A 134,822-nucleotide genomic window follows, 5' to 3' on the forward strand; every position below is an offset into this window, starting at 1 on the left:
AAGATTGACTTTTTAATGTAAAAAAATGATTTTTTGTTAAAGTAAATAGTACCGAAAACATTTCGTTAAAGTTCTGTTTGTTTTTTATTTTTCATTCTTCAATTTCACCTTCACGCAAAGTGTTGTTTGCAGGAGAAATTTTTAGATGAATAACTTGTTTGAAAATGTTTTTAAAACGATTAAAAATGTTTTTGAAATCAATTATTAATAAATATTGTAAGTGTTTTTGAAATCTATTTTTTCTAAAAACGTTTTCAAGTATTTTTAAAGCATTTTTAAACTAGTCTGACATTGCTATTGAATAGCACTTGAAGTGTATTTCCTAAAAAGTACATTGTGAAATGCGTTTTACAACTCAAAAACATAATCATCATAAAAAAATTTAGTTATTTTTACAGCATTATCAAACGAGCTTACAAGCACAATTTAAAAACAAAGAATCAAATGATCAATTGTCAAAAGAAAAAAAAAATCAATTGGTCAGTGAATTAAACAAATAATAAAAAAAGATCTTAGATTAAATTAAGAAGATACTTTACAATCCCTTTGGCTGTTTGTTTTGACTGATTAATAATCCACCCCCTGAAATGGACAAATTGTATTGAATATATTTATGGAGAAAAGAAAATAATTGATGAGCCCTACTTAACAAACGTCATCCTTTCACACTTTGTATAATTCAGGGGCAATTTTCTCAGTACATAACAACACCGGCCGGAAAAAGATCATCACGTGAAAAAAATAAGCATGCATAAATACCCCAATTTATAAATTACAATAAATTTAAAATAATTATTTACCATCATTACAAAATATGAACAGCTCTGATTATAAATCAAAGTTTTACAAATCAGCAATAAACATTTTAGTAGGAACTCTTACTCATCTTTTAAATAGTCAAATATTATCTTTTTTTCTTTGAACTTTTTTATTATCAATCATCCGAGGAAGGGCGGCTACCTCTATCCTAAACCAAGACATACCGTAAAATCTTTTTAAAAACTTACAAAGAGGGTCTTAACCTCTTTTTTTATTGATATAAAATTATATTCAATATATACATGCTGCTAAAACATTTCCTCTTAGAGCAACTCCAGCGTTACAAAGTCCCCCTAGGGCAAGTCGCTATTGAATAGCCTCCAATGAACAGTAACTGTTTTTTGCATCTCTACCACTACATTGAATAGCCATGGCAATAGGCAATAAAATATTAGTATTTTTTATTTTATAAAATAATACAAAATAATTTTATTTGTAATTTCGAATAAGATTTTTAATTGTTTACGTTGAGAAGACATTTTTTGTGATAGATTTCGATAAGATATTTATCCAATGCCGTCGTGCCACGTGTATTTATGGAAAAGTAAAATCTTTTTTTTTATTTTAATTTTTTTTTGGATTTTTTATTAATTTTTAACATTTTTTATTAACTTAATTAATTTCTGCCGTTGGATTTAAAACAAAAATGAAATCCAACCCTCTAGATTGTGCCACGTGGCACAACGATAAAATTTCATATATTTTTATTGTTATTTCTTTTCTTTTTTTTAATTTATAAAAGCAAATAACGTGGACCGTTGATCTCAAATCCAACTGCTGAAATTAATGAAAGTTTGAATTTTTTTTTGTCGTTGGAAATCCAACGGTCCACAAAAATTAACCGTTGAAATCCAACGGACGCGAAGTTGCCTCGTGGCCTTCAACGATAACATTACGCAGGCTTGCGTTGCGAGCCCCACCGCCTGAAAACATGTCGTGGATGCTCCCCCACGCTAGCGTGTTATGCACGCACCTGACTAAAAAAATATTAAAACGTGTCTAACGTTGCATCACCTCCACCTTGGGCTTTCAAGCCACCGATTCTCGCCAGGGCTCTCGCTCGAGCCCTTCCTGCACTATCGCTCACATGGGCTGAACATTATTGCTGGGGCTATTGCCCCTTGTTCCCAAGCCGATCCATCGGACTACTCCACACGATGGAGTTGCTCTTATCCATATATCATTATACAATTTAGGGTTCAACTTTTGCCCGTCTATTATTTCATGAGGATGGGGTATCCATATATCATTATACAATTTAGGGTTCAACTTTTGCCCGTCTATTATTTCATGAGGATGGGGCCCAAAAACAAAGCTTCCTCACACAACTCATTGTCGGAACTAGGAAAATACCAAAACTAAATAAAATACTTATATCATTAACTTTTGGTCAGAAAACTTGAAAACGATTATTTTTTTTTTGTCAAAATAGAAACTTTCATTACTTAAAAAAAAACTAGTAAATGAAACAGAAAGTCCAAAGTAGTCCAAATACAAGTATAGCCCATAAGAAAATACGACAGAAAAACAAACCCACACTATCTGGAAGACCGCTACCTCCACCACAACAGTTGTGCCGTCATTGTCGAATCCGCCACCACCTACAAGAGGAAGAACCACCAACCAGCTAGAGATGAGGGGCATAATTAATATAATATTTAGAATAAACATAGCTTATTGTTTTTCTACTTCAACTTTTCTAGTAGTTTGTGTTTGTGATCTTATTTAGAAATATACACTAAAGTTGGGTTATTATTTTATTTCTAATTGGTGCAATAAAAAAAAGGAAAACTAATGAAAAATGTTTGAAAACTTTGAGTTTTAACGATAAGGACAAAATAAAGAGTAAAATGAATAGTGACAGAATTGACTTTTTAATTAAAAATATGATTTTTCATTAAAATGAACAATAACGAGACTTTTTCGTTAAAGTTACCATAAAAAAAATGAGGTTGGAACATGGAGATAGCACTACGGGCCATTAAGAAGTATTGAGTTTTGCTTCCGTCACAAACTGAACACGGATTACGTCAGCGTTGTTTCCAACCCACCGCAACATTAGATCAGGTTGACCCAAACTTCAGGGCCCAAAAAAGCTTAAAGACCTTACGCTGCTCTACCCAAAATGTACATCTCTTGCACACAATTTCTGTAACTTTGATATAGTTGCTATTGTATGATACTTGACAAAATGCTTAATAAAAACTTAGGACTCGTTTAGAAATACTTTAAGATGAATGAAAGCTCTTTCGGTAAAAGTGTTTTTGGGTTCCAAAAGCACTTAAAGTCCTTTCTGCAAGAATCGCTAGTTATGTATTTTTTGCAAGAAACACTTCAAGTACTTTTTCAAGATTCACTTGCATTTTTACTAGACATTTGTACCAAAAACACTCTCATCAAAAGTGATTTCAGTAATTTTAAAAACGCTTCCAAACGAGCTCTATACATGGTAGATATATTTGATTTTGTTCATTGCCATTAGCCGAAGTTGCATGCATGCTTCATCTTGCCACGAGGAGGAAAAATACATACTCCCAATTACTTGTTCCTAGTGCTAATTAATAGTTAAGCCTTATATATTCATTTAAGTTTTATAACTGAATCATTTGTGTGGTTTAGAATACCACCGTATGGTAATAAAACTATGGGTGACTTTGGATAGGGTCTCTATTTATCAACATTCTTTGATTGAAACCTTGTTAATTTTTAGTTTTTGATTGGGGTCCTTGAAATTAATACAATAATGCATTTCTATGTAAGTTATTATATTTTTAAATTAAATTTGATATTTGTACTTACTTATATTAATGAGATTTTAAATAAAATCCATGATTTGAAGGGTTGAAAATATTAAAAAAATAAAATATACTTATATAAAAATGTATAATTTATCTTAATGACAAATCATGTCATTAAAAAAATCTTAATGACATGATTTGTCATTAAGATATATTATATTTAAATAAAACCCATTATTTGTCATTACTTATATTAATGACATTTTACATAAAAAAAAATGGTAATTTTTATGCTATACAATATACATACAAAAAGTTGATACATTTTATACAAAAAAGGTGCTATGTTTTAGGTGAAAAAATTGGTACATATTATATACAAAACAATGGGTACATTTTAGAGTAAAAATATAAATAGATCTTACATTAAAAAATGGGTACATTTTACATAAAAAATGGTACTTATAAAAACAAAATTGGTATATTTTACATATAACAAAGTGGAACATTTTTAAAGACAATTGGGTACATTATCAATAAATTATTGGTACAAAAAAAATGTGTAAAAATAAAAGTTTGAAAAATATGGACACAAAAAAGAAATTAATATATGGGTACAAACTATAACTAAAAAGAAAATTGCTACAATTTAAAAAAAAGGGCTGCAAATTAAAATGGGTACAAACTAAACATAAAAATATATGATACAAAATATAGCCATAAGTGTATATAGATATACACACACAATATCAAATGTAACATTTCTAACACTAAATGAATATATTTAGAAATAAAATTTAATTATTTTGCATGTAAAATATTTAATTATGGAAATTAATTAATGATGTTTATTAAAATCAAGGGAACCTTATCAAAAATTGAAAATGAATAAGGTTTTAATCAATGGAGTTGAAAAAAGAGGGATGTAAACCTAATTTCTCCTAAAACTAATCTGAAATTGTAGATAACTTGTTTACCAAAAAAAAAAAATTGTGGATAACCTTATTTTTTTTATCAATTAATCTGACCAATTCCAGTAGGACAACCGTTTTAACACATTATTTATCCAGCACCCCATGCTAATGACAACAGTTTCCAATAATTTATATATGAACCAGCTGGTGTATTATATCCAATAAAAAGTTGGAATTGGACGCACAGCGCCAATCGACCAACATACACGATTATGAATTCTCGAAATCTCTAAATGCATTTCAACTTCTATTTCAATTTTTGGGAAAATATTTGGATTCAAAATTTTCAAATTCAATTTTGAAAGTTTAATCGTCGGAATTAGAAACACAATACCAACTTACAACCTTATAAACGATCGAGCTATAAAGCAATACCTGCATGCAATGACGTTGTCATAAATAGTTTTTCGAGTACGTAGTGCTGGGTTTCCCAAGTATATATTCGTATCCATTTAATGACGTTTCACATAATCGAGTAAAAACAATTATGCAGATGTAGTAATCTTCCCTCGAAAATATAATTATTCCACACAGATATAGGGAATAAGTTCATGCATTTCATAATTTTCATTTACATTTTGAAATGTACGTATCAAGTTTTTAGGGTACTTCACGTGGAGAGATTTTTTAGTGTGCATGAGAACACGGTCCGGTACACAAAATGTTATAATACAATTGGTTGAATTTTTTTTTCAGGAGCAATTTTGCTCACCACCATAACTATAGTCTATAGTGTATACTCACCGTACATTTAATCAATTGACATATGTCATTTCATCTAACTCTAGTTAACTTTCACAATAAATTTTACTTTGTAAAATTTGAAGAAAATTAACCAAGATTAAGTGAAAGGACACGTGTGAATTGATTAGGTGTATAGTGAGCATACATCATAGTTTATGATGGTGAGCAAAAATGCACATTTTAAAAAAAAAAATTCTAACCAATTGTATTATAACATTTGGTATACCAAGCCGCATTTTTGCACACTGAATCAAGTGTATTGGTCGAGTTCAAATCTTCTTCATCCAAAATCTTCCTTGGCCTCTCTGTGTCTTATATACTTGAGTAACACGTGTCTTTTTTACTTTAATTTTTTATTTTTTATTAAAAAGATAAGTTAAAAAGTTAACAATGTTAAATAGGATTCAAATGATTGGTCAAATGCTAAGAAATGGGATAGATCACAGAAAAGGTACAAAAGATTTTGAGTGCAGAAACACAATAAACGATCGAGATATAAGGCAATATTTGCATGCAATGACGTTGTCATAAACTGTTTTTCGAGTACGTAGTACTGGGTTTCCCAAGTATATATTCGTATCCATCAAATGACGTTTCACATAATCAAGTAAAAACAATTATGCCGATGAGTAATCTTCCCTCGAAAACATAATTATTCCACACAGAAAGAGGAAATAAGTTCATGCATTTCATATTTTCATTTACATTTTGAAATGTACGTATTAAGTTTTTAGGGTACTCCTCATCAAGTGGAGATATTAGTTTATTGTACATGAGAACACAGTTCGGTTTACAAAGTGTTATAATATAATTGGTTAAATTTTTTTTTCAAATTTTTAATCAATTGTATTATGACACTTGGTGTATCAGACTGTGTTTCTGGCACACTGAATCAAGTGTATTGGTCAAGTTGAAATCCTCTGCATCCAAAATCTTCTTTGGCCCCTTTGTGGAGAAATTTTTCATTGTGATTGGAACGTGGATGGTACATTACGTATTTTTATATAAGTGGTAGAAAATTTTACTTTTTAAGTTATTAACTTTTTTAACACACATCCCACCATTTGCATAGTGACACGTGGTGTACCACCTTGTATTGCGGTCACACTGAAAAATCTCTCATGTTTGTGCCTTATATAATTGAGTAACACGTGTCTTTTTTAATTAATTTATCTTTAGTTGTTCTCTTATTTTTTTATTGAAAAGATAAGCTGAAGAGTTAACAATGTTAAGTGGAGTTCAAATGATTGGTCAGATGTCAACAAATGAGATAGGTCACATATAGGTCACATAAAGGCCACAAAAGATTTTGAGTGCAAAAGATTTCAACTCGTATTGTTCTTTTTAAATATAGAAAGTTTGGAATGCACAAAAAAGTTTTAGAATGCAAATAACACCACTCTTTTGTTATTGCATGCCTTTAACCAAAACTCAGAAACATTGCACATGGCGTTTAACTGCAGTGGCAAAAAGCAATGGTGCCTATGCACTCTAATGTGGGTTCGATCTTACCGCTCACCCTCCTCCTAATAACTAACAATTTAACCAACTAACATTATCGTTTATAAAAAACAAAAAACAAAAAAAAAAAACAAACAAACAGCAGCATTAGTCAGATGACTAATTTAAGAAAACTTATGTTATCCCCCAACCGAAGAGAAGGGCAAAAGGAAACTTAAGGGAGGTGATATTGCGCATCTTCATGCAACCACATACGTAACCATAAGAAGATAATTAGTAATTACCTTGTGAATTTAGAAGAATATATTGATTAATCCATATCAAGTTATCAACATGCTCTCTCCTCTCTCTCTCTCTCCACACACATATATATATATATATATATGTATGTATCTATACACACACACACACAGATACACTTCGCACATGTTTATATACCAAATATACATACATACATACTTACATATATATATATACACCCACGTACACATACACACACATCGCACTTGTTTATATACCAATAACGAAGTGCATATATATTCCTCCAAGAAAAGGGGTGACAAAATAAATAGAAGAAGGCATAAAGGATCCAAAAATACACAAAAATATATGTATTAATATGTAGTAGAATATGTACATTCACGAGCAGTACTGTCTATTTAAATCAGTAAATATCAGTGATAAAAGAGGATCTGATAAAACTGAAACATGCATGCCTCGCACTCGCTCGATCCTTAGCGTTTCGATTGCTTTCCATTACTGAACATAGAGCTCATTACCAAAAAGAACAATAGAGCTCTGTACGTACGAACTGTGGAGGAAGACTAGAGTGGTAGAGCCATGGCGACCAGTGGCGGTGGCCAATTTTGTTGTGGGGACGGCATTACACACCACATGACAAAACGAGATCGTCACCATTATCATTATCACAAGAGAACTGACGAGTGAAACAGTACTAAATATATATAGTTCCACCAGTACTACAACTGCTCTGCTCAATTCTCTGATTAGATTGAGAGTGATCAACAAAACTAGTAGCAAAAAAACAAAAACCCCAACACATAACACAGACAGACTGCATCTTTGAGTTGAAACGGGATCAAATCAAAGACCATGATGCAATTTTAGTTTCTACCTTTGGATTTTATATAAGGTTTCTCTCCTCACGAAAAAGATCCTACTGTTTTTTTCCTTCCTAACAAACCAAAGACCTTCTCTCTCTACGTCTCTCCATCTCTCTCCCACTCTCTCACCAATTTTTTGGAGTAATGCAGGTAGTACAAACCACACCATCATTACTCATTTGTTCAATCACGGAAATACACCACAACAAACACGACAAACCAACCAAAGAAAAACCCAAACCACCAAAAGAAATAAAAGAAAATTAATTAAAACTAATAAGCCCTAGGCTTCATATTAATTAATCAAAGCGACCTGTGTTCAAGGATATTGATGTTATTAGTCCTTTGTCTCTTAGCACTCCCTGAGGAAGACTGATCCTGATCACCACCACCGCCGGCGGTCTTCTCCATGACCGCCTTCAGCGCTTCTTGTATCGAACTTTTGCAGTACTGCTGATGCGGCATTTGTATTTGCTCCCCTCCGCTATTACTTGAGTCCTCTTCTCCGGTGATAAACAACACGTTCTTCACACGTCCGCCGAGTGTTGTGATCTCAGCTTTGAGGGTTCTCAAGCGCAAGGCTTTCAATGTCTTGATTAGGTCGGGCAAGAGATCCGATCGGTCCTCGCAGCAAAGTGAGGCCTTTATCACAAACTTACCGTCCTCGTCCGATTCATCGTCTACTATTAGTTCGTCAGTTTCGGTCGGTACCGGACTCGTCTCGGCGATCAGAGAAGTTTGGCGTTTCAGCTCTTTCACATGTTGTATCACTTCCGCTAGCAATGAAGCTTTGTCCGTCTATATCACAAAAACAAAAAAGAGACTTAACAAAAGACACAGACCCTATTTATTTGGTTTAATGTTGATTAGTATTGCATTACATGCACTTGAACGAAATAACTAAGAATTTGGGTTAACTAATTAATGTTATTTTGATGAATGGCGTGGTTTTTGAAGGAAGATCATGGGATGGGTGTATATAGTGACTGACAAAGGTGCTACTTTGTCTGGCCTTTAATTTCTTTGATTTCTCGAACATGGTTTGACTGATGTGTGATATATATGATATTTCCGGCAAGAATTTTCCATGAGAAGCTTTTTAACTGCTCCATGGTTCCTCTTTATCACATCAACACTTCGACATTACGCTTATTCTTCCTTTTTCTTTGGTTTTTTTTTTCTTTTTCCTTTCTCACCTCGGAACTACCACACGACTCAGAAAAGAAGAAACCAAAAGAAACAAGAAAAAGGATGGAAAAGCTTATTCATAAAATGTAACCACATTTCTAATGAAAGATCGCTAGGTCTCGACTCTTGATGGAAAGTGCGCATAATCTTAAAGCCTAAATAGAATCTTAAGAAGATCCACAAAGATCTTGGATTGAAATTGAAAAGCTAGCTCCTTACAAAACAAAACAAGAGAAACCGAAAAAGGGTAGGAAAAAGAGAATATTGTCACACCCTATATAAAATACAAAATGTTGTAGTCCGCTGGAGATGGTGGGTGGGTGATGGATAAGGGAGGCTAGGTTCAAAGTTCGAAAACCTCCGTATAACAAAAAAAAAAAGAAAAAAAAAAACATGTTGTAGGCGCATGATAATATCACTTATGTTTGAGTTTTTTTTTGTCGTTTCAATGTTATTGTTTTCAGCATATACTTACTTTGGTGGTGCTGGGCAATAAGCTGCGCAACTTGGCGAGATGGTTGTTGATTCTCTCTCTTCGTCTCCTCTCAGCCTCGCTGTGACTCTTAGAAGCGGCGAGTGCCTTGGCGTCCATGATTTCTTGGGCGGTCAACTTTCCTAACTCGGCCTGAAGACCGAAAGGGGCCGAACCGGGTTGAACCATCGGTCCAAGCGTCTCGGACAAAATTCTGAGGTGGTGGTGGTGGTCAGATGTTGAACCGTCGTATGTGAACTGGAGAGAAGGAGCTCTTCGGTTGAAGAAAGAAGCATAGGATGATGACGACGGAATTGGGGGAGGAGTTGGGAGGAGAAATGGGTCGTGGGCGGTTGGGTTGAAGGTGTGGTTCGGTGGGAGAGTCCATGGCTGCAAGATTGGAGGAGGAGGTTGATGATCATGTGGAAAAATCAAACCTTTTTGTTGTTGCATCTGATGATGTTGTTGTTGTTGCATCTGATGATGTTGTTGTTGTTGGAGAAACAAGTGTTCTTGGAAAGCTTGTAGGTTTTGGACTGACTGAGAGCACTCCCCTTGATCTTCTTTCTTCCCACACATCATCTTCCCTTCTCGAGTATATTTCTAGGCTTCTAGCTAGGGCTTCATAAAAAGATGAAAGTACTAATTTTAAAAGCCAAGGAATTGAAGAGAAGGATGAAACGGAATCAAAGGAATATAAATATGTGTGTGTGTGTGTGTGTGTGTGTGTGGAGGGTTTTGGTGTTTCAGGAGGATCAATGTTCTTCTCTTTCCGTCTCTCTTGTGGTTTTGTTGTTTTCTCGCTCTATCTCAATCACTCGGGTAGGTTTTTTGATCTGCCACGCCTTTGTGGCCTTTGTGTTTGTTGGGGTGAGGACCCTTTTTATCCTTGGTTTTCAACCGAGCTTTCCTTTTCCTTTGTGCTTTGTTGGTATCTTTTTGTTTCCTTTGTTTTTTTTTTTTTGCTCTCTCTCCTCTCTCAACTCTTTTATCTCTCCCTATCTCTCCCTCTCTCCCCCTCCTTCCAAACCTGTGACTCTCTCTGCAACTTTCCACCACTCTAAATATATAGTCTGTTGAGTACTGCTAGTCTCCTTTCCTTTCTTCTTACGGCATTCTCTATCCATTCCATTGCTGTAGCTTTCAGGGTGGGGATGGATCCCTTTTCTATTTTATTCATTTATCTTTCCACTATTCATTTTTTTTTATATACGCACATTAAATATAATTTAAACCTAAAAGCATAATCCTCCATGTAAAATAAAAAGCATTTTGCTTGTTGCTTTGTGATTGGCTCAAAGCAAATAATTACACTTTGTGAGTGCAGTAGTACCACTTGGGGAGAGAGGGAGAGAGAGAGAGAGAGGATTGAGTGAAGGAGGAGATAGCTATATAGAGATGGGAAACACAAGCAGGCAGCACAATTAACCAGAGTGAACACACAACACACAGATTGTCGACCGACCAAAGATCAAAAAGGTAGAGAAGTATCATCATGATAAAAGGCGTAGCCAAACCCTTTGGCTTTTTGTTTTTCTAATTTTTTAAATTTCTTTTTATATTCTTAATTTATATTATTTAATTTTATTATTCATGATTGAAGAATAGGCCTTTCCTTTCATATATACCTCGGTCAAGTCCCCACGTTCTTCCATACTCTTGGCTATTTCCATGCCACCCTTTCTGCTTCCCCAAGACTATGTAATCATTGTGTCTTGGAGCACACTCCACACCGCGCCCCCTTCTCTCTCTCTCTCTCTCTCTCTGAGTATTATAACTTGGTTTTCAGTCTCATATGATATCTCTACAAATACATGGTGTACAATATTGCATATTACTTATGCTTCTTACCGGTCCTTTTGAGCTTGAAATGTTGTACAATTCCTTTATCATGGGATATTCGCGTGAAGGAGCAAGTTCAATTTCAAAGGCATCCTTCATACTCTTGCTGTCCTCATACTCATTAGAGAGACTCAATTACAAGATGAAAAACTAAACAACATAATACTAAATTATTGAATCGATATACTGCTACAGTAACGTCCTTAGTGCATGTAATTCTTGCCTCATAACTCCTTATGGATGTCGTTAATTATAACTTGTCTGAATTTAATTCTTAGCCACATTCCAACTAGGACAAAATGATGATGAATACTTGGGAAAAATATGAAAAAGTGTATATCATTTGGTAGTTGGTAAGATTTCTCATTAAAACATGAAAGGCCATGGCAACAATAACACCAAGGGGAAGGAGGAAGGGGAATAATTGATGTTTCCAAACACTTTTTGTTGTGTGGCAACTGGGCACGCCATTCCAGGCTCCTCCCTCCTCTCTTGTCAATGTTGTTGTTCTAATCTTGCACCAGGAGCTTTATTTCCCTGCCCCTACTGGTTGCTGGTTGGCCCTAAAGAGGTTTACACCTTCTTTTACTTATCATGCCTTTATGTTAAAAACAAGATACAACAATATTAACATGCCTTAAAGCTACTCACTGTCAATGCCTTCTGGGTAATCCCACAGTTAAATATTTGTGCATATATTTATAGAAGCAGCATGGGTAACCAAAAATCATTATTAACACTAGTTACCTTTTAGTTATTTCCCCTTCCAAAGCAATAATTAATTGTTTTTAGTGAGAGAGCGATCCCCTTTTTTGTCTTAGTCTCTTTGATATAAGGTAATGTTAGAAAGACAATCTATTTAAATCATATTTTATTTATTATATGACGTGCTTGGTGATGATTAAATTATATATAACTTAAGTGTTGATTAACGTGTTTATTTTTTATTGGTAACACATCACATGGTTTGTATAATTAAATATGTTCTAAAAAATTGGTCTAACTGACACTTAGTACTAATGGTCTAGTGATATTCCTCTTCACTTGTAAGTGAGAGGTTTTAGGTTCAATTCTTACCAAAGGCGAATTTGAACCACATTATTGTTAGCCCATTGTGAGGTTAAGACAACCCGTCCCTCTTAGGGTATATAATATTGTTTGTTAAAAAAAAAACAAAAAAACAAAGAGCCTACACAAAAAATAGGTGCAAAAGATTTAAAATCAATGTAAAGCCATCTCCAGCCAACAACTGTATTGTTAGAGATGAAAAAATTTAGCCCTAGAATAGTCTTTAAAATATTAATTTTTGGATAACTAAAACATAACTAAAAGCTACGTTTAGCTTTACATGACTAAAGATGGCCTAATCCTAACTCAATATCTCATTCTCACTCACTAGCCACTGTCGCCACTTAAGCTAACGCCAACAAGGGCTTTGATCCAAAGTGGCTTTAGCTATAGCTACTAAACTGTTTAACTTTAAAATGATGAATTAAACCCATTAAGTAACAAGTACAAGCAAGTTCATTCCAATGTCTCCTCTAGCACACCTCCTCTCCCTACATTTGGGTCAGTCACAAGGCACTGTTACTATTTTCTTCTGCAACCTGGAAGCTTTGTAATCTTTAAACATGTTCAGTGTACTTTTATTTCATATATACACATATCTTTATTTGTTTTTAATCATATTTTCTAGGGCTTGGAGACTATGGGAAGGGTTTACCTTTGGAGGGACTTTGTGATCACTGTTCACACGCATGGAGTTTGGTCCCAATAAACTTTTTATACCTTTCTTTCTTTTTTTTTTTGTAGCTTCTTAATATTATTTCTGTTATATATATATATATATATATATATATATATATATATATATATATATATATATATATATATATATATTACAGCATGCTGATTCAAACATTTGATGATAGCTGCAGCACCACTAACAAAATGCACGAGAAGGGCTTTATGTGGGGTTTATGATGACATCAGTCCCACCCTGTCATGACGCTTGTTCCCTCTCACCACTATTCGTGCTTATTGCTGCCTAATGCCTCCCTCTCTCCTGCAGGCATCGTGAATTAAGCTTCCAACTTCATTACCAGCTGTGTCTGTGTTGGTTTATATAATGAGTGTTCTTTGAATTCCCTTCACATTTTTTTAACCAATGTTCATGTGCTTTTCTTTTGGACAAAGTTTCATGCTTCTTGACTACTCCTCCCCATTTCAAGAAACTATGACCTAACAACAAATAATCAAAAGAGTAAATTGTAGTAATGGTTCCTCAATTTTAATCAAATTGAAGCAATGATCCCTTAACTAAAAATTCATTACCATTGGTCCCTCAACTTATCAAAAAATGTAGTTATAGTCATTTTTCATCATTTTCATCAAAATTTTGTCAAAATAAGTTATGTTGGAATAACCATTTATATAATTAGGGTCCCTCAACTTATCAAAGTGTGTAATTATGGTAATTTTCGTCATATACGTCAAATTTTTGTCAAAACGAGTTATGTTGGAAAGACCATGCTACAATTAGGTTAAAGTTAAGAAATCATTTCTCCAGTTGAATTAAAGTTGAGAGACCAAAGGTAATGAATTTTTAATTGAGGGACCATAGCTGCACATTTTGATGAGTTGAGAGATCAATGATAATGAATTTTTAATTGAGGGACCATTGCTCTAATTGAGTTAAAGTTAATGAACCATAACTACAATTTACTCTAATAAAAAATATCATCGGTAAAAACTAAAGGGAAACTCTACTCAAAGTTTTCAAGTTATTTTCATTAGTTTTCCTAAAAATCTAACCTAAGACTAAATATTCATAGGGGGAGATAACTAAAACTTAAAACAAACCCGTTCGAGTGTATAAGAAGAATTACCCGTACATTTCTTTTCAATTTCAAGGAGCAAATAGCCTCTATTGGTACATATTTGAACTCGTCTCCAGGGAGTTTAAGAATATAATATTTAGATTTTAGCACAAGCAAGAAAAACCCCACATTTTGATGCCATCATGAAAACAATGGGCTAAGTACAAGCATGATGGATATCTTGTGCAAAAGCCGTAACTTACCTTCAGAAGTAAACTTTAATTCTTAGTGGACCAACCATGCATGCATACTCTGTACACATTCTGTAATTGTAGGTACTGAAATTAAATTACAAGTTATTATATAAATCCACTGACATGCATATCCTTCCTCCACTGAAAGATATATGAATTCATACTCTTTGCCAATTGTTACCACCTACCACTAGATTTGTAAATATTTAAGGTTTAGTTCAGAAAAAAATATATGCCATCCTCCGAAATATTGGTCCCCTCAATCCGCAGATAGGAAGTGTTATGCCCCATCATCAGGGACGAATCAAGAAATTTAACTAAGAGGGGGCACTTTAAAAAATTTAAGCTTCTTTTTGGACACATAAAGCTAGTTTTATTGCAAATGCTGAAACAATTAGTTACAAAATGCCTAATTTTATTACTCTATTGTCTAATTTTATCTTTAATTGTTGTATTGACAATCTAATGCTTTTTGTTCTAATTAACCAAATACATGCAACTCAACAAGATTTAGTTCTTAGTGCGTGAGGAAAAAAAAAACAAGGAATGATGGGCATTTAAAAACTTAAAGAGGATTTTTCACAGCTTGTTAAGGTTAAGTTCAGAAATTTACAACTATGGACAGAGCTTGTTAAAAAAGGCAGGTTCGACTTTCATAATTGATGCTCAGTATTTGGCCTACAATTTTCTTTTCCCATTATTCATACAATGAATCTAAATTAGTCGTTATAGTTGCAGTCAGTCTCGTAGCCTAAAACCTTGCAAGTTTTATCACGCAAACAATCTCAGCTTCCTATTTCATTTGGATTGTGACCAGATTGTTTCCTAAGTGAGTAAGTGGTCACACATTTCTTCTGGCGTTTTGAAAATGATAATAGTATTCCATTTGCAAATTTTAATTTCCTTTTTCCCAAATTAATATTGTAGCTGATCAAAATATCGATCATTTCAATTTGCTTTAGTTATTTTAATTTTTTTATTGATCTAAATAATTTTCGTAAATTATTGTCCATAAAGGAAGTTGAGGCTTCACTCAAGACAAGTTAGCAATATTGAGAATGTAGCTCAATTTCTTATAAACTGATTCAAGATTTCTTAAGTTTTCGATGTGAAATGTCTTTACGTACTAACATAGACGACTATGGTATAATTTATGTATTTGTATTAACAACTAGTCTTTGGGGAATTTTTATTTAAATTTTTAGTTTCGTATCTCTTGCTCTCATTTGACCAAATAGAGGAAATAAACATCTGCATTACAGTTGAAGCAATCGGTATATTAATATACAAGTATTCAATATATTTTAATCTACGAGATGTATTGTGGTCCATGTAGATGGCCACAAAATAGTAGGATATGTGTAAAGATCGTACGGGAGAATAATTGTTTATAGTGAAGTGCTTCTAATTAAAAAGCACTTTTTGCCAAAGCTGAGTGTGGGTTGCAAGTTGCAAAGACTGGTAGTAGTACTTAAGTCCACAAAACGGGGTCTACTTTAAGCGTCTCTGCTTATATAAATTAATCACCCTTTGCCCTTGTTATAAATAAAACAGATTATCATAAGACTAGAAGAGATTAGGCACTCATTTAAATAATTCTATCCTTTTGTCACATATTAGAAAAGTAACAGGATCCTATTTGTTTCTCAGTGTTTATATATGAATTTAAATGCAGCAGCTTTTCTAACATACATTCGTATAGTATTCCCATTAAGTCATGATCAAATATATTTTTCTCTCAAAAGTTTATACTTGAACTCCAACCAAACAAACCTACCTACCCATGAACTTAACTGGATCCTACTTTTGGAGAAAATGCAAACTCTTAAGATTCACCATATGCAAGTTCATATTGTAGCATACCTAATATTCCACAAGTGCCATTCTCTCTACTTTAGTTGACTGTTTAAATAATCTACTTGATGATAGGGTTTTATATCTTACCGGTTGCATGCAATTACGCGTTTATTTTTATTATTAAGATATGGTTAGCTAGATGATATGACGATTAAGATAGATGCATGATGGTATGAACTTCAGTTATGCAAAAAAGAAGCAACCAAGAAGAGAGTATCATCAACAACTAGTTCTGTTATGAGACAAATTTTTATGTTCATATCAATCTATTACTGTCTTAACTTGAGGAGACCTCCATACAATACTTTTCCTAACTTTACTGTGTATATTTTGTACAACGGATAATATAACAAATTTTCTCCTAGTTGAGGCTGTTTCATTACCACTTTCTATAGTGCAGATTTCTTAATCAGCGTTTCAATCTCAGGGCACATAAGTGATAAAGATTCCCTCCCATTTTGTTTGTCCTCCTTCCTAGGCCTTCAATTCCCAGAGCCCTAGACAAATATAAGCTCCATAACCAAAAAGGCAACATGAATGGACGGTCGGATTTATCCCGTATATAGTTAGGCTAATTTGTGGTGATCAATAAGATCTCTGAGTGGGCCCAAGAAAAATCTCTACTTTGAGCCAAATTCCACAAAACTTCATTTTCCCGATAAAGCAGTCTATGGTGCTTGACTGGGCATGTTTATGTGTTTGTAATTTGCAGCCCTATATGGTCTAGAGAGCTGGGTAGCTGTCCCAGTCGTGGAAGAACAAGAATATTTGAGTATTTGATTTGTACCCGGCCAGTTGTTGATATCCTTTGATTTGTAGGACAAGAAGAACACCTAATTAATTTCCAAGGAGGTGGTGTTTGTCCCCTTGGTGGGACAGTGCCCTTGCTGCTTCCAATCATACCCTCCACCCAGTTCATACGTCTTTGTCAATTCCACAAGAAATTTCACTTCTACAGCCGAAAGTTGAGTCTAATGTTAGTGCATATGTATCTCTAAATCAGAGGAGCTGAAAATGCATTGCAGTAGTATGCTGCCTTTATAGAGTTCAACGTGTATTACCTGCCAGGTTAAGGGCTTTTGCCTTAATCCCTTTAATCTTAAGCAAGGCAAGCCTTTCTTTTTTGGGAGAGTGTGGAACGGGAAATAAAGGTTTTAACATATTTTTAGTGTTATCATCTTCAATCCATCATGTCTAGATTTAAATATCTCCATTTCCTTAGTTTAGGTTAGTATAGAAAATTGTTACATACGATCAGTTTGTTGAGAATGATCTCGCATTGATGAGAAAAAGGATCTTACATGTGCTTATAAGTAGTTGAGTTATTTCTCATATTGTCAATTGATTTTATAGTAGAACCTAAACTTTTTTAATGGTATCATAGCATGTTATCCTATGTGTGAAGTCCAACAGCCACACGTGCTCCACGTCACTTGAGTTATGTTGTCCATGTATTAGGCTTGAAAATTCGCCACACGTGAGGGGGCGTGGGGTGAATGAATCCGCATTGATAAGAGGAGGAACATTGTATGTGCTTATAAGTAGTTGAACTACTCCTCACATTCTTAATTGGTTTTATAATAATACCCCAACTTTCTTCACTGTTTCCCTCAAATACGAGGGACAAAAATATTAATAATTGTAAGCAACATTGAATGCAATGGCTCTCGTGCACAATGTTTTCTACCCTTGGAAAACTGTTTCCTTAGACATATGAGTTTGTACATGTTTTGTTCGTTTTAATTTGCTAAGGATAATGCTAGGAAGATGAAAATTTGTAAACTAAATAATATGGCTGTTGATGATTGAATTATTACTTAAGTGTTAGTTAACGTGTTTATTTCCTATTAGTGATAATTTAATTTCTAATTTTGGTTTAAATTTAATCTCACTAATATTATCTATTTGATAATCAATTTTATGGGTCGACAATTTAGTATCATTCATCCCAAATTCAATGGGTTTTTAACTTCCTATTTCGCTTGGATTGTAAATTGTAATTTTTGCAGGAGAGGGCCGGTCCAATGGGCTCAAGGGCCTACCTTAATCGGGGGCTTGACTAGGAGTTTATGTTGAGCCCAAAAATGATTGACTTGGGCCTTGGCAAATAATTTGACGCAGTGCCTCGATGGGTTTACAAAGTGCACCCATTCCAGATGTTTGAGTTAAGATTTTGGTGGCCTGAGCGATAGAGTTGAGATGTCGTCACGGTAATGTTTCAGTTGCATGTAAGTTTTTCTTGAGAAGAAGTAGGCTGTAAACATATGCAAATGACAAAGCATAAGAAGGCAGCGAAGAAGGAGATGAGGAAGTTCAATAACAATTTCGTCAAGGACGAAAGGTTACGCAGATCAGCCGCCGGTGGGACGACTGAGACGAGGAGAGAGAAAGCTCCATTGAGTTTTAGTGAAGTCTGACTTGAGAGCAGTGAGAGAGTGAGGACTGGAGAAGAACGATAATAAGGCCCAAAAATTGAAAACTGTAACGAGCCCTGGCCGGCCTGAAATATATAAACCCACGAGTGCATATCAGCAAAATAAATATTAAAACAATTCGATTTGGTTGCTGGATCACTGAAATCGAAACTAAACAACAGATTTCAGTTTGGTTCGAGTTTCCTAAGTTGCTTTTTTTTTTTCGCCTTCAGTTTGGTGTTTGGTTTTTTTTTTTTTTTTTTTGTTGTTGTGAGTAACGTAGACTACATTTGTAAACTAAATGATGTGTCACCAATAGGAATAAGCACGTTTATCAACGCTTAAGTAATAAACCAATCACCAACTTCCATGTCCTTTAGTTTTCAAAATTTAGTCTACAAATTTAGTTTTCCTAGCATTACTCTCTTTTTTTTCTTTAATTTTCGGTTTTTCGAACCCACCCCTAATCCTGGCAACCTAATTGCATTGTACAAATTGGTATTATTTCTAACGTCTTACCTTTTCAAAGAGAGATTCTTTGGTTGGTGTCATCCATCGTAATACACCCTCAAGACTTTCTCTCGTCGTGCAATGAAAGAGATAAACATAAAGCCTCTACTAGTGATGATAAGGCATGTTATGGGATTCTAAACACTCCAGGGGTTACAAACTCATCATATCAACAAAAAGGTGTTGGAAAATATTAGTACTTATCTTTATTTTAATATTTGAGTTTTGCTTGTTAGTTTAGGATTTTGGTCTAACCCATCCGAGTTAGGGTTTCCTTTAGTTATCTGTAAATATAGTTTGTAATTTAATTTAAAAAACAAGTTAGTCACGATGTAGTCTCTTGGGATTCTGTAGCCGTTTCCGCATTTTCGTTTGTTTAATAATATTCTTGTTAGTCTTGTTAGTCTTGTGTGTGACGAACTCTGATATTCAACTTGGTGTCAGAGTAATTTTGATCCTTTAGGATTTAATTTGCTCTTGTATGTTCCGTGTCAGTTTGTTGTCGTCTTCCGCTGTTTGATTGCTCCAGTTTAGATAAATTGGTTGAAGTAAAAAAAACAAAAAACAAAGATATCGTTGTTCATTACTCGACGTTTGTTATTGTCCCGTACTTCGGTGTTTGCATCCCTAGCAATCTCATACTCGCCACTGGTTTTGACGAAACCCAGACCCGAGAACCACAAACTCGGATCGTGTTTGTCTCCTCCTTGGACCACCTTCATCTGCATCTACTTTTGATCTGCACCTTAACCCGCCACACCGCTGCTGCAACACGACCCACGAACCTGCTATCTGACCAACCCCAAACCCAAGAATTGAGGTATTAGGCACTAGCGCTGCTATGTTATTTGTTTCTGAAGTCTGGGGTTTTGATTTCTGTGGAATTGATGACGAAATTTGGAATTTGGATTGGACTTTGAAGTCAAAGTATCTGTAATGGTATTTATATGCACTGCCTAGTAAAAGGAAATTGAAAATTGTTTGAGGTTTAGGCCCACACGGGCAAGAAAGAAATATGGTTTGTTTGGCTTGTATGGGGAAGCCTGTTATTGCCCACCGCGACAATCGCTTGAGTGTTTGGACTGGTGACCATTCAAGTGACGTTATGTACATGGTGAACTGGATTTTTTATTGGTTTGTTTGAAAGTTTGCAATTAGCATTGGAATCTTGCACTGGCACTGGCATTAGAAACTTGCACTTGCATTGATGGGATTTCATATTGGAATTGGCATCGGAAATTAGCATAATGGAGCTTGCATCCAAATCTGCTTGTTGGCAAACTCATGTCGTTTACCACCATGAGTTTAATGGGGGTGTTGGAAAATATTAGTACTTAGGTTTATTTTAATATTTGGGTTTTGCTTGTTAGTTTAAGATTTGGGCCTAGCCCATTCGAGTTAGGATTTTTTAGGTTTAGTTCTTTATAAATATAGTTTGTAATTTAGTTTAAGAAACAAGTTAGTCACGATGTAGTCTCTTGGGATTCTGTAACCGTTTTGACATTCTCGTTTGTTTAATAATTGTTTGGGTTAAAACTTAAACTTTGGGCTTAGAAGGGAGTTGGCCCAAAAAGAGGAGAAAAGCCCGAAGCACAGCCCAAGCCCAGAAGGCAGAAAATGCCTGTCCCGACTAGGTGCAGATCATTTGCACCACTTGCTCACCTACCCAAGGGCCACGTGGTATAGACCAGCCAGCTAATCAGCCCAAAAGTACTTTATAGTGGCAGTACAAGTAAATAGCTGATGAGTCACTATCCTTCAAACTGCATTCGGGCAAGATTATTGCTACAAGAGGTCAAGCCAAAGTGTCTATAAAAGGAGAAAGAGAAATCAGAGTCAAAGACACTCAAACAAACCAACAAATACAAGCACAAACTCTGCTCAAAGCCAGATTTGCCTTCAAAACGAAGCTGTAGTCAGCCCAAGCCTTCATCCCTTTCGGGATAAACCCTTTGTAATAGCTCTACTACCCTGTTCAACTCTTGCTGTAGTATCGATTTCTTTCTGTAAACTCACCTCCAAACCCCTTTTCTAAGCTTTCAAACCTCCTGATAAACCACAAAGATAGGAAGTTGCAAGACGATCAGCCTTGCCCGACCCTCTTTGTTTTTGTCTTTTCATTCATTAGCCTAGCAATATGTTGTATACTACAAGTGGTATCCAAGTTATTTCTAGTAATATGGCTATTAAAAGACTCTCTCAGTGTGTGAATCCGATTTGAATATGTCTTCACAGTTCAAGCCAGATCTAAGTTCTAAGCCCTTGGGCATATAAGATTTGATCACTCTAAAAGTCCTTGGCCTCAAGGCATAAAAAAGAACCTGATGTGGACTTAACACATCCACGACAAGCTTTGATAACAAGAAGTCCGAAGTTACTTGAGGCGCAAGTAATCGACCTGTCACTTAGTTTTATTTCTATTATATTATGATTACCATAGAACGTTTGAGTACGGAATGAATTCTGATGGGAAGCCTCAAGGCCTATTCAAGGCCCTACAAAGGCACATATTTGGATTCATCCTGTTCCTCGGGCTAGAACATTGAGTATAGAAGAAGTTATGATGGGAAGCCTCAAGGCTTATCTAAGGCCCTACAAAGGCACCTATTTGGATTCATTCTGCTCTTCGGGCTTAGGTAATCAGAAGTATAATGGTTATAAGACTCATATAACCAAGAAAATGAACCTTATGTATTCGAGTACTAAGTTAGTTATTAACGGGAAGCCTCAAAGCCTACACCTAAGGCCCCACAAAGGCACCTGTCAATAACTAACATAGTCTCTCGAATATATATAATTAAAACTCAAACATCCGTTTTACATCTGCCATGTTGAAGATGGCAGTGGCACGCCTGAGCACTTAAAAGTTAATCTTGATTGTGAGCCTCAAGGCCTACACCTAAGGCCTCACAAAGGCACATTTCAAAGTTAACTGTGTCCTTCTCTTTCAGCCTTGTCCGACAAGCCTTGCCCGACAGGCTTTGCCCGACAAGCCCGCCAGTAAAGCAGAAGCCCGACAGAAAGCATCAACCGGCGCCGACCTCTCGGGGAGCTGTGTGCTCGTCGGCTAGGAAGCATCCCCGACGGAAATTCCTGCCACGAACAATAATATTCTTGTTAGTCTTGTTCGTCGCGTACTCTGATATTCAACTAAATGAAAGATCGAAGAGGTTACAAATGTACCAATATTGGTCCCCAATCAATATTGTCTTGTGCCATATATAAAAAATCTACTGATTCCTCTTCCTCCCTCCAAGCCTCCAAGGTCTCGAGGCTTTGAAGCTGCCCAATCTGTCAATCACTACTAATTTGTGATCGTATAATAAACCATATCTGATCACATGAAAGTACAAGTAGTTAAATTTTCTCATATGAACAAGCAACTAGTTAATTAATCTTCGTTTTTATCAGGAAATTAATCTTAGCTAGTAACACCAATAATTGGTACTAGCTAGGTGATCCAAGTGAAGTGGACCAAATCATATGACCAAAGAAAATAGAAAAGTGAACCAAATTATTTTTGGCAAAAGTTTGACATGCATTGTGTGATCAATATTTTAGTCAATGTAAAAATAATAGTAATACAATAATTCATATCATTCATAAAAAAATGGAGAAAATTTATCATTCTTACTCAAATAATATTATGCAATGACGCATGTGTGTGTATTAGTTATGTCAATTATCTACTCATCGGACTGCACGTTCATGTGAATTTTGAGTTGTGTTGTGTTGACGTATCATATCTAGAAGTCCGTAATCTATATGTGTTTTTATTTTTTTGAAGCTTATTGTCTTCGGATAATCGGATACGTACTGGTATTAGGTTATATGAATGCACAGCACATCAGCTTGCAATGACATAATGTGTGTATATCGATCGACCTAATAATTGGCGGATGAGCAGTAGATTCTAAAACATATAGAATAGTAATCACTCAATTTTCTCTTTGTGTGTTGAGGTTTTCTAAAGTAATAAAAAAAAAAATATATAGAATATTAAGCACTCAATTTTCTCTTTATGCTGCATCACCTCTATGTTCATCTTTTGGGAAACATTTTGACATGTGACCGTTTACTAATTAAACTCTTGTAAAACCAATTGTTTGTTGTTAGAAATTAACCTGGGAAAGGGATTCTCTCCAGATTCCTTCATCATAATCCATAGAGTTCGAAGATTTGGACCATTGAAATTTAATCTAACAGTTAAAGTTATTATAACTTTTTAAGTGGGTCCCTGTTTGTAGCCGTTGGATCAAATTTCAATGGCCCGGATCCCCTGACTTGATGGATTAGGTGTGAGGGATCTGGAAAGGATCCCTTTCCATTAACCTGAGCCACTATTTATATGTGACCTAATATATATTTGTTACGTCTATTATTTTTACAGTAAATTTGCACTTACGATTTTGTATTTGTGGTAACCATATAAGAGTTTAATCATTTTGATTGTTTATACAAATTATCTCTAGACAAGTAAAATCCATTGTAACCATTCTTAATTAGTAATGAAATCGCTATCGTTTATGTAACAAAAAGAAAGAAAAAAACTTGAGTCACTTGATCATAATGACCATCCCCATTAAATTGTGACAAGGACTCGCCAGTCCCTTTGTTCTTTAGAAAGAAAAAAAAAGAAGCATAAGTTGAAAAATAAAGAGTGAACTACTAGAATATGGAGCGAAAGGTCAGATATAAATTTGCCACAAATCAATATTGTTAGTGCTATCTACACATCTATTTTTACTTCTCACACATCCTTGTTAATTTTCGGCGTAGTGCTATCCACACTCATTTTTACGTCTCACATATCTTTCTCAATTTTCGGCCGTAGGACCGAATGAATTGAAGATGTATGGCAAAAAATTAATAAAGGTATGTAGAAGGTAAAGATAATTGTGTGAATAACACTGTCTTGAGATATTTATGCCTTTTGTGATTTTGGTTTTCAATGATAAATTAGACAGAAATAAAAGATGTTCTTTGATAACTTGTAGGAAGTTTTCTAACTCTTTGGTCTTCTTAAACTCCAGAATTCTTCCTGTTTTGTAGTACTTTAAGGGTGCGTTTGTTGCGCCGGACTGTCTCGGACTGGACTAGCTGCAGGGACTAAGCTGGACTGGCTTAGACTGGACTAAGCTTGACTAACTTAGTGAAGCGTTTGGTGCAGTCTCGGACTAAGAAGCAGGATAATAAAAAAAGAACTGTTAAACCTAAACTTGTGCTGTAAGGAACAAGATTTTCTAAGTTAAACCTAAACCACCCCCAACAGTTTCATCAGTCTAACCCAAATTTGTGCTGTAACAGGATCAACACTCTCCTATTTGGGCAGAGCTTTATATTAGGATTCAGAATCCAAGCATCTTATGATTTCCCATTTTTTGAATTCAATAGCTCAGTTCACTTAAGAAACAACATTCTGGCAAGGGCACTTGTGGGTTTAACTCATTTTCGATTTCCAACAAGAATTCGTCATACACAAAGCAGCTTGAAGCATCAAATTACACTTGTGGGTTTAGCTCATTTTCGAATTCCAACAAGAATTAACAATACACAAAGCTTAAAGCATCAATTGCACTTGTGGGTTTAACTCATTTTCGACTTCCGACAAGAATTAACAATACACAAAGCTTAAAGCATCAACTTGCACTTCTGGGTTTAACCCATGTTCGATTTCAGACAAGAATTCACCATACACAAAGCTTAAATCATCAAGTGAACTTGTGGGTTTAACTCATTTTCGACAATTAACCCATTAAACCAAAAGCATAACGCATCAAAATTCATTCTTAAACCACCATTCAAATCCCTAAGTCTCAGATACAGAAAACACACATACTTGAGGGAAGCCTGGTGAACCGGGAGAGAAGACGACGAAGAAGAGGAGGAGGAAGGATCCATGGGCGACATCTCGAGCACGGCCCGATCGTTGTCGACGACGGGGCGGTACTTGTGACCCCTCTGGCCACGGAACTCGTCTTCCGCACCAGCTTCGACGGGACGCTGAGATGAGGACGAAGGGAAGGCAGCGATGAGGACGAAGGACGAAGGGAAGGCAGCGATGAGGACAAAGGGAAGATCTCTCTCGGTTTGCTCTGGCTTACGAGTCCGCCCAATTTTGGGGTTCCTCGCGAAGAACGGCTAAGGAGGTCGTTAGTCCACGCGAGTCCGGGTTAAGCTCATTAAAGCTAATCCGGATGCACACCAAACACAGGACTATAGTCTAGTCCAGTCCAAGCCTTGCTAATCCTGTCAAACAAACGTGCCCTAAGTGTTCCCATCTAAAATAGTTAGACAATCATTCAAATCCAACAAACATTTGCATTGCACCACTTCAAATTGGAGAAATATTTTTGTGGGTCAGAACAGGCCCAGTATATCAAATATCAAATCATTTGTATTATGATATTTGATGTGCCGGACTCTATTTTTGTCACCCTGAAAAATCTCTCTTAAGTTGAGGTAATATTCTTATAAAACATGTCTATTCAGTTGCCCCTTTTACAAGCTCCAGACCGAACCTCCTCCCTCCTGCCTTCTATTTAAATTGTCTTCGTTTTGAAAAACTTCCAACAAAACGTATAGTAGACGCGCGTGGTGTTTGAGAATAATTTGAAGACCAACGAGGGATCATATCCATATATATGCATGTGTGATCGAAACTAGCTAGGATATTATCTCACTTGTACATTATTTACGTGAAGTGTGGAAGCAGAAAGACCAATATTATTGTTTTAATATTGAAAAAGAATATTGTGTATATATAGATGTTGAGTCGAGTCAGAGAATGATAGGGACATTTGGTAAGCCAGTCAAAGCAAGCGTTGCCTTCCATGGTGGTAATCAAAAGCAGCTGGCTCTAAATATTGTACAAGACCTGTAGCCTATGGCCCTCTATAGCCTATAACCTCTCGTCTCTCTGTGTTACACTGTTACATTTATAATATAATTGTCCTCTCCTCCATCGATCTCTTTCTCTTTCCTTCTCACTCTTTCCAGGGCACCTATACATGTAGGCGGTCAGTTTCTAGCCCTCTAAAAATTCCCTAGAGCTGTGAATAAGTTTTTCAAAGAATATCATAATCAAGAGAGTAACTTATATATAACGTAATTAACAACTTACACGTTACAATATCGAATATTAATTGATTAATTACTACACATATCTTCCTTTCTTTCTTTATTCTTTCTCATAAAAAACAATATAATGAATTATATTCACACACAAACACAGAAGATTGGCACGGCGAAAATGTTGTTTCTTTGTGATCGAAAAATCATGAATTTGAATTATGAAAACACCCTCCTTGCAAAACAAGAGTTAAGCTGCGTACGATAGACTTTCTTTCGACTCTTACAAAGCGAAGAACTTTGTTAGCTTGCGGTTGCACTTTACATAAACACAGGGTTGTGAAAAAGGATGGCTAGGTTCGGTCGCTTTCTTGCACTCACCCCTGCACTCACCCACGTGATGTGTCACCATTCACTTACATGTTCAAATTAAGACCAAGAGATATCATCAGTTGCACAACTAGCTAGAGGTCTATATAGCTTTACATAGCTATCTCCCTTATGTACACTCTTCTCTCCGTTCCTCGTGCTCTTTCTATATTTCGTATCCACTCACTTTCTTTCTTTCTTTCTTTTGCAACCCGGTACTACTACTGTGGAGTACGGTCACATTTTCTTGCTTGCATATGTAATAATGGTGAAGCAAAAACCAGTTTCCAGGTTTTGGTTTAGCTCTACACTAGCAACAAAGCACCGCCATCGCCCTCATCAGACTCTGCACTTTGTGTTTTTCTTTATCGCTCTTCATAACTAGTTGCGTCCTTTTCCTTTAAGGCTCTCTTATACATGTAGAAGAACAGTAATCCTCCAGGGCATCCACATAGTAGTCGATTTATTTCTTGCCCCTTCTCTTTACTACTACTGTTTGTGTTGTTTTTCCGGCGGTCAAAACAGTACCGAATTAAAAGAGACGTCATGCATCATCACAATCTTTAGGGTTTTGTGAATTGTCATATACTATCCATGTTTCCTTCTAGCAGCACCACTAGTAATACCCAGGTACCTTTTCTATGCGATGACAACCACACAAATGGTATTATTGATGATTTTCATCAAAACCCTAATTCAATATCATCACATGGTGGCTATCATCAATACTATTCACAGTACTACTACTCCGATGACCAGCAGCAGCAGCAGGCACCTGATTTTCTTGAACACGATGGAATGCTATTGAGCTACTTGCTATCTCAGCAGCAGCTCTTGATCGACAGCTCCAGTACTACTAATGTAGCAACGCATTCCAACCATATTCGAGCTCACAGTAGCGCTGAAATAAGCATTGTGGATTCAAATTCAAACAAAACAATGGAGTTGATCAACCGTGCAGACGAGATCACCGTTATCCCGGCTGCAGATTCACAGATTAAGAAAAATAATGTGAAGATGAATGGAGAAGGAGGTGGAGAGAAAAAGGCAAAATTTGCTCGAAAGAGAGCGAGTGGGAAAAAAGACAGACACAGCAAGATCTACACAGCTCAAGGTCCAAGAGACCGGAGAATGAGGCTGTCCCTCCAAATTGCCCGGAAGTTCTTTGATCTTCAAGACATGTTGGGGTTTGACAAAGCCAGCAAAACAATTGAGTGGCTTTTCACAAAGTCAAAGACCGCCATCAAGGACCTCAAGCAGCACCTCCTCGTCTCACCCAAGGAGGATTACAGCAGCACAAATGGCGGTGCAACTGCAAAGGTGAATTCATTTGAGAGTACCACCGGTGATGTCGCATCGAAAATTATGGAGCCAAATAGTAGTGCTGCAAAAGGTGACATTTCCATTGGGTTGGCTAGGGAGAAAAAGTACAGGAAGTTATCAGTGGTTGCAAGGGAATCGAGGGTGGAGGCAAGAGCAAGGGCAAGAGAGAGAACAAGGGAGAAGATGATGAGGATCAGAGGGTTTGATCAAGATCATCAGAGTACAAAGCAAAGCCATAAGCATCAAGAACAACAAAACCCTAATGAATTGTTTGAAACAGCTGGAATGATGAATTCCATGATGATGAGCATGAATCGTCCCAACGATGGTCAGAAAATTGTGGGCAGAACAAGTAGTAATTGTGGTGGTGCAGAAAGATTGTTTTTGAATTTTGATTTTTCGCGACATGCGGAGGCAAGTGGAGCAAATTCTGAGGACTGTGATTTTCCAGGGAATTGGGGAGCAATCAACAACACCAAGAATATTATTACAGGTAACGTGCTGCAAGTAGAGCAAAACCCTACCTCATACCCAAAACAACAGAACCCTAGCTCAATTTTCGGGACCGGTACTCAAGAGCAAAACCCTAATTCAATTTTCCTCACCACCTTAGCCAAAGCTCAAGACCAAAACTCCACTACCTCTTCAAATTTTGCGATCAATACAAATATTAGTACTTTGCAGCCCCTGTTTACTGGAAATTAACGAATCTTCTTCCACCTTCTCCTTCTCCTCCTCCTCCTCCTGCTGCTATATATAGCTAATTATCAAGCTCAGTATCCGAATATATTCACTGGTAATTTGTATTGTAGTGGATTACTATCTTCGACAGTGCGAGAAAAATGTTTTCAGGCATCTCTCTAAACTTTATTTGATTGCATTGTTAGAAAATGTAATTTGAAGATGTCGTAATTTCTTGAATTTATAAAAAAAAATTGTGCAATACAGTGTCAGGTACTATAATAATTTGATTGGAGATTTTATATTATGCTAGCATCGTTGTGATTTTATATTTTCTGATCGTCGTCACTTTCCGTAATATAAATTCTCATGAAATATTATGCTAGCATATATCCAGTCACTGGAAAATAGTGTTGCAGTAATTCAGTTTTTCCCTAAAATTGCAAAGGAAGACAATCACATAGACATATAAAATAAAACTGGAAAACAAGAGTAAACTTTACTATATGCATGCCACATTTCAAATATTCTTTTGCATTGGATATGTATTTCTCTATGTAGCAAAACCTGCAGCAAATAACAATCATTAGGATGATAATAGGGCATCATATTCCTTTCCCAGCTCATTGATCTCCTATTAAATATATAACCTAACCCACCCATAGATACAGCATCTAAAAACCATAATCTTCTCAGAGAGAATTTATAAACATAGTAGATGGTGCTCTCCGCTTGGACGGAGCCATGCCATGATGACGGTTTTTCTCACATACACAGTATATGAGCCTACTGTCTGTAATTCCAGGTAATAATGAAAACATCTTGATTAGTTATTTTTTTCTATTTTTCCTAGTAGCTAAGTTCCATTCATATAGTTTATCTCTCTATTTTATCCAGTTTAAGGTCCATAGAAACTTTTATTGTGTTTCTGAGAATGCTTTTAGGCCAACTAATATAACATGTCAACCTGACTTTGGTTGCATATGTTTAATTTTACAGTGCTGCAAATTCCAAGGAATTCAGTATATATATTGTCTGTTTATGCTAACTTCCTTGTTTTGTTTGCTGGGTATAGCCTAGGTTGAAAAGCATATTACATAAGTGTTTGTGTATGTTCTATGAATTACTATAAATTATGTGCCTAGCTACCCATATATTTCTTTTGTCTGTGTTTCAAGCTTTCAAAACGTATAAATTTATTTCATTCATTTTCATGACCTAGCTATATATTCTAGGAATACTTAAACTGTTATACAAATTGTGGTATGCTATATCTCCCACAAATTAGTTTTTTAGTAGGTACTGATTTAGGTGAAAGAAACTATCTCACCATCACACATTGAAGAAGTCTGCATATTACTATGTGCGGCCCTTGATGATGAGCACAATTACATTTTTTAGTATCATTTCTTCTTGGAACTTTTATTTTTTTAGGCTTGAACTTATCTAGTGCAGTTAAATGATAATTTGGATCCTTCATATTTCACTGAATGATCACCATAGGCACATGATGTCTGTGTGGTTTTGTATCTCTGGAAAGCTTACTTTCAGAGTCCTAAAGATAATTGTTGTTTCCTATAGTCTAGCCAGTATAAGCACGCACACACACAGTGTCCGTAAAAAAATCAGTTGAAATCCACAGAGAGAATTGATGCTAAATTTTCTTGAGAAGATCCACTAATCTGTGGAATTTCATGTATGCCTGCGTTTTCCACTTTGGATGTTATATTCTCTTTTTTCTGGTGATCCTGAATTTTATAATATTCTTAACTTCCAGTTCATCATGTACCCCAAACTAATGAATGTCAAGGGAGGGGTTAGAATATTCTATTTTCAATTTTCTCTCACCTCCTTTTTCTAGCTAATCACCATTTTGGATCTTGATCTTTCTTGTCATAATTTAGCTTTCAGATTCCTGACCTACCATGAATTAAACTTGCATCTTTTCCAAAGCTAATCTTATTGAAACCCTCTAAGATCCTTTATGTTACTTATCATCTTTCTTTGTTTTATAGGAAGTGATTTTTACACACTATTTTTTTCCTCCTACACATCTATGTTAATTTTTGGTCTTCAAATTGAAGGAACCAAAGGAGAATTAATCAAGGGATAACAAGAAGTAATGCTGTACAAAAAGGAGAACAATGTTTACGGAATCACTTCTTTTGTTAAATGCATTCATCCTGACAATGAATTTGTATTGTGCAACTTCGTGACAATATTGAGTGTTTACGGGTCTTTAGTTCTACTGCCTAGACTCGCCCCTAGCTATATACTACCTGCTATGGTCTATGGGTCAGGAGATAAGAATTTTACCCCCTAAGCCAACATGTTACTTGGCTTTAGTTTTGACTGCTTTTTCGTTCAATCCACTTAAAACCCAGCTGCCTTAACTGCTACTACTTCTTTCATTCAGAGCTACTACTGCATCTGCAGCATTAATCGATGACAAATCGAAGACAATAAAGCTCACAAAAGTAATGGAGGTAACTGTTACTCTAGTCTCTCTTCAGCAACCTAGGTCCTAAACGGTATACAGTTTATTTTTCCTCTATTTTTTTTTAATTAAGAAGAAATAAAAAAACTTGCATCACTAGTTACAATGGTGTTGGTATTGCAGAATCACTGACATTTTCACTGCTGAAACTCATTCACAAAAAGTTAGAATGAAGATAAATAAGTTGTTTTAAAGTCTTGACAGAATTTAATCATCTGTTAACAGTTAACACATCTTTACTTGTATTCTTCAGAGAAAAAAAAACATAATTATGTTCTCTTTATATAATAAATATCATCAGGATTACCATTTATATTTACCATGTCTTTCATTGTAATGATATATATGAGATCAGCAACCCAAAAACTTGTGTTTTTTACAAATCAGAACTCTGATTAATTCTCATTCTGATTGGGAAATTGACCAAAATGATCATTTTTCAAATCTCAATTGATGAAATAATGAGCTTTTAGTATGTCATGGATACCTGATCTTTGTATCGCCAAATTTTTTCATCGCTCTCGTGGACATTTAGTTTTGATTAGTTCAACAACTGGGACTTGAAGCAAATTCCCATTCTTAATTTCTCACATGCATATCTCTTGCTAAATCTATTTCCAAGAAGACAAATAGAATCATATGATTAAATATCTGTTCTGTTGTATAACAATACAACCAGTATAGAGTTGTAACAAAAACAGACAAATATATAAATTCAATAATCAAATTTTAGGAGTACGTAGATATAGAATGAGCTAAAACATTAACATCCAAGAAAGACATATACTGACCAATCTAAAAAACTTGCAGCGCTCTCTTTGCCCCATCAAAACCAGGCAGTTTCTCCATCTCCCAACTAATCAAGCATACGCCATGAGCCTAAAACAAAAAATGGCCACTGTGAAAGAGACTGTTCATATTTATAATCATCTACCTGCGCAGATTGAGCTACACTTAAAACGAAACCCAAATCTGTCTCTTACATACAAAGTCTGCGTATATATGTATAGAGAGGAGAGAGAAAAGAACCCTAATAGACGGCTTTGTAGGTGGAGGAGCCTCTCTTTTAGCGTACGTACGTTATGATTTTTCGGCCATCGATCTCTTTTTCTGCAAATTATATAGGGCATGCCCTTATCCAAAGGATTTTTATTTAAAAAAAAAGTGAATTAATTGTGAGGTCGCTCTATATTGAACTTCAATGATCCAAATTGTCATTTTTTAAGTTGCACTTTATATATGATTCTTGCAAAATATTAGTCACAACAAAAATATTTGAGGCATCTGTATTAAGTTCAAAAAATTTAACGAACATTATGTTCTAAGATAAAGGGTATGTTATATATGGTTTGTTTATATCTTGGACTGGATTTGGTTTTGTCAAAACTCAATCAGTTTGCGTGATCTTATTGCAGTGTTTGGTAGACTTAGGCCCGTGTAGGCTGTACGGACCAAAAAGAAAGGGCAAAAGATCTTGGCTCACCAACGACACACAATGACAATTTTATACACAATTAATTATACTGTATTTTTTTTGTATTTGTCTTTCTTTTTGCTTTCTGCATATATATAGCTCCGTGTGTGTGTGTGTGTGTGTATATATCTTGAGAAGAGCACTGAGGTTGAGTTATTGTGAACAGTGAAGAGCTGGCTATATAATTGCTCTGCCAGAGTTGTACTGCACCAAAACATGGTTGTGTTTCTCTTTTACAACAACTTACAGAAGCAGAAAATGCTTTTAATTTCTTGTGCACATTTCTTAATGCAAGCAAATTAAAGTTACCTTAGATCGCGATGATTAAAGTCAATTTTGCCTTTTTACAAACGATTCCTGTACAGGAACTGCAGCTTATGTCAACTGAACAATCAACAACAATGCATGCATGCACGAACACCTCGATCGATGATGGCTGGATTAATTTTCAGAGCATCATTTTCGTTGAGCTCTGACATTTTGAGCACCTCATCGAAGATATGCTGAGGCAACGTAATCAACTAAAGCAAGTTACTTTACGGAGAAGCATCACTTCTCATGTGAGAAATGAATTATCAACCACACCGCCTTAAAATGGGAACTTATGCATCATTAGGCATTTCATTACTTGAAATATGATTATTTACAACACCAGAAACACACACACACAGCGTACCGAAACTGAATCAAATCTCGTGCACAGAGGAGAATAACGAAGGACGGGAACATGGTAACAAGAAAAACTAAAAAGAATCTGAGAAGAGGACATTCACATTTTACACTCAGTTGCCTATATCGACGGGGAAAAACCAAAAGAAGGGATTACATATGGTGTTCGATGACTAGGAGCGTCTCACTGTGACTGACATTCCATTTTGCCTGCCTGAAGAAACCGCATTCTGAGACCATGATGATGGCTTGAATCCCCCTGTAAGTAAGTTGGATGCAGCAGCAGCACTTATCCTTCTTCTCTTAGATTGCAGTTCCAAACTCTTCTTAGAAGTCCCAGATGCGCCAGGAAAAATTGAAGCCCCATTGATTAGTGCTCGCTTATCCTTCCTATTTTTTTCAAACTTGGAAACGAACTTCACACGCGACGCAGCAGCAGCATCCTCCTCTGCCACTGGAAGCAGTCGTAAACCGAGACCCATCTTCCTTGAAGCAGCCTCTTCTTCGGCAACTCTTTTCTTTTGAGACTGAAATAAAACAATAGTAAATAGTGAGAAAACCCTTTATGTAATGCCAAATTCAACACTCAAGTTCAGTTCGTTCTCACTTGAGAAGCAGAAAAAGATGTAAGAAAAGAGAATAAGTTATACACACACACACACACACTGAGAAGAGAGATTTCTAATCATATTTCATCATATCTAAATACTTTATAAGGAAATATGGGTAGGGCAGACTAAAAACTTCTAATCATCTCTCCGTGTCCACATTTTTCATCACTCTGTAATATAAACCTTAAAGGAGAAGTGAAAAGTAATAATTTTGACTTTTCTAACATCAACCAATGCATCTGTGTGAGAAAAAAACATTTAAGTGAAGAACTAAAAAATGATCAGGTTACATACTCTAAGTTTGGCTCTGAGGGCCTTGTTGAGGGAATAGTCATCTAAATGCCTGTCATCAGAAATTCTCTGTAGGCGAACAAGTAATGGCTCGGCTTCTTTCTTCTTTTGCAAATCCTCTTCTTGGTGTTCAAGACGATAAAATGGATCCGCAAGCTTTCCTCTTTCTGGAGAACAAAAAATTAACTTTTGTTATGAGAGCAGAAAAGGAAACATCAAAATAATGCAACAAGTGGTCCAACATCTCAAGAAGAATAATGCAACCTTTTGATCACACAACTGAAATTAACAAAAAGGGGTGAAAGGACTCCATTCACACCCTTTCTTTTACTTCCTTTTTTGTTTGAGTTCAAGTTAACTTAATTGGAGTACAATAAGCTCAATCTATTTCAATAAGGCATTACAAAAGTCACAAAAGTCACAAAAGAAACACCATTTGCAGCAACTTCTAAACCAACCTTCATCAGCAGGAAGTTCAAAGGTTTCCGCATCCTCAACGTCAAATTCCTCATTCTTTTGCGTGGCCCCACTAATAATCACATACTGGCAATTCTTCGGATCTGTCTGAATAACAATCTCTTGTTTGCAGCATGGAGACTTCATGGTAAAGCTCCATATCTGGCAGGAAATAAAACCTTGATTTTTAATAAATGCATTAACTAAAACCGGTAAGAAAGAATGACGAAGAAGAAAGGCAGGCATGCTAAAAAAATGAATACACGGATTTCTATTGATCAAGGGGTAGCAAAACTAATAGTAGCCAATTTAGTTCTGAATATAAAAGTACTGGTTGGAAAATATACCTTTGTAGAGTAGTAATTTCCAACTTGCTTTTTTTCTGCATTAAAACGAACACCCTTCGCAATCATAGAATTGCAACCACCGCACCATATATGGTAAGGCATCTCGAACCTGAATGCATAACAATCAATATATCAGAATGATGGACATATGATTGCCAAGATTTAATTAAATTTCCCATTTTCCACCCAAACTATATCATTCAACCTAGTTTGCAAGAAAAAGCACATAACTGCAAATGCTTAAAGTGGAGTACAGTAAAAACCACAATTTCATATACATGTGTGTGTCCATACATATTACAAACAGTGAAACAGTAAGCACTATCCAAGAAAAACACTTCCAAATAGATTAATGCCTACAAACTATAATATACCAACAGAAGTAAAACGAAGTAAAGTGAGCAGTAAAACCAAGTGACTAAGTTTCCATGTTCCATTTAGAGCTTATCAGAGCCATAAATGGAAAATGACATAAGTGAAACCATCATCGCACAAATCAAATCGCTTACAAAACTACAACAAGAAGGAAAGAGTAATTCCGTTGGTTAATAAGGCTTTAATCTCACAATAGATATCGCGCATAATCTTCTCACCGGGGAACAGTTTAGTAAGATAATAACAAAGAAGCGAAAAAAGCCCATTATTAGCTATTCTGCGGAAGTCACTCAACCACATTAAAACTTTCCATTAAAAAAATTGCTTCTTGAGACGCATTTAGACCATCTAACAAACACATAACATATATGATTTGACTTGTTACCTTATAATCAGAATCCCCTGGTCCAATTTCCTCGCTCTCTCCCTCAGAGCATGTTGACCGTTGAACTTGTTCAAGGAGCCCTGAAGCAAAAATCAACATTAGAACTCCATAAACCAACCACCCCACCATGATATATTCTAACAGGAGTATAACGGAAGCATACCTTCTTTGGCGACCATTCTGGGGGATAATAAAAGTTGTCTGCCCTAGCAGCTGCAAGTGTAGACTGCAGAGAACCAGGTAAAACATTTAGCAGATTGAACAAATCTACAAGCAGAAAGAAAAGAAAATCCTAAATATTACTACGAAAATACAATTGTCAAAATACAGAAGATTCATCTCAAGCCCAAGTATTTGTAACCGTTGTTTCATAACGATCAATTACATTAGAAAAAATAACATCCCGATTTTCTTTGGTGAAGAACCATATGTTTAATTAATCTCCTATACATTTAAAAATCGAAACAGCATCACCATAAAATCCTTTTGAGCTCATTGGTCACCTAAAATCTTAGACGAGCAACATTGTCCATTAATTTTTAAACTGTCGATAATGAATCAATGCGATCGTAGGTTCTAAAAAATGGCAATCGAAAGCAGAATCAAATCTGTGCACAATTAAAAATTAAAATCCAAACACTCCAAAAATTGGATATATTGAACGTGAAAATTCAAACTTTATAGCCCTCATCTTACATAGAAAAATTCGTTCGACAATAAGTTAAAAAAATTCAGATTAATCAACTCGAATATGAAACCCCAAGAAAACGCGTCTAATCCGATACCAAAACCCTAATATTGCAATAGCTTCAAGAACGAACAGGAAACCCTAATTTAATTGAAATTAGTGAAAAGAGATGAATTTTGCATACCATTTTCTCCTTCTTGAATTGCTACTTGTTCACCGAAGTTTTTCCGATCAATCAACCAGTCCGCTCGATTCAATCGTTCTGTTGAAGTTTTGGTTCTTGAAATTTTTTGATGCCCCTTTTTCCTAGTCGGTTCTCAATTTTCCCTATGGGACAAAGACGACGTCGTATTAGTGTTTCCGGGCCCTGCCTTTTCTTGTCATTCACAACGCTACAAGAATATGGAAACCCAATATCGTCTCGGCCCATGGCCCATAAAAGATCGTCGCATGCATCCAATCACTAATTGGATTTTAAATTTAAATCCATATTGTCAAATTCCTAAATGATTCAACAGTTTGTGTCAAAGACATCATGCAATTTTTATGATTTTGTTGTAAGAAGGTGAATAACATGAATTTATATTTATCAACATCACACAATTTTCGAAGTTTGATTTAGCATGATTGAAATGTATGAACTTTGTTTTTATAGTGAAGGAGGTAAAGATTATAAACTTGCGCATACTTTCCAATCACTTATTTGTTAGCATTTTTTTCTTCAAATGATAATGGCAAGGGTATTTAAATATAGAATTAATTACTTGAGTTATAAACTCTTTTCCTTGTGATATAAGATATTGGAGTAAATTAAAAGTTGACATAGTTCCTATTGGAATAAGTCAATAGTTAGGAGAAAAGGAATGTAATTATTATGTAATTATTAGAGTCTTGCTTAGGAAGGATAATATGTCCTTTATTTGTTTCCTTTTACAACTAGGATTGTATGTACCTATCTATTCAGAATTATGAAATATACGAGGTTAAGCCGTAAAATTCAATTTGGTATCAAGAGCCAAGCTGTAACCCTAATCCCACTGTGCTGCCGTGCTGTGTGTGTCGTGAAGGAGAGAGGAAGACGAAACTGTTTTTCTCGCTGCATACCTGCAGCAAGAGAAGTTTTTGTCGTGCAGTGTACGTGGCTGCTGTGCAGTGTACTTGTGTGTGCCGTGATCTATGGCGAGTGACAGAGGCGACTTGGGGCTGAAATTGGAGGGTGGAGCACATGGTTCTACCCACGGTTCAGTCGTAAACCCAGTTGTTATTCAGAGTGATGCTTCAGCGGTACCTAGTACTGTCAAACTTAATGGGTCCAATTATTCCCTTTGGTCCAAGGTATTGGAGATGCATATCGCAGGGCGTGGTAAAAAAGGGTTCGTGACAGGAAGCATCAAAGAACCCAAGGAGGACAGTGCCGAGTATGAAGCTTGGGAGACGGGGAATGCCATTGTGAAAGGGTGGTTGATTAATTCCATGGATCCTACCATCATGGGTTTTTTCATCCATCTCCGTACTGCTAGAGAAGTTTGGGAAGAAGTTGCTCGAACATATTATGATGGGTCTGATATTTCTCAAATTTATGAGTTGAAAGTGAAGTCATTCAGACTTCGACAAGAATGGAGGCCTATCGGGGTATACTATGCCAAACTAAAAACTGTTTGGCAAGAATTGGATCAGAGGAGACCAATCAAGATGGAATGTGCTGGTGACTTGAAGACACTTCGAGAGGAGATCCAACTTGATCGTGTGTATGCCTTCTTAGCAGGGCTTGATGATATATTTGATAAGGTGCGGAGTGATATCTTGAGATCACAACCTTTACCATCTGTGGAGGAAGTGTTCTCTATTGTGAGGCGGGAAGCGCAACGTCATGCAACAATGATGGGTAGTCATGGCGTTGGGAATCAGAGGGGAATCTCTCCCATGGCTATGGTGTCTCGGCCACCTTCGGGTAGCCGGACCTTTAGTCCTTCATCATCAACAACTTCTCGGCCTTTTACTCGGGAAAATAAGGATGATTTGAAGTGTACCTTTTGTGGGCAAACCCGTCATACAGAAGATACCTGTTTTCAGAAACATGGAGTACCAGAATGGTTTCCGGAATTGAAGAAAAAATTGCGTGCAAAGGAACGAGGTGCTGGTGCAGCAGGTGGCGGTCGTGCATCCATGACCACTACTCCTAAAGATGTCGTACCCCCCTCTGGTGATCCAAGTCAAAGTTTGCTGACTAGGACCATTCCTAGTGAAACCCCGACCATTCCAGGTAGTATGGGGCATGTGTTTTTAGCCTCTGATACGGAACATCATACAGGTTGGATTCTAGACTCAGGTGCAACCGATCATATGACCTTTGATAAGAATTTATTTACTAGTATGACAACGAGTTCTCGGAAATGTATTGCAACGCCGGCACTGTGCACCTCACGCCGGCCCTTCCTCTTCATCATTGCCTACTTGTTCCCTCGTTGTCTCATAATTTGTTATCTATTCCTCAAGTTACTGAGCAATTAGATTGTGTTGTACTTATGTATCCACTGTTTTGTTTACTTCAGGATATTCAGACCAAGGAGATAATTGGGCGTGGCACTAAGAGAGAGGGGTTGTACTATGTGGATGACGTCGTTCCTGGCAGAGCTAATGCAGTTCGAGCATCCCGTATCAATAATTTACAAGAAGTGTGGTTATTGCATCGTCGGTTAGGACATGCTTCATTTGGATATTTAAGGCGTATGTTGCCTAGTTTATTTCATGAAATAAAAGAATCAGACCTACATTGTGAAGTATGTATTCTCGCGAAGAGTCATCGTGCTTCGTTTCCTTCCAGTATGAATAAAAGATTGTTACCTTTTGATCTTGTGCACTCTGATGTTTGGAGTCCCTCTCCTGTGAGTACTTTGTCTGGCATTCGATGGTTTGTTACCTTTGTGGATGATTGTACACGTATAACGTGGATTTATGTGATAAAAAATAAAAGTGATGTGAGTATGGTGTTTCAATCATTCTCCAAAATGATTGCAACACAATATTCCTCTGTTATTAAGGTTCTTCGTTCTGATAATGGAGGTGAATATATTGGTGCCGAGTTGTCTCTTTTTCTCCAGGATCACGGAATCTTGCATGAAACTACTTGTCCTCATACCCCACAACAAAATGGAGTTGCAGAGAGAAAAAACTGTCATATCTTGGAGACTGCCCGTGCCTTGCTTATTGGGGCATCTGTACCTAACCAGTTCTGGCATGATGCCGTTACTTATGCTGTATATGTCATTAACCGTATGCCATCCAGGGTGTTGGATTTTCGTACACCTCTCCAAGTGTTAACAGAGTTTGTTCCAGTTGTGTCCACCCATACTCTTACTCCTCGTGTCTTTGGATGTGTCGCTTATGTTCACATTCATAAGATTCATCGAAGTAAGTTGGATCCATGTGCCCACCGATGTGTTTTCCTTGGTTTTGCTCCTCAACAGAAAGGGTATAAGTGTTACCATCCTGCAACTCGTCATATGTACGTGACTATGGATGTTACTTTTTCGGAGTCCGAATATTTCTATGGTTTGAGTTCATCACCTTCTGATCACCAGGGGGAGACTATTATCGGTGATCTTGGGTGGTTGGAAATATGTAGCTCAGGAACAAAGTGTACTGAAGAAGGGAGCTGTGAAAGCTCCCGGCATACTGCAGAAATGAGCCGTGAAGGCTCTCCACATGAAATGAGCCGTGAAGGCTCTCCACATGAGCCTGCCGAGCATTGGAGGGTTATACAGCCACCTGAGCCCTCTCGGCAACAGCTTGCCGTGGGTGGTGAAGAAACTCGGCAGCTTCATGTCGACCCAGTCACTCCACTACCTACCGAATCTGCAACCCCCTCTCTCTCTTCTTCGATAGTGCCGTCCAATGTATCTCCTCTGAATATCCCTGAGGTAAGTACTACTGATAATCATGTACCTAATTCAGATAACATTGTGAGTACATATAAGTTGCCACCAAGGCAAAATCGTGGTGTTCCTCCTGACAGGTTTTCTCCGGAAGGAAAAGTGAAGTATCCAATAGCTAATTATGTGTCGTGTTCGAACCTTTCCCCGGAACGCAAAGCCTGGGTGAATAATGTAGAAGCAATCCAAGCACTAACTAGAGTTGATGAGGCCTTGAAGGATCCTAAATGGGCTGCTGCAATGGATGAAGAAATGATGGCATTACATAAGAATGATACATGGGAGATAACCGAGCTACCTAAAGGGAAGAAGCCAGTTGGGTGTAGATGGGTCTTTACAGTTAAATACAAGGCAGACGGATCAGTAGACAGGTATAAAACGAGGTTAGTGGCAAATGGGTATACTCAGACTTATGGTGTTGATTATCAGGAGACTTTCTCCCCAATGGCGAAAATGAATACGGTACGGGTTCTAATCTCTTTAGCTGCAAATTTGAATTGGCCACTGAAACAATTAGATGTAAAAAATGTGTTTCTCCACGGAAGTTTGGAAGAAGAGGTATATATGGATTTTCCTTCAGGGTTCAATACCGGAGGGAAAACCGGAGTATGTAGATTGTTAAAGTCACTTTACGGACTTAAACAATCGCCTCGTGCATGGTTTGGAAAATTCACTCAAGTGATGAGAAGAATTGGGTATTATCAGAGTCACCCAGATCATACGTTATTTGTGAAACGGAGGAGTGGAAAAGTGACGGCCTTAATCATCTATGTGGATGATCTGATAATAACGGGTGATGATACAGAAGAGATGATGAGGCTGGAACAAAACCTGGCTGCCGAATTCCAGATGAAGAATTTGGGAGATTTGAAATATTTTCTTGGTGTGGAGGTCGCTCGATCATCTAGAGGTATTTTCTTGTCTCAACGTAAATATGTTTTGGATTTATTAAAAGAAACGGGAATGCTGGGATGTAAACCGGTGGACACTCCCATCGTGGAAAAACATTATTTGGGGATTTATCCAGATCAAGAACCGGTTGACAAGGGTAGGTATCAAAGACTGGTGGGAAGACTAATTTATTTGTCTCACACTCGTCCGGATATTGCCTATGCTGTAAGTGTAGTGAGTCAATTCATGCACTCACCAAGTGTGGATCATATGGCGGCAGTAATGAGGATCCTGGCTTATTTGAAGTCTGCACCTGGTAAAGGGATCTTGTACGCGTGTCATGGACATATGAGAATTGAAGGTTTTACCGATGCTGATTGGGCATGTGATGTGACTGATAGAAGATCAACATCTGGGTATTTTACATTTATTGGAGGTAATTTGGTCACTTGGCGAAGCAAGAAACAGAATGTAGTATCACGATCCTCTGCTGAAGCCGAGTATAGGGGAATGGCACAGGGTGTGTGTGAGATTCTTTGGCTACAGAAGTTGCTTTGGAGTCTCGGTTTTAAACAGACAGAAGCAATGGAGTTGTATTGTGATAATAAGTCTGCCAGAGAAATAGCTGAGAATCCGGTACAGCATGATAGGACTAAACATGTGGAGGTTGACAGGCATTTTATCAAAGAAAAGCTGGAGAAGAAGATTGTGTCAATACCGTTTGTGAACTCAGAAGAACAACTTGCAGATATTCTTACCCATGCCGTGTGTCGTAGGCGTTTTGATGATTCACTAGTCAAGTTGGGCATAAGTGATATCTATGCTCCAACTTGAGGGGGAGTATTGGAATAAGTCAATAGTTAGGAATAAAGGAATGTAATTATTATGTAATTATTAGAGTCTTGCTTAGGAAGGATAATATGTCCTTTATTTGTTTCCTTTTACAACTAGGATTGTATGTACCTATTTATTCAGAATTATGAAATATACGAGGTTAAGCCGTAAAATTCAATTGTTCCATGTCCTTCGTGTTGAAGATGTCGAACAATTCAAAGCATTTTTTTATGAAATAGTAACTGTCCTTCAGTCCCTTCTGTGCAGTTTCCTTCAAATCTCCAATAGTTGCATCACCTGTAACAACAACCACTATGTCTCCAATTGGCGACTCCCTTTCCTCTTGGATTTTCTTAGAGTGATGCTCATCCCTCCAATCAATGTTTGGCCATGGAATTTGACATATGAATGTCAGTGTCAAAGATTCCCCTTGTGCAGCAATGTCAAATTCTTTCACAAAATGTTTACAATTCTGTATAATTTGAACACTCCTTTACTTTCGTTTGCACCCCTATTCGTTATTTTGTATGTAAACATACGTAAGGATGAATTTTTCAACAATTCAATAAGAACCTAAATATTTTCATTGTAAATTGAGTAGTTAAATTAGGTGCCATGAATCACATAGTTCAACTATAACATGATGAAAAAGAAAAAACTAGAAAGAAAATAATTTATAAAATCCATAACACTAGTGGTACTTCTCAACTGGGCAGCCATTCTTGTCCTTGGGGAAGTTTCAGTAAAAAACCTAATACCATAGTACCAATAGTGACTAAAAGAACCTATTTACCTCTAATTCCTGCAAAATAAAAAAATTAAAAAACCCCTAACACCATATCACATGCTCGGACCGGACCGGGCTCATAACGATATTACATGATGTGTCATGTGATGTGTTAAAATTAATGAGGAAAAAAACTAAGAATGACAGACCAAATGAATGAATATATAGCAAGAAGCAGATAGAACAACAGATGGAAATAAATGAAGTACCCAAACAAAGCAATCACTTAATTCTTAGTTATAAACTGTATCCCTCAAAAATTTCTGCAGAAACAACTTATGTGAAATTGGAAAATAGGCAAATGTTTAGAAGACGACAGACAGAGATCGAGATCGATATGAGCAAATTAAGTGCCCAAACCAATCACTTTTTATTGTTACTAACAATTTGGCAAAAGAAAGTAAAAGAAAAAGCTAGGAAGAAAATCAATTTGTTGCTAAGAAATAAGCCTTTGCAACGAAAAATTTCTGGAATATCATCATCTTGTATCTTGTATCACAATGTTGAAGTTTGTGGTTTTAATTATATTAACAAGCATCCAAAGGTTACACAAAATATATAGAAGAGTTTGAGTGAGTTGCAAACTGCACTCAACACTCACGACAGCCAGCATAGGATGCCACACTAATCTCCTTAAATCATGCAAGACAGCTAATTGAGACATAGGGAGCCACACTAATCAACCACACTAATCTCCTTAAATCATGCAAAGCAGCCGGCATAGGGCCACACTAATCTTCCTTGAAATGAGGAGATAAGACCCTTACACAAGATGATAAGATCAAGAAGAAAATAGACAGCTATTAACTAGATAAAACCCTAATGAAGAGTAGTCATAAGTAACCGGAGGTCCTTCCTTCAATACTCCCCCTCAAGCTGGATCCAAAAGGTTGATGGATCCAAGCTTGCCAAGGAAAAGCTGAAATTGATGAGAGGCCAAAGATTTGGTGAATAGGTTCGCAAGTTGATCCGAGCTCCTTACAAAATGCGTTTGGATAACCTGAGATTGAACTTGTGTACGAACATAGTGACAATCAACTTCAATGTGCTTGGTTTTCTCGTGAAAAACTGGGTTGGAAGCAATGTGCATTGCAGCCTGATTGTCACATAAAAGAGACATGGATTGATGATTGAAAACACCTAAGTCACACAGTAAACCTTTGAGCCAAATTAGTTCACACACAGTAGATGCCATGGCCCGATATTCTGCCTCAGCGCTGGATCTTGCAATGACAGTTTGTTTTTTGCTTTTCCATGAGACAAGGTTGCCTCCCACAAACGTGCAATATCCCGTTGTAGACTTACGATTAATGGAATTGCCAGCCCAATCTGCATCACAATAACCTGTAATCTGAGTGCTTGCATTGTTCTTCATGATTATACCACGTCCCACAGAACCTTTCAGATACCGAAGTATCCTTTTGACTAGGTTAAAGTGTTCCATCGTGGGAGAGTGCATAAATTGGCTAACAATACTGACAGCATAGGTAATGTCAGGCCTTGTGATGGTCAGATATATCAACTTACCAACCAACAGCTGATAATAGCTTATGTTCGGAAGAGGTTGACCCTCTAAGCTGAGCTTAAGTTTAATGTCGAGAGGTGTAGGGACCGGTTTAGCATCACTCATGTTTGCTTCCTTAAGGAGATCAAGAACATATTTACGCTGGTTAAGGAATAAGCCCTTGTGAGAGGTAGCCATTTCGATGCCAAGGAAGTATCTCAGTACACCAAGATCTTTTATTACAAAGCGTTGCTGAAGAGAATGCTTGAGTTCTTTGATTTCTTCAGGGTTATCTCCGGTGATGATCAAGTCATCAACATACACAAGAACAACCAATGTACCAGCGGTGCCTGAGCGTACAAATAAAGAAGAGTCCGCATTGCTTCTTCCAAAACCAACACTGATAAGGACTGAACTAAGCTTAGCATACCAGGCTCTCGGTGATTGTTTAAGGCCATAAATTGATTTGTGCAGTTTACACACAACATCCTGTTTATGACTTTGAGAGTGACCCGGTGGTAATCTCATGTAGACGTCTTCTTCAAGCTCACCATGTAAGAAGGCGTTTTTTACATCCATTTGATACATAGGCCATCCTTTGTTGACAGCCACGGACAAGAGTACGCGCACTGTGTTCATCTTTGCAACCGGGGCAAAGGTTTCCTTGTAATCCACATCAAATGTTTGAGTGAAGCCCCGGGCCACTAATCGTGCCTTGTGTCTTTCTATAGACCCATCCGAGTTGAATTTAATCTTGTATATCCACCTGCAGCCTACTATTTTCTTTCCTTTGGGCAGTGGCACAATGCTCCAGGTTTTATGTTGATCGAGTGCATGCAATTCATCTTGCATGGCTTGCTGCCACACCTGTGATTGGTTAGCTTCTTGAAATGATTGAGGCTCTTCATGTGCAGATATATTATTCAAATAGGCAGTATAATTAGGTGACAACTTTTGGTAAGAACAGTAGTTGGATAAGGGGTGCTTGGGCTTGTACGTAACAAAATCTTGCAGTCTTGCTGGTGGGTGCCTCTCACGAGTTGGATTTCGTCGAGGTATGATAGGAAGAGACTCATATGAGGATTCTTCAGGATGAATATTGCGTAGAGTTTCATCTTCCACAAGCATGTTGCTGTCGTCATATGGAGCCGGTTGATTTGGGGCCACAAGATCCATTATGTGAGGTTGATCACCCACATTGTTGAGTATCTCAGTCCTTGGCAGTGGAAACATGTCCAAGCTAATCTCCCCCTGACTTGTACTATCCAGAAACTTACTGTAATAAGAATTAGTTTCATGAAATTGAACATCCTTTGAAACAATTAATCTCTTAAGTTGTGGATTGTAACACTTATACCCTTTTTGTGTGGACGAATAGCCAAGGAAAATGCATTTAGTTGCCCTAGGATCAAGTTTGTCTCGATGTAAGGCTGAACATGAACAAAACAGATGCATCCAAAGACTTTAAGGTGAGACAAGTCCACATTTCTGTTCTTGACTATCTCTATTGGAGATTTGAACCCCAAAACCCTACTAGGTAACCTGTTGATCAGGTAAGCTGCTGTCATGATGCTTTGAGACCAAAAACGTTTTGGTACATTCATTTGTAACATCAATGCCCTAGTTTTTTCAAGGAGATCACGGTTTTTCCTCTCGGCAACACCATTTTGTTGGGGTGTGCCAACACAACTAGTTTGATGTATGATGCCATTGTTACTCAAATATTGAGTCATGACTTGGGACATGTATTCGGTGCCATTATCAGACCTTAGGGTTTTGATTTGAGAAGAAAAATGATTTTTAACAAGGTTGTGAAAGTCCTTAAACACTTCCATCACCTCACTTTTTGATTTTAACAAATATAACCAGGTGGTTCTTGAATAATCATCAACAAAAGTTATGAAATATTTATAACCATCAAAAGATTCACTTGTTGGTCCCCATATATCAGAGTGTACAAGCTCAAAAAGGTGAAAAACTCTAGACATCGAAGACCCTAGAGGTAGTCTTGTTGCCTTTGACAAATGGCAAGTTTCACAGTGGGTTGATTCTTTGCCTAAGTCAGGAAATAAGGTGGACAAGATAGGTTGAGATGGATGGGCTAGTCGCTGGTGCCACAATGAGGCCTCTTGAATGGAGGTATAGATGGACTTTGACTTGGCATGAAACCCACAGGAAGAGTTTTTCGATATGTAATAGAGACCATCAATGTAAAACCCCTCACCAATCGTCCTCTTGTTTATACAATCCTGAAAAATGACAATTTTTGGTGAAAAAATGGCCAAACAATTTAAGGAATTTGTGATTCTTCCCACTGAGAGAAGTTGAAATGGAAAAGATGGGACATATAGGGCCATAGACTCTATTTGATCTGATATCAGGTGGATTTTTCCCTTTCCTACAATCCTAGCACCTTCACCATTAGCAACAGATACATGTGAAGGATTATGTAGTTTCTCAAATTTATGTAACTTTGACATTTGATTTGTCATATGGTCTGTGGCACCAGAATCTATAACCCAAAAATCATGTAACTCATTTATTTTAAGAGCAGTTTGGAAAGCAGTTATAATACCTTTCAAGTCTGTCTGAGGTACACAATCAGCATCAGCTAAAAAACCTGCAAATTTGCCCATTAATGCAGTAGTACTTCCATCTTCATGATCAACAGATCCCTCATCTCTTCCCTTCTTTTGTTAGAGATACGCTGCGAACTCATTTAACAGGGTGGCAGGATTTGCAGTAAACTGTTGATAGGTATCAAAACTGTTGATAGATAAAGATGTTGCAGTGTTGGCACGAGGGTGTGCTCGACTTGTCTTTGGTGCGGATTTATCCTTCATGAAGTCAGGTTTGAGTTCTGGATGTAGGATCCATCACTTGTCTCTCACATGCCCGATGTTGTCACAATGTAGGCACTTCAAATGAGGGTTTTTCCCTTTATACCTTTTTTCATTTGTCAGGTAAGCCCTAGCTTCTGTCACGTTGGTTTTTATACCATTGTTCATGACTTTTCTCCTTACTTCCTCACGTTGGATAGTTGCATAGACACTAGTGAAAGATGGTAGCTTCGGGTTCATGAGAATGTGACTTCTCAAATCCTCATATTCTGAGCTTAAGCTAGACAATAATTGAAATTTTTTATCTTCTTCGGTTCTTTTAAGGAGCACTGAGGAATCAGTTGTGTGAGGTCTGTACACATCTAACTCATTCCACATGCTTATCAAGGAACCAAGATGTTGAACAAAGCTTTTACCTTCTTGCTGTATATTGGAGATATCCTTCTTGAGTTGAAAGATGCGAGCTGCATTGTTTTGATTGCCATACATCTCCTTCACGGTGGTCCAAAGAGTGAGAGACGACTCAGAATAGCTGAAGATTTTAGCAACCTTCCTTTCCATAGAATTTAACCATGACATGACCAATTGATCTTTACATAGCCACCCTCCAAATTCTGGAGAAGAAGCATCTGGTGCAGGTTGACTGCCATTGATGAAACCAAGTTTGGATCTTCCACCGAGAGCAAGACTGACAGCCCTTGCCCATGGCAAATAATTAAACTCATTCAATAACACTGAACTGAGACGTTGGTTTGGATTGATATCCATTTCCGACGCGCTTATAGATGAAGAAGCAATGATGCTTACATCCTCTGGATTTCCATCTGCCATTGTTTTTGAAAAAAATAAACACAGCAGTTTCGATATACAGAACAGGCTCAGAATGATGCCCGCTCTGATACCATGTTGAAGTTTGTGGTTTTAATTATATTAACAAGCATCCAAAGGTTACACAAAATATATAGAAGAGTTTGAGTGAGTTGCAAACTGCACTCAACACTCACAACAGCCAGCATAGGATGCCACACTAATCTCCTTAAATCATGCAAGACAGCTAATTGAGACATAGGGAGCCACACTAATCAACCACACTAATCTCCTTAAATCATGCAAAGCAGCCGGCATAGGGCCACACTAATCTTCCTTGAAATGAGGAGATAAGACCCTTACACAAGATGATAAGATCAAGAAGAAAATAGACAGCTATTAACTAGATAAAACCCTAATGAAGAGTAGTTATAAGTAACCGGAGGTCCTTCCTTCAATACACAATGTATGACACCGATTGCCGCAAGTGTCGCATTCCACCATCCTCTCACCGTCTTCCTCCTTGGCTGGGCATTTACAGAGGAACGTCTTCAGGTGGTCAGAACCACCTTGGAACCACAGTTCATATCCTTCACGTTGAAGCCATCCCCTATCAATTTAACTGGATTATCATTCAGAACCCTAGAAGCTGGTGTTGTATCACACAATCCGAGAAAGATGTCGGACAATTCAAAGCATTATGTCGGACAATTCAAAGCATTCTTTTATGAAATAGTAACTGTCCTTCAGTCCCTTCTGTGCAGTTTCCTTCAAATCTCCAATAGTTGCATCACCTGGAACAACAACCACCATGTCTCCAATTGGTGACTCCCTTTCCTCTTGGATTTTCTTGGAGTGATGCTCATCCCTCCAATCAATGTTTGGCCATGGAATTTGACATATGAATGTCAGTGGCAAAGATTCCCCTTGTGCAGCAATGTCAAATTCTTTCACAAAATGTTTACAATTCTGTATAATTTGAACACACTCCTTTACTTTCTTTACTTCTCCGTTTGAGTCTGCTCCGGGTAATCCCTCCATCTTCACATAAGAGTCATAGAGACGTTTTATATCATTGCATGTACGATTGTATATTTGTCCTTCCCATGGTACCTCCTTCAGCTGCAAATGATAAACATCCCTACCATTGTGGTCCTTTGTGATTGTACGGGCAAAAATGTGATGTTCATCAACCACCACGTTGTCTAGGTTGGACAACACATGATCTAGAACGGCGGTAGCCCCTACTGATGGCCTGTTAGCTTGCTTGTTTGCTCGAGCCAAGTCAACCGCTGCTTCCCGTAACGCTTTTCGGGGCATCAGAGGAGCACCATTGCCTAGTATCTCCTTGAATTGATTCACTGCTATGCGGATTTTGTCAGCTTTGCATTTGCTATTGTCCTTGAGCTCCTTTATGTCATCAACATTCCTGCTATTCCTCTTCATATTTTCTGCCTCATGAATCATCCCAACAAGATGGGAGAGAAGATCTTTGAGCGTTCGAAAGTCCCTGTATCGCGAAAGTAATGCTTGCAACTGGTGGCCAAAGGAGGACTCGGTCATCTTTGAAAGCTCTAGTGACCCAATGTGGTTCAGTGAATCAACGTATGCGAAGCGACTGATCCCGTAGCTTCCACGATAGAACTTGTATCCCCACTTGTCAAACCACGAACGTCCGCAAGCGACTCCGAACAACAATCGAAGATCCATCCCAGCTTTCGTAGAATTGTCTTTAACACAGATTGCTCTGCAGGAATCAAAAGATACAAGGATTCTAATCTGTTCACATTCTAATTACATAAATAATTACATTCCCAAGATGAGTTTTCGCAATCATACCTGGTCCTAAGAAGAGTACACATTCTGTCCCACAAGTCCATAATCTCAGTGCCACTAAGATGAGCAGAGCCCGCATCATGTCCCCTTATGCCCAATAAATGGCCGTAACCATCAGAGTGAATCAAGCCATACATGATGTGGTTCTGCAGATCAAGCACACCATTCTGTATAGGGTTATTCCAATCCTCTTCCGACAGAATAATCACATGGTATGATCGGTTGCACAGGAGATGCTTGCTCCAACCTATATATACAACCAGAACCAATTAACTAACTGAACCCATGTATAAACAGATCCTAACAATCTACGAGTCCATGATGTGCCCGTGAACAAGACATACATCCAAAAATTTAAACTCAAGATACACAATCATTAACTACTAGAATGCAGGATAAAGAATCGACGAAAAAAGTAGGCAAACAAATCAACATATATACAATCTTTATCAAAAGATTGATGGATCAAAACAAACTACCATTTCATAATTAAACGTAAGGAAAAATTAACCAAGAAAGATTCAAATTTTCATCGAAACGTTCTACGGGCCATACAATATATTCAGATGTTTCAAGACTCCAAGCGTACTGAACAGCAGCGAATCTTTTATTTAAAACAGAGACAAACAATGAATCTTATTTACTCGAGCACTGCAAGTTAGTTTGTGTCACCTGTTATCCGGCAATGGTCACAAGTCTGTCGTTTGGACAGTTTCTTCACATCTTCTTCAATGATGTAGAGGGGGACCGTAGTTTGTGTCACCTGTTATCCGGCAATGGTCACAAGTCTGTCGTTTGGACAGTTCCTTCACATCTTCTTCAATGATGTAGAGGGGGACCGTAACACCTTGTCCTTCCACTGTAAGCTGCCTGCACCAAACATTCATGCCATGCAGAAACTCACCAAGATTATCGAATTCTTGAACAAATTCCAAAACGTTGTCGCGGAATGCTCCCAAGAATCGATGAGGGCCACTGCAAAAGTTACTAAAAGGGTGTGTGGTTGACATAGGTGTTTCAAGATCTATATCAGGATAGACTATGTCTTGGAGTAAGTACTTTCGTTGAGGAAGAAAGAAACTAAACTGAAATTATTGGTTGTGTTTGACGAGACAGAAGAAGCCGAGACTGGGTAATTAGATTTTGTACGTACGCTCTCTATATATATATGCATTAATATCTGAGCGAGTCCTCATTAGCAAAGGCAAAAAGCACACCAAATCAAGTAAGCAAATCTAAACTAGAAAACAGTACATACAAACTTAGCCAAAACTTGATTTAATTTCCTGTGTTGTTATCATACTCGTAGACTTATAGCATAAGCAATATTTATTTTCTTTTATTTCCTTTTCCCCCTTTTTTCTATTTTTTTAAGACTGTCTAACCGAAGGGGCAACATTAAAATTTAGGAAACTTTAACGGAAAGTTACCGGTATTGTTTACTTTAATGAAAAACCACATTTTTACACTAAAATGTCAATCCTGGTACTATTTACTTTACCCTTTATTTTGTCCTTATTGTTTGTTGTGCAAGAAATTATTTTTAATAAATTGTGTCATGCCATATTCATGTAACATGTCTAACTAAAGACAATAATTTATTAGTTTTAAATCCGACTTTAGACAAGTTTGAAATCTCCAAATAATTCTTATACAAAATCCCCTTACAATTCTCACGCGCTTTTTCGTGGCGAATTCTTGTGAAGGATTTGTATTTCCTCGTGGGTTTTTGAGGTGCATGCTCTTCTTCCGCTTGGCTGTCAAGAAATAAATTAAAAGATCACTCACACTGGTTCTTCTTAGGCACATAACTAACAGTAAATTACTGACTTCAGTTATCCAGAAGTACCTTAGTGAGAACATTGACCACGGAGTCTCTGGAGCAAGACCTCATGTCTTCGCAAGCTGAGGAGCATTGCCTAGCTGTATCGCACTGTGATTCATTTTTGTTCTCGGCTTATGGACCTCGGGAGTGCGAGTACGAAGAAGGAGATAGCCAATTTCCCAACCAAACGGGCTGGGTAATATCAGGCCAAGCTTGCCCAGCCTGATGGCCGTCCGTGGAGTTTGTGCCATAGAACTCGTCAGTTACAATTACTTGTTCGACATTATACTTACATTCTGCCCTTCTGAAGGGAACATCCACTCTAACAATTCCGTCTCTGTCTACCAAAATAACCGGAAATGTTTCAAAGAAAAGTAGCATACTACGTACAAAAAGTTCGCGTCCCTCTTTATTTCTACCCATCTACCCAAGTATGATAGTTCAATCACTTTATTTGATACGCAATAAGCCTTTTGCTACAGCTCTGGAGCTGCCAGCTAGCTGCAGCATATTGCACCTACCTATACCCATTGTTAACCGAGGTTACGAAATCTTAGGTTCAGAACTTCAGAGTGTGGATTTCATATAAAAAAAGGGGTTCAAAATACCGACTGACTCTTTCATCTATTTGCTGGCCTGTGACCAAGGCATAGGCGGATTCCGTACTTAGTGCAATTAGCCTCTTGAAAAGGCTTGATAGCTCTGATATGGGCTATCAAGTTCAAGGCCCTACCCTTTCTGGGGTAATTTCTCCCTTTATTAATACTTTTAGGGTAGCGCAATTCCTTAAGCCATCGACTTTCTTAGAGCTGTAGCAGCTGGGTCAGCTAACATATTTGTTTGTGAGCGATTTACGTACTTTGATTACTAATCTAAGGAGTGTCTTCCCAGTACAGATGGACACCGCTAAATTTTATTTATAGAGTGCTTAAAGTAAACTGAAGTCCATAGATTATTTTTGGGTGAAAAATGAGAATTTCACAAGTTAATTACCACTGGGGTCATTCATAATCAAACCAAATAAGAACCTAGCTTGCTACTTAAACTTGAAAACTAGCAGGTAGGGAACAATCCGACATTTAGATTTAAATTAACTTTATAGAAATTTAGAACAATGCAACGTTAATTAGAGGTGCAACAAATACAGAGCTAGACTTTGGCTTAATTTGCAGCAACATGCAATAGGTGTAACACGGGAAACTGGAAGTTAGCAGAATTCGTTAGACGGTGGTACAATCCAAAGGGCAGCTGGATTATTAATGCTCCGAGGACTTGGAGAGTAGTGTCTTGCGATGGTCTCATCCTCTAAATTGAAGATGCCCATGTCACTTGGTCCGTTGTAATAAAAATACTGCGGTTCGTCCGCAACTTCTTCCAAATCATCGGTGTAGTATATGCAATTTGGTTGAAGCCCGGGATGGTCTGAAGCCAATACAGACATTGAATAGTTGTCACCCACAAATATGGCCTCACCACCAATGCTTTTTACCTCAACTTGCTCCACAGCAGATTCGTCCTTCCCCTTGAACACCAACTTGTAAACATGGAAGCCTTCAGTCCAGAATTCCTTGGCCTCCTCTTTCAAAAATCTTCGAACATGCAATAGGTCTCCCTTAGTCGATTCCACAAGATATCCCTTAATTGCGAAGCGACTATGGTTAGCTGTAAGAACCTTTGCTTTTGGCGGCTTGCTATTAAAGTTGAATGACCAAATCGCTCCCGATTGACCAACTCCGTAGACTTGGTTTTTATAAATTATAGCATCACTGAGATAGTTCTCTTGGTTGTCGATGTAAGTCCAACTCTTTTGTCCCTCTTCAAAGAAAGCCAACCTATGATCACTATGATCACTTATTCTGTCGTAGATTGCTACAACAGCATATTTACTGTCTCGATTATTCATAGCAGGCTCACCGTGTAAGATAACCTTTGGGAACCAACCATAGAAATAGAAGGAACCAGAAGGACCGGCATTGGGGTTATCCAAGGGAGGGAGAAGAACGGGAGCCACTGCTTTTCCGAAAGGGTTCATGAGAGTCACGGACAATCGAAGTTTGTCTAGTTCATCTACTGAGACGAGCCAGCCTTGGTCGGAGCCACAACACCTTTTACTCCAAGGCACTGATAACAAAACATTTTTGTACACTTTTCCATCGGAGACCCTGTACAGTTCTCGCTTTCCTTGAGGACAGGAGGATCCCTTTCCCTTGGTATATCTTAAAAGTGGGCGGATCATAAGCATGGGAAGTGACTTACCACAACGTTTTGTTGTATCTTTATATTCTTGAGCAAAAGCATGCCAATCCTTGCAAACAACATCAAAGCGGACAAGGTCAACCTGCTCCAACAGCTTATCCATAATCAAAACGAGAGCGGGAGAGGGAAGGCTTGCCCAGTTGGCAGATGAGCAGTGACGACGACGTTTGGAGGAAGCACCCACGTTCTCTGTCTCCCATTCGCCAGATGAGCGACCCCGACAGCGTTTCAATGTATTTCCCGTGTTCTTCCTCTCCCTACAGTCCGCAGAGGGGAGACGACAACGCTTTGAGGCAGCACCCATGTTCTCCCCCTCGGGGTCGGCAGATGAGGGACGACGACGTTTCAAGGTAGCGCTAGCACCCATGTTTATTTTATTAACGAACTTCTGGACCTAATTAAAAACAGTGTTTCGGAATCAGAAAATATGAAAATAAAACGAAATCCTTCAAACAATATTACAAAATCAGTAGAAAAACCAGAAACTAGAATAAGAGAAAAGGAAAATACCTGGGATAAAAGAGATTCCAAGGAGTGTACAAAATTCAGAGATGAACTTCTATGTGAATTGAAGGAGAGAGAGAGAGACCCGCGGAGAGAGAGAGGGTTTGAAGGAGATCGAGAAACCAAGATGGCTTTGAAAAACGCCAGAGAGAGATCGAGAGAGAGCGGGGATAGAATGATTCCCAATGTAGTAACTTTTGTATCGGGTCTCCAGTTTGTAATTCGGTTTTTTACCCGGTTGTAATTGTACATTTAAAGGAGAAAAAAAGAAAAAAAAAGGGGGGAAGGAAATAAAGGAAAAAAATATTGCTTATGCTATGGTCATTTATTGGTCATTCGGGGACGTGATGCGGGCTCTATCTCTCATCTTAGTGGCCCTGAGATTATGGACCTAGCGGACAGAATGTGTACTCTTCTTGGTACAAGGTGTGAGTGAGAAAACCACCTTGCGATTATGTATATGCATGCTATAAATATAAATTTGAATGTCGACATATTATGAGTTCTTGTATATCTTTTTATTCGTGCAGAACAATCACTCTTAGAGACAATTCTATGAAAGCTTGGATGGATCTTCGGTTGCTGTTTGAAGTGGCTTGTCGAAAGTTCATGGTTTTCAAGTGGAGATACACATTCTTTCGTGTAAGCTACGGGATCAGCCACTTCGCATACCAAGATTTATTGAGCACATTGCATCATTGGAGTTTTGAAAGATCATTGCCTAAGATAAGATAGATTGAGAGCATTACTCGCTGAGATCATAGACATAGAAAATATGAACACACTCAAAGATCTTCTCTCCCATCTTGAGAGCATTCTCAAGGTAGAAAATCTGAAGAGGGTCAGCAAGACCCTTGACGACATAAAAGGAGTTTGAGACAAGTGCAAATGCAGAGCTGACCAAATCCGCATAACAGCGAACCAATTCAAGGAGATATTAGGCAACGGAACAGTACTCATGCGCTGAACCCAAATTTTTTTACGGAAAGTAGCAGTTGACTTGGCTCTAGCAAACAAGCAAGCTATCATATGCAAGGGGACTACGAATGTTCTGGATCACATGCTGCCTAACCTGTGGTTGTTGACTATCATGATATTTACTCCCATAGAAACACAAGAGACGAGAATGGTAGGGAAGTTTATCAAATTGAGTTGATAACCGTACCATGGAAAGGACAAGTCTCTATGACTTTTATGTGAAGATGGAGGATTATCCGGAGCGGAAGTGGATTGAAGAAAGTTAGAAGTTCCTTTGGCAATATAGGGAGTAGTTGAACGTTTTATAATTCCTTGTACGGTTTGCATGGTTTGGTCTCTCATCGATGTGAAACTTTGTACTCATATTCTCACATGAACATGAGTTATTGGGTAATGCTAGGGAGACTAAATTTGTAGACTAAATTTGGGAAACCAAAGGACATAGAAGTTGATGATTGGTTTATTACTTAAACATTGATAAACGTGCTCATCCTTATTGGTGACACATCATTTAATTTGCAAATTTAATTTCTCTAACATTACCTTGAGTTATTTAATGTCAATAATAAAACTCTATCACGAAGCTATTATTAAGATTTCCATGTAAGAGTTCATCTATCAAGAAAGATTCCAACAAATTAATTAATAGATTAAGAGCCAATTGATTAAATTGACATAAACATTATAACTGTGGAGAAAATCACTTCCCATACACTATAAGAATAGAGAGAAGTTACATTTGAGTGGCATATGCATGAATCAAAATATTATGTACATGTCATGATGAATTCTTTCCTGATAGATAATAGATAGGAATGTCAAGATTTGGATCGTGACATTTTGTTTAAAGAAATGACGTGATATTATTTAGGGCATTTGTCATGTATATACAAGGAATTATTATTATCTTTTCAAAAATTTCATTTTACACTTCTTACAAATGTATTTTCTTTCTAAATAAAAAATATTTGAAGTGCAAATAACAATTCCCGTATATATATAAATATATGTGTGCACATTCAAATCCAATGGATATTTACTCGTTTGAGTGATGAACGGTTGCATGTCAAAATTAGCAGATGACTTCTAGAACGCTTGCTCAGTTGCTTGTAGTAAACATTTTTCACCCCGCAACTAATTATTGTAGTTAGGCTAATAGTGTGATACACATATTAATCAGTTGTCCGGGATAAACAAACACACTCCCTGCAGATGAGCAGTGACGACGACGTTTGGAGTAAGCACCCACGTTCTCTGTCTCCCATTCGCCAGACGAGCGACCCCGACGGCGTTTCAAGGCAGCTCCCGTGTTCATCCTCTCCCTGCAGTCGGCAGAGGGGAGATGATAACGCGTTGAGGCAGTACCCATGGTCTCCCTCCCCCGGTCGGCAGATGAGGGACGACGAAGTTTCAAGGTAGCACTAGCACCCATGTTCCTTCGATCAACGAACTTCATGACCTAATTAAAAAAACAATCAGAAAGAATAAGAGAAGAGGAAATACCTGGGATAAAAAAGATTCCAAAGAGTGCACACAAATTCAGAGATGAATTTCTATGAGAATTTGAAGGAGTGAGAGGGGGATTGGAGGAGATCGAGCGAGAAGTGAAATTTTAAGTTTTGGTTTTGAACTTTTATTTTACCTTTTTCGGTACATAATTTTTTTTAAGGAAAACTAATGAAAATGGCTTGAAAACTTTGAGTTTTAACTATAAGGACAAAATAAAGGGTAAAATAAATAGTATCAGGTTTGACTTTTTAGTGTAAAATATGGTTTTTCGTTAAAGTGAACAATACCACGAGTTTTTCGTTAAAACTCCATTTTTCCTAAGGACATAATACAACATGCAGGCTTTAATTTTTTTTTTCTTCACAATCCTACAAGAATATGGAAGCCCAATATCCTATAGGCCCAAATCCAATAACTTGTACAGGATTTTAAATTTAAATTCATATTGTCAAATTCCATGCAATTTTTATGATTTTGTGGTAAGAAAGTGAATAACATGATTTATCAACATCACACAATTTTCAAAGTTTGATTTAGCATGATTGAAATGTAGGGCTGGAAAAAAATCCCAAAAATACCAAACCGAACTGAAAAATTCCCGAAACCAAACCGAAGTTCCTGAAAATTTCGGTACCAAATACCGAACCGATCCCGAAATTTCGGTACAGGAATCGGTCTCAAGTTTTTGGGATTTCGGTATTCCCAAACCAATCCAAAAAAATATATATATATATTTTTAATTTTTAAATATATATTTAGAATTTTAATAACCATTGGATTATGTTGAGATTTAATCTCAACCGTTGCATATAAATCAAAGTTACCTGTGTGTGTGTTTGACTCTCTATCTCTCTCGGTCTCTCGACTCAACATTCACTCACACACACACACGGACCTCAGTCCTTACTATCTCGACCCACCTTTTCTCTAGATGCTTCCCCCACCGTTTCACTCTAGACCCGCCTTTTCTCTGCTTGACTCCTGCTCTCCCCGTTTTCCTCCTCGCCTCACTCTTCTCTGCACCAAGCAGCTCGATTTAGGGTTTCACCATTTCTCTTCGAATCAAGGTCTCTATTTCTCTCCGTATTTTGCCAATCTAGGTTTCCCTCTCTCTGTGGAAAAACCCTAGATCTCGCCACTGCCGGAGATTCGAAGCTCGGCACTTCGAGGTTCAATCCGCCTTGCCGATCGCCTCCTCTCGGCTCCTCCACGGAACAACCTGCAACACCAGTCGACATTTCAGAGCCTGCATCTTGAACTCTCTTTCTCACGGAACCACCGCCACCACCATCTTTTGGGCTCGAATTTTGTGGGTTCTGAAGAGCAGCAACGACATGCAAATATGTGGTACCCTTTTCTTCTTTCTGTATATTTTTTTTGTTTAATTTTGTATTTTTTATTACATGCATGGTGGATTTATCGTTGGTAACTATTAAATCGCTTTTGAATTGTGTTTAATTTGGATTTTTGTGTTTTGAATTTTGAATTTGCAGCCTGATCTTCCACTGGAGCATCCAAATTTTGCATTTGTGTATCTAATGACAGAAACCTTTACAAATTCAAAATTTGAAGCCAATATACCACCGTCCATATACTTGCAACCCAAATATTGTTAAAAACGAAGAAACAATGTAAAAAATCCAAATTTTACATTTGGTTATAGCTTTTGTGTAAACGGAGCTTCTATTGAGCTCTTAGTTCTGGGTACATCTTTGTTTTCATAATCCTTTAGAGGTTTTGGAATTTTGAGATTTTCTTCGTGGATTTTGTTAATTGGCTTGCTTTGTTGTGAATTTTCTGTTTTATTATATTATATTTATTTATTTATTTTTAATCTTTAACTGATAATATGACATGTCTTTCAATTTCTAGCTGTTGATTTATGTTGTGATCTTTTGGTGATTAATCGGGTAATGATTTGCATATGATTATTTATAGAATATTCATAATTATTTCACAAGATTTGTGCTTGCACACATATGCTATTAGGAGAAATTAAATAGGTAGATCACATAGCTATTGTGCATAGATTCACATTGCAAACTGCACAGATTGGGCCACAGATTGTGCACAGATTGCACAGATTGCAGATTGCAGATTTTAGTCCAACAAGAGCTTGGGCCACATATTGGCAGCCTGCCCAAAAGCCCAAATTTTCAATATAAAAGGTTGAATTTTAGCCCAAAAGCCCAAAACCATTTCAGGATTCCCGATTTGTCCCAAAATCCCGAAACTATTTCGGGATTCCCAAAAATTGGGATTCCCGAAAATTTGGTTTGGGATCGGTATTGAAATTGGGATTCCCGAAAATTTGGTTTGGGATCGGTATTGAAATTGGGATTCCCGAAAATTTCGGTTTGGGAATCGGGACAAGGGTTTCGGTATGGGATCCCATACCGAACCACCCCTATTGAAATGTATGAACTTTGTTTTTATTGTGAAGGAGGTAAATATAATAAACTTGCGCAAACTTCCCAATCACTTATTTGTTAGTTTTTTTTTTTTTTTTTTCTTCTTCAAATGATAATGGTGAGGGGATTCAAATATAGAAATAAAATTTAACTTAATATACCAACATTTTAATTACTTGGTATAAACTCTTTACGTTATGACATGAGATATTGAAGTGAATTAAAAATTGACCAGAAACCCACTAAAAACACTAACAGGAATGCTCTTCATCACTTCAGTAAGTTTTGCAGCGCTTTCTGCGACAACATTCTAAACTTGGCTAAAAAATGGAAATGATCTTTGTAAGTTTTGCAAAGCTTTCTGCGACAACATTCTAAACTTTGCTAAAAAATGTAATGATCTTTGTGAGGTGGTGCATGGTATAAGAGTCTGGTGCAAAGAACTTTCTCTTAAAAGGCATACGGTTATGATCCTCCACATCAGAGGATGTGAAGAAATTGCCGAGACAACCGACTTGTAACTTCAAAGTGTTTTAATAAGTAAGATTCAATGTTCATCTGTATTGTGATAAATAAATAAGATTCAGTGAATATGCTTGGAGTCTTGAAACATGTGGATATATTGTTTGGCCATGAAAATTCGAATCTTTGTTGGTTAATTTTTCATTAGGTTTAATTATGACCTAGTAGATTGTTTTGATCCAATCTCTCTTTTAATAAAGATTGTATATATGTTGATGCGTTTTCCTGCGGATTCTTTATGTTATATGTAATGTGTTCTAGTGATTATTGATTGTGTATCTTGAGTTTAAATTTTGTGGATGTAAGTTTACTGGCACATCAGTGACTTGTAGATTGTTAGGATTCTGTTTATACCTACTAGCATGTGTGTGAGAAAATTTTTTATTTTTGTTTTTGAAATAGAAGGAGAGAGGAAGGGACTGATAGAGAACGTGAGAGTGGGAAGTTTTTATTTTTAATTTTTAATTTTTTTAAATTTTTATAATTAGAAATATGTTAGGATTACATGTATGTGAGGCTTTGGAAAAAAAAACAGCAAAATATGGTTATGTGAAATTACATTTTTGCCCCATATTTCTTATTTATGTTCTGTTTTAATTAGAAAGTTAAACTGATAATTTCATAGAATTTTGGTTGATAATGAGTGTTTTATTAATTAGTAGAGAGATTTCCTATGTTTAGTTAGTCGGTTAGTTAATCAATTGGTTTTGGTTGTATATATATATATATATATATATATATGGATTGGAATGGTTAGCTATGGTTATTTATTGGGCATTAGGGGATGTGATGCGGGCTCTGTTGGCTCATCGAACGTTCATGGTTTTTCAAGTGGGATACACATTAAGCTACGAGATCAGCCATTTCGCATACCAAGTTTCACTGACCCACATTGCATCATTGGAGCTTCGAAAGATTGCCGAAGTTGTTGACGAGCATCCTATACTGAGAGCATTACTTGGGAATATGGACATAGAAAATATGAACACACTCAAGGATCTTCTCTATTCCATGCATCTTGTTGAGAGCATTTGCGAGGTAGAAAATATAAGAGGATTAGCAAGACAATTGACAACATAAAGAGCTCGATGACAAGATCAAATGCAAAGCTGACCAAATCCACATGGTAGTGAACCAGTTCAAGAAGATACTAGGAAACAATGCTCATGCGATCACCTAAATTTTTTTACGGAAAGCAACATTTGACTTGGCTCGAGCATACATACGGTCAGTAGGGGCAACAAAAGACGAGAATTGTGGGGAAGTTAATCAAATTGAGTTGATGTCCGTACCATGGCAAGGGTAAGCATACAATTGTATATGCAATATGCAATGATTTAAAACTTCTCTATGACTTTTACGTGGAGAGATTATCTAGAGCAAAAACAAAATAGGTTCCACCATATAATTAATAGGTAATATGTAGAGTAGCTCAACTCCTTATAGGTATTTGCATGGTTTGGTCATTCACTATTGTAGTACTTTATCCTCATATCTTCACAAGGACAAAAGTTATTTAAGTCAATAATAAAACTCTTTTATGGAGCTATTAATTATGATTTCCATGTTAGAGTTCTCTTAATCTATCAACAAAAATTCCAACAAATTAATTAATATATTAAGAACCAATTGATTAAATTGACATTAACATTATAACTGTGGAGAAAATCCCTTCCCAAACACTAAGAATAGAGAGAAGTTACATTTGAGTGGCATATGCATGAATCAAGATGTTACATATATATATATATATATACACACACACACACATACACACACACACATATATATATATATATATATATATATATCATGATGAATTGTTTTCTGATAGCTAGGGATGTCAAGATTTGGATCGTGACATTTTGTTTAAAGAAATGACGTGATATTATCTAGGCCATTTATCATATCTATATATAGGTAACTGTCATAGTTACTTCAAAAATCTTATTTTGCGCTCATGTATTTTTCTTTCTAAATATAAAAAATTTAAAGTATGAATAACTATATACATATATATATGCGCGCGCATCCAAATCCGATGGATATTTACTTGTTTGATGATCAACGGTTGCATGTCAAAACTAGTAGATAACTTCTAGAACCCTTGCTTGTAGTAAAGATTTTTCACCCCGCAGCTAATTATTGTAGTTAGGCTAAAAGTGTAATACACATATTAATCAGTTGTCTGGGATAAACAAACAGACTCCATAATGATTTTATATAAGAAATCATAGTTTAACATAATTGCGAATCCCTTATATAAACAGTCAAAATCAATGAAAAGTTATATAGAGATCATTTGTGTCTGTCAATCATGGGTTCAATTTATTTTAAATGTAATCTTTGATGTTTAGATTACAAACTACGGTCTAATAGTATCTATTTTTACTTGTAAGTGAAAGGTCTTAAGTTCGTTTCTCGTCAAAGGCGAATTTGAACCAAATTATTGCTAACTCATTGCGAAGCTAAGCTAAGCTCACTCACTTCACTTTAGTATAAATAATATCGTTTATTCAAATAAAAAAAATTTCAAGTTCACAAACTAAATGTTACCATCCTCAAACTATCCTTGTTCGTAAAGTATTGAGTCAGAAGTTTTTATTTATTTATTTATAAATTGCGATGTTATTGAAAACTTGTACACGAACAAATAAGATCAAAAATGGTAAAATATTGCCTTTTTCCACATCCCACATTGCTTTGTCTGTAGATAACGTAGATTGCATGTCCCTTCACTCTTTAATTAGTTGCAATCCACTCAACTAATTAACCAGTACGGAGTTTTACTTTGCAACCATTAATTGAGAAAGGTTAACATTAATCCTTACACTAACTACATATTCTGCCTATGCATCAAGTATATCCTAGAAACAAAATTTAAGCTTAAATAAAAGTAAAAAAAACATATGATTGAGGGTTTGACAATGATAATATAAACTTTATTTGGGAAAAGGGTCTACCGTCCTCTCTTTTTCTTTTCTCCTCCGCAACATTAAATTAGCATAGAAAGGTAGTAGCAAGACTCATATGAAAGGCAGGAACCCGAGAGATTTTTTAGTTTGTCGAGAACACTGTCCGGTATACCAATTATAATAGTACAATTGGTTGAACACTTGAAAAAACAGTTTCAACCAATTGTATTATAATACTTGGTGTATCAGGTCATATTTCTAGCTCATTGAAAATTTTCTTGCAAGAACACAGATGTTTTCAATTACTCTCTCTCATCTTTTCTCTAGAGATTTTATAGTGTAACCAAAGCACTGTTTACATGATGCTATTGCTCTATTAAATTCAAAGTTCTAAAAGACACTAGGCACTAGTCGGGCGGCAGGTTGGGGCCTAGTGCCTAGACGGATTTAAGTAAAGGTATTATATATTGTATAAATAAATGTCTATTTATACTTAAAAATCACACATAGTTATATTGTGATTCATAAATCACAAAATGAAATGATGTATATATATATATATATATATATTATAAAGTAACATATTGAAAATATGAGGAACAAACATATAATGAGTGTTCATCCAAATATTGAATAAGTCTATTACATTTTATTGAAAAATTAAAACGTAAAATGAAAATTATTTATTTATTGTCTAAGTGAGAGTCGCAATCTAGGAGGTGCTTAGGCAGGTTTAGACGGGTTAGGCAGACGCCTAAGCGGGTCTAGACGCACTTTCTTAATTTTCAAACGATCATGGACTAATCAGGGCATTAGCCAACCGCTTAGCGCCTAGGCAGTGCTAGGTGGGGATTCTTAGAACAGTGATTAAACTTATAACATGTGCAAACGTTCTTATATTAATATACTTAACAACTCGAGCATGTCAATCATGTGATACACTCATCTTATAATACGTGAAATAATATACACCACGTAATATTTTTAGAGATACATAAACTTTTTTTTTTCTCTCAGCTTTCCTATAATATATATATATATATATCTTTAGCAGATTAAATTTGATCAAGCTAAGCTGTCAAGAAAAATCGGGAAGTTTCTCTCTCTATCGGGTTCTTCATTTAACATGATCCATGCTTCCCCTTCGCACCCTTCTCCTCTATCTCCTCCTCCTCCTCCTCTTATTCCACCATGCCATTGAGAATTCCTCACCACCTTCTTATTTCCACCATTCTTTGCCTCTCTCTCCTCTTCTTGTTCTTGTTTCATGAATATTTCCACAACTACTCCAAGATTTCCACCACAAACATTCACAAAGAAAGCATAAGATCTTATTCATCATCGCTTTCTCATCATCATCAGCGTCTCCCTAATACGATCAGCAGAAAAGTGTTAGCAAGCAAATTTGACTTCACTTCATTTGTACATCCTCACCAACAACGCCAAAGGTCATCAAAAACTTTACCGGATGATCATCATCACATGCAAGCACAATCGGAGCCCTCGGCCGATGATCCAATGGAGATTGATCCACGTTATGGTGTTGAAAAGCGACGCGTTCCCACCGGTCCAAACCCTTTGCACCATTGATCATATCAGCTTTAATTTCTCAGGTGATCAAGTACTGTACATGGAGTGAAGGAAAGATAAATATACAGAAAAAGAAAGATTTATACTAATATTATCAAAGCGTTTATTATTACTTACATAGGATGTTTTCCCCACTATTTCAATTTGTCTTGTCGAGAAAACAGAGAACTATAATGTAGGAGCTTGAGGGGTAATTTTTTGGTGTACTTAAAATATGGTCATGTGATATTATTTTCTATTTATATTATGATATGTAGATTTGTTTTTTATTTATTAATAAACTTTAAAAATAAGACATATTAATTATTTTGTCAACTCTTATTATAACATATAGAATAATACACTACGTATTTATATTCCCTGTAGTTATAAAATTTAAAGAGTTGTTTTGATATAAATTTATCGAGTTTTTAGGGGTTGTACATTCATGTATGAAGGGATGGTCGATTGTCGACACTATAATTGTTTTCATAATGAAAAGGAAGAATGAATTAATACTCCAGTTTATGGGCATGATTACTATGATATCTTGTAAATGTTTTTACAATTTTATGTAAATCGATCGATTGCAAGGAAACATGAGTAGCTGTGAGGGCACGGCACGCTTTGAGAAGATATTTGTCTAGCATTTGCTAGATGGATTTTTAGTGTGTCCGTATTACGTGATATGTAGATCACATGTTATTATACAAGTTAAAGAACATTTGAAAATAGAACTTTCCTCTACTTATATAACGATAATATCGTATACCACACATGTTCCGGACACAATAAAAACTTTCTCCATTTGCTATAGCTAACACCATCCATAACCGTTAATTAAGATATAATTAATTAATTAATGAGGTTGGTTAGTGTAAAAGCTTTTTCTTTCTTTGCATTGCAGCTTGATTAAGCTCTGCATTGTAGGTCGACCAACATATGATGGGTTTGGTGCCACTTATTTGCCACACCTCTTTTAGAATTTGGATACGGGAAAAGATCCTCTCCGGATCTCTCCCACCAAATCCTAGGGATCCGGAAGTCCGGACCTTTGAAATTCGATCAAACGGCTACAAACAGGAGATCTCTCTAAAAGTTATAATAATTGTAGTTGTTGGATCAAATTTTAAGGATTCAGATCTCCGGATCTCTAGGATTTGATGAGAGAGATCCGGAGGGGATCTTCCCTTTGGATAGACCGACATATCACGGCACATTAATGTCGTCATGAATGCTAATAGGCTGGCATCACGAATCTGTATGTATGTACATATACAGTATGAGTGTCCTAGTGCATTATTTATATAAATTTGGAATGTAAAACTAAAACATCCGCATCTCTAACAATTAAACTGTATCCAACTAAATAGGAACGGTTATATGAATTCTAGAACGTCATTGTGTTCAGTTTTGTGTCAAGTCCGTTGTTAATAATAATTACTCCATATATTTTCTAAAGCTTCTTTCCGAGTCTTCCTATATCTTGTTCTACCCGTTTTGCCCTAAGCATTTGTCTCATAATTACATATTCTAACCAAAACATCATCGATTATAAACCGATATGTGCAAATATTAGTGCACTACATATAAAAAATACTAATTGATGATCTCAACTAACGTTTCACATCATCAATCTGTTTCAAGAATCCACTTTTATGATGGGGTAAAAGCACAATCATCTCTCAACATGCCATTAGAATTCCTGTTTGCCATTATTATTATTTGGGCAAATTAAGCTAGACACTTAAAATCGATTTTCCATTTTTTGTTATTATTAAACAATAATTGCTACATATATACGTGCTTGGATCAAATATATTCTTCTTGCGTGCTAGACAAGCTAGGTATAGTTAGTTATTTATTTCATTGTTAGTAACCTAGCTAGTAAGTAGGTACGTTGTACTTAATTTGCGATCGATGCGCTTGTACTCGTATTAAGATTCAAATGTGTAAGATTTGAGTCCCAATTACCTGATTCATTTGAGATGAGAAACGCTACATATTTTCGATCATTCATCAGTAATTTATGAATATAACGTAAATTTAAAATTGCGTAAAATCATAAGACTCAATCTATGAGTCAAGATCTTGAACTCTAGAATTTTTACAAACGATTAATGTGAAATACGTAAACACATACCCTGATAATGCCATTAAATGTCATCTACAATCTCTAGACCAACAGTAGGTGTGGAGGAAATTAAGGTTTCTCTCTAGCCTTGCTTGCATGCTACAACCTTAAAACGTGTTTTTTGTTAGTGTACATATTAAATGAGTATGTGATATAGGCAGAGATGACCCGTTTCGATCAACCAGACCATGCATACAAACGCAATATTGGCCTCCCACTCATGGCTCACCCCCACCCACGTTTCAAAGGGTCTGCCGACTTTCTCTATTTACTTCTCCAATTATATTAGTAATAAACATTTTCTGAACTTGATTTTGTCAACGTTGCCCTAACCATATTAAGAATAAACATTTCATCTGAGGTATTTCTGTTAACGATTCAGAAAATTGATAAAATTATCCATCATGAACCATTTCCGGGAAGGTGATTAATTGCGAAAGACGAATATGTGTATGTTTTGCAAACCTAATCCAAATTAAGTCAACTTACAACTTCAAACTAACAAGTAACAATAATACAATTTAATACAGCTAGATCTCGATAGAAGATTGTGACACATATAATTGTTTAGAAATGTTTTTAGAATAACTAAAAATATTTTTAGTGAAAATATTTTTAGGTTATAAAACACTTGAAGTGCACTTAAAATGCTATTCAGGATTCACTCATATTTTTATCAAGGATTGGCTCTAATAGCACTTTTATAAAAAAACGTTTTCAGTTATTTTAAAAAATACTTTCAAACACATATGTCTATACTACACAAGAAAAATCACGACTAAATTAATTAATAATTAAAACAAAAACACACATTTAGAGAATAGTAGGAAGGATACAAATTATATTCAACAAGTTCCCCCCACCTTCCACCGGCCACAACTAATTCAAACAAAATAATTAAACTAATATACCATCTCTTATATAAACCCAAGCTGGTGCAGGTTTAATTTCAACGATCTTAATATAATCAATTATATTTCACAACATGGTTCGTCCAATACCAGAGGTTGCAGCCAACAACTTCGCCTCAATGCCGCTAGCAATCGCCTTGTTCGTCTCAGTCTCTGCCCTTGTAGCTCTATGTGCCAAAGCCAACCATGTACGCCGCCGTGCCTCGCCCGGAAAACAAACTAAGTCACCCTCGGCGGCACCTAAGCAACTTGTGGCCAGCCTCAGCAACAAGGCAATTCCACTCGTCTCCAAAAATAAAGGGGAAGAAGTTGAAGTCGTGGATGATGGGTTTGGAGAAGGAGGGGTGTGGCAGAGGTCAATTTTGATGGGTGAGAAGTGCCAGCCACCTGAATTTTCAGGTGTGATATATTATGATGAGTGTGGAAAACAGCTTTCTGAGCTGCCACCAAGGTCGCCTAGGGTCGCCAGTCCCTTGCCAAACCTTTTCTCTCCTGCGGCTAGAGATATGCGACCTTGCTAGCTATAGGTGATCAATTTAAATCCTATATTATGTACAGTACCATATATATGTTTGATGTAATATAGGAAACTCAAACTTTATTGGTGTTTCAACTTTATATTTGCACATTTTGATAGCTTGATTCTTTAGTTGAACTGTGTAGGATTGGAGATTGAAGGCGATAGAGGCATAAATGGGAACTTGGTGGAGGAGACTAAGCACAGCTAAGTAGAAGATTTAGAATTTTTTTATTTTTTTTTATTTTTTTTGGAAAACGAAGATTTAGAAGTTTTGCATGTCGTTGCAAGTTAAAAGAAATAAATGCAATGGCATATAGGTTGGCACAATTCGCATTAAGTTGTGACAAATTTATAGCTTGGAGCCTTGGATTGAAGACGCTCCTCCGTGGTTGATGCCGTTTTTGGAGGTGAAGACAGAGCTACAGAGTCGATGATTTCTTGTGATGGCAAGTAGAGATTTTCTTTTTCCTTTCGGTGGATTTTTCCACCTTGGAAATTTTCAAATCGAAAGGTTTTTTTAGAAGTCCATGCTTGTCGTATTTTCTTTTTCTTGTTGGTTCATATTACATCAATGTATTACTTTTTAATGGTTGGGAATTAAATTCATCTTTAACGATATAAAAAAACTGTGTAGGATTATTTCCTATCAGTATGATATCGACAACATCGAGAAGGTGTGAAATGTAATAAAACCGTTTATTATGGTAAACATGTTTTTTTTCCTTTAAACAGTAAGATTAAATGTCAAAATAGTCTTTGCATTTTGTTCTATAGCTAATTTAATCTTTGTGCTTTCAATTTGGCAAAATTATTATCCATGTTTACATCTATTAGCTAATTCAAGACAATTCATTTAAATATCGTCAAAATTAACATGTGTATGACATATAAAAGAATAAAAATATAATTTTAATATGGAGGAATGACTGGATCTGTATTATTAAGGGGTGTGCTATCCACACACCTCATTTTACTTCTCACGCATCTCTTGATAATTTTTGTCTGTTGATCTTTTCCAATTCATCCAATCTGACGATCGAAAATTAAAAAGATATATAAGAAGTAAAATAAATTGTTCAGATATCACATCCCATTATTAATTCTATTAGATATCTTGTACGAGTTGCCAGACCTTGTTAAAAATAGGGAGATATGCACATGGAATCCAAGTATTATCCATCGATGATGGCAAGTAAAATGTCTCTTACAAATTCACCCTTCTCTCCGATGCTCACTCATAAAACCCGGCTCCCACCCATCTTCTGTCTGTCTCACCTACTTTGACTCCTCCAATGGCTTTACTTCTCCTTCCTAACTCCTTCTCTTTGTCCCTTCTTCGAAACCCTACTGCTCCGCCGACAGGACATACAATAAGAAGAACAAGACACCGGTTTCTCGCATTGGCGGCGTCTTCCTCGGACTCGGAGGATGACAAGAATAATGCTTCTTCTCAGAGGTCAACCAAGTTGGTCACTTTCTTGGGGAAAGGTGGGTCCGGAAAGACCACCTCCGCCGTTTTCGCCGCTCAGGTATCTCTGTAATGTATGTCTGAGTTAAAACTAAAGAAACCAACGATGTCCAATTTAACGTTAATGTGAAATTTTGTTGGAATTATGGTTGTGGGCAAAGTTTTAATCATGAAAAGATTGAATTTTTTAATGATTTGAATGGTTTTCAATTGGGAAATTTGACCACCAAGCATATGAATTTAGCTGAATGATTATATGTTGGGTTTTTCAGCATTTTGCAATGGCAGGGTTTAGCACATGCTTGGTGATACACACACAAGATCCCACTGCTGAGTTCCTTCTAAACCGAAAAATCGGAACTTCTCCAACATTGTGCAGCCCCAACCTTTCTGCTCTTAGATTTGAAACCACCAAAGTATGTTTTCGGAATCCGTTTTTGGTTTTTCGCATTTTCCCTTCCAATAATTATTGTATGTCAAGAAATATGCTGCAAGTTACCTAGACCCAAATTGGATCTTTCTTGATAATGTAGATGCTTTTAGGACCTCTGAAACAGCTAAAGCAAGCGGATGCGCGCCTTAATATGACGCAAGGAGTTCTGGAAGGGGTAGGTATGTAACATCAGTTGAGGGGTTTAGTTGCACCTGAATGTTCTATCTGTGGGGGTATTGATGATGCTTCTGTCTTTTCGATTGAGCAGATTGTCGGAGAAGAGCTTGGGGTGCTTCCTGGGATGGACCCTATATTTTCCGCATTAGCGCTTGAGAGGCTTGTTCAATTCTTTAGGAATGTGGCACAAAGATACCGCAACGAAGATAATTTTGATGTAATAATATATGATGGTATGAGCTCTGAGGAAATGCTGCGGATGATTGGTGCAGCTAGAAAAGCAAGGTCAATGAACACACCCCACAAGCGCGTGCGCTTACACATGCACATAAACAAACATTCATATATTGACATGAATCACATGATCTGTGCATAGGTTGTACTTGAAATACCTGCGGAACACGGCTGAGAAAACTGACCTTGGGAGGTTTGCTGGCCCTTCAGTTCTGAGACTGGTGGACGAAGCCATGAGTATAAGCAGCAGTACACCTCATCTCAATGGGAAAATGAGTGCAGAAATATGGGACAGTCTGGAACAAATGTTGGAGGTAAGTATCAGCCTATTTCCTGTAACTACAGTTTGTTTGTAAATCCAATGAGATCCTGCAATTGTTATGTGTGGCGCAGAGAGGGTCATCTGCTTTCTCAGAACCTGAAAAATTTGGCTGCTTCCTAGTGATTGACCCAGACAACCCAGTGTCCGTTCATGCTGCATTACGCTATTGGGGTTGCACAATCCAAGCTGGTGCACAGGTTTCCGGAGCCTTTGCTATTGCTTCACGACATAAAAACACAGAATCAGAGGAAAGACTCAAGAAAAACTTTTCACCCTTGCCTTTTGCTAGCATTCCAAATATTTCCTTGGGTTCCCCTCTAGATTGGAATGCAATCATACAGGACACGTTCAGTGAAAGTGCACGAAATCTGCTTTCTATGACAGCAAGTGGCGGTGGTAACCTAACGCCCTCAGTAAAGTTTGATGCAGCCAGAAAATCAGTAACCCTTTTCATGCCAGGTTTTGACAAGTCAGAGATCAAGCTATACCAAGTATGCTGATAACCATTTTCATTTTACTATTGTGCTCATTTTTTTTTATGGCTTTTGATGTGCACATTTTCGGCATCTTTGGTGTGATATTGAACATATAAAAATCTGTGAAATGCAGTATAGGGGAGGATCTGAGTTGCTGGTGGAAGCAGGGGATCAAAGACGCGTAATTCATCTGCCTTCGAAAATTCAAGGGAAGGTTGGAGGTGCCAAGTTCATGGACAGAAATCTTGTAATCACAATGCGATAGCGTATTCTAATTCTAATGATTTCGTTTATTTTATAATCAATTGAGATGTCTCTGCGAGAGAGTAGGCAAGCTGATTTCATTACAATTTCAACAAAGGTGGTTCTGACTATGTATTTTACTAAGCATATGAAATAAAGCTCACACAGCAACTTCCAGAAATAACTCTTCGTATGATTGATCTTTCTAACTTAATTTCCCTTTGGCTTGAAATGGATTATTGATCGTAATACACGCGTGATACATATAAACATACATTCTACGACATTAAGCGGCCAAGATGAAATTTACAGCAGAAAATAGAGACGAGAACAGAGAGAAAAAAATCCGAATGAATCATGATTCCTGATTAATTTCTTCTGTTTGTCCATGGACACGGCCCCTTAGCTCTTCAAACGCCTTCATGCTCTCTGCATCAAAGCCTCCAGCAAACTGGAAACAGTTCCAAGTTAGCATTCCAATTCTATATGTTTTTCACTAAGAATTCAAATCCTTCACATTTGAAAACTCTGAGTAATGGGAATTTTCTAATTCTACTGTCTATTTTTACATGAAGAATGAGAAAAAATCAGTTATACCTGATGAACTCGGAAAGCAAAACGCACGCCTTGAAGTAGTATAAACTCTCTGTTTGGTTCCTTCTCAGGTCCACTCAATGCATCAAGTTCCGAAGCTACACGTTTCATATACTTTCTTGCCAATTGCACAGATGAGAGCTTGATCTGCAGTGGTAAAAATCATACATGAGCTCAATTTTGCGAGATGATACGTAACATAATCATACAAAATATTAACAGCAAGTAAGCACAATGAAGTTTTTTTTGAGTTTTGAAGCGTACCTTGCCGACAACCCCTGAATCCAATAACCAATCGACTGGAATTCCAAACTCCTTGCACCGTGAAATGGCCATGTCTCTTGTACGCAAGAGAGCATATACACTCTGTTCCACCCTAGAAGAAAAACAATAGAACACTTGAGAATAAAGAAAAAAATCGAAACTGCATTTCTTCTAACCAGCACTTCAATGCATGAAAAGAAAGTTCATACTTCTCAAGCAACGAATACATCTTCTTCAGAGCAGCTTCACATGGGAGTTTGGGATCATCAACAAAAGTGGAGACTTGCTTCTCCAATTTCATCAAGTCTTGGTACTCAAAAGCTGCTTCTCTTAGTGCATCCACTTTTCCTTCAGGCCAATCAAAGTGCTTGAGGACAGCCCTTTCGTCAACCTACCAAAGGCAGCAAGAGATGGCTAAGTGAGTCTGGAAGGAGGGTTTGTGAGTATACAATATCGAAAAGCATGCAATACAAAAGGAGTTCAGATTTAACGGTTTAGCAGTTGAGTCTGCTAGCCATCTGATGAGTGAAATGTAATCCCTTGTTTGTATAATTGAAAGGAACCTTTGCGTGCAATATATGATTCAGTGGAAGATTAATGGCATACCAAGAAGGAGAGCTCTTCATCTAGCCAGTTCACAAATGCTACAAGATCTTCTATGTTTGTGAAGGAAGCTGCTCGAACTTCTGCTGCCAACGACATGACAAAATCACCTTGAGCTTCTACATCAGCTTTCACCTGTATCCAAAGCATAAATTTTCAATCTTTGAAACATTTGAGTACTGAGAACCAAATTTCATGCCTCATATAAGAAGATAAAAGATATAAAAAGACAAAGTTCTACTCACAGCTAAAAGGAATGATGATTTGTTCTCAATCTCCCCAATCATATTGCTCCTCGCATCGGATACATTAGATGATGAAGATATTAAAGACGATGTATCCTTCTTTGCTTCACGTTTCATCAATGACTGATAGAATTCAACCAGCTCAGGAGCGCGGTGTACTTTATCACCACCACTTGCCCCCTTAGGCAGGCTTCCTGGTGGAGGTGGTGGACGAGGTGGTCCACCAGGTGGTGGTGGCGGTGGCGGTGGGCCACCAGGTGGAGGAGGTGGTACTCCACTTGGGGGACCGGGAGTTGTACCAACAGGGGCACCTCCAGATGCCTTAGGAGGCGGGCGAGGTACCCGAGGAGGCCTTTTCTCAATTTGGGCAAGTTTCATCTTGGTTATTACTTGAGGATCAACAGCATTACCATCGGCGTTACCATCATTACTTTGGTTGCTTGAATTGCCAGAAATAACTGCCTTTTCCTTGATATAGGCAAGTTTTGGTGGTAAAGCTACTGATCTCTCCTTTTCAGCCTTGGCTCTAGGCTCGTAGCTCAAACTTACACTTGATTTGTCGCCAAACTTCTCTACCCTTGCTTGCTCTGCCCTTTCCTTAATTTGCTTCTCTCTCTCTAAGGCCAACCTATGCCGGTCTTTGTAAGCAGGATATTTCTCATCTAGAACTCCTTCAACTGACTTCGACATCAACTGGAAAGATGATGCCACAGAATTAGGTGAGTCGCTAGAAGACATCTGTGTTCTAATGTTCGGAAGAGTGGGAGTTTGAGGGGAATCATTAAGTTCCTGATCCACCTTCCCAAATGTAGTGATGGCAACACTGTCGCTTGCATTCCTAATCATCAAGGATTCCAGGGGACCCCTTGGTCGAACGCTCATACTTGGTCTGCTTGGAGAGCCTCCAGACAAAGATCTAGCTGGTGATGAACGAACACTAGAATCGTCTTTGCTTTTCCCCCACCTTTTCAGCTTTTGCATTATACCAGGTTTCTTGCTGAGATTACTATATCGACTCGTGGAACTATCAATAGAAACATTGTCAAAATCTTCACTTCCAGGGGACGACGGATGAGAGAAGTTGCTCTCAAGATCTGTATCCCCTTGTCCACGCTCTGATCCTGCATACTCCAACATCAGTTGTTTGGCCTTCTCCTGCGATTTGGGGCTCAGATTCTTGTTTAGATCACGAGCGGATACCTTTCCTTGGGGTGTCTGATAGTTCCGGAGCTCATACCTCAAGCATGCATTTACCCAACGGAGGTACACTAGCTCTTCAACTTCACTGAACCTATTCATTTGAAGGCCTTCCACCTGCTTCGATAGGTCCTCATTTGCATGCTTTAAATTATTAACCTCCTCTCTTACATTAGCAACCATTTCAGTCTGAAACATGTGAGGGAAAGCACTGTAAGTACGAAATCACACGAACATGTTTACAAGCACTGAAGCCACTTGATTAAAACATGTTTCATTCATAATACTTGCTAAACCGCCGGGGCAATTTCCACCAGCTTGCTGAATCCTTTTTGATAAACAAAGAAACTATTCAATCTTGGCATCTCTAGGTTCTAGTCTCAAGTTTCAACTCAGAATAGTCAGGGGCTAAGTCCTAAATGAAATAGCGAGCCAAAAGAGAAACTACATGTTTGGAAAAAGAAAACAAGAAACTTACATGCCAATGTTTTAAATCTTCTCTCTTCTTCTCATATGAAAAACGTAAAGAAAAGAAAGACATGCACGTAATGCAAGAAAGCAGTAAGACCAACCTCCGTCATGTTGGAGAGGGTTGCTACTCTTGCTTCAGCAGCATTCAACTTAATAGTTAGTTCTCTCTTTTCGATTTGAAGTTCTTTGTTCTTTCTCTTAAGCTCCACGACTTCCACCTCTAATTGATTCACAGCTTTCAGCTTCTTTTCAATTTCAGCATCTTTCTTGACGGCTTCTTCCTCTTTAGCCTGTAAATTAGTAACTTGTTGTTTGAGCAACAGTAACTGGCCTTTTGTCTGGTTAGCATCGAGCTGAATCTGCCTCTGCAATTCCTTGATTTTGTACCTGGCTGCCTCTAGCTCCTTCTTGGCAGAAGCTCCCCATGTAAGCTCTTCTTGAAGCTTCTTCCTCTCAGACTGCAGAGAGTTAATAGTAATATTGAGCATGCCAATCTCCATTGTCTTAATCTTGAGTTGCCGTTGCAATTCATCAACGTCTGATTCTTGTTCCTTCAATCCATAGTACTCAAGTAATTCACCTTCAAGCTTTACTTCTCTTTCCTCCAATTCCTTTACCAGATTACGCAACCGTTCCAGCTCACTTGCATTATTTGCCATCTCAGCTTCATATATGTCTTTCTCTTTTGTATCTGTCTTGTTAACAGGTAATGGGATTTCAATCTCCCCGGATAAAAGATCTTCAAATTCAGGTAAAATATCTTCATCTCCGATATCACCAGGTGAAATATCACTAGCACGGTTAAATACACTGCTAATTAACTTAACCTCTTCCTCGTCTTCTTCCTCCTCCTCCTCCTCTTCTTCTTCTTTCTGCAATATGTACCACTCTTAGTTTACTAAAAACAAATTTTTTATTTTTTTTTAAGTAAAAGAATTCTAAAACCTATAGGTAAAGGAAGGGAACATAAAATTTGCTGCCAATTTTACGATGTTGCAAAAGAGATGGGACTTTGACAGAAGTTTGTTATGCACTTACATGCTTTTCTCTGAGGTTATCATCAGAATATGTAAGTTGCTCTTCGTCTTCCTTCTCGCTTTGATGGTTACTGTTTGCTTTACCATTTTCTAAGTTACAATATCACCAGAAGAATTATAAGAACTAAGATTATAAAAAATTTAAGGGAACGTAAAACTTAACTCGTCTCTGAAACTGTCTTTACTAAATATGGCTCAGTTGCAATATATCAACGGATAAAAGAGCTGTAACCGTGTTTTTGTACAATATAATTTGTGTTCCAATAAATTAATAAACAAGTGACAGTTATGGAACTCATAGAGATGAATACCTGAATGCCTGCCTGTTGAGGCTGATGAACCAGAGTTTTTTATGCTGTGCTGCCTTGCAGCAATCGCTGCAATGGTAGCAGCAACCAGGAGGCTTAACCTGACTATCATGAAGGTATTGCAAATGGGGAGAACTCAAAGCTCTCACTTATCGATAAAGATAACCAAATTCGGAAACACCTCACCGCCTGCTTCCACCCACCCCATAGTTGATAATTCAAACCATTAAAGCCCCTAAAATTCAGAAACAGCAACCCAAAATCTGTAATTCTGAAGAGAGATTAAGAAAACAATCCCTTTCCGATATCCATATCCAACTGTACACATCCCAGACCGTTCAAAGAACTCGCATATATAAGTATATTAGTAGCCAAATCTAACTATGAAGTATAAACATTCCCGACATCATCAGCTATCATCTTCTGAGGTTTGTAGACCAAACATTAAAGAAGGATTTGCTTGGGCCGGAAGTTCTTGATAAGTAAGCATTCCAGCACAACTCTTAGTGCTAAGAGCTATAGCAACCACCAATAACTAGTGGCCAATCTTCTCCGAAAGGATTGAAAGTTCACAAATTGGTGGGTCCAAACATGTCTCCGTACCGATTTTAAGGAACATTAGCTGTTAAACAAGCCAAAAACCAAAGCTGAAAAGTTAGAAAATGTAAATTTTAACTGCAGTTACACTATTTCTGTTAACTGTTCTTCCAGCTGACAGTTTGGCTTTGCTCACCTAATTGAGTCAAGCTTTAGATTGATCAGAAGCTCAAAAGACAAAATATGACCAATCATTGCCATCTGATCCATTTGACAAACTTGGTATATGCAGAAATCAAACACTGATGAATGGTAAGAAATCAATTTGATATAAGGTGGTGGGTCCAGAATTCCCAAATCAAAGGACTCCTATTTCAAGTAAGCAATTTTTTGTTTGGCTGAAATTTTAATCCTCAGAGGTAGCCAAATACAAAGCAAACTAAACCAAACTTTTGGGGGTGATTACCTAAAATCCCACTTGCTTTCCTTTTTGGCATTTCCCAAAAAGCTTGTATCTTTGTGGTTGGTTTTGTGTGTAATCGGAAGCAAGTGTTGCATATCATGGGTTGCGCATGCAAGACATGATTTTTATCAATAAGTCTGTTCACATAGCATAAAAGTCTACTCTTTTTAAAGGCATGTTTGGGATTGCCTCTAGAAAGGCTAAAAGCGTTTCTTGCTACCGTAGAAGCGCTTTCTAGAAAAGCACGAAGCACTTGAATTCTCAATAAACATTCAACATGTTTTTAATAAAAGCACTTTTAGCATAAGCACTTTCCGTGGAAGCACTGCCAAAGTGTAAAATTATGGCAGGATGCCCACAAGAACTTGTAGATAAGATTTTGGAAACTGAGATTTGTAGTGGGAAGTGTGGCCAGCAAAGTGACCCACAACATAACAAAGAATCATCCATTGAATTGAAAACGAGTTGTTTGGCGGAGGAATTTGAGATCGTGAACTTGTCAAAGAGGATACAATCTTCGAAAAGAAAATTGCAGACGTGCAAATGAAAAGCCACGGAAAATTACAAGAAAAATCGTTTTTTGGGTTATAAATTATGTGGACTCCACAACTTACACCAGAAGCCAAACTCCCTTATCCAAACATGGATTTTGGGGCTCTAGTTGTTCCACATGCCTCAGAGAAGAGGAAGCTACAACATACGTAAAAATTCTACTGTGCTCCGGTGTATTTTATATACCGGGGTTTTTGGCCGTTAAATATTGGTCATTGGATCATTAACGAAGAATTTAACGGCAAAAAACCCGGTGCATACTAGAAGATTTTCAAGATACAACTAGAATATGCATTTTCACCAGACGAAATACAAACTGTGGTCACTTCCAGTTGATAAATAATTAGATGAAAAGGGAAAACAACATGTAAATTTGGAGGTGGGTAAAAAAGAATACCATCTGGGCTTCAGCTGTGGGATTTTTCACCGGAGAGACAGAGCAACTGCAGCAAACGGGAGGAATGTGAACAAACGAGCGGGAATAACTTTTTGACCGGCTTTGAGTTTCTACTTTTGTCCTCAGAAAACGGCTGATTGAATTTTGACCGACGCATGTGAGTGGATTTACCGCTTTACCCCATCTAGATGTGACTGTAATTTTGCATTCCAGGGTGATACTGTTTCGAAATTACGGGTCCGGTTGCGTTTGTTTATCCAAAAAACACTTCTGTTAATAAATGCTTTTGTTAGAAGTGCTTCTACTAGATACATTTTCATAAGCACTTTTGCTTGAAGCACTTGAATTGGTGTTTCTATGACCCAAAAAGTAATACTTTCAAGCTGCCCAATGGAGAAAAAGAAAGGAAAAAAAAACTGAGAGTTACATGAAACATCACTTCAAGAGCTTCCATATCACATTTGCATTACACATTCCGTGAAAGAAAAGACTCAATCCTCAATCTCTTCGATTGCTAACTTTTTGTCGATACATAAAACGCTATATTTTATGCACAAATCTTTAACATTGATCATGCCTATGGCATTCTGCATTCGAAATTGTACAAGCCTACACAGAATAACAATCAGAACTTCCTTGTGCATCGCTCGACTCGTGACCTTAAAAAAACAAGGGTTAAAAATCTCTGCATCACGTCAAGGAGCCTGGTTATTCCATTTCCACCTTTGTCCTACCTCCTCGAGCACCTTGGCACGAGCTTGGCTTTTTCTTGCTTCATCCTCTACCCAAGATCTGCAACATTGTGCAAAATTGTTGGAATCGTATATAAATATATCCATGCCATTTCATTAAATGATTAAAGTTTTCGGTCTTTGATGAAGCTTCATGACAATGTCCTGTTGTATGTAACAGAAAAGTTATAGCTAATTGATGCAAAACATGCTTTAGAAAGAAAAGGTCAAGAGCCATAAAGTTAACCTAAACTCGAAATGTCACATTTTAACACCTACACTAGTAATATGTGTCTATGCATTATTAAGAATAATTGCAGTGATGATGAGTGATACCTAAGAATCCGAATAGCTTCTATCTCAGCTTCAAGTATAGATTTCGTATCAAGCATACTTTCCTGCTTCGTCTCTAAATCGTTGAGCGTATCCTGCAAATCACACCTCTCCGCAACGTAAGTAGACCTCTCAGACGCAAGCTTTTCTGACATCTCATTGACCTCTTCCTTGAGACTGAGAAGTAAATGCCTCTGAGAATCCATAGCTGCCTTCTCCTTTAACATCTCAGCAAAATTCTTTTCTTGGAAAATCTTCTCCTGTTCCAAATCCTGAAGGGCAGCAAGATAAGCATTCTCCACCTCAAGACCATGTGCTTTCTCTGCATTCATTTTCTCATCCCAAAACTTTTGTATGTCTTCCCTGTCAAGCAATTCTGACCTGGTAACTTCCATCTCAGCCTTTCTTGCAGAATTTTCAGCTTTTATTCTCAACAATTCACAAGCAACTGATTCCGCGATCCTGCCACTTGTCAACGCCACTGCTGCTTGTGCTTTTGTTGAAGGTTTGTTTGGCTGAAGCCGCTTGCACTGTCCTGCAAGATAATATGCCACAGCGTTCTTAGAATAAACCTCATACCATACATAGAAAAACATAAACATTCATATATGAGCCTACATTCTGCTTGTTAGTTTTTGAAGTGTGGAAACACAAGTTATTCATCAAATTTGTGTTGATGTGTGCACGGTTGAAAATTTTAAATTACTTTAGAGTAGACACGGAAACTGGGAATACCAAAAACTTTTCTGAGTATGCTACTTTCCTCTGTCAGCATGTCAATATATAGTCCTGCTGGTGCATCTGAACTCATCCCTTTCACATCCATAAAACCTACTGTTGTTGTGGTTGATATCTGGACTGTAAATAAGTCAGATTTTCAAACCAATGACTTAGGAGGCATGGTCCACTCTTGGGGAAAAATCAGAAAAATCACAGATTGATGATTATGTTTGTGGTCTTCCTTACCTTCTCTATTACTCCTGGCAAAAAGTCATACTCTAAATGGGCTTTCCAATCAATTAGATCTTGTCGAGAGATAAACCTGCAGCACCATGTACTATTTGAGTATAAAAGGAAACTCAAGATATAAACATCAAACATACTTCCTACCTCTCAGGTGAAAAATTGATATTTCCATAGCCATTTAGACCGTCATAACTGGAGCTCTTCTGTGATAACTTGCTAGGAATGACACCAGCCTCCGCAAGAGCTTAGGGACAGGATGCAGAAGCAAATATTAAAATACAATCTTTATAGAACAAATACCAATCAAATTGCAGATAAAAGAATCAATCCTCACCTTGAATAGACCCAAAATCTGGGTCTTCGACAAACACATCATCAAATGCAGAAATTATGGATCCAGCAAGTGAAACTGATGGGACAAGCCTGTGCTTTGCATTCCTATAAAGTAAATTAAAAATATCTAAGGAAAGACCATCCTGAAGATCTCATCAAAAAATATAAAATTTATTTCAAGGTGTGTATGTATAAATTAGTACCTTTCCAATGATGAGTTTAATTGAACTAGCCATCTTGCATATTCCCTTCTAGTACACAACTCATCAGCCTTGACATCATCTTCAATGATCTGTGTACCTTAATTACAGTTGAGAAATTCATGCTCAGAACTCGACCCAGAGCTTCAGTCATATAGAACACTAAATGTACAGACAAGAACATGTCACAAGTCCAAAATTTCAAGACTGTAAAACGTCACTGATAGTAAGAAGTAAATTAATCCTACATTAAAAAACAGATATAAAGTTCCTTGGGGATTCAAAATTATATTTAAACATTATGTTCCAGAAACTTGCTATCAGTGAGCATGCCACTCATATCTCAGCACCGGTTTAGTCTGTAAAAGTTTATGTCTTAGTCCTTACTTCGAAAATGCAGATAAAACATATAAATATCAGCATCTTAAAAGGCCCAATACAGATTTGACAGCACTCAATAAAGAAGCAAACCTTCAGTTTCTTCAAAACTGCTAGAGCTTCCTGTTGAGTAGAATCCACGGCAACAGGAATTATAATGCGTTCAAGCTTCTCCACATATGCTGAATTAAAAAAAGAAGATACGTAAGAAAACCTCTGCGAATTCATCAGTATAAAGACAATTTAGACATAAAAATAAAATAAAATAATAGGGTATTTCTTAATAGCTTAAGAAATGTTCAATTTAATGTACCTGAAGTAACATTGTCGCTATCAACAACAGGTACAGTCCCTGGACTTGCCTCAGTGACCGCGGCATCCTCATCCAATGCTCCTTGGTTAGCAGATTCAGTATCAGATCCCCGACTCAATATCCCGTGAACAGAATGCAATGGACTCGTAATTTGAAACTTAAAACCTACAAAAATAGAACAATGTAGTATGCCCAACACCCAATTTAGCAAATGCCCGACCATACAAGACCACTAGAGCTGTTATCCTAAAATCAAGTAACCAAATTAACCCAATTGGAACAGCAATTCACTAAAAAGGAAACTTAATCACTAGTAACCCATCAAAAGAGCCAATAAGTGAAAATGCAGACCTCTCTTCGACCGCGAAAAGTGAGCAATGGCGGCAACTATTACCGCCAGTGAAGCCCCAATACCCACAATCACAATTTTAGGTAACCCTGCAACAACCCAACAAATTAATACAAAAGTCTTAAGCTTTTATGTGAAGTTGTGCGAAATTCATGATTAATTCAGACCTGGACTTCTGCGGGGAAGCGGAGAATCGACAATTTCCCAACCGCCAAAGTCGCCGTCGTCGGATTGGTCCGATGGGAACCATGAAATGTCGAGGTTTCGCTGGGCGAGCGAAGCAGAGAGGCGCAGTCTGGGCCTTGTGGATTTGGGTTTCAAGAGAATTAAGGTCGGGGAGAGAGTACGGCGTCGTATAAGTAAGAAAGTGTACGTGGGAAGGAAAATGGAGGAAGAAGGAGGTGCACAAGAGGAGCACATGGTTATTGATAGCTGAACGAGATTTGGGGATTAGGGTTTTGAATTTGCGGTGGGAGGTGAGAAATGATGAAGCTTTGTAATTGCAGAGAGGGAGAGAGAGTTTGGGGTCGGAGAGTGGGACGTGGGATGTGGGAGGTGGCAGTGGCATCTGTTTGTTCGTTTGGTTTTTTTTTTTTTTTTTTTTTTTCTGGAAATATGGCATCTGTTTGTATGGTCTACCTAATTTATGACATATCTAACCAAATTTAAGTCGGTGCCTATCGAAGTTTTTCTCATTAATTTTTGTTCTGGCAATGGAGAGGGTGACGCCTTTGCACTAGGTGCAGCATCTTATGCTTATGTACTCTCCTCCTCTGCTTGTTGTTTGTTGCTTTCTTTGTAGCTTGCCTTCTGTGGGCTTCTTTGTTCGTTTGGCTTTAGCCCTAGTGTTATTTCTAGTTCTTCAAAAAAATAAAGGTTAAGATTAGTCGCCGTTGAACTCATGATTGATTGCTAGCCATTGATATAATTAGGCTTCAATGTTGATGCACAACTAATCCTAGCAGCCCTCATAATGACGGCAATCTTAACCTTGGTTCTTTTTTTTTTTTTTTTTGGCATAAGACTGAAGTGAATGATTTTTTCATAACATAAGATTGAAATAGATAAATTTTTCTAATAAGTAATCCATCTTCTGCCACAATTCTTTCATTTCTTCTTTCTCCTAACTTCGAACAATAGTGAGTTATCCAATTCAGTCTAATCCTTGACACCGAGACTGAAAATGTTTTGTCAACTGGGTTAATTCATACACCAACTTGGATCAAACATTTACCATCACCAACAAATTAACATTTACAGACAGAGACAGTAAAACACACACCCAGATTGCAGTAAATAAACTACAAAACAAAACAAAATTTGATTAAGAAGACATGCATTTTTTGCCATCTGATGAGTAAATGAGTTTACTTTGAAGGGCTTGGTATTTAGGCGACACTGCAGCCAAAATTACAATGCCGCTGACCAATGCCAGCCCCAGTCCCAAACTATTCACAAGCATCGACTCGGTACAGTGTTTAGACACATTCCTCTTCGTTTGTAAGAATGTCAACTTCTCCAAAAGCCCCGTTTCTGCGGTTGCCACAGCCAGACCGTACGTGTAGAGTCCAAGGAAGATGTGCCACGGCAACACCCTTAGCCTCACCGCGCGCACTTCCCCTCGATGCCAGAAGCTCAGGAACCCCATCAACCACTGCAAATCAGAAATCTAATAAGTATTGCGCTCCTTTGTTTTTTTTTTTTTTACACAAGGAGCATGAACAAGTATTGAGCCTATGAACCACGGCAACAGTAAGGTCGAGGGACGTTTGTGGCTACTTCTAAGATGAGCAACACTTCTGTTTATAACTGCGTCAAAATTTTTATTAAAAATTCAAGTGCTTCACGACGTAGCATCTCTATAAAGCACTTTTACCATCCGAAAACATTTTAGCACCTCCGTAAAGCGCATTTAGTACGTTTTTAGGTTATATTAATAATTGCTTTCCTCTGGCCCATTTGATAAATTATTTCACTGATATGATTGAGGGTTGATGCTACTATACAGTCAAGATGGCCTACACGCTTCCTAAACCTCCAAATCAGTAATTATCCTAAAAATAAATATTGCTTTTGTGATTAAACCGCTATGTTAAACAACAATGTAGTTTCCCATAAATCAAATAATTGCATCAAATATGAGTTAAATTTAGAAGTATGAAGAATTTACCTGAGCTCCAAACAAGAGGATGCAGATCAACCCCATCCAAGAATGCAAACTATAGAAATTAGCCACCATGCCCTTCTTCCCTTGAAATTTAGTCCAAATCCCAACTATCCCGGAAGCCAAAGCCACGCCTTGAAGGCACAAATGCACTGATTTCTTCAAACTCCTTGAACCAGGCAACCACCTATGGATCAAAATTGCTGCAGAAAATATAACAAAAATAAATAAAATATTCAAAACCCAACTCATAAAAGTGTCTCCTTTTATCAATGGGAAATGATTTCCGTACACATTTCCCGTTTATTTCTGTCCGTTGATTCTTCTTTGATTCGTTCAATCGAAAGACTAGAGATAAACACGCATGCAAAATGGAGAAAATGGGTGTGTGGAAATCACTTCTCTTATCAACTGAAGGGTTTGCTTCAATTTTTAAACATGTTGCTAAAAAACTTCCATTACCTTCTCCACTAATGAGAATAAACCCAATGACCATGAACAGAGGATGAAGAGCCTGCAAAAACAACAACCACCCTTTTCAAATTTTTTAGCTTCAAGAAATGATCAATTGAGAGTAAATTAAGAGGTGTGAATAGAAGGAGTGGAGAGGGTTCATACTGAATAAATGAGGCCTTGGTCTTCTTGTGGGGAAGAATGAGGAAGGAAGCTGGACTTGAAGGAGAAAGCCCAGAAAATGACCAGAGCTGCAACTGCAAACCCTGAGATTCTGGCAAAGAAGAGGAGTGGAACTAGTGATGGTGTGACTGTCGCCATGGATTTGATACTTGCAGCTCCAACACTCTGAGAGCAAGAGTCAGTGCACCGACAGCTGAAGTCTAGATCTACTTTGGCACAAAATACTGGCAATTTGCGTAAAAGTTGCTTTCTTTCTCGAATTCATTATGCGGAAAAAACAGATGCTTTCACTCAAAGACTGTCCCACTACACGTTCTTTTCAAGGGAAAATTATTTAAAAATTTTAAATTTTAACGATAAAAGTAAAATAAAGAATAAAATAAATAGTATCAAGATTAATTTTTTAGTGTAAAAATATGATTTTTCGTTAAAATAAACAGTACCGAAAGTTTTTTGTTAAAATTTCCTTCTCTTTAAGGCTTTTTCGTTTTTTATGCAATTTCTGTTTGGATAATGCTTGTATTCTCCCGTGCAGAATTTCTTTGTTTCACATTATTATTAAATGATGGAACAAGGAGGTTTCGCCGTGAAAAAATACAAGCTTTATCTTTTATGTTTTCATTTGGTGTCTCAAGTTATTCTATTTCTTCAAGTCAAGTTGGTTGAAAAATAATTGATAATTTGACACTTAGAGAATTAGAGCCATAAAACAGAAAAATGCCAAGTTTCAAGCAAACCGACAGGTCCAAATATGTCAAATTAACAATTTCATAGACAAACTTGACGAAATAGAGTAACACGAGACACAAAATAAAAGATTTGTTAGTCTGCTAGTTGCATAAGAAAGATCAAGTACTGTATTAGGGCTGTTCTCAGTGGTTTTATTTTTTTGTTTTGTTTTACTTTATGGCTTTTTACTCATCGACTTCTCGTAGTTTGATGGCCGATAACCCTTGTTAACCCTAGCTAGCATACAACCTTGATTTCTAGTAACATGCCAGCTAAGGAAAAGGACACTATTCGGCATTTTATATGTGCGGAGTCATTCTTACTTGTATGTGAATTTATATCTGATACATATTACTATAGTGATTAAAAGTATGTTTGATATTGCTTTTAAAAATGGCTAAAAATCACTTTCAAAGAGCTAAAAATGCTTATGAATTTGAGCGAAAAAACTTAAAAGTGTTTCTGTACCATAGAAGAGCTTTCTAAGTGCCCTTTAGGAAGCACTTGGAGTTTTATTAAAATTTGTGGCGCAAACAGTCCCAAACCAGCCCTAACTGGTTAAATTGATGAATTGTGATATGGCCAAAGTTTTTTTCCATTGTACAATCAATTTAGGTTATACAGCTTGTCTTATCTTTGTATAAAGTATCTATATGCCTTGCTAGGTGCCCTATACAGTATTTTTCTGTATATTATTCTGTGTTTGGTGGTGACTGACTTAGTAATTATCATACATTTTTTATAACTTCTGGTCTCAAATTTGGAATGAGGATCTTCTCCGGATCCTCTTTGTGAGGATTCTGGAGATCCTTCAATTATGTATGTTGTGTTCACACGTACATTGTGCGGTTAATTTTTGTTAGTTACTATTTATATTTAATTTTAAATAAAAAATTTACAATAATTTATGGTCGCACGATATACGATGAACGGATGTGATTGGAGGATTCTTTAAATTCTCACAAAGATAGGAAATTTTTAGTTGTGACGGAAACACAAGTGGTACACCACGTGTTTTAATAGAACAACAACAACAACAACAAAGCATTTTCCCACTAAGTGGGGTCGGACGTGTTTTAATAGAAATGGTGAGAAATTTTATTTTTGAAGTTATTAACTTTTTAGCACACATATCTCACCATTTGTTTAGTGACACGTGATGTACCACATCATATACCGATCACACCGAAAAATCTCTCTATACAAACAGGATTCGGAGAATCCTAATTCCAAATTCGAGGTACCTCCGCAAACATAACCAATAAAAAAAGAATTATTGCGTCGTATTTCAACATATAGCAAGCAAAATGACATACAAAGCATCCAAAATCAGCCGGTGAGTATCATATCCCCACCACTATATATAACCCCTTCGAATCTAAACACAAACACGCCCATAAATAAATACCAAGTTAGAGAGAGAGAGATTATGGAGCCCTTCACCAAAGACTTCAAAGTAGGAGAGTGCGAAGGCCAAAAGGTGGTGGATGGTGAGACCATGCCACTGGTGCTGCAGCCTCCAGCACCCGAAAACAACGATGTGGAGTCACTTATTTTGGCTCTTCAGAAGAACAAGGACTGGTTTGATCAGATGCTTCTCAAGAACAGCGCTATCCTTCTCCGAGGTTTCAATGTGCAGAACGCTGAGGAATTCAACGACATCATAGAAACCTTCGGTTGGGATGATATTCGCTATGTAGGACCGGCGCCAAGAACTCATGTGCACAAGCGAGTTTGGACTGCAAATGAAGGACCTCTCTCAGAGTTCATATACTATCACCATGAGATGGTCTTGGTAAGTGCATATATATACATCACCATGAAAAATCACCATATTTCTAGGGACATAGGTTGTCAAAAATATTGGAGGAGTCTCCTGGCAGTTTCATTTCTGTTTTCTTAGGTGACAAGGCTCGGCCTAGAATGGTTGTTTCTTGTAACCGAAAAACAAAAGAACTCGTTTTTGTTGCATTTGGATCGGAGACAGGTATCGAATTCATCGCTAGGAAGTGTGAAATTGATCATGTTTTCTGCAAACATATACTGTGTCAGTTGCTTCCCTTCCCATCACCAAAGCACAGAGAGATTAATAAGTTAATTAACTGTCATATATCTTGATTTAAGCAAACATTTTTTACTTGAATTTTTTAAGCCAAGTCAAAACATGGACTCATTCCAACCTCAGTATGTTTCCTGCAAACATGTACCGATGACTCTTGTATCGTAAACAAAAATTCGAAGAGTTGACTCTATATAATTAATTAACCCTAATTGACTATGTCTAACTAATTAATTAACCTGCAGATTAAGGAATATCCCAAAAAGGTCATCCTATTCTGTGAGATACCTCCACCAGAAGGCGGACAGACCCCATTTGTTCCGAGCTTCCGAGTGACGGAGAGGATGCTGGAGGAGTTCCCGGAAGCTGTGGAAGAATTGGATGCAGGTGGCTTGAAATACACCTTCACAGCACCAAGTAAGAACAGCACAGGTTCTATGAGGGGCAGGGGTTGGGAGGATACTTTTGCCGCATCAGACCGTGCAGAAGCTGAAAAAAAGTAATACATTCATATTTTAGTCTATTATATAATGTGTCGATCGACATCATTGTCACCAGCTAAAATGGACAGTGTTTGTTTACTTGTGGCAGGGCTAATGCTTTAGGCATGGACGTCGAGTGGCTATCAGATGGGGGAATCAAGACGATATTAGGACCGAGGTCGCTGACGAAGGTGTTTGAAGGAAGAAAAGGGAGGAGAATGTGGTTCAACACGATGGTAGGCATGCATGGGAAGGAGAACAGCTCGGCCCTGATGGCGGACGGGACCGAGATTCCGGCAGAGCTGGTGAACAGATGTGAGCAGATAATCGAAGAAGAAAGCATCCAGTTCAAGTGGGAGAAGGGTGATGTTCTCTTCCTTGATAACCTGGCTTTGCTTCATGGAAGAAGGCCTTCTCTTGCTCCCAGAAGAGTCTTGGTTGCCACATGCAAGTAGAGATCTCAAGATATGATTACCACAACATCTTCTACTTCCATCAAAGTTGTATGCAACCATGCATGCTATGCATTTACAATTAAGCTACTCGATATCGGAGTCATTAAAGTACGTATATGTAATAAGATCTCAATTTGTGATTTCAAATTCAATTGGGTGAACTTGAAGGGCATGAATATGATATGCAATTAATTGGGAAAGAAATAAACACTTAATCTATGTGCTTTTATTTTGTGTCTCGTGTTACTCCATTGATTAAAATTTTATTCCTTTTCAATTTTTGATCAAGATTTTTAGGTTTTAATAAACATCATTAATTATTTCAATAATAAAATATTTTTTATTTCTAATATATTCATTTAGTGTTAGAAATTTTACATTTGGTATATTTATTTTTATGACTAAATTTGTTATCAAATATTTTTATTATTAGTTTGTACCTATTTTTAATTTGCAACCTTTTTTTCATTTGTACCAATTTTCTTTTCAGTTTTAATTTGTACCCGTTACATCCCACATCTCCCAGGGGTGAGGATCTTCTAAGCCTTATATGTAAATTCTCATATCTACCTAGCACGAGGCCTTTTAGGAGCTCATTGGCTTCAGGTTCGGTAGCAACTTTGAAGTTAAGCGAGTTCGTGCGAGAGCAATCCCAGGATGGGTGACCCACTGGAAAGTTCTCGTGTGAGTTCCCAGAAACAAAACCGTGAGGCTGTGGTGGGGGCCCAAAGTGGACAATATCATACTACGGTGAAGTCGAGCCCGGGATGTGGTGGGGGCCTAAAACGAACAATATCGTGCTATGGCAGAGAGCTTGGGATGTGGTGAGGGCCCGGGCGGGGATGTGACAATTTGGTATCATAGTCAATCCTTGGTCGGAAATGTGCCGACGAGGACGTCGGGCCCTAAGACCATCTCCAATGGTGACCTAAAACCTAAAAATATTTAGCCTATAAAATTTAGGTTTTGGCCCAGAAACAGTTTTTCTGATCCAGCCCTTTTGGCCTAAAATTTTAGCTCGAGATTATCAAAGAATGGATTAAGGCTATTTTTTTAATTAACTTTTTAAAAAAAATTATGTAGACTATCCTAAATTAATTATATGAACATTTTAACATAAAAATATTTAAATTCCGATAAATTTTGAAAAATCACTAAATCAATACATGAAAATCATGATAAACCACATAAACTTAATAAAAATGATATTTAATAGGGAACTTTAACGAAAAGCACTCAGTACTGTTCACTTTAACGAAAAACCACATTTTTACACTAAAAAGTCAATTCTGGTACTATTCATTTTACCCTTTATTTTGTCCTTATCATTAAAACTCAAAGTTTTCAAGCCCTTTTCATTAGTTTTCCTTATTTAATAAACCACATAAACTTAATACAAATGACAATTAATAAACCACATAAACTTAAAAATAAAAATTTTAAAAAAAAGACAATTAATAAACCACATAAACTTAATACAATCGAAAACTCATAAACTTAATAATGATATCCACCATCTTGACTTGGTGATGGACTTGGGTGATAGTCTTGAGATGAATCGTCATCTTGAAATATACTCCTTGTGACACTCCTTCATAAAATGTCATTTTGCTTACCACGTAAGTATTTCTTCCTCTCTAGAGTGTATTTGTCCAGGTCCTCCATCATCAAATTAATTTCGAACCTTTCTTGCTCCCTATCTCCTTGTTCCTTCATGGCCAAACGCATTTGGGCTGATTTTTCTTGCCGAGAGATATGGTTTTCGTTCATTCTTACCATTTCACTAGCAAATTGTGCACATATCGGATCTTGGGACTTCCCTTTTCTCTTTGCTTCCTTTTGCTTATCTCTACCCGGGGGCCTTGCAAAAGAAATTGGGGTTATTTGTTCGACACCTTCATCGTCGGCAAAATTCACACCTTCATTGATATCATTTGGGGGTGGGGCTTCACTATGAAATAATTTTCCCTATTGTTGGTCTGCATTGGTTCCCCACCTTGGACAATCCTTGAGGATGTTCCAAGCATGATGCAACTTAAAAGCTTGATTTTTTGGTGTAGTTCTTATCTTGTAAATTGTCATTACTTTGTCACCCTATACAACAAATACATAAAAACAATTACTTGCAAAATACTATTATGTACATGTGTTGACCCTAAAAACTACCAAGCCTACATGGCGCGCAAACCGGGTAATCTATAAACTAACTACGTCATTCGGTTGAATGCGGGGCGTGCCAACTCGTCGGCCGAGCTCGGTTTAGGAGTAAAATTTGTTGATGTTGCGTTGGGTGCGAGAATGACTTATGTGTCTCACGATTGCGACCGAGGAATGAACACGTCTCGGCCTCTTGGGTTCTCGAACCTGAAGACAAGACTACTATTCTTACGAAGTTCACAAATCGTCGTCGTCGGATTCGGTCACAGTGATGGTATTCACCAAAGTAAACTCACGCCAAATAGACACCAAGGTGTAAGGGCACAAATACTCAAAGCAGATATATGTCTTAACAATAAACATGGTTCGGCCGTCGGAATGTCAAACTCTAAATCTCACTTGAGAGTATCCAATCATAAACTAACTCGGCATGTAACGTGCTGAGCCTAATAAACGGTAACACCTCACTTCGCTGAGAAGGCTAATGAGATGACCTCTACCAATAAGGATTCGGAAATTCTTCTCGACCGAGACTTGGATAGATAACCAGTCACCCTCGACGCAGTGTTATCTATGCCGACTGAATATGCTCCGCAGTTGGCTGATTCTACGGCAACAGTGTTGTTTATCCAAACTGAAGATGTTCGCCGGTTGCCTTCACAGTGTTGTTTATCCAAACTGAAGATGTGTTGGCGAAAAAGAAAATAAAAAAATCTCAAAGTTGTTGAGAGGGTTTGCGCAGGGCAATTTTGTGTGTTGAATTGGAGGTCCTTTGAATGTTGCACCGAGTCTTGTATTTATAGTATTGATTTTTCTGCTTGGCAAAGTCTGATAACATTGTTGAGATGGTTTGCGCAGGGCATAGATAACCCTCGACGTAGTGTTATCTATGCCGATTGAATATGCTCCGCAGTTGGCTGATTCTACGGCAACAGTGTTGTTTATCCAAACTGAAGATGTTCGCCGGTTGCCTTCATAGTGTTGTTTATCCAAATTGAAGATGTGTTGGCGAAAAAGAAAATAAAAAAATCTCAAAGTTGTTGAGAGGGTTTGCGCAGGGCAATTTTGTGTGTTGAATTGGAAGTCCTTTGAATGTTGCACCGAGTCTTGTATTTATAGTATTGATTTTTCTGCTTGGCAAAGTCTGATAACATTATAGAGTTTAATTGCAACTCTAATTCCTGAAGTTGATCAGCGTCAAAAGCCAAGCATATCCTCAGATTGTAGTTCGTGACTTCAGCTCTCTAACTGTTGCTGCTGACCACTCATTTATCCCATGCATAATCATAATAAATAAAACTCTGACCACTTTATCTTTTATGCACCTACAATCACTCCTTAGACTTTATCACATCAATCAAAGCTTAATCCCATCAAAATAACCACCATTATATATATATATAACTTGTAGCTTTTCACACGACATGCAAGTCTTCCATCATCTAACAACATCCTAGCCCGCTTAGGTCCTATCCACCATTATCTTCGGCTTGCAAATCCATGTTAGGCCAAGTGAAGAGTCCAAGAATCTCTATAATTTATTTTGTACAAGAAAACTAAGATAATTTATTAAAAGATAATTATTATGCTTAAAAACCATCATATTATCTCTTAACAATAGCAAAATATCTTAACTTTCTTATCCGACGATTAAGAACCATGTTTACTCAACGGCCTCGATTGCTTGGGCCGATGGCGTAAAATCGGGTCCAAACAACATGACAAATAAAATATCAACAAAGAAACTCACAATTTATGAGGCGCCTCTTCCACTAGGCATGTCAACCATGGCTCTCTCCAATCTTCCCTTCCACAAAGTGCACGCTTTGTTGATAATCTTTCACCGATCATAAACACCACCAACTTCCCTTTGACCGGCGTTGGAGTTTTCATGGAACTTATCAATGATTTTACCCCACAAAATCTTTCTATTTTGATTCGTGCCAACGGCACCATCTTCGCTAATAGAAATCCATGCCAAACATAAAGCAATATCTTCGTCAAATGTCCAATTACGACCTCTAACATGCTCTTTTGCCATCTTGAAAATTTTGGAAATGAGAAGAAATGGTAGAAAGAAAAATTGGAAGAATTGTAGGAGAAAAGTTTGTTTTGTGTGGATGTTTGAACAAATACATAGGTATTTATAGAGTTTTTGGTTGAATTTTAAGTTAAATATTTTTTTTAAAATTATTTTAGCCGTTGAATTTAAATTTGGACCGTTAGATTTTATTTTTTTTACCGTTAGATTTGATCATATTCGATCTAAGCCGTTAGATTCAATAAATATATAAATATAAAAAAAATATTTGAATGTGGACCGTTGTATTAACCAACTGTCTAATTAAACTGGCTGTTGGATGAACAAAAGTAGCCACTGGGCTACAGTGTGGCTGACAACAGAGGGGACCAACCCACGTGGGTGGGCCTTCGGCTAGAAAAAAAAAAGGGCGCGTGAGGCGCGTTGGGGGGACTGGGTTTTGGGGTGTGGGCTTCACAACCCACTTTTCACTCTCACCCGTGGGTCCCATTTTATTTTGTGGGCTAAATTATGGCTAGTATTTGCCTTCCTTTTAGGTTTGGTTTAGGTTTTGGGTTGGAATGGGTTTGGGGGGGGGGGAGGGGAGTTTTAGGTTATAAGCCACCATTGGAGATGGTCTAAGGGGGTGGATTGTTGGATCCCACATCGTCCAAGGGTGAGCATCATGTAAGCCTTGTATATATATTCATATCTCTACCTAGCACAAGGCCTTTTGGGAGCTCATTGACTTCGGGTTCCGTCGGTACTCCGAAGTTAAGCGAATTCGCGAGAAAGCAATCCCATAATTGGGTGACCCACTAGGAAGTTCTCGTGTGAGTTCCCAGAAACAAAACTGTGAGGGCGTGGTCGGGGCCCTAAGTGGACAATATCGTGCTACGGTGGAGTCGAGCCCGAAATATGGTGGGGGCCCGGGTTAGGATGTGACAGTACCCATATATATATATATATATATATATATATATATTTTTTTTTTTTTTTTGGTCCCATATTTTTTAAAGTTTTATTTGAATTTGTACTCATATTTTTTAATTTTGCTAAATGTACCCACGCTAATTATATGTATTTATTTTATGTTTTAAAATATATCAGTAGTTATTTTTTAAAATATGTTAATAATTATGTGGGTACATTATTTTCTTGCTATAATTTTGTGAAGAACAATATTACTCTAATATTTATTTTAAAGTATTTATTCTATTTTAAAAATATTATTTGAATTTGTTTAAATTTTATAATTTGTGAAACATTAAATGTATAAATGCATGAGTTAGATCTCTTAAACTATGTCAAGGACTTAGATCAACATATTTAAACAAACAATATCTCAGTTTAACAATTAGATTAATTAGGGATTGGAACCAAAATGATCCTTTAATAAATTACATTTGTGTATTTATTACACAGATAAAAAATAGTTTCTTACAAACGAAGCAAGAAGCGTCTAACAAATTCTTTGTTTAGACTTTAAATTCTGGTTTCAACTTTAAATAGGATGCTTTGTGTTTTGTCACGTGCCTTGTGTTGTAATTTTGTGAGATTATCAAGTAATTAAGTTAATCTGTGGATGCCATGTGTCAGTTTTCTGTAAACATTGAGTGTTTGCTAATGTGCGCACATGACGCATAAATTTTGAAATGTGATATCCACATATCTCTTTTTACTGCTTACACATTTCTAATTTTCGATCATCGGATCAGATGAATCAAATAAAATCAAAGAATAAAAATTAATAGGAGGTGGGCAAAAAAAAAAAAAAAAAGATGTGTGGATAACACACCCCCTAATTTTTCAATGGCCCTAGATTTATGTAGATTTGCTGCCTAGGCACTTTGTCCGTGTCAATGGGATGTTAATTAAAATTTTAAATTCACTTTCTTAATGTGGTTTTTTAATCATTTATTTATATGTGTTAGCTAACTTGTCTATTGATGATATAAGAATATTCAGTGTATGTATGGGGGGCTTTAAGATTGAATAAGATCCTTTTCGGATCTCCATGTTTGAAGCCAACAGATTTAGAGATTTGGACTTTTAAACCTTGCAGTCTTTATTGGTACCAAGACGCACGGTGCTCTGATTTTTCAGAATAAGAAGGGATGGAGAAAATGCTTCGAGCCAATGTTCGAGTACCAAGCATCACGGCGCTGAAGTAATTCATGTCATGCTCTGAAGAAAAACTCGAACGACCTTCAACAAAATGGTATATGTACTCGGAATCAACACAGGTGGGTATGTAGCCCATTTCACTGGCTCACCTCGCATAAACCAAAAGTTTGAATCTCTATTTCTCTTTGTTCAACGACTTAGATCTCTAAATCCTTAAGCTCCATACACAGAGATCAAAAAGAGAATCTGGACTCACAAAGATTAACAAAAAACATAAGTAGCATATATCTACATGGCCTATAAAATTGCCAAGTGGAGCATAGCAGCAGATGTGAAATGCCCCACGACCAGAAAAGCTTGAAATGCAAAAGCCGGACGGCCGGCTTGATTACATCCTTGTATGCGGACGTAGAGGCATTGTAGAATTTGAAGCAGAAAAAAGACGAGAATTTGTCAACTTGTGTTTGGGTTTAAGCACATTGCTTCGTCCATAACGTTATGGAAACGAAAGGAGGTATCAAAAATTCACTCATACGGGTATACCAAGGCCTTCAGAGATTCCAACAATGGAACGGCAAATCGCAAATTAGATCAAGGTAACTCGAAAGCTCTTTCTGAGATGTCAAACAAAGATTTTTTAGTCTGCTATCTGTTGCATAAGAAAGATCAAGTACTGTATTAGGGCTGTTCTCTGTGTTTTTTTTTGTTTTACTTTATGGCTTTTTACTCATCGCCGATAACGCTTGTTAACCCTAGCTAGCATACAACCTTGATTTGTCGTAACATGCCAGCTAAAGAAAATGACACTATTCGGCATTTTATACGTGCGGAGTCATTCTTACTTGCATGCGAATCTATATCTGATACATATTACCACAGTGATTAAAAGTATGTTTGAGATTGCTTTTAAAAGGGGCTAAAATCACTTTCAAACAGCTAAAAATGCTTCTGAATTTGAGCGAAAAAACTTAAAAGTGTTTCTGGATCATAAAAATGTTTTCTAAGTGCTCTTTAGGAAGCACTTGGAGTTTTACTAAAATTTGTGGCACAAACAGTCCCAAACGAGCCCAAACTCGTCAAATTGATGAACTGTGATATGGCCAAAGTATTTTCCATTGTACAGTCAATTTAGGTTATACGGCTTGTCTTTACTTTGTATGAAGTATCTATATGCCTTGCTAGGTGCCCTATACAGTATTTTCCTGTATATTATATTGTGTTTGGTGGTGACTGACTTAGTAATTATCATACATTTTTTATAACTTCTGGTCTCAAATTTGGAATTAGGATCTCTGGATCCTCTTTGTGAGATTCTGGAGATCCTTCAATCACGTTCGTTCATCATACATTGTACGGTTAATTTTCATCAATTATTGTTTATATTTAATTTTAAATAAAAAATTTACAATAATTTCTGACCACACGGTATACGATGAACGGATGTAATTGGAGAATTCCCGAATCCTTACAAAGAGGATCCGGAGAATCCTCATTCCAAATTCGAGGTACCTCCGCAAACATAACCAATAAAAAAAGAATTATTGCGTCATATAACTAGCAAAATGACATACAAAGCATCCAAAATCAGCCGGTGAGAACCATATCCCCACCACTATATATAACCCCTTCGAATCTAAACACCAACACGCCCATAAACAAATAGCGAGAGAGAGAGAGAGAGAGAGAGAGAGAGAGAGAGAGAGATTATGGAGCCCTTCACCAAAGACTTCAAAGTAGGAGAGTGCGAAGGCCAAAAGGTGGTGGATGGTGAGACCATGCCACTGGTGCTGCAGCCTCCAGCACCCGAAAACAACGATGTGGAGTCACTTATTTTGGCTCTTCAGAAGAACAAGGACTGGTTTGATCAGATGCTTCTCAAAAACAGCGCTATCCTTCTCCGAGGTTTCAATGTGCAGAACGCTGAGGAATTCAACGACATCATAGAAACCTTCGGTTGGGATGATATTCGCTATGTAGGACCGGCGCCAAGAACTCATGTGCACAAGCGAGTTTGGACTGCAAATGAAGGACCTCTCTCAGAGTTCATATACTATCACCATGAGATGGTCTTGGTAAGTGCATATATATACTATCACCATGAAAAATCACCATATTTCTAGGGACATAGGTTGTCAAAAATATTGGAGGAGTCTCCTGGCAGTTTCATTTCTGTTTTCTTAGGTGACAAGGCTCGGCCTAGAATGGTTGTTTCTTGTAACCGAAAAACAAAAGAACTCGTTTTTGTTGCATTAGGATCGGAGACAGGTATCGAATTCATCGCTAGGAAGTGTGAAATTGATCATGTTTTCTGCAAACAAATACTGTGTCAGTTGCTTCCCTTCCCTGCACCAAAGCACAGAGACATTAATAAGTTAATTAACTGTCATATATCTTGATTTAAGCAAACATTTTTTACTTGAATTTTTTAAGCCAAGTCAAAACATGGACTCATTCCAACCTCAGTATGTTTCCTGCAAACATGTACCGATGACTCTTGTATCGTAAACAAAAATTCGAAGAGTTGACTCTATATATTCTAATTAATTAACCCTAATTGACTGTGTCTAACTAATTAATTAACCTGCAGATTAAGGAATATCCCAAAAAGGTCATCCTATTCTGTGAGATACCTCCACCAGAAGGCGGACAGACCCCATTTGTTCCGAGCTTCCGAGTGACGGAGAGGATGCTGGAGGAGTTCCCGGAAGCTGTGGAAGAATTAGATGCAGGTGGCTTGAAATACACCTTCACAGCACCAAGTAAGAACAGCACAGGTTCTATGAGGGGCAGGGGTTGGGAGGATACTTTTGTCACATCAGACCGTGCAGAAGCTGAAAAAAAGTAAAACATTCATATTTTAGTCCATTATATAATGTGTCGACATCATTGTCACCAGCTAAAATGGACAATGTTTGTTTACTTGTGGCAGGGCTAATGCTTTAGGCATGGACGTCGAGTGGCTAGCAGATGGGGGAATCAAGACGATATTAGGACCGAGGTCGCTGACGAAGGTGTTTGAAGGAAGAAAAGGGAGGAGAATGTGGTTCAACACGATGGTAGGCATGCATGGGAAGGAGAACAGCTCGGCCCTGATGGCGGACGGGACCGAGATTCCGGCAGAGCTGGTGAACAGATGTGAGCAGATAATCGAAGAAGAAAGCATCCAGTTCAAGTGGGAGAAGGGTGATGTTCTCTTCCTTGATAACCTGGCTTTGCTTCATGGAAGAAGGCCTTCTCTTGCTCCCAGAAGAGTCTTGGTTGCCACATGCAAGTAGAACAACCATCGATCTCATGATATGATTACCACAGTATCTTCTACTTTCATCAAAGTTGTATGCAACTATGCATGCTATGCATTTACAATTAAGCTACTCGATATCGGAGTCAATAAAGTACGTATATGTAATAAGATCTCAATTTGTGATTTCAAATTCAATTGGGTGAACTTGAAAGGCATGAATATGATATGCAATTAATTGGGAAAGAAATAAACACTTAAATTGTGTGTGCATTCCCTATATCATATCTCAAACTCTTATTTAAAACTCACAAGCTTATGGTGTGACACATAACATAAGTACAAGACTTGGGAGATGCTTTTTATTGGATGACCATTCAACATTACGAGAGAGAGAAACACATAATTATATACGTGCACATATACAGTCAGTAAGTTTTAGAGTAGATAAAGAGGGGAGAGTTCCGTGAAATTTTTTAAATATGTATATAAATTGGACGAAAATAGTTACAAGAGATGAATCTACAAGTGCCTTCTTCTCCTTCTCTTTCAAACTCAGCTTATTCTTTGGCAATCAGCGTCTCACTTGCCCGTTTTCCGAAATCATCTTCAGAGTCTGCACCTCTGGGTTGATCAGCCTTCTTCCTTGTCAGCCATTGCTAATATGTAATCCAAGTCTCCGGTGGCCGTATAAGATGATGCTGCTTTCGGAATATTGTAGTTCAATAATTCCTTTCTACCACCACTTTTGAAGGCTTATTTAGCTGTTCTAACGGAATTTGTGTCTAAAAGAACATTGCTTGTAATGGAAGAGCCCTTATAGTAGAAACCTTAAATTCAAGTTTTTTATGATTTTATGTAATAATTTGAGTAGGTACAAAATTTTAAAATAATTTAAATTACATTGTTGTAAAATATTTTTGTAAATATTCAACAACAAAAAATATTAAATTCATACATCAATTTTTTTTTCTTCACAAAAAAACGTAACTAGAATGACTTCATTATTGGGTTATGTCATGACAAGTGTCATAGCTTATGGCATGGTCAATTTTTATTTTTATTTTTATAAGCAACAACTGGTGGCAAATCACGGTTATCCATCATTTTCAGGTTGGAATGACTTATAGAGGCATTTCAACATCCCTCTGACCACAAGTCTGGCTTCCTTCAAATTAAAAACTAAAGGTCTTGGGTTCGAAACCCGCTGCTGATAAGATTTCAACTCTTTACAATCATTAAATTAAAGTTTCATGTCTCAATCGCCTCCATTAGATTGTATATTTCTTGTTATCATTTCACTTATAAAAGCAAGGTTTTTGTACGTCATACTAATGTCATGATCAATTCTTTCTTATCAATATAAGATTTCAACTCTTACAACCATTAGATTAGATTTTCTAATCTAAATCTCATCCGTCGAATTGTTATTTTTTTATAGGTAAACCATCCGTCGAATTGTTACCTCCTTTTTTAGTCTTCCACCATAAGTCTCCATCTCTTTCCTATTCAACATATTTCTGGGAATTGGGTTTGATAATCTGCCGAGAGAGAGGTCATTGATGGTTGAGTAGTCGCCTGCAAGGCCGACACCGGTGCAGGAGGGGTGGGGTGGTGGTTGGCTAGGGAACACCACACACATGATACATGCAGAATTCTATCCGAGTGACTTTAACCAGGACCAACACCGGTATCAGCTTCGACTTCAGTCGAATGCCAATAGGGTCGTCAGTTCAAACCCCCGACTGCCAACGGGTGCCATGAATCAATCAACGAGATGAAATTAAACAGAAAGTTTTCTTTCACTAAACTCGGTGCTTCTTGATTTGGTCAATATAAAGGAATGTCAAGTCAGGTTGAAGAAACACATACAGACCGACCGGCAATTTGATACTGAAAAAAAGGCATTTACTTCTACTTATTCTCTGGACAAGCACAAATAAAGAAAAAAGCACAACACTAGCTTAGCCCTAAATCTCTTTGCTGTTCTGAAAGGTAAGATGAGGCTTTGAATGTTTACCAATACTAACTCTCATAGGCAGCACGAGTGGGCATGGCCCGGCCACGGCCCCTTGGGACATAGCCGCCACCACCTCCATACCCCCTTCCATAGTAGCCACCACGACCACGGCCACCACGCCCAGGACCACGGCCGCCTCTTCCACCCCGGTACCTTGAAAAAGCGCCAAAAGTCTGCACCCCCAAACAAGCAACCGCATTAATAAAAAACTCCAATAACTAAGATGACAAAAACAAAAAGGTTGTTACCTCTGTATCTATCTTTATTTGCTCAGAGTATCTTGTCCTTCCATTCTGGTCATGACTCGTAGAATTGCACGAGATGGTATCAAAGAAGTCATCCTTATTGTAAACGGGCTGTGGCACAAAAACAAAATTAAACAAACTCAGATAACAGAAGTAATGCAAGGATTATTACTTACAGTAGAATTCATCTAGCTAGAATGATAAAGATAGCCAATGCCACCTTGATTTCAACCTTCGATAACTCAGCCTCATCTTCATCTTCAATGTCATCTTCATCAGTGTCATTTCCATCACCCTCTTTGTGAGGTTTGTTACTCTTACCAAGATGACCCCAAACCTCATCCTTGTTGAACTTCTCATTCATTGCCATGAAATCAAATTCTTCAGTGAATTTTGTTGTGGGACGTGAACTCTGCACACCAACATGTTATTTATTTGGCAATTTCAGTGATGCCGAAAATGCAACAACTTAATTCAAGAGAGTAAATTAAAGCCAATCAGGAGGATCATGTCTAGATAATTTGGGATTTATCATATATGTCACTTACTATAGATTAGAAGTAGTCAAGAAAATAAAAACACTTCTTCTGACTAAACACTTCCAATCAAGAAATTTCAATTTTAGTTCGCATTTAACAAACCATTGATACCCAACAAAATTCAAATTGTGGGGGAAAAAGGCTTCCTTACTCCAGTCCCTCGTCCTCTTTCACGTCCCCTATATGTATAACCCTGGCGATTTTGATTTTGGTATGGAGCTCCATTTGGCTGAGAACGCACATAGTCCTATTTATGGAAAGAGGGAGAAGCCAACGTCAGAACTCCTTGCAATCGAACCACAGAACACATAATAAATTTAAAAAAAGAAACTTGAAGTCCTAAACCCTGGCCACTAGACTAAACCGAGTTGGTGGAATAGGAGAAACCACCAATCCACAACAATTCAGTCATTTAAAAGGCTGGATCAAATTCAGGCTGACACCAGACATATGCAAATAAATCTAACAAAAAGAAATTCAAACAAAGAGCCTGCCCGACAATTCAGATTTTCATGGGGGTGAACATCCACACCATCTAATCCTGAATAATAACTACCACACCATCTAATCCTTAATAATAGCAACTCAAACTAATAAGCATGTTGATAACTAAGTTGAAGATCACCCCATTGAATCATAATCCACTTTTTTTTGTTGCACCCAGCCCACATATACAAGGAGTCACAAAAACTAACTAGTCCAGAGGCATGCAAGAATCTGTGTGTGTGTGTGTGCAAGTGAGCGTGTAACACATGCATGTACGACAAAACAACCTTTTGACCAGCCTGTGCAGGTTGTTGAGGAAGTGGCAATATTGGTGGCTGAGGTTCTGCTGAAAGTGGAACCGATGGTTCTGATGAGGTTGATGATGAAACTTGTACAACCTCCACATCCTTGTGAGCTGTTTGCAAAGATTGAGATGAAGAGACTGTAGTGGATCCCGACTGCAAAAGCTGGCCTGGGGTTACCAAGGAAGGCACTAGTGTTTCCATGCGTAAAGAATTGGCTGTCCCAGCAACAGAGGAAGTCGTTTGAGATATGCTTGGATAAGGCAAGGTTGGACCAGAAATTGCAAGAGGTTTGTTAGAGATTGGTGGCACAACACTTATATCTGGGCTTGAAGTAGCCAGAGAAGATAGTGGTGGCAAGCTTGCACTAAGCATGGCTGCCGAAGGTGCAGAGGGGGCAGAACTAGGTGCTTTGTTAGGCATTGAGCTTGGTAGAGTTTCAAGAGATAATGTTGTAGAAGGCACTGGAGGCAGAGTTGTTGGCAATGTTGGCGGGGATAAAGAAGTAGCAGTCAAACTAGAGGAACTAATACTAGCAGCAGGAAGCAAAGGTGGTAGAACTTCAGGCATGTTTGAAGCTCCAGTAGGTAAGGAGGGAGTAAAATTGGGGTACTGCAGTGGCTGCTGCAGTGAAGAAGGCATTGGCTGCTGCAGTGAAGAAGGTATTGACAGCCCAGGTGGTGGTCGAAGCAATGACTGCTGGTGTAAATGAGGTAGCCCATTTGGAGGGCCATAGTATCCTTGCCAATACATTGGCATACCATTTGCACTTGGAGGAGGCGGCGTACCACCCCATGACGCTAAATTGCCTCCAGGTTGATATAAAGGCAAACTACCTTGGAAATTTGGACCAGGGAGTCCCATCTGTGGAGCATGGGAATTAATATCCGTCAAAGATCCACTAGCTGGAGCTGGCAAGCTCGATGTTGAAGGAGCTGGGCGGGAATAGTGAGACTGCAAGAGAGGGAAGAGAGAGAGAGAGAGAGAGAGAGAGAGAGAGAGAGAGAGAAAATAAATTAGCAGAGGTTGGCTAGAGGCATCCCAAAAGTTAGAATTCCTTCTCTTACCTGGATAATAGCTGGATCATTGTTTATAGGTGGTGTAGGCTGAACAGGTGGAGAAGACTTAACCTGTAAATCCTGAAAACAAAGATAAAAATGAAAGACTTAGGGTCTGGATATTTACTTGAAAATATAACCAGAAGTGAATCTAGGCTACATAGTTCAAAACTGGTCACCTCGTTAAAGTTATATTTTCATCAAATATCATTATTACCATATACTTCAGTTGCCATATTTGAGCTTCAGTTTTAGTACCAGAGAGTAGTCAACACCAATTGCAACATTACAGATTCTATTTTTACTCTTACTAAACAACCAAAGTCCATGCTACGATTGAAGAAAAATACCATCACCGTAATTTAAACTCATAAAGTCGGCACATTTTGGGGTTTTTATTTTTATTTTTTAAACTATCAGACAAAAATATAGAACACTAGTTGTGAAGTCCAATCTGAGGCATCTCAGTACCAACCTTGATGTCACTCCCGCGAAATAAAATATACTCATAAACTTTGTCTCCCGGTGGGATTTGTGGTCCATCCTTCTTTCTTCCTTCTGTTCCAAAAGATCGCACTGCCGTGTAAAAAGTAACAAATTAGCATCAATACATCCATCCATATCTCAACAATAGCACTTGATGATACAATATATGTACATTTATTATCCATGTCACATAAACTATTCATACAACTCTTCCTAACCCTTTGAAGCAATTGTTTGGTCATAAAGCAAAGGGAAACAATTTTATAAAGAAAACCATGTAACCCTTCCAAATACAGAAAAGATAAACCATTTAGAATCAAATTTTGTAATTTTCTACAGAAATCCCAAAGCTTGATGAATTGTGCAATATGTAAATGGAAGCGCATTGAGCCACATCAATTCTTCGCTATATCGTACTTCCAAACTCAATTCTAAGAACACACTAATTCCTGAATCTCATACTTTACATACTCACATGCATACATGCTTCACAATTCACAATTGAGTAAAATTTCAAAAATTCATATTCCTAAACCAAGAATAATTAAACCAAAATGCCAATCGGGACGACTGAACTAGTAATAAACTAACAAATCAATTTCATTTAAACAAATGGTACATACAGAAAAATGAAAGGTTCCATAAAAAAAAAACCATCTATTCCTTGCGAAATATAGAAAAGATAAACCATTTAGAATCACAAAATTCTACATTTTCACAAGGAGTCACAAAATTTTGCAATAAAATACAAAGAAGCACATTGAGCCGCTGACAGTCAGATTCAATAGCAAATTCACAGTTGCCAAAAATTTAAAAAATCTGAAATCATTAATAATTAAACCCTAAAAATGCCAATCTAGACGAATTAACTAGTGATAAACTAAAATTAAATTAATCAAATTGACCTAGATAACAAGACCTAAACGGAATCCGGCCAACAATAATCAAAAGTAAAAATCGAGAGAGTAAAACGGTACCATTTCTGAGTCCAATACTGGACTCTTCGGTGTTGATGTTATAAAGCACGCCTTCATATCTGATCTCACTCTTGGAAGTCAAACTAATCAAGCTCCCTATGTACGAATCGGCCGCCGAGCTCGATCTCGCAGCAGTCTCCGTAGCCATGGCCTCCGATTTCGAAACCCTAGCGCATACAGATTACAGAGTGAGAGGGAGGAGAGAGAGGGAGAGTAGGGTTTTGGTTTTGGGGGTGCCTTTGAGATTATCGGGTTCTCTCTCTGTTCGTGGGGGAGAGGGAGATCTGCCTGCCTATTTAAGCCCTGTTGATTTTTTGCGTTTTTTGGTAATTTGACGATGTTGACGATCAGGCCAATGAGGATTTGACACGTGGGTGGTTTGGGACTTGTTGGTCTTTTTGGTTGGAAACTGAGGAGAAGTTGGTCCGTTGACGAAAATGTTCCTAATCCATGACCAATTCTCTTTGTTCTAACAAACTAATTATTTAATTTAATGACAATGAGTTATTGGCTAATTTATTGAATTTAACTGTAAATAGGATATTGAAAATGAAGCAAGACTAGGTGGTTTAGATTAAACATGTTCTTAAACAAATATAATCGTGCATAATAGCGAACAAAATTCTCTATCGAACGACAATGTCAATTCATCATGATAAATCGCATCAAATTTATTTAAATTAGTGTAGAACTCAGCTAAGAGAAATTTATAGAATTTCAAAGAAAAAGTTATAGAAGAAATGATTGGGTTGAGAAATTTATGGTATCTACCTCTTCACCGATTAATGTAAATACTATCATTTGGTAAAAAAAAATATACAAATTAATATATATTTTATTTGATCAGTATTCAACTTAAAATCATCAGGATAGCAACTAACAGAGAAATCGGGACATCAGCACTGTGATGACACAAGTACCCTTAAATTTCATGTGAGCCGTCATCAATTAGTAGTGTCAGTTGAGGGGTAAAATCGCGATAAAAACCGCAAGCCGAAATCAAAACAGGGAAGGGGAGAGCATTCCTCGCTAATTTCCGTTGCGATCGCAGAGTCGAAGGCACTGAGAAAATTCCAAATTCCAATAGCCGTTGTACGGACATTCGAATTAGGGTTTTCAAGAACTCGCCCAATTTAATTTCTTGTATTGCTACTCGTTGTTATACGGAATTAGGGTTTCGTCGTGGCGGATGATGTTCACGCCACAAAGGAAGGCGTCGACGGCGGCTCTGTTGCTGACGCCGAGGAGCGGCGGCGTCGTTTCGAACCCTAGGAATACTGGGAAGGGTAAAGCGGTGGCGCTTGTCGATGGTCCGCCTCCGCCATTGGGCTCGCTGAGTGAGAACGGGCCTTATACGACTGCGGGATTAGATACCGGTGATATGGACGACTGGAGAGCGTTCAAAGAGGCTGGCTTCCTCGATGAGGCGTCTATGGAGCGCAAGGACCACCAAGCGCTCGCCGAGAAGGTCTCTAAGCTTCAAACAGAGGTTAGCCACTTGATTTTTGGTTTATCGAACCAGATTAATAGAACCGTTATTAATATCTTGTGCAACATTTATACACAACGCAAATTTGTAATATTCTGAATATATAATGATATATTTGTTGTTGGGCAGCTTTTTGATTACCAGTATAATATGGGACTTCTCCTGATTGAAAAGAAAGACTGGGCATCGAAGAACGAAGAATTGAGTCAAGCATTGGCGGAAACCCAGGAGATTCTTAAACGCGAACAATCTGCACACTTAATTGCAATATCTGAGGTTGAGAAGCGGGAGGAGAATTTACGGAGAGTATTGGTTGCTGAGAAGCAGTGTGTAGCTCAGGTATGCGAGCTTTCTTGTTTGTCAATTTGTGTAATGAAATTTTGTTTGTCAATGTGTATTAATTTTTGTCACTGCAGCTGGAAAAGGCTTTGCGTGAAATGCACGAGGAGCATGCCCAAATAAAGCGGGAGTCTGAAGCAAAGATGGTTGATACAAATTCATTAGTTGTGGGAATTGAAGAGAAGTCTTTGGAGACAGATGCAAAGTTGTGTGCTGCCGAGGCCAAACTTGCTGAGGTCAATAGAAAGAGTTCAGAGTTGGAGATGAGATCGGAGGAGGTGGAGGCACGTGAAAGTGTGCTTCGAAGAGAGAAGCTTTCCTTAAGTACAGAGTATGTTTTTACGACCATGACACTTGCATTTAGGATATGCAGGATCCTAATATATATGGTTGCTCTGTTCTTTGCTGAATGCGAGACATCTTCCATTTATGATGTAGTCCGTGTTTATATTCTGGAGCATTTGGCTTTTAAATTTAATTTGACTTGTTCCTAATTTTGTTAGGCAAGAGGTACACAAGACAACTTTTTACAAACAAAGGGAAGACTTGAAAGAATGGGAGAGGAAGCTACAAGAAGGGGAAGAGAGGTTATGCAAGCTTCGGAGAATTTTGAATGAGAAAGAGGAGAAGTCAAATCAACATGAAATGAGTATGAAGCAAAAAGAGAAGGACATCGAAGAAGGGCAAAGGAAGATTGAAGCTTTGAACACTATGTTGAAAGAAAAGGAAGCGGATGTGAATAAACGGCTAGATGACTTAGCATCAAAGGAAAAGGTCTCTCTCGTATAGATGAGTTTTTTTTTTTTTCATTTTTTTTTCAGAAATGTATATTTGCAGCTTTGTTCATTTGACTGATGTCAATTTGGTTGCAGGAAGCAAATTCTTTGAGGAACATATTAGAGTTGAAGGAGAGGGAATTACATGAATTTGAGCAAAAACTAAGTTCGAGAGAAAATGTGTGTCCTAACTCTTAAACTCCTGATATTTATTTTTATGTAACTTATAAAGGTCGTACCCAGTGCACAAGGCTCCCGCTTTACGCAGGGTCTGGGAGAGGTGAATGTCGGCTAGCCTTACCCCCATTTATGTAACTTATGACTAATAAAATTATATCTTCTGTTTTTCAAAGGGTTATATATTTGTTTTCTAAATGGGTACGTTCATGTAAAACGTATTGAATGAATGCAATGTAAATGGGCTACATTTATGAGACCTGATGCCACTTGTCAAAAAAAAAAAAAATTCTGTTTAGAAGGGCTTGAATGTTTATTTTCATACAATTTGTCTAGAAATCTGATATGGTCTCTCACAGGTGGAGATTCAAGAGGTGCTTGAGAAGCACAGATCCGTTCTCAATATGAAAATGCAGGAGTTTGAGTTGGAAATGGAAGAAAGGAGGGAGTCTCTGAACAAGGAACTAAGGATTAAGGTTGACGGGGTGGAACAAAAGGAGCTGGAAATCAGCCACAGGGAAGAAAAGTTGTTGAAGAGGGAACAAGCGCTGCATGAGAAATCAGAGAGGTTGAATGAGAAAAATAAGGAACTTGAAACAAAGCTGAAAACTTTGAAGGAGAACGAGAAAACCATCAAAGTTGATGAGAAAACTTTAGAGGTGGAAAGGCAACAACTACTTGCTGATATAGAGTGTCTTCAGAATCTTAGAGATGAAATTCAGAAGATAAAGGATGAAAACCTTCAACTGGAGCTCCATATTCGTGAAGAGAGAGAGAAGCAGGTAATTACCCAGGAAGAGAGGTCAGAGCACCTCCGTTTGCAGTCGGAATTGCAGCAGGAAATAAAGACTTATAGACTTCGAAATGAGTTGCTCTTGAAGGAAGCTGAAGATTTAAAGCAGCAGAGGGAAAAGTTTGAGGAAGAGTGGGAGGATTTGGATGAGAGAAAAGCTGAAATTAGCAGAGATCTGAAGAAAATTGTTGAAGAGAAAGAAAAATTAGAAAAATTACAAGGCATGGAGGAAGAAAGGCTGAAAAAGGAGAAAGATGCAATGCAAAATTACTTACAGAGGGAGCGGGACAGTCTCAAGCTTGAGAAAGAATCATTTGCGTCTAAGATGAGGAATGAGCAGTTAGCGTTAGCTGAAAAGGCCCAATTTGAGCATAGTCAAATGGTTCAAGATTTTGAGTCACAGAAGAGGGATCTTGAGGCTGATATGCAGAATAAGGAGCAGGAAATGAAGAAACGCCTGCAGGAAATGGAGAGAACATTTGAGGAGGAGAAGGATAGAGAACATGCTAAAATTAATTACTTGAAGGGAGTCACTGATGAGCAAAGGGAAGAATTAAGATCTGAAAGGCATAGAATGGAAAAGGAAAGAGAAGAACTTGCTCTGAACAAGAAGCAACAGGAAGTTAACCAACTTGAAATGCGCAAAGATATTGGTCAGCTTGCTATGCTTAGCAAGAAGATCAAGCAGCAGCGGGAACAGCTTATTGAGGAAAGACGACACTTCCTTTCTTTTGTTGAGAAGCTTAAAAGTTGCAAGGACTGTGGAGAAATGACAAGGGAATTTGTACTTTCTGATCTCCAAGTACCGGGAATGTACCAAGTTGAGGCTGTTTCTCTGCCAAGGCTCAATGATGAACTTTTAAAGAACTCTTCGGCTGATTTAGGTGTTCCTGATTTAGAATACACAGAATCAGGATGGGGAACGTCTTTGCTGCGCAAATGCAAGGCAATGGTTTCTAAAGTATCTCCAATAAAAAAAATGGAGTATATTACTGATGCAGGGTCTTCAGAGTTGCCCCCACTATCCGCTATTCAGGTTAATGTTGAAGAGAAAAGAATCGAATCTAATATGCTTATCAATGAGGGAGAAAGAGGGCACATCAGTCATGAAGATGAGCCTGGGCCATCTTTTAGGATGCTTAATGACTCTAGTGCTCAACCACTACCATCTGATAACACTTCCAAAGAAGTGGATGATGGGTATGCTCCATCAATTGATGATCATAGCTTCATTGACAGTAAGGTTAAAGATGTTCCAGATGATTCCGGGCAATCTGAGATAAAGAGTGGTCAGCAACAACCAGCTAGGGGACGCAAGTCCAGACTGTCTAGGACACGCACAGTGAAGGCAACAGTTGAAGAGGCAAAGAAATTTCTCGGAAATACTCCAGAAGAACCATCAAATGCAAGTATGCTGCCTAATGATAGTAGTTACAATTATGAAGAAATTCAGGGAGCTTCCAGTTTTGCTGAGAAAGCAAATAGTAGCATTGGGAGAAAACGAAGGCGTGCTCAGAGCTCTAGGATTACTGAAAGTGAGCAAGATGATTGTGACAGCGAAGGACGTTCGGGCAGTGTCACAACAGCTGGTGGGCGCAGGAAGAGGCGACAATCTATTGCTTCTTCCGTGCAAACACCTGGAGAGCAGCGATATAACCTTAGACATCGCAAGACGTAAGTTGCTTAATGTGTGTATGAAATTATGTAGCACGGTGACGGCTAAATGTGGAAGTTAATTAGTGTTTGCAGTTTCTGTGGCGTGATCATAATAACTTGAGTCAAGGTTGTATATCTATATAGACTTGTTGTCAGTCTGTCATTCTTCATGCATTGTTGCATTTGTTTCCAATCAACTTAAGGTTTAACGACAATTGGTTATCAACATGGTTGAACGCTGGATATATCTTTTTGCTTTGAGTGGTTATGTTTATATAAAATTGTTGGGCTTTTTTTTTTTTTCCCTTATCAATTTTAGTTTGAGACTATTGATATTGTGATGGATACACTGAGTACGGATTTGAATGTCAAACTTCTGGTAAATCTTATCACTGTAGTCTATTTGATTCTTTTCCTTCTTGGGTTACAAAGAACCGTTCTTTGACCCATTTCTGTTCTTGCTATGGAATATTAGGTGAGCACTTCAATTGTCCAGGTCCCTTCAGTTAATGCATGAAATAGAATGTTTGTTAGATCCCAGAATAATCTATTCAATAGTCTTCACTAGGTGCACGTTCTGTTGTCCAGACAAATATTTTCCTAAACAGCTTCGGGTTAGTCCTGGAGTGACAATTTCACTGACCGTTATTCTGAAATTATTGTTCCTTGATCGGGGAAAATCATTCGGAAGTTCCATCTAAAAAGAGAAATTTTTAGTTCAGTTATTTTTTACTATATTGGTATGGGGAACACATTTTGTTCTTTCTGATATTTTGGGAATATATATAATCGTAGAATTTTTTTTAAGGAAGAAGGTAAACAGGGATAAACTTATACAGCTAATCATTGAACTACCGAAGTATCTGTATGTGGAAGACGTGAATTTTTACGGTTTTACTTGTGACCTCATCTGTCATAAACTGTCCAAATCAAGGGATCTTGCATGATGTGTCAACTGTGGGCATTTTCTATGCTGTGCCATGTGAGGAAGTGTTTGGTTTTTCTAAATTTGTCTATGAATGTTGATCAGTGCAGGATCGGTCACAGCAGCACCAGCCGCGGCTGACCTGAAGAAGAGAAGCAAGGAAGAAACTGGAGGTGGTGGTATAGAACCAATTCCGGAATCTGTTTCTGTGTCATCGTTGGGGACGGCTGGTGAGAATGGGCAAACTACACAGTTGATGCAGGTCACTACGTTAAAAGGTGCGGAATTCTCACAGGAGCGGGTTGTGAGGGTAATGTCCCCCTTACCTTTTACGTGTCTTGTACTTTGTGACGGTTATATCTGAAACGTCTAAAACGATGTGAATAAGGTCTGTTAACCTCTGTTTCTTGTACTGCAGTTTAGAACACCAACAGCCACCGTCGATGACAATGCTGAAGCCGATGCAGCCAAATCAGTTGAAAATACAGATATGAGCGTGAAAGATATTGGTACACCGGAATCTGGTTGCGGCAACAATACAAATGGCGAGAGCGACGATGACTATGATGACGAGGACGTTGAAGAGCGTCCTGGCGAGAAGTCAATAGGAAAAAAGATCTGGACTTTCTTAACGACGTGATGGCGAAAACCAGTTTCTAATTTACCATATTTTTCCGAAAACTTTGTAATGACTAGCTTCAGTTTGTGTGATTTCTTAGCTTCTTTTTGTTTTCTCATTTTCGTTGTAATTCAAATGTTGAAACGGCGATTTCTTCGCCCTTTTCAAGTCTTTTTAGTTTTTGCTCTTCTTTTGGACGGGTGGAAACATGGCTGAAGATATTATTACCAGCATGTAACGGGTTTACTGCTAAGTAGCGTCTCGAATATCGATTCAAAAATATAATGTCATGTGTTGTGAACCTCAGACGAGTATAAGATCTTCCCGTCCCTTTACCAACACAAACTAAGGAAAAAAAAACCGTATAATTGTTCAATAATTACAATCCTCAAATAAATACCAATAAAGAAAGTCTCTAACTATTAATTATGGAGTCTAATTTAATGGGATTAGTGAAAACATACATGAAAGATGAAACTACAAATTAAAGACCCTCTCTCTACTCTTCACATTTACCTGCAAAAGCTTGCGCAGAAAAGTACTTATCATCCTATTGTACTAGGCCTTCCCAGGAAACAATTAAGTAGAGTTTGGGCTATGCCTTCTGATAGCCCTCCATTTTTCTCCCTCCCTCACTAGGTCCCCACTCCTCTAGTCAGACACTCTGGTCCTCTTCACCCCTCCTCTCCTCCCCTTAAAAACCCCAAAAATGCTTTTATTTTAGGAAAAATTAAAGAAAATGACTTGAAAACTTTGAGATTAGGACAAAATAAAAAGTAAAATGAATAGTATCAAGATTGACTTTTTAGTGTAAAAATATGGTTTTTCGTTAAAGTGAACAGTACCAGAAACTTTTTGTTAAAGTTCCCTTTATTTTATGGCTTTTTAATGGTCATGAGATTGACATAATTTGGTTATTGAAATTTAAAATCGATAGAAGTGGTCTTTAAGTTTGTCCACCATAAATCATTTTGGTCCTTGAAAAATCTATGCTAAATAAAAATAAAATGACAAAAATATCCTCAATTTTTGTCAAATCATTTTGCCTATTGTTTATTGGGAACTTTAACACAAAGTTCCTTATATTGTTCACTTTAACGAAAAATCACATTTTTACACTAAAAAGTCAATCATGGTACTATTCACTTTACCCTTTATTTTATCTTTATCGTTAAAATTCAAAGTTTTCAAGTTCTTTTTATTAGTTTTCCTTTGTTTATTAGATTGGGGGTATTTTTGTCATTTAGTCCTTATTTAACAGAGATTTTTCATGGAATGACCAAAATAATTGATGGTAGATAGAACCACTTCTATAGATTTCAAATCTCAAAGATTAAAGTGAAGAGTTATGACAATTAAGGATCATTTTGGCTAAAATGCCTTTTTTTTTTAAATTTTTCCACAGCTGCTTGTGCTTCTTAACCATTATTTCCTTCATATTCCTCTTCTACTAAAATACAAACTTGTACATACAAATTGATTTCATATAATTTCATGACTGAAAGTCAAATTATTTTCACTTTACCCTTTATTTTATCTTTATCGTTAAAATTCAAAGTTTTCAAGTTCTTTTCATTAGTTTTCCTTTGTTTATTAGATTGGGGGTATTTTTGTCATTTAGTCCTTATTTAACAGAGATTTTTCATGGAATGACCAAAATGATTGATGGTAGATAGAACCACTTCTATAGATTTCAAATCTCAAAGATTAAAGTGAAGAGTTATGACAATTAAGGATCATTTTGGCTAAAATGCCCCTTTTTTTTTTTAATTTTTCCACAGCTGCTTGTGCTTCTTAACCATTATTTCCTTCATATTCCTCTTCTACTAAAATACAAACTTGTACATACAAATTGATTTCATATAATTTCATGACTGAAAGTCAAATTATTTTCCATTTTGGTATGGGAGTAGTGAGTAAGTAGTACAATTATGTTGATGTGTTTGTCAACATTCCAATTAGAGGTATATGTTTAGGACAAAATTATATGCCACCTTTAAGCTAATCATCAACTATTATACTAGAAAGTTAAAAGTATGCCATATCTATTTAGTTTGGAATACCGGAATACCATCAAAGTTTTGTTTTTCTCACATTTTAATTGTATAATTACATCTTTCAAACGAAAGTGAGTCTTGGCACAACATAAATGTTGCTTCTTAGGGACCAAAATGTCATGGGTTCGAGTTGTTGAAAAACTCTCTTTGCAAAGCAAAAATAAGGCTGCATACAATAGACATTCCTCTTCCAACTCTAACAAAGTCGGTAACCTTCGTTGGATTGGGGTCACTCTTAATTATTTATTTCAAACAAGGAAGGATGTTGTTTTCTTGGTTTTGGTAATGAAGAAAGGAATAGGTGGAACAAATAGTAAATACCATGGTTCAATTCCAAGATGCACCATAACAGTATGAACTTGAAGCTGTTTCTATGTCCCATCTCTAGCCATACAGTTTTTGCCCATCCTTTTTTTGGGAGATTCAATGCAGCATTTGTCTTGTTCCTCCGTGTTTCAGAAAGCTCTTAAAAGCCCAAAAGCAGAAAGCCCCAACCTAGAGAAGAATCAGCATTGAGAGATATGAACCCAACTTTTTGTCTTGCATGTACTTACATGCACCACCCTCCTCTCTCTGTCTTTGCATGGACGTCGGTCCCCTATTTCCTCTATGCCCTAACTCCTGCCAAACCCTAGAAATCCTCACCCCTTTACCATAACTAATCTCACAATCTTAACAACCCACCTTCAACTACCACACCCTTTTAACCGACTAAGGTAACCATTTTTAATGGATATAATGATGATACAAGACAACTAACTTTTACTTTTGACGAGACAATCTGAATTACGAGAAAGAATTGAACTTGAATGCAGTGCGATGAACTTACTGTTTTAAACAAAGAATCTAAACGCATGCATGAGAAGTCAATTTATAAATTTATCGTGTAACTATATTAGTTGGAACACCAAACTAATTAAAGTAGAGTGACACCTCTCTGAACTCAAAGTCAACACAAACTCTATTTTTTATAATTTAATTCAAATTAATTTAGAATATTACTCGGTTAACGTGGGAGGATAATCAATAACAATAAACTAAAAGTATGACAAGACTATGACGAGATTGAAAGAAGAGCCGAATGCCTTTCGCTTTCTCCTTCAAGTCCTTTAGGTACTCGTGCTACTGTCTTCTGATAATAATAACTATTATTTCTTTGATGCTCTTCGAGAACTGTGCTTTTGATCCTCTCTCCCTCTCCCTCTCTCTCTCTGCCTGTATACTTTCTTAGCTTTCCCATAAACATGAGTAGACTAGAGAGCTCAGCTTTGTTTCTGCTTCTGCATTTTTTCTCTTCTCTTCTTCCCTTTTTCCTTCAAACCCCTTTGGGATCTTTCTCACATTCTGCTTGGAGCCTTGGGCCCCAAACCACGCGTGATTTTCCTCGTATATGTACATGTACACACACACACACGTATATATTAAAGGGACGCGTTGATATTTCTCATGAAAATCACATCCATGCTTGTAGTTTCTGCTTCCTAAATCCATTTCTATTTTGGGTCAGTTTCTCATGTTTTCTTCTTCCCACAAACTCTAATCAAATTTCCCTCTGGATTTACCCTTTTGTATTGACTATTACCTCAAATCCATGAAGGGTTCTACTCCCATCAGTGTTGTGATTTTGTTAACCTTTCTGTTCTCTGTGGGTGCTTGGAGTTCTGAGGAAGTAGATGAAGGTGTAGCTCCAATGGAGAAAACGGAGCAATTCGCTCTGTACTCTGCAATCCAAGGCTTTGTGGGTAAATGGTGGAATGGCTCAGACCTCTATCCGGATCCTTGTGGGTGGACTCCTATACAGGTACTTTTTTTTCACCCCCACCACCACCACTCTGTACTGTTTCTCTGCAACGTTGCTTAAATCCAAAGTTACCAGCTATATATTCCTTTTTTGGTTTTTAGTTGTACGGTTGTACTTGACATAAGGGTAAATGGCAATGTTGTATTTAACGGTTAGATGTGAACCGAAGAGTTTCAAGTTAACTGGTGAACCCGAATCACTTAAAAGACAATGTATAGTATGGTAGGACTTTAAAACAAGTCCCAATTATTCATACGGGTTTTTCATTTGAAGTCGATATATATTTTCAATGTTAGGGTTCGATCAGTTAACACTTTGAGGGTTCGGAACAGGTCGAAAGTTTTCAGCATTTTTAGTTTTGATACGATGAGGTTTTAAATTTCTATTGCAGGGGGTGTCTTGTGATTTGTTTGATGGGGTTTGGTACGTGACCTCCATGAATATTGGACCTATTCTTGACAACTCCCTTGGTTGTTCCCCAAGCGCAAAATTTAGACCACAGCTGTTTGATTTGAAGCACCTAAAGTCCCTGTCCATTTTCAATTGCTTCCCCTCACCCCACAAGCATCCAGTTCCGATCCCCTCAGAAAACTGGTGGAAGGTTGCCGGCAGCTTAGAATCACTAGAGTTTCGATCGAACCCGGGCCTCATTGGACAGATTCCTACAACCTTTGGCAGCCTCAGAAAGCTCCAATCATTGGTACTAGTGGAGAATGGATTAAGAGGTGGATTACCAACAAATATCGGTGAATTAGTCCGATTGAAGCGGCTAGTTCTTACCGGAAACTGGTTTACGGGCCAAATCCCTGATGGGTTTGGTGAATTGAATCAGCTGCTGATCCTTGATTTAAGTAGGAACTCACTGTCTGGGCCTTTGCCAATCACCATTGGACGTTTGACTTCACTCTTGAAGCTTGACTTGAGCAGCAATCAACTGGAAGGGCAGCTGCCAATAGGGTTTGGTAATCTAAAGAAGTTGACTTTATTGGACCTCAGGAGCAACAATTTCTCGGGTGGATTGACCAAATCACTTCCAGAAATGCATTCCTTGGAGGAAATGGTTTTATCCAACAACCCAATTGGTGGAGACCTCAAAACCCTAGAGTGGCAAAACATGGAGAGTTTGGTATTTTTAGACCTCTCCGGATTAGGTCTAGTTGGCGAGATTCCAGATTCATTTTCAAACCTAAAAAAGTTAAGATTTTTGGGTTTAAGTGACAACAAGCTCACAGGCAACCTCTTGCCAAAGATTGCAAATTTGCCCTGCCTCAGTGCACTCTACCTCCACGGCAACAACCTGACAGGGGAGCTTAAATTCTCTGAGTCTTTTTATCACAAAATGGGGAATCGTTTTGGTGCTTGGAACAACCCTAATCTCTGCTACACCAGTGGAATGGTGCCAGCTGAGCATGTCCCAATTGGGGTGAGGCCATGTCAGCAGGAGGGGGAGGAGGTCACTTGATTTATAAAGATACCCCTTCTTTTCAGAACTATAGAATATAACTTCTCTAGTTAGAAGCAACCGTAACTTAGAATTTTATTGCTTGTTTTGTAATGCTTTATTTTGCCTCTTGACATGAATCAAATCAATATTTATGCTTTCCTGTTCTCGATCAAATCAATTTTTGACTGGACACAAAACCGATCGAATTAGAGACCATTGTGTGTGGTTTGGTTCGCTTTTAACATTAAAATCATAATATTGGACTAAAGAAATCTGCATTGCTTAGCAGTTAAAAAAGTTGGTCACAAAACCGGCCAAACTTAGGGATGGACACAAAACCAACCGAATTTGGCTCTATTTTAACATAAAGTATGTGTAATCTTTAACGAAACCAAACCAAACCGTATCACTTAACAGTCAATAGATTTAGTCGTGATTTGGTGATGACATTAATTCAATCCAACCGTGACCATCATTAGTATATGAAGCGGGATGCCAACTCTGCTGCACATGTAAAAAGGATAATCTGGTATCACAGAAAATAAGAACATACGATTGGGCGGTTGCTCTGCAAACCAATATACAGATGGCAAAAATTCATTTGGGTTTCTTGCTAAACAGAGCAACCCCAACTAACTGTAAATGCTGGGAATTTTTACCAGCAGAGGAAGTGCCTTCAATGGAAATATGGGCAAGTGTGATCCTTTTATTGCTTTTTCAAAAGGATAAAAAGGTGCAAATAATGGCACGACTTTAATACACTGAAAGTGAACTTTGGTCACTATTGCTAGGTATTAAAGGTCGTAGCTTCCAGCTTCCTGCATGGCTTTGTACTCTTGTGGCAATGGGTAGACTTTTGTAGGCTGTGGAAGCACTGTCCACAGAAGTGCTTTTGTAGACCTTGACTACTAGGTTGGATCCATAAATACAATTCCAGACCCAATTGAATGTAAATGCTGTGTCCACCATTCTCTTTGTTCTAGGACCTAGGTGAGGTCAGTTTCTTTTTGATTTTCTTGGGCTTGATTGAGTGGCTTCTGTGGGAGAAGCTGAAAATCCCTTTGGGAAACTATATGGCTTCCATGTCTCTCCGAGTCTTCAACACTTAATACGCTCAGTTCAACAAACATGTTGTATACGTGCATGAGTTTCTTTCGCATCGCATGAGCGAGCGTATACAATTTCTGAAACGCAAGAAAATAACAGCACCAAGAAAAACAGCCACACCAGCAGCTTGACCCGAGTCCCCCGTCTCCACGGCTTTCCTTTTAGCGACTCTTTCAACCGCTCTGACATCCATCATCTTCCCGCTTTGCTCACCCAGTATCTGTTGATTATTCTCCCCCTTGCACACGATGAGTGGACGGGAAAACCCCGACCCAACGCTACACGTTCTCCAAGTCCGAAGGGATCCAGTGCCCAACTATCGACTCCTGCCGAAATTGCACAACTTACCAGACAAAGCCAAGATGAACCCGTTGGCAAAAGCGAGCATACTTAAATAGCTCAAGCTTACCAAGCCTAATCTACTTAAACAAGGCTCAATTTCTCTTTCAAACGTTGTTACTACTACTCTCTTTTTTGCCCTAGTGCTACTAACTACTAAGTACTGCTTTTCTGATGGTTTTGCCGCATAATTGAAAGGATTTTCTTTAAACATGAGCATCATTTATATACAAGAGTTCATATGTTCAAAGTATAATAACTACAAAGAGATTTATATAGTAGGATAGTGATTTTCACGTAGTTTTCTCCAACACTATTTCATCTTTTATTTCAATTTATTTTCAATTTTGATTCATAATAGCTAAAATAGCTAAAAAACAAAAGTAGGAGTGCAAAAAGAAAAAAACTGGAGTGTAGAACTCACTTCCCCTAAAGAAATTACGAGAGCCTTGGAGTGCGAGGCGAGAGTATAATTAATCACTGAAAACTTGCTTTCCTGATAAGTACATACTGCACACATTTTCAACGTGTTGACAATGCAATTGAGAAAATTCAATTGAAACGCTTCAATGCTTTATTTCGGAGACATTCGGGGGGAAACGGAATTGTTAGACTTTTTGTAAAAACTATAAAACACAAGTTTTCTTTTAAAAGGGACTGTATAGTGGTTTTGTCACGTTAGTTCATCTTTTCAAGGATCAAAAAGACTCATAGTGATATTTCAGCTTCTTATGGTCACCATTGTTTGATTCACCAGCGTCAGAAATCAAATTCAGGACATGCCGTGTGAAATACGTACCTAAAATTCGTCATTAACCACTGACCATCATGTGGTGGTTATAAAATACAAGTGTGGAGAACATTGAATTATGTTATGTGAGTTTGATTAGGTAATATGCCGATGTTATTAAAGCTTATTTTGATGTGGTTTTCCATAAAGTTTTGATTCCTTATTATCTTAAAATTTAAAAGTCCAATAAAAGAATATGTTTCCAAATTGGAAATATTAGATGTTGCTAGAGGAGCCATTCTTTCAATCTTAACCTAGATAAGTATAGTGACTGATTGACAGTTGCTTGTGTTTTGTGTTTTGGTAGAAGAATGCATTGTATATTATTGACTTTTGCATCTTTGAAATGAAATAAACTTGCAAGCAACAGGGTTGGTCGATACACGACGTCTCGACTTAATAATTAATAAGAATGTGTGAGAAGTAAAAATAAATTTGTGAACACTATCCTAGTAATACTGTCAACTGTGTACTATTTGGGGAGGCTTTCTCTAATGCACGTTAAAAGTGTACAATTAAGTTACACATTAGAATAAAAGTCGTTAAATATTTTTCTATAACTGGACCTAGCGGTTCTTATTTAGATGGGTAATCACTTTTAATGCAAGAAAATTCAGTATTTGAGGAAGACAAAAAGGATTTTACAGTTTATGGCGTTTTTGTGTTGGGCCTTGTTGGGATTCACCAATCAGCCCAACTTAATCCATTTGTTTTGTCGTGGGCTGCCGCAGAAAGCCAGGTCCAAATTTGAGGCGGAGCGGATGTGAGTTATTAGCAAAAAAGTTGGAGATGTGACTCGCCATATTCTAAATACGACAAGACCCCATGACTCAACAAACAGGAGTATTGAAATGGACGGTCCATAAGTGAGCAAACCACCACATTGATGGCCATGGGGTTTGGTTTTTATATTACTCTCTAGCCACTAATGCACACAGCCAATTCATGCTAAATTGGTGTGACAATATGTCACATAGTACGAGTACCGTAATATTTCCACTAGTACGACTGTACGAGTACTGGTCCCAAAACCTTAATTCTAACTTTCTTTTTGGGGAAACCCTAATCCTAACTAGTATGAATCTACTTTGACTTTTAGAATTTTGATGACTTTAGGGTTTACACCAAAACTTACGCTATTTATTCGACGATTTTGAATATTATTGTCAAGTGTTAACGAACAACAACTAATCTCCGGATGCCGGTCTCAACAGGTAAGGTATCTTAAATTGTTTTCCATTTGTCTAATTTTTCTTTGATTTTGGATTTATTTAAACCCTAAGCCAAATCCGAAACGTAATGCGGTGGCCAGACACTGGCTAATTAGACTGATAATTTATATATAGTGCAGCAGCAGCTAGCACCAATTCAAGAGCATGCATCACATTGACGTTTGACATGGAATTTTTTTAATTAATCTTAAATTTCATTACCAACCCAGATGGCATTTGTCACACATTCAACACGCAAACCCTCCTTCCCAAGTCTTTGATTTCGACCCATTTACCTGACTTCTTGATATATTCATCAGTTCATGAGTCGTCTTACATCATTTTTGAAAATAATAGTCAGCTAGATACAACATTATTTTGGTCAATTAAGGTGTATTACTTAGATTGTTGATTCTACTTTCAAAATGGATATGCATATGAAATATATGTAAATCAAGGATGGAGGACGTGTTATTAATGTTAAATTTGTATCGATTATCCAAGTGTAATTTACATATTTTATAAACTTATCAACGTCATATTAACAGTAAAGAATGAAAGTTGTGTTCAGAAGAAAACATGTAACTTAATCATTTTCTTTATTTGTACATGTATTGTTATCACAACTCACAAGTGAGATTATGTACCAAAAACAGGTATCCGTCAATGTCATACGAATGAAAGTTAAACAAAGAAATTAGTGGACCCGTTCAAGTCTTGTATTCTTGCCAGACCTTCGCACGCAAAAGATCATCACCATCATCCATTCATCCCTCATCCTCATATGACTCATCGTTCTAAAAAAAAAAATTCATAACGGTTAAAAATTCCTGATAATAATTTAAGCCTTAATTATGGACATAACAATCATAATTAAATGATGATTTATACCAAAGCTGAGGGACTTGGACTATACCGTCTACGTACGTTAATTAATTAAGTCATCATAAACTTGATTAACATATGTAATTGTTTCATTAATTCTGTTGAAAATGTGATCAAGTGATTAATTAGAGGGCCAATATTGAGGTTAATTACTAACTTCATTATATAAGTAGATCATCTTATACATATAGTATTGGGAACTTTCTCGAAAAGCTCATGATACTGTTCACTTTAATGATAAACCATATTTTTACATTAAAAAATCAATATTGGTACTATTCACTTTACCATTTATTTTGTCCTTATCGTTAAAACTTAAAGTTTTCGAACCCTTTTCATTAGTTTTCCTTATAATATTGGCATGCTAACTTGCCGTCTCTGAAGTCCAATTTTTGCTGCGTGTGAGAGAAGATTACTTCCTGTCCCCAAAAATTAGAAAAATGTAAAGGAATTCCATTATTTCAAGCACCCAAAAGCTACTATTTTCTATTATCTTTCTTTGGTTCAGAGCTGAAAAGTTACAACACACAAACAAACAAACAGCCTTGCCCAAATCGCGGCTTAATCAAGTGCACCACAACACACTTATTCTTAGCACTTCTTCTGCGTATCTAAAGCAAGGTGGTCCAAATTTTTGTTGAAGAATGTAGAAATCGATACATCGGAAAATCAATAAATTAAAATACAATATATTGTGAATTGTTTTATTACTAATCTTATGGTGATCTCTCGAGATAAAACCTCACACATGTCTTACTGCGTATATAATATATGCAAGTTAAGAACAATATTAGTGTGATTAGTATTAAACTGCTGGTCTATTTCTCCCAAAACTTTGACAATTTTAATTCACAAAGTGGGTGGTGTTTCCTAGAAAAATCTTCACTCATATTTGACCTGAAAGAAAGAAATTGGGAATTTGGAAGGTGAAATATTGAAAAAAATTATATAAAAGAAATATAGGCAAAATGCCAAGTCTTTAGCCGGCACCAAAAATATACTTTGTGTGCCAATATATTATTCCAAAAGAGTTGACATTCAAATTCCCATTAGTCATTAGCGTGCAATTCACTCCTCCTTCCCCTCCCCTTCTCTTTCCCAGTCTTTGCAATGCCGAACGCCAAACTCTTTCCTGTTTCCCCATGCACATGTATATAAAATACACCAAACCCCCCTCTCCCTCCTCAGTAAATAAAAAAAAAAACCGAAAATTTCTCTCATATCATTCCTTAAACCCTGCAAAACTACATCAAAAACTCAAAGATCATAGTCCGCACTGCAATCTCCGCAATGGCTTTGAATCCCTCATCGAAATCGAAACACCTTTCGTCGTGCAAAACCGTGTTTGTTCTTCTTCTCGTTCTCAATCTTCTTACGGGGTCCTGCACTGCAACGAGGCTAGCGAAGACTGTGGTGGTGAGGCTCGATGGGAAGGCTTTGATGAATCTGGATCACGCGAAAACGTTTAATCCCCGAAAACACGAGACGGGTTTTCGATACAGAGGTCAGATATTCAGCTACTTCCCCAAAGGGACTCCCATCCCTCCTTCTGGTCCTTCCAATAGGCACAACTCAGCGGTGGACTCTACACCTAGAAATTAAGTTTTTATATACACTTCTGTTTTTTGTAGCTTTTTCTTTCTTGTTGAATTGTATTTAGTAAAGGGTTTCAAAGTTTTTCCGAATCGGATTTGAACCTCAATGGTGGGATCAGATCAGAAGGAGATGAGTTTCTTCGTTTTTTCTTTCTAGCTTTGTGATAATTCCCAGTATACTGTATATAGAAAAGCTTTATTAAGTTGCAATACCTTTCAAATTAATGCCGGCACTTTTTTTTGTGATTTGAATTCTATGATTCTTCAAAGTATCGATATTTTGAGGTTTCAACGGTTAGATCTCTCAGATTCTGAGCAGAGTAGGTTTCATCTTTCTCTGGTTTTGACTTCTTGTGATGCATCATGCATCAGCATTTGGACATATCTTCGCCATGCTTTTGGTTGATTGAGAAGAATAGCTTATAATATTGGCTCCCCAAAATCCATTCCACACAGTTGCCTTTTAGTTTTGGTATTTGACTTTTTGGTCGCTTGGCCCGCCACTTTTTAGCCTTCCACCATTCATTAGGTGATTTTTGTTTTCATGGAATATGTCTAATCACATCTTTTAGAAAAAGTTGAAGGAACTGGTAAGTTCAGTTAGTTAATCAACACAACGTGTTTATGTTTTTTTACATTTAATATCATATTTTTAATCGATAAATTAAAGGTTTACACTGTCGCTTAAATTCAAAACTAAACAAAAATAGCAATGTTGAGTTCCTCAATATTAGCACAAATATCTTTTCGTATGGCGTCATTGTCTCAAATTTTGATGAAGTTTGGTCCTAAAAAACACCTACGATGTATTGAAATTTAATTTGTGCAGGCGCATGGCCCTCAAAGAGTGGCATAAACTTCAATTGAAAAAAATTGGTAGGTTTACTCAGTTACTCCACGATGGTACCAAAACTACCATAATTCTACGTACCAACCCCCATTTTATACCAACAACCTTTTGCTCATTAAACCTGCCAAATACCCAGCCTGAAAAATGAGCAATATGGTTTTTTATTGTCAAAAGGTAAGAAAAATGAGCAATTAAATAAGTACTTATAATTCTCGAGAATTGATAACTTATATTAGGAGAATATTTTAATCCATTGTCATGTTTGTCACCTTGATCACGAGGTCCATGATCATATACAGAAAATCTATTAAAACAATATACAAAATGGAGGACATCTTTGATAAAAAGAAGATACGTTTCCTTTTTAATTCCCTAAACGGGGGTTACCAATGTGCTTAATTTGGACATGATGAACTTTTGAAGCTGCGTAGGCTTTGTTGAACTTTAAATGTAAATTAAAGACCATTTCTTAGATGCATCCCAACATATTTTTTGGCCTGCCTAATTAATGAAACTAATAGGCGCCGAACTAGGCAATTTCGTGATTATAATCAATGTGTAACGGTGCATACAATTTGTTTGTTTCTGAAAATATTTTATCGCCTAGACGTCATAGAGAATTGCGAATTCTAATTTGTGTAAATTCTATAAATAGACATAGAAATGCATCTTTTTGTAATGGGAATGAGGTAAACAGTCAAGTTGTGGATAAAAGCAAAAAATATATGAAAAAAAAAACTTATTAAATTAAAGCTATTTCTTTGACCCAATTATCGATTAGAAGATTTATTGTAATATTTTAGATCATTAAATGGACTTATTTGAAAACAATTGTATGATAACAAAATTATCAAAAATAAACATTGTTTGAACTGTTAGATCATTCATCAAAATTTAAACACTATTCATTTACCATACATATTCTTGCTTTTTACGAGATAAGATTCTCGTTATTTTAATTTGAAAACAAATATCACAAGTTGTTGTATTGAGACCATTAATTAAAGAGTATTAGTTCCTTGACTTGTGATTGGCAAAATGAGCTTGGAAAGGTGTGCATTCCTCACCATTCTCGAATTTATACGTGAAATCCAAATCTCAAGAAAGCAAACTATTGTCATTGACGGTTTTCATGGTCATATTGTTTTCTTGAGGAGCAGTTAATATCAAAATCTGCTGCGAAAATTCATAAACTCATTGGGATTTGTTTCCTGGTTTCACCTCATGTGGAGTTCGTTGTACGGTGTTTTTTCTTTTCTTAGTTTCCAATCTAACCACGAGGTTTAGAGAGTTGACAAAGTAATAGGGCATTGACATTCACACTCAAAAGTGAAAATTGTGGGAGTAAAGGGATAAAGTTGCATGCAAGTTGGACCGTAAAAATGGTGAGGAACTTTCTCTCTGCATGAGGAAAGGTATTCTGATTGTATCTCAATGAGAGGAACTTTCTCGGCAGCAAAATCAAAACTCTTCATATTTGAATATTATAACTAGTGCGCGATTAGTTTTAACATTTCATTTGCAAGATATTTGTGTAGGGATAATACTTGCATCCACATAAGGGGATGCACATGTCCTTTTATTTACGACTAATGTATTTTGAGCATATAAACTCGACGATTGGGATAGTTTAAATTCTTCTTCATCATTTGAAGATCACTCTCACCAAAAATCATTCGAATAAAAAATTATTTAATCATTCAAAAATATCAAATAAATGAAGAGTTCATCATAAATATGTTACTTGATACTTATATCGTTGATTTGCTCTAAACATTTCAATGACTAAACGATCTCTGATTCAAATTAATTTGTTCTTTTATAGTGATATTTGAATAAAAATAAAAAAATTGAACTGTTCCAATTATAAATTTTGATAAAGGAGATGAGCTCATCCCTTCAAAGGATGGACACAAGCATTATCTTTTTGTAAAGAGAAAAGGAAAAGCACTTTTATTTAAAGTTTAAGCAGATTAATTTAAAGTTACATTGGGCAATTGACAGTATCTTTTCATTTTGTGCAAATCTGCATGCACTTGTATAAACTTCTATGCTTTTTCTCCTTTTTTTCGTATGATGAAGCAACTCGTGTTTGACTTTGAGGACATGGGACTTCCATGAATAATGATTTTATCCTAAACACCGCCAATCTGAAGGACAGCAAGGCCTTTCTGTTTTTATACAAAAGATGAAATTAATTTATCGAACGTATAATATTATTTTTATTTAGGATAATGCTTGTATTCTCCTTTTTCGAATGAGCTCATTCTTCCACTTACAAATAATGAATTATCTTCATCGTAAAAACTTCATAATCGGAACTGTTCAATCTCTTAATTATCATTTAAATATGATTCATTCAAAAAATCATTCAAATTAGAGATCGTTTAGCAATCCCTATGTATCAAAATATATCAATGGTGTAGATGCTAAAAATTCTCCGATTTGAATATTTTTTTTGTAGAGGTGATCTTTAAATGAAGATTAGGAGTGAATGGTTTCGATTATGAAGTTTTAACGGTAACAATACGTTATTTGCAAGTGGGGGAATGCAAGTATTATCCTTATTTTTAAGGGTAATATGCTTGTGTCCTCCCATGGAGGGACTTACTTGTCTCTTCACTACGATTAATGAACCGTTATCATCCGAATATCATAATCGGAACCGTTCATTCTCTTTATCATCATCTAAAGATCATATCTACAAAAAATCATTCAATATGAAAATAGTTTAGTTCCATAAGTGTTAAACCAATCAACAGGTTTGATAACAAGTAGCGTCCTCATGATAAATCATCTATTTGTTTTATGCATATAAATGGCTAAAATATTTTCAAATTAAACAAATATTTGCATATATGATGCTTAGGCAATGATAAAGAAAATGAACTATTCTGATTATGATGTTCGGACAATAAATATTCGTTAATCATAAATAAGATTACAAGAAAGTTCCTACTAAACGGACACAAGCATTATTCTGTTTATAATACAAACTACTACTGCATGCCACGACTTTTGATCGGAATGCTTCATTTGTATTTATAATTTTTAAGTTTAGTATCATATGGGGGCAGCATGGAAAGTCTGCACTTGGAAGAAAGACAGATAGATATATATAGCGGTATGTGAACATATTGTTGTTTATTATTTGCTCTTAATTTCTTACATATTTGAAGACTTGAATTACATGTGCGCGTTCGGCTCACGAATGATATTCAACGCAACAGCCACGAGCTATGAGTCCATGCCATTCTTCTTATCAAAAGAAAGAAAACCATATATTGTTTACTTGCAGATCATCAAAGTTTGAAATGTGTACACAAATTTACTTATGATTAAAGACTAAAAAATAAAGTAAAAGAGAGAAGATTGTGTTTAAAAATAAAGTTAAGAAGTCAAGTGCATGTGTTTTACCGACAAGAACAAATTCAAAGTGCGTGTGCACAGTACACTGTTCAAATAGAAGCGTAACAATTTTCAACCACATCAAATTGTAATTAGCAAGTAAAGAAAAACGATTACTTCCATAAAATCCCAAGCGAAAGAGCCAAGTATCTTCGCTAAAGTATTCGTAGGTTGTCTTGGAGTTTTGACATAATGTACTGGAGCATGCAGGAGCCAGCTACTATCTTATCAGACATGGGGAGAGCAAATCAGGTACAGTTGGATAAAATTGGCATGCAGCTGTTGCCGTTTGATAATTGCCAAAACAAAACGCAAGCGGTGACAAGTTTTTCATTTGATTCTCTTGGTGTGATGGGATTGTTGTCTGTGGCTTAAATTTGGTCATTGGATTTTTCCTAATTTCATTCTCTGCAACGGTACATTACGGTTGACATTATCATAATTTATGATATCACTAAAGACATAAGCAATATGGATTAGGCTAGTTGACTAGCGTGTTCATTCTCTTGCACTTGAGTCTGTATTCTTATGTTCGTAGTTTTTGTTTTGAGAAATAATATAACATACACTAAATAACTATGAAGAAGATAGTTTAAATTTAGGTGTAGACGGTGGAACACATTACTTCAACCAGTTTGATTAGACTCACTCAGGTCTACTCTTTGTTCGTAAATTATATTAGTTTAAAATATCATTTGTTAAAAACTAAAACCATAAGACTATCTCCAATGGTTGGGCTAAAAGCCAAATTTAGCCCGGAAAATTTAGCTTTTAGTCCAGAAACAGATTTTCTGCTCCATCCGTTCTACTCTAAAATTTTAGCCCGGGATTATTAAAGAATGAACTTAGGCTATTTTTTTTGTTAAATTATTATTTTTTAAATAAATATGTAGACTATCGTAAATTAATTTTATGAACATTTTAATCTAAAAAAATTTAAATTCCAATTTATAGGCTAAATTTTGGGGGGAATCTGGCCTTGATTTAGCTTTTAGCATTTAGTCCAAAATTTTCTCTTGAGTTGGATTGAGTTTGGGAGGAAATTTTGGGGGGTAATTTGACTTTTAGCCCACTATTAGAGTTGATCTAACAGTGGTATAATGACAATTATTCATTTTACCCAATCCAAAATGAAAATGGGTTGGTTCACCAAGCTTAGCCCAAGCTTAACCTGCACACATAGTAGGTTGAGTCAGGCCCCTGAAGACTTCAAACTTGGGTTGTGTTGGTTCGGCAGCCCACAGTCCTTTGTTCAAATGGATTGAAGCTCATTGGTAAAGACCAACAAAGCCAACATATGATTTGGGAGGGTTTTTAATTGCAAAATATTATTATTATCATTTATTTCTACCGTCACTTGTATCATCTTTCTAAAAGAAATAAGACCCATATGTATTTTGTGGACCGTGTCTCTATTAGATAAATGATACAACTAGTTATACAAATAAATGGTAAATGTAACACTACACTTTTAATTGTTCAAGTCCACCACATAACATTTGCCCCACTCACATATATATACGTATGAAATATTATATTCACACACTCCAAATTACTTCCCCACAACTTTTTTATTTTTTAATATTTTTCTATCAAATGTTAGTGATGTGTAGAATATTAAAAAAAATTAAAAAGATGTGATAGAAGTAATTTGAGGTGTGTGAATATAATCTCTCTATACATATATAGAGAAACAAGGTTTTTTTTTTTTTTTTTTTTGGGGTCAAATAGAGAGACAAGTTTGAATGTCCCAAAGTTCCAACATTGTCCTTTTTAATGTTTAAAAATGATCGATTTGGACCAAACCCCATCAAATTAAGTGCATATGCATATGCAAAAACAAAAGTTACAAACCAAAAAATAATAATTTCTACTTTCCCATCTGTCTGTTTATCTGGTTTGGCCTTGTGGAAGCACCAACAGAGATATCGGAAACAGGCTTTCCACTTTTCTGTTTTCCTTCTTCCATCGAAAAGTTTTAGTATGACAACTGACTAATGAGAATCTCCATCTAGCCGTTTAAACAGTAATTCATCTCAACTCTGATATACTGTAGATATAACAAACGATAGTGCACGAGTCTAGATGGTTTTGAAACACTATTTTAATTACGAGGCGTTTTATAGATAATCTCACTTAGACGAAAGTCTTGAGATTTCAGGTGTGAGGTGTGAGGTGAAGTTCTAATGGGATCTAAGTTATATATATATATATATATATATATATATATATATATATATATATATATATATATATATATATATATATATATATTATGTATAATATACTACTTTGGAAAGCAAATTAAGCTATCGTTTAAGCAATCGTATTGACTAGTGAACCAATTAAAATTAGAATACTAAATCAAACTTGAATTTGGAACAAATTGAGATATGAAATTGGGGTAAAATTGAAACATGTGATTGGGGAGAATTTATGGCCCGTATACGTAACCGGAATCAAAACAGGAGAAATTAAATTGAGGAGGAGTTAGAATCAGATTTATGTTGAAGTTGTTTACTATCTTTTTTTTTATTAGGTTGTCCTGGTTCCTTTACATGGATCATTTCAAACCCAGAATCAAAACATGAGAAATTGAATTGATGAGGAATTGAAATGAGTAGGAGTTAGAATCGGATTCATGTTGAAGTTGTTTAATTAAATATTTTGGAATCAGAATAAAAAATAGTATTGAATTCATATAAGTTGCTTACTAATTCACCTGAATCATAATGAAAATTAGTGTGACTACTATAATGCCCTTCTTCAAAAAATTAAATTTTGTATACAAATTTATCAGAAAATCTCTGCGATTCTCATCATTCCCTGACTGTGCTTTTTACCAAAGCCAGGATTCTCTTTTCTTCCTCAAGGAGACCCGTGATATCAATAATGCCCTTATTCAAACCCAGTTGAATAGAACACTCCTCTCTCCCTGCAATTATTCGTATCATTTATCCCTGCCCTCACCTCCATCTTCCCCATCACCCTACCCCATAGGCGCCACCTCTTCTCCTTGCACAGTATTTCATAATTTTTTGGGTTTTTGAGTGGTTGCTTCCCTGCATTTGTGGGTTTGGGTTTGGGTCTGGTTTGAATTGTTTATTTTCAGGGTTTTGGTGATTGATTTTTGAATTCGGTTTCGGGATACGTGGATGGGGTTCTTGAGCTGGTGGGTTGGGTAGTGAAGGTTGCACGGGGGTGAGCTAGTTGGTTGGATAGTGAAGGTCGCATGGGGAGATGGAACTGGAATGTGAGGTGTGCCGCATGAAGGAATAGTGCGTAGGGAGCAATGGGGAGCGGTAAGTTGAGTGACAAACTTGAAAGTTTAAAAACAATCAGAGGGCATAATAGGCAGGAAAAATGCATTCCCGTTACCTCACTCTCTTGGAACTCGAATACCACGTCTATGTAGGGAGTTCAATTCCTCCAATTTAGGGAGTTGGAATCCCTCTTTCGTATGGGCCCCACCACACTTTTGATTCCTCCAAAATTAGTAAACAGTTCAATACTCCGTAATCGGAATTCAGCTCCTTATTTTGATTTCGATTACGGATACATAAACACACTATTAGGGTTTGAGGAATTAGGGATTGGATGAATTGTGAATGGGAGAATCGGGTAGTGGATCGATGAAGGGTCTTGGGAACGCCCAGGCAAATGCAAGCGCACCTCGACAAATCTAGGTAAGTTTAAGCCTTCTACTAGGCAAAGGCGGTTCCACCACCGCCCCGCCTCCAAAGTTGCCTAGGCGCGTTTTCTAAAACATTGTTGTGCACCAACAAATTTTAAAGATCTCACCCTACAAACATTAGTGCATTCTATACACTGATACGCATTTCATGGAAATCTCACCCTAAGCTATCACCAGAGACTTTTATTTTGCTTCACAACTTTGGTGAAACTGATAAATAAAAGAGCTTATTTAGGTTAGGCCGCTGCTGCTGCAGAAGTCATGAACTGAGTAGGCACGCTGCAGGGTGACAATAAAGGGAAAGACAGAGATGGCAGTTTTTTCAGCATGAGACAAACGAGGAGCAATATCTTTTGAAAATAATTGAGTTCCAACCAAACGGTCCCTGACCAATTAAGCTTGCTGAGGGGAATCCCAATGGATTTGTTTGCCCTGCCTGTAACCAACAACCCCTAAAAGAAAAATTACCTTCTCCTTTTTTCTTTCAAATTTCCAACGAGATAGAGACAGAGAGATATAGACACAGAATGAGACTGGGACAGAGTTTGTTAACCTAATTAGTACCTATATTAATCCATGCTTTTGCAGCCAATTAAATAAAGGAGATTGTCATTGCGTGTTGAATATAATTAACATGATCCGATGACTTAATTAATCAGTTGGTTTTATAATTAGTTCCATAGCCCTGATGCAGTAATTGCAAATAACATTGCTTGTTAGTCATGGGTAGTGATAACTTGTATCTTTACAAAGTGATTTTCGCACTTCCCGCATTCTTTCATTTTTTTCTTTCTAGCTGCATGGTTGAATAAACCGGAGGATTAATAGACTAATATAACTTGTACAAGGGAAAAGCGCATAAAGAGAAGCTGAAGACGTGCAAATAAGAGTGAAAACTAAATCACTACGCTATCTTTTTTTCAGAATCCCATGATTATCCTGGATTCATGATACGAACTGCAAAGTAAAACTTTCCATTCATATAATTACACAAAAGTTCCCATGATCATCTGATTTTCCCATCATGCACTATGAAAGAGGTACAAAGAGAGCTGCAGCCTGCATAAGCATCCCAAAGCGGCAAAGTCTCTTTCCTTTGTATCACTTTCTTAGATTGAGAGAGACTACGTAGTGCGGTAGTGGTAATTAACTCCCAAAATTGAAAGGGTTGAATTCTAAGTTTCCAACATTAACACAATCTAATGTCAAAGATTTTTAACGCTCAAAATTATAGCGGACCTGAACTTAGTCAAATAAGTTACTATGCTTCTAACTCCACACGGGAATTCAGATCTTGCTCTCGTAGTTTACATAAAGAAGAAATTATAACAATGATCCATTAATTTTAACCTAACCAGAGTAATCATTTTTTAATTAAAAATTCATGATCATTGGTCGCTTAACTCATTAAAACGTTCAACTATAGTTATTTTCGTCAACTCCATTAGAACTTACGTCAACATGAGCTGGTTTTTTATTTTGAAGAATACGAAAAAAAATTCAAACTTGAAAGACCATGAGCTTCTTTCTAATAAGTAATAAAGCATAACACCTATACATAAAAACCCACAATCCCACATTCTTAATTAGCTCCAAAATTTGAAAAAGAGAGAGAGAGAGAGAGAGAGAGAGAGATGCATGGGAGAAAAACCCAACCTCCAAATTTTCATAACTCAATCACAAAATTAAGCAGAATATGGATTAATCGAGCCTAATTAATTAAGCTAAACTCTAAGCAAATAAATGCTAAGCTCAGGACCCCCAGAGCCATCAGGGTTCATCATGTAAAATGCCTCAGAGTCCTTGGACCCCGCAACCCTCTCAAACTTAGCTCTCATGTACATGAGCTCCCCCTCCGCCCCAACGCCGTCGTCACTCGCCGGCAGAACTCCCGCCCCCATTGAAATCGCCTCCAGAGCTTTCAACACCTTCCACTCCTCACCGCCGCACTCCCGCTTCATAGCAAACCCGCATTTCTTCCCGTTGCAGTAAGTCCTCCACAGCGGCTCCTCCAGTAACTTAAAACCCTTCTTCTCCGCTTTCTTCTCCGTCTCCAGCGCTATCCGCACCAACCCAGATGCCATTTCTCGCACCAGAACGCTCGTCGGCGTCGCCAGCTCGATCAGGAAGGCGGGCGCCGACTTGGGCTCGTCTTGAAATGCCAGGTGGACGTGTCCACGGCGGTAGCCGAACAGAGTGCCCATCACTCTGCGGCCGAGTACGGGGCGGTGGGAGCGGTGGCTCTTTCCAAACACCGTGAGAGCCGAGCGGAGCTTGGAGACCGACATTAAAGAGTGTTTCTTTGGTGGGATTACTGCAGTTTCTGCCTGGGCGACTGGGATTCTGAGCTCCTCGTGATTTTCTTTCTCCGATGATTCTTCCGAGAAATGCAAGTGGCTGAAGTTTAAGATTTCCTGGTCGTCGTCCTCCTCGTCCTCAGATTTCTTTTTCCAGTGGAAGTACCTCCTGGAGAAAGAGAGTGATGAGTCGTGAAGGGTCTTTGCTGCCATGATTGTCCTCATCTGGGAAGTTTTGGAAGAGAGTAGTGAAACAGAGGAACACTAATAAATTTGGTTGGTTTGACTCAGAGGGAGTGATGGGAGAGAAGAGGAGAGTAAAAACGATGGAAGATTGTGATTGTGTTGTGTGTGATTTTATTGTTTGCTTGTAACACTGTCTGTCATGATATGTGGCTAACTTTAGAGAATCCTGACAAAAAGAAGGTGAGCAGTCCCCACCTAACTGTAACTAAAAGGAAATATGAGAGAGAGAGAGAGAGAGAGAGAGAGAGAGAGAGAGAGAGAAAGAGAGAGAAGAATAGGTGAAAGGTGAATTTGGGGAGGGATGGAAATGGACAATTAATGGAGAGATGATTGATATAATTTGATGGTAGAAGCAGAGTAGACAAAGCCTTGTGCTAACTCTTTGTCATGTGAAGGGTTCATTTTTTGCTCACTACTTGAGAATATGAGAGAGAGGAATAGGTGTAAAGTGAAATTATAGAGGGATGGAAAGAGGAGGTAGGTTATTTGCCCTTCCATTTTCCGTGCCCTCCTTTTTTTTGTAGTCACAGTTAAGCCATGTCAACCTTTTATATTACTATTCTGTTGATGTGGCTTAACCGTGATCACACAAACAGAAGGACACGGGAAGTGGGACGGTAGATAATCTGCCTCCATGGAAAGATGATTGATATAATTTTTTGCGCCTCTATATTTATTATAGTTGAATTAGTTTAAATTTTGATATTTTTATCTGTTTATTACACAGATTTTAAAATTTAGACACATCTAACAATAATAAATAGAATATTTCTGTCATGGAAGGCAAGGGTGGACAATTGATGGAAAAATGATTGATATAATTTGATGGTGGAAGCAGAGGAGACAATGCTCAAATTCTTTGTCATGGGAATATGCATTTTCGCTCACCACTCGAGAATATGAGAGAGAGAGAGAGAGAGAGAGAGAGATGAATAGGTGAAAAGTGAACTTGGAGAGGGATGGAAAGATGATTGAGATATAATTTGATGGTGGAAGCAGAGGAGACAATGCCTTGTGCTAATTCTTTGTCATGTGAAGAGTGTATTTTTGCTCACTACTCTCAAGTGGTGATAATACTGTTATATTTATTACAGTTGGATTAGTTCAAATTTTGAAAATTTTGACTATCCACTACACAGATATCGAAATTTAGACTTATCTAACAATGATAAATAAGGTAATAAACATTACCATCACTTGAGAGTGGTGAGCAAAAATATATCTGTCATGTGAAGGCAATGGGTGTACAAAGAACACTACTTGGTTGCTTATATATAAGGTCCTCTTTTACGGAGGATTAGTTTGGTGTGTGCATCCTCTTAGAACATTTTCCCGAATCGGAAACAAGGGAAACCTTGATAAATCGGGGGGAAGCAGGGCCTGCAGTTTCCACTAATCCAGTCGCTTCCCAGAAGTAAACCAGTATGTCTAAACCCCCCCCCCCCCCCCCAGTCGTCTCCTTACTGTAGCAGTTAGATGAAATCAAATTAAATTAAGATGTGAAATTTGAGATTATGTGTGATATATGGATTTTGTGAGTGTGATTGTTATAAAATATTGTTGAATCAAGCTCAAGCAGTCTAGAGCCTTTATTTGACAATCAAATTGCACAATTCACTAGGGCTAAGGAATCATTATCTGTTGCATATAAATTTCAATCCATCACGTATATAAAGTAAATTGTTATATGAAAAAATAAAAAGGTTTCTACACATGTATTAAATTGTTAATTGTCTAAAATGCCTACATGCATGCATAAAATAGAGTGCATTTAACTTATCATCTCATTAATTATCATTAAATTAAATCAAAATTCATCTAATAATAATAAATCAGATTAGAGAGCAAAAATTATTCCCATGAAATAAGGGGTGTGTGACTGTGTGGTATGGTGTAGACATGGAATGGGAATGACTCACTATTGCATTGGAAACAGTTAAGGCCACACCACCGTACTGGCCATTTAGTCCTTTCATGCCCCCACCACGTGTAACAATGCACCAACACACGTACCCAGGAGCCACCATTAGCCCTGTAATGTTTTGTGTTCCAATTTGTTATCTTCTGTTTTCCCTTGTTTTTTATGTTTGCATCTGAATATCTGTTAATTTCTCTCTCTGGTTCAATAGAATGACTGGTCTGTGAGTTGCAGACATTGTTCACAAACAGTAGTTTTATGAGATTATTCTGGCTATCTTTAAGTTTTGGATTATCTGTTACCTTGCAGTGATTCTCAAATTTGAATGAAAGAGAGAGACCAAAACTTTTTTTCAAAAGTAGTTACCTTATATGTACTTTTTGTAGACAAATCATAAAATTGTGTATAAATTCTTTGGATTTTCGCTATGTCAAACTGTAATTATAGTTAATCATAAATAATTGTTTATGCTTAAGGAACAATAAAATCATATTCCAGGCTTGTTAAAACTTAATAGAAGACCACATTTGAGTGCCTCTTTATGTTAGTCCATTCTTTCTGGACCAAGAAGACTTACATGGACATTTCAGTTTCTACTTGGCCATTATCATGTGGTTCATCAGTGCCAAAACTAAACCTAAAATGTGACATGTGAAATATGGGT

General features: G+C 37.2%; 15 protein-coding genes, 1 long non-coding RNA gene and 1 pseudogene across 19 annotated transcripts; 7 read left to right on the forward strand and 10 right to left on the reverse strand.

Moving 5' to 3' along the window:
- Window positions 1–7,332: 7,332 nt before the first annotated feature.
- Window positions 7,333–10,564, reverse strand: LOC126594856 (transcription factor bHLH30). Its single transcript, XM_050261112.1, has 2 exons — window positions 9,524–10,564; window positions 7,333–8,658 (listed from the first exon to the last, which is right to left on the reverse strand). The coding sequence occupies exons 1-2, from the start codon at window positions 10,100–10,102 to the stop codon at window positions 8,164–8,166; spliced, it is 1,074 nt and encodes a 357-aa protein (XP_050117069.1). The 5' UTR covers window positions 10,103–10,564; the 3' UTR covers window positions 7,333–8,163.
- Window positions 10,565–26,815: 16,251 nt separating this feature from the next.
- Window positions 26,816–28,922, forward strand: LOC126594857 (uncharacterized). Its single transcript, XM_050261113.1, has one exon. It carries the CDS (start codon window positions 27,251–27,253, stop codon window positions 28,682–28,684), a length of 1,434 nt encoding a protein of 477 aa, XP_050117070.1. The 5' UTR covers window positions 26,816–27,250; the 3' UTR covers window positions 28,685–28,922.
- A 4,298-nt stretch (window positions 28,923–33,220) lies between these two features.
- Window positions 33,221–36,800, reverse strand: LOC126594858 (uncharacterized). Its single transcript, XM_050261114.1, has 7 exons — window positions 36,638–36,800; window positions 35,929–35,991; window positions 35,766–35,845; window positions 35,006–35,114; window positions 34,661–34,820; window positions 34,206–34,369; window positions 33,221–33,827 (listed from the first exon to the last, which is right to left on the reverse strand). The coding sequence occupies exons 1-7, from the start codon at window positions 36,638–36,640 to the stop codon at window positions 33,474–33,476; spliced, it is 933 nt and encodes a 310-aa protein (XP_050117071.1). The 5' UTR covers window positions 36,641–36,800; the 3' UTR covers window positions 33,221–33,473.
- Window positions 36,801–45,900: 9,100 nt separating this feature from the next.
- On the reverse strand, window positions 45,901–47,459 carry LOC126594860 (uncharacterized; annotated as a pseudogene).
- A 1,010-nt stretch (window positions 47,460–48,469) lies between these two features.
- Window positions 48,470–50,995, reverse strand: LOC126594859 (PHD finger protein MALE MEIOCYTE DEATH 1-like). Of its 2 annotated transcripts, none has more exons than XM_050261115.1 (3): window positions 50,648–50,995; window positions 49,888–50,131; window positions 48,470–49,795 (listed from the first exon to the last, which is right to left on the reverse strand). In XM_050261115.1, exons 1-3 carry the CDS (start codon window positions 50,892–50,894, stop codon window positions 48,739–48,741), a joined length of 1,548 nt encoding a protein of 515 aa, XP_050117072.1. In that variant the 5' UTR covers window positions 50,895–50,995; the 3' UTR covers window positions 48,470–48,738. The 2 variants fall into 2 exon arrangements, with proteins under 2 accessions (XP_050117072.1, XP_050117073.1); XM_050261116.1 differs by lacking the exon at window positions 50,648–50,995 and adding an exon at window positions 50,557–50,605.
- A 1,775-nt stretch (window positions 50,996–52,770) lies between these two features.
- On the reverse strand, window positions 52,771–54,646 carry LOC126594861 (F-box protein At2g26160-like). The gene is made up of 2 exons (XM_050261119.1): window positions 54,476–54,646; window positions 52,771–54,359 (listed from the first exon to the last, which is right to left on the reverse strand). The coding sequence occupies exon 2, from the start codon at window positions 54,330–54,332 to the stop codon at window positions 52,917–52,919; it is 1,416 nt and encodes a 471-aa protein (XP_050117076.1). The 5' UTR covers window positions 54,333–54,359; window positions 54,476–54,646; the 3' UTR covers window positions 52,771–52,916.
- Window positions 54,647–57,915: 3,269 nt separating this feature from the next.
- Window positions 57,916–58,763, forward strand: LOC126594862 (uncharacterized). Its single transcript, XR_007613455.1, has 2 exons — window positions 57,916–58,303; window positions 58,450–58,763. It is a non-coding gene; the product is annotated as an uncharacterized LOC126594862 (long non-coding RNA).
- Window positions 58,764–69,098: 10,335 nt separating this feature from the next.
- LOC126594865 (uncharacterized protein At1g26090, chloroplastic) lies at window positions 69,099–71,475 on the forward strand. Its single transcript, XM_050261123.1, has 7 exons — window positions 69,099–69,467; window positions 69,679–69,822; window positions 69,940–70,014; window positions 70,108–70,301; window positions 70,393–70,564; window positions 70,644–71,063; window positions 71,182–71,475. The coding sequence occupies exons 1-7, from the start codon at window positions 69,231–69,233 to the stop codon at window positions 71,311–71,313; spliced, it is 1,374 nt and encodes a 457-aa protein (XP_050117080.1). The 5' UTR covers window positions 69,099–69,230; the 3' UTR covers window positions 71,314–71,475.
- On the reverse strand, window positions 71,464–76,529 carry LOC126594863 (protein CHUP1, chloroplastic-like). Its single transcript, XM_050261120.1, has 9 exons — window positions 76,014–76,529; window positions 75,704–75,792; window positions 74,767–75,537; window positions 72,998–74,383; window positions 72,756–72,887; window positions 72,359–72,540; window positions 72,150–72,261; window positions 71,889–72,032; window positions 71,464–71,742 (listed from the first exon to the last, which is right to left on the reverse strand). The coding sequence occupies exons 1-9, from the start codon at window positions 76,120–76,122 to the stop codon at window positions 71,647–71,649; spliced, it is 3,021 nt and encodes a 1,006-aa protein (XP_050117077.1). The 5' UTR covers window positions 76,123–76,529; the 3' UTR covers window positions 71,464–71,646.
- A 1,853-nt stretch (window positions 76,530–78,382) lies between these two features.
- Window positions 78,383–82,368, reverse strand: LOC126594864 (uncharacterized). Of its 2 annotated transcripts, none has more exons than XM_050261122.1 (11): window positions 81,730–82,368; window positions 81,565–81,651; window positions 81,214–81,294; window positions 80,994–81,082; window positions 80,526–80,614; window positions 80,324–80,427; window positions 80,134–80,233; window positions 79,990–80,065; window positions 79,759–79,876; window positions 79,027–79,558; window positions 78,383–78,751 (listed from the first exon to the last, which is right to left on the reverse strand). In XM_050261122.1, exons 1-11 carry the CDS (start codon window positions 81,980–81,982, stop codon window positions 78,655–78,657), a joined length of 1,626 nt encoding a protein of 541 aa, XP_050117079.1. In that variant the 5' UTR covers window positions 81,983–82,368; the 3' UTR covers window positions 78,383–78,654. The 2 variants fall into 2 exon arrangements, with proteins under 2 accessions (XP_050117079.1, XP_050117078.1); XM_050261121.1 differs by having other exon boundaries at window positions 81,214–81,378; window positions 81,730–82,363.
- Window positions 82,369–82,779: 411 nt separating this feature from the next.
- LOC126594866 (probable transmembrane ascorbate ferrireductase 4) lies at window positions 82,780–84,622 on the reverse strand. The gene is made up of 4 exons (XM_050261124.1): window positions 84,345–84,622; window positions 84,189–84,240; window positions 83,733–83,929; window positions 82,780–83,216 (listed from the first exon to the last, which is right to left on the reverse strand). The coding sequence occupies exons 1-4, from the start codon at window positions 84,498–84,500 to the stop codon at window positions 82,887–82,889; spliced, it is 735 nt and encodes a 244-aa protein (XP_050117081.1). The 5' UTR covers window positions 84,501–84,622; the 3' UTR covers window positions 82,780–82,886.
- Window positions 84,623–86,486: 1,864 nt separating this feature from the next.
- LOC126594870 (clavaminate synthase-like protein At3g21360) lies at window positions 86,487–88,319 on the forward strand. The gene is made up of 3 exons (XM_050261130.1): window positions 86,487–86,886; window positions 87,396–87,649; window positions 87,742–88,319. The coding sequence occupies exons 1-3, from the start codon at window positions 86,521–86,523 to the stop codon at window positions 88,085–88,087; spliced, it is 966 nt and encodes a 321-aa protein (XP_050117087.1). The 5' UTR covers window positions 86,487–86,520; the 3' UTR covers window positions 88,088–88,319.
- A 7,714-nt stretch (window positions 88,320–96,033) lies between these two features.
- LOC126594871 (clavaminate synthase-like protein At3g21360) lies at window positions 96,034–97,909 on the forward strand. Its single transcript, XM_050261131.1, has 3 exons — window positions 96,034–96,463; window positions 96,979–97,232; window positions 97,321–97,909. Exons 1-3 carry the CDS (start codon window positions 96,098–96,100, stop codon window positions 97,664–97,666), a joined length of 966 nt encoding a protein of 321 aa, XP_050117088.1. The 5' UTR covers window positions 96,034–96,097; the 3' UTR covers window positions 97,667–97,909.
- Window positions 97,910–99,424: 1,515 nt separating this feature from the next.
- On the reverse strand, window positions 99,425–104,026 carry LOC126594868 (protein decapping 5). 2 transcript variants are annotated; one of them, XM_050261128.1, is made up of 8 exons: window positions 103,743–104,026; window positions 102,755–102,855; window positions 102,289–102,360; window positions 101,207–102,175; window positions 100,585–100,680; window positions 100,127–100,306; window positions 99,898–100,005; window positions 99,425–99,822 (listed from the first exon to the last, which is right to left on the reverse strand). In XM_050261128.1, the coding sequence occupies exons 1-8, from the start codon at window positions 103,888–103,890 to the stop codon at window positions 99,655–99,657; spliced, it is 1,842 nt and encodes a 613-aa protein (XP_050117085.1). In that variant the 5' UTR covers window positions 103,891–104,026; the 3' UTR covers window positions 99,425–99,654. The 2 variants fall into 2 exon arrangements, with proteins under 2 accessions (XP_050117085.1, XP_050117084.1); XM_050261127.1 differs by having other exon boundaries at window positions 100,115–100,306; window positions 103,743–104,025.
- A 681-nt stretch (window positions 104,027–104,707) lies between these two features.
- On the forward strand, window positions 104,708–110,822 carry LOC126594867 (nuclear matrix constituent protein 1-like). The gene is made up of 8 exons (XM_050261126.1): window positions 104,708–105,231; window positions 105,361–105,570; window positions 105,648–105,901; window positions 106,074–106,344; window positions 106,443–106,526; window positions 106,883–108,990; window positions 110,003–110,207; window positions 110,316–110,822. Exons 1-8 carry the CDS (start codon window positions 104,932–104,934, stop codon window positions 110,535–110,537), a joined length of 3,654 nt encoding a protein of 1,217 aa, XP_050117083.1. The 5' UTR covers window positions 104,708–104,931; the 3' UTR covers window positions 110,538–110,822.
- Window positions 110,823–113,671: 2,849 nt separating this feature from the next.
- Window positions 113,672–115,974, forward strand: LOC126594869 (piriformospora indica-insensitive protein 2-like). The gene is made up of 2 exons (XM_050261129.1): window positions 113,672–114,374; window positions 114,766–115,974. The coding sequence occupies exons 1-2, from the start codon at window positions 114,165–114,167 to the stop codon at window positions 115,834–115,836; spliced, it is 1,281 nt and encodes a 426-aa protein (XP_050117086.1). The 5' UTR covers window positions 113,672–114,164; the 3' UTR covers window positions 115,837–115,974.
- A 15,364-nt stretch (window positions 115,975–131,338) lies between these two features.
- LOC126594872 (protein MIZU-KUSSEI 1-like) lies at window positions 131,339–132,461 on the reverse strand. Its single transcript, XM_050261132.1, has one exon. The coding sequence runs from the start codon at window positions 132,217–132,219 to the stop codon at window positions 131,422–131,424; it is 798 nt and encodes a 265-aa protein (XP_050117089.1). The 5' UTR covers window positions 132,220–132,461; the 3' UTR covers window positions 131,339–131,421.
- Between the last annotated feature and the right edge of the window lie 2,361 nt (window positions 132,462–134,822).

This window comes from Malus sylvestris, chromosome 13, assembly GCF_916048215.2.
Source record: "Malus sylvestris chromosome 13, drMalSylv7.2, whole genome shotgun sequence".
Taxonomy (NCBI): Eukaryota; Viridiplantae; Streptophyta; class Magnoliopsida; order Rosales; family Rosaceae; genus Malus; species Malus sylvestris.

Coding starts and splice junctions, on each gene's coding strand:
- LOC126594865 (XM_050261123.1), top strand. CDS start 69,231: ATGGCTTTACTTCTCCTTCCTAACTCCTTCTCTTTGTCCCTTCTTCGA. Junction 69,468..69,678: donor CCGCCGTTTTCGCCGCTCAG/GTATCTCTGTAA, acceptor TGGGTTTTTCAG/CATTTTGCAATGGCAGGGTT. Junction 70,565..70,643: donor GTCTGGAACAAATGTTGGAG/GTAAGTATCAGC, acceptor TGTGTGGCGCAG/AGAGGGTCATCTGCTTTCTC.
- LOC126594872 (XM_050261132.1), bottom strand. CDS start 132,219: ATGAGGACAATCATGGCAGCAAAGACCCTTCACGACTCATCACTCTCT.
- LOC126594861 (XM_050261119.1), bottom strand. CDS start 54,332: ATGGGTGCTAGCGCTACCTTGAAACGTCGTCGTCCCTCATCTGCCGAC.
- LOC126594870 (XM_050261130.1), top strand. CDS start 86,521: ATGGAGCCCTTCACCAAAGACTTCAAAGTAGGAGAGTGCGAAGGCCAA. Junction 86,887..87,395: donor ATCACCATGAGATGGTCTTG/GTAAGTGCATAT, acceptor ATTAACCTGCAG/ATTAAGGAATATCCCAAAAA. Junction 87,650..87,741: donor CGTGCAGAAGCTGAAAAAAA/GTAATACATTCA, acceptor TACTTGTGGCAG/GGCTAATGCTTTAGGCATGG.
- LOC126594863 (XM_050261120.1), bottom strand. CDS start 76,122: ATGATAGTCAGGTTAAGCCTCCTGGTTGCTGCTACCATTGCAGCGATT. Junction 72,541..72,755: donor ATGAAGAGCTCTCCTTCTTG/GTATGCCATTAA, acceptor TGCCTTTGGTAG/GTTGACGAAAGGGCTGTCCT. Junction 72,262..72,358: donor ATGTATTCGTTGCTTGAGAA/GTATGAACTTTC, acceptor TTTTTCTTCTAG/GGTGGAACAGAGTGTATATG.
- LOC126594868 (XM_050261127.1), bottom strand. CDS start 103,890: ATGGCTACGGAGACTGCTGCGAGATCGAGCTCGGCGGCCGATTCGTAC. Junction 102,176..102,288: donor ATGATCCAGCTATTATCCAG/GTAAGAGAAGGA, acceptor CCTCTCTTGCAG/TCTCACTATTCCCGCCCAGC. Junction 99,823..99,897: donor AAATAAAGATAGATACAGAG/GTAACAACCTTT, acceptor TTGGGGGTGCAG/ACTTTTGGCGCTTTTTCAAG.
- LOC126594866 (XM_050261124.1), bottom strand. CDS start 84,500: ATGGCGACAGTCACACCATCACTAGTTCCACTCCTCTTCTTTGCCAGA. Junction 84,241..84,344: donor ACCAAGGCCTCATTTATTCA/GTATGAACCCTC, acceptor TTGTTTTTGCAG/GCTCTTCATCCTCTGTTCAT. Junction 83,217..83,732: donor TCCTCTTGTTTGGAGCTCAG/GTAAATTCTTCA, acceptor TCTGATTTGCAG/TGGTTGATGGGGTTCCTGAG.
- LOC126594857 (XM_050261113.1), top strand. CDS start 27,251: ATGTTTCCTTCTAGCAGCACCACTAGTAATACCCAGGTACCTTTTCTA.
- LOC126594856 (XM_050261112.1), bottom strand. CDS start 10,102: ATGATGTGTGGGAAGAAAGAAGATCAAGGGGAGTGCTCTCAGTCAGTC. Junction 8,659..9,523: donor TATTGCCCAGCACCACCAAA/GTAAGTATATGC, acceptor TTTGTGATATAG/ACGGACAAAGCTTCATTGCT.
- LOC126594864 (XM_050261121.1), bottom strand. CDS start 81,982: ATGTGCTCCTCTTGTGCACCTCCTTCTTCCTCCATTTTCCTTCCCACG. Junction 80,234..80,323: donor AGATTTTGGGTCTATTCAAG/GTGAGGATTGAT, acceptor CCTGTCCCTAAG/CTCTTGCGGAGGCTGGTGTC. Junction 80,066..80,133: donor ATCAATTTTTCACCTGAGAG/GTAGGAAGTATG, acceptor ATGGTGCTGCAG/GTTTATCTCTCGACAAGATC.
- LOC126594869 (XM_050261129.1), top strand. CDS start 114,165: ATGAAGGGTTCTACTCCCATCAGTGTTGTGATTTTGTTAACCTTTCTG. Junction 114,375..114,765: donor GTGGGTGGACTCCTATACAG/GTACTTTTTTTT, acceptor TTTCTATTGCAG/GGGGTGTCTTGTGATTTGTT.
- LOC126594859 (XM_050261115.1), bottom strand. CDS start 50,894: ATGTCAACCACACACCCTTTTAGTAACTTTTGCAGTGGCCCTCATCGA. Junction 50,132..50,647: donor TGACCATTGCCGGATAACAG/GTGACACAAACT, acceptor TTGTATATATAG/GTTGGAGCAAGCATCTCCTG. Junction 49,796..49,887: donor TGTACTCTTCTTAGGACCAG/GTATGATTGCGA, acceptor TGATTCCTGCAG/AGCAATCTGTGTTAAAGACA.
- LOC126594858 (XM_050261114.1), bottom strand. Junction 35,115..35,765: donor CAGGGGATTCTGATTATAAG/GTAACAAGTCAA, acceptor TTATGCATTCAG/GTTCGAGATGCCTTACCATA. Junction 34,370..34,660: donor TGAACTTCCTGCTGATGAAG/GTTGGTTTAGAA, acceptor TTTGTTCTCCAG/AAAGAGGAAAGCTTGCGGAT.
- LOC126594871 (XM_050261131.1), top strand. CDS start 96,098: ATGGAGCCCTTCACCAAAGACTTCAAAGTAGGAGAGTGCGAAGGCCAA. Junction 96,464..96,978: donor ATCACCATGAGATGGTCTTG/GTAAGTGCATAT, acceptor ATTAACCTGCAG/ATTAAGGAATATCCCAAAAA. Junction 97,233..97,320: donor CGTGCAGAAGCTGAAAAAAA/GTAAAACATTCA, acceptor TACTTGTGGCAG/GGCTAATGCTTTAGGCATGG.
- LOC126594867 (XM_050261126.1), top strand. CDS start 104,932: ATGATGTTCACGCCACAAAGGAAGGCGTCGACGGCGGCTCTGTTGCTG. Junction 105,571..105,647: donor AGAAGCAGTGTGTAGCTCAG/GTATGCGAGCTT, acceptor TTGTCACTGCAG/CTGGAAAAGGCTTTGCGTGA. Junction 108,991..110,002: donor AACCTTAGACATCGCAAGAC/GTAAGTTGCTTA, acceptor AATGTTGATCAG/TGCAGGATCGGTCACAGCAG.